This window comes from Halictus rubicundus, unplaced genomic scaffold, assembly GCF_050948215.1.
Source record: "Halictus rubicundus isolate RS-2024b unplaced genomic scaffold, iyHalRubi1_principal scaffold0213, whole genome shotgun sequence".
NCBI lineage: Eukaryota > Metazoa > Arthropoda > Insecta > Hymenoptera > Halictidae > Halictus > Halictus rubicundus.
In genome coordinates, this window is record NW_027488754.1 from 301,617 (window position 1) to 445,795 (window position 144,179).

Here is a 144,179-nt window from a genome sequence, read left to right on the forward strand (position 1 = left end):
CAACGTACAGATTCGTTTAGCGGGATCAATGGTTCACCTTTGAACGTTGAAGGCATTTTTGAAACGACTGTTTGTATAAATAATGTAGATATTTTCATGAAATTTTTAATCGTTCCGGATACTACTATGTATTACGCCGTTATTTTGGGACGAGACTATATATTAAATCCTTCGTTAAAAATAACACTAGGACAACAATTCCAAATAGAGTGTGTCGACGATTTCGAAAAACAAATTTTACAGATTCAGTACGTCGATGGGTCAACGGACCCAATAAAAAATTTAGATATAAACCCCGAAATGTCGGGCTTAACCGAGGCTGTTAAAAATTTATTTTTCGAAGCACTAAACTCTTGCGATAATAACAGCATTACTCCTACCGGTTTCGAGATGGCGATCGAGTTAAAAAATACGCAGCCTATTAGCTTTCGCCCCAGGAGACTCTCCTTCGCCGATAAAGGAAAATTGAAGGAACTTTTAGACACTTTGCTTAGAGATAAGATTATCCAACCAAGTAACTCTCCGTACGCGAGTCCAATTGTGTTAGTACGGAAGAAAACAGGCGACGTGAGGTTGTGCGTAGACTATCGAGCATTGAATGCAATAACAATTCGAGATAATTACCCAACCCCGCTCATTGATGATCATTTGGACCAATTGAAAGGAAAAAAATATTTTTCTAAACTCGATTTACGTAATGGCTTTCATCACGTTAAAATGGCTAACGAATCCGTGAAGTATACTTCCTTCGTAACGCCACTCGGTCAATACGAATATTTGAAAATGCCTTTTGGCCTAACAAACGCACCGCGTGTATTCCAACGTTATTTATCTAACATTTTCCGTGAATTATTAAACGATCATAAAATATTATTGTATTTTGACGACATATTGGTCGCAACAACCACAATAGACGATCATTTAAATATTCTGCGTAGTGTTTTTAGTTTAGCTGCTCAATATCAATTAGAGTTTCGTTGGGATAAATGCTCCCTTTTGTACACACATGTGAACTATTTGGGTTATTTGGTAGACGAGACAGGAATACGGCCTAGCAAAGAAAACGTAGAATCTGTTCTGAATTACCCTATTCCGAAGAATACCAAAGAACTACATCGGTTTGTTTGCCTAGCCAGTTACTTCCGTCGATTTATTAAAAATTTCTCAATTTTAGCGAAACCTCTTTACGATATAATAAAAATGAACGCAGAATTTCGATTTGGTCCGAACGAACATCAAGCTTTCGAAATTTTGAAACAACGATTAGCAGAGGAACCTGTCTTAGCAATTTATGACCCGAAATTGGTAACAGAATTGCATTGCGACGCCAGTGCTAGTGGATTTGGAGCTATCTTGCTTCAGAAACAGACAGACGGACCTTTTCGACCAGTATTTTACTTCAGCAAGCGTGCAAGTACCCCGGAATCAAAGTACCATAGTTTTGAATTAGAATGTTTATCCGTCATTTACGCAATTAAGAGATTTGATATCTATCTGTCTGGAATACATTTTAAAATAATTACAGATTGTGACAGTTTTCGATTAACTCTGAGCAAACAAAATGTAAATCCACGTATTTACCGATGGGCTTTATTTTTAGAAAATTACGATTACGAGATAGAACATCGACGTAACGAGAGAATGAACCACGTAGATGCATTGAGCAGGTGTCATAATGTATTAGTTTTAGAGGGGAACACGTTCGAGCAAGTTCTAGCGTTAAAACAATGCCAAGACGAGACCATTCAGGCTATTCGGAAACGTTTGGAAATAACCGAAGACAAAGTTTACGAGCTTAGAAATGGTTTAGTATATCGGAAAGCAGGAAAAAACAAGTTATTATTTTATGTGCCACGGATATTAGAATCAAATGTATTGCGTGCCTCCCACGACGATTTGGGGCATTTAGGTGTCGGAAAAGTGGTCCAGCACATTACACAGGTATACTGGTTTCCGAACAAACGACAAAAAGTTAAGCAGCACATTCGGAATTGTCTCAAGTGTATAGAGTTTTCCCCCTTGGAAGGCCGAAGCGAAGGGCTTTTAAACAATATTCCGAAAGACAATGTACCATTTAACACGATACATATAGATCATTGCGGTCCGTTTGAGAAAAGCGGGCGTAGTTATAAATTCATACTATTAGTTGTCGATGCATTTACAAAATTTATTAGATTGTTCGCGTGCAAGTCCACAACGACCGAGGAAGTTATTAAACATCTTAACGATTATTTCCGAAGTTACAGCAAGCCCAAACGTATAATTAGCGATCGCGGATCCTGTTTCACGTCGAACATTTTTAAAGAATTTATTGATGAAGCAGGAATAAGCCACGTGCTAATAGCTGTCGGAACACCTCGAGCCAACGGACAGGCTGAAAGATATAATAGATTAATAACGCCAATGTTAGCGAAATTATGCGAAGCACCCAAGGATTGGTCTTACGTTCTCGATAATGTAGAATACGCTATAAACAACACAATTTGCCAATCAACGGGAACTACTCCCAGCAAATTACTTTTCGGTGTGGACCAAGCAGGTAAAGTGAATGATAGCGTACGACCAATTCTTCTCGATAATATTGATCAATCGAGAGATTTAGTTGCGATAAGAAACAATGCGTGCGCCGTTATTGATAAGATGCAAGATCGCAATAAATTACTATATGATCGGCGTCACAAACCGAGCACTCAATATGGAGTCGGAGATTATGTATTGATTAGGAATCACGACGTTACGCCAGGAGTCAATAAAAAGTTAATACCTAAGTTTAAAGGCCCATATGAAGTAATTAAGGTGTTAGATTATGATCGATACGTAGTCAGCGATATCGATGGGTTTCAACGAACACGTATACCCTTTTCGACGGTCGTAGGGCCCGACCAAATGAAACTCTGGCCAAATAATCGTGATGACTAATAATTTTATCTCATTTTATGTTACAATTTTATTTTTTTTTTTGTGTGATTCCATTTTATCATATCTTTGTATATCGTTTCTTTTGTTTATTGCTCTGTTAGTCGCTGCGAAATCGACTTTGACCGAGGACGGTCATGGTGTCAGAATAGGCCGAACTGTAAAAGAAACACCTTGCGCTGCCTTGTATACAAGCGTGTGTCCGTTGCGCGAGGAAGGATTGTCGTTCCTCAGACAATGTTGTGGCGCGCGGTCGTCGCCCCGTGTTTTTCGACACAATAACTGATCGACGACGACTCGAGCTATAAGGTCAGAGTGAAAAACCGCCGACACTAGTTTTCGTTTTGAGTTGTCCGTTAAGCGAGTTCAGTTCACGTTCAGACTTGGCAGAGAACATTTAATAAAGCATCTTTCTAAATTACACGATTTAGCTTCCTGAAAAGACACTTCCACTCTACATTATATAGGGGAGGATAGGATAGAGAATGGGATAGGATAGAAGATACTATATTATAGGGGAAATGATAGGGTAGAGGATAGGATAGGACAAAGGATATAATAGGGGATTGGATAGGATAGAGGATAGAATACGATAGAGGATAGGATAGGATAGAGGATAGGATAGGATAGAGGATAGGATAGGATAGAGGATAGGATATGACAGAGGATAGGATAGGATTGAGGATAGGATAGGATAGAGGATAGGATAGAATTGAGGCTAGGATAGGATAGAGGATACGTTAGGATAGAGGGTAGGATAGGATAGAGGGTAGGATAGGATAGAGGATACGATAGAGGATAGGATAGGATAGAGGATAGGATAGGATAGAGGATAGGATAGGATAGAGGATAGGATAGGATAGACGATAGCATAGGATAGAGGATAGGATATGATAGATGATAGGATAGGATAGAGGATAGGATAGGATAGGATAGAGGATAGGATAGGATAGACGATAGGATAGGATAGAGGATAGGATAGGATAGAGGATAGGAAAGAGGATTGGATAGGATACAGGATAGGATACGATAGAGGATAGGATACAATAGAGTATAGGATTGGATTGAGGATAGGATAGGATAGAGGATAGAATAGGATAGAGAATAGGATAGGATTGAGGAGAGGAGAGGATAGAGGATAGGATAGGATAGAGGATAGGATAGGATAGAGGATAGGATAGGATAGGATAGAGGATAGAAGAGACGATATTATAGAGGAAAGGATAGGATAGAGGATAGGATAGGATAGAGGATAGTATAGGATAGAGGATAGGATAGAGGATAGGATAGAGGATTGGATAGGATAGAGGATAGGATACGATAGAAGATAGGATACGATAGAGGATAGGATACGATAGAGGATAGGATACAATAGAGTATAGGATTGGATTGAGGATAGGATAGGATAGAGGATAGAATAGGATAGAGAATAGGATAGGATTGAAGAGAGGATAGGATAGAGGATAGGATAGAGGATAGGATAGGATAGGATAGAGGATAGAAGAGACGATATTATAGAGGAAAGGATAGGATAGAGAATAGGATAGGATGGAGGATAGGGTAGAGGATAGGATACTATAAGAGGATAGGATAGGATAGAGGATAGGATAGGATTGAGGATAGGATAGAGGATAGGATAGGATAGAGGATAGGATAGCATAGAGGATAGGATAGGATAGAGGATAGGACAGGATTGAGGATAGGATAGAGGATTGGATAGGATAGAAGATACAACACGATAGAGGATAGGATATGATAGAGGATAGGATAGGATAGAGGATTGGATAGGGGATTGGATAGGATAGAGGATTGGATAGGGGATTGGATAGGATAGAGCATTGGATAGGGGATTGGATAGGATAGAGGATAGGATAAGATAGGGCATACGATAGAGGATAGGATAGGATAGAGGATAGGATAGGATAGAGAATAGGATAGCATAGAGGATAGGATAGGATAGAGGATAGGATACGATAGAGGATAGGATATGATAGAGGGTAGCATAGAATAGAGGACAGGATAGGATAGAGGATAAGATAGGATAGAGGATAGGATAGGATAGAGTATAGGATAGGATAGAGGATAGGATATGATAGAGGATAGGATAGAGGATTGGATAGGATAGAGGATTGGATAGGGGATTGGATAGGATAGAGGATAGGATAAGATAGGGCATACGATAGAGGATAGGATAGGATAGAGGATAGGATAGGATAGGATAGAGGATAGGATAGGATAGTGGATAAGATAGGATAGAGGAGAGGATAGGATAGAGGATAGGATAGGATAGATTATTGGGTATGATAGAGGATAGGATGGGATTGAGGATAGGATAGGATAGTGGATAGGATAGGATAGAGCATACGATAGAGGATAGATAAGGATAGAGGATAGGATAGGATAGATCATAGGATAGGATAGAGGATAGGATAGAGGATAGGATAGGACAGAGCATACGGTAGAGGATAGGATAGGATAGAGAATAGGATAGGACAGAGGATATGATAGGATAGAGGACAGGATAGAGGATTGGATAGGATAGAGGATAGGATACGATAAAGGATAGGATAGGATAGAGTGTAGGATTGGATTGAGGATAGATAGGATAGAGGGTAGAATAGGATAGAGGATAGGATAGCATAGAAGATAGGATACGATAGAGGATAGGATAGTATATAAGATTGGATAGGATAGAGGATAGGATAGGATAGGGGATAGGATAGGATAGAGGATAGGATAAGATAGAGGATAGGATAGGATAGAGGATAGGATAGATGATAGGATAGCATAGAGGATAGGATAGGATAGAGGATAGGACTGGATTGAGGGTAGCACAGAAGATAGGATAGGATAGAGGATAGGATAGCATTGAGGATAGGATAGGATAGTGGATAGGATAAGATAGAGGATAGGATAGAATAGAGTACAGGATAGGATATAGGATAAGATAGGATAGAGGATAGGATATGGTAGAGGATAAGATAGGATAGTTGATAGGATAAGATAGAGGATAGGATAGAATAGAGGACAGGATAGGATAGAGGATAAGATAGGATAGAGGATAGGATAGGATAGAGGATAGGATAGGATAAAGGATAGAATAGGAAAGAGGATAGGATAGCATAGAGGATAGGATAGGATAGAGGATAGGATAGGATAGAGGATAGGATAGGATAGAGGATAGGATAGGATAGAGGATAGGATAGGATAGAGGATAGGATAGGATAGAGGATAGGATAGGATGGAGGATAGGATAGGATAGAGGATAGGATAGGATAGAGGATAGGATAGGATAGAGGATAGGATAGGATATGAGATTGAATAGGATAGAGGATAGGATAGGATAGAGGATAGGATAGGATAGAGGATAAGATAGAGGATTGGATAGGATAGAGGATAGGATACGATATAGGATAGGATACAATAGAGTATAGGATTGGATTGAGGATAGGATAGGATAGAGGATAGGATAGGATAGAGGATAGGATAGGATAGAGGATAGGGTAGAGGATAGGATAGAGGATAGGATAGGATAGGATAGAGGATAGAAGAGACGATATTATAGAGGAAAGGACAGGATAGAGAATAGGATAGGATGGAGGATAGGATAGAGGATAGGATACGATAAGAGGATAAGATAGGATAGAGGATAGGATAGGATTGAGGATAGGATAGGATAGGGGATATGATATGATAGATGATAGGATAGGATAGAGGATAGGATAGGATAGAGGATAGGATAGGATAGAGGATAGGATAGGATAGAGGATAGGATAGGATAGACGATAGGATAGGATAGAGGATAGGATATGATAGATGATAGGATAGGATAGAGGATAGGATAGGATAGGATAGAGGATAGGATAGGATAGACGATAGGATGGGATAGAGGATAGGATACGATAGAAGAGACGATATTTTGGAGGAAAGGATAGGATAGAGAATAGGATAGGATGGAGGATAGGATAGAGAATAGGATATGATAAGAGGATAGGATAGGATAGAGGATAGGATAGGATTGAGGATAGGATAGGATAGAGGATAGGATATGATAGATGATAGGATAGGATAGAGGATAGGATAGAGGATAGGATAGGATAGAGGATAGGATAGGATAGAGGATAGGATAGGATAGACGATACGATAGGATAGAGGATAGGATATGATAGATGATAGGATAGGATAGAGGATAGAGGATAGGATAGGATAGGATTGAGGATAGGATAGGATTGAGGATAGGATAGGAGAGAGGATAGGACAGGATAGAGGATACTATAGGATAGAGGATACGATAGGATTGAGGATAGGATAGGAATGAGGATAGGATAGGATTGAGGATAGGATAGGAATGAGGATAGGATAGGATTGAGGATAGGATACGATAGAAGATAGCATACGATAGAGGATAGGATATGATAGAGGATAGGATAGGATATGAGATTGAATAGGATAGAGGATAGGATAGGATAGAGGATAGGATAGGATAGAGGATAGGATAGAGGATTGGATAGGATAGAGGATAGGATACGATAGAGGATAGGATACAATAGAGTATAGGATTGGATTGAGGATAGGATAGGATAGAGGATAGGATAGGATAGGATAGAGGATAGAAGAGACGATATTATAGAGGAAAGGATAGGATAGAGAATAGGATAGGATGGAGGATAGGATAGAGGATAGGATACTATAAGAGGATAGGATAGGATAGAGGATAGGATAGGATTGAGGATTGGATAGGATAGAGGATATGATATGATAGATGATAGGATAGGATAGAGGATAGGATAGGATAGAGGATAGGATAGGATAGAGGATAGGATAGGATAGAGGATAGGATAGGATAGACGATAGGATAGGATAGAGGATAGGATATGATAGATGATAGGATAGGATAGAGGATAGGATAGGATAGGATTGAGGATAGGATAGGATTGAGGATAGGATAGGAGAGAGGATAGGATAGGATAGAGGATAGGATAGAGGATAGGATAGAGGATAGGATAGGATAGGATAGAGGATAGAAGAGACGATATTATAGAGGAAAGGATAGGATAGAGAATAGGATAGGATGGAGGATAGGATAGAGGATAGGATACTATAAGAGGATAGGATAGGATTGAGGATAGGATAGGGGATTGGATATTATGGAGGATCGGACAGGATGGAGGATAGGATAGGATAGGATTGAGGATAAGATAGGATAGAGGATAGGATAGGATAGAGTATAGGACTGGATAGAGGATAGGATAGAGGATAAGATAGGATAGAGGATAAGATAGGATTGAGGATAGGATAGGATTCAGGAGAGGATAGGATAGAGGATAGGATAGGATAGAGGATAGGATAGGATAGAAGATAGGATAGGATAGAGGATAGGTTAGGATAGAGGATAGGATATGATAGATGATAGGATAGGATTGAGGATAGGATAGGAGAGAGGATAGGATAGGATAGAGGATACGATATTATGGGGGATAGGATAGGATAGAGGATAGGATAGGATAGAGGATAGAATTGCGGATAGGATAGGATAGGGGATAGGATAGGATAGAGGATAGGATATGATAGAGGATAGGATACGATAGAGGATAGGATACGATAGAAGATACGATATTATATAGGGGAAGATAGGATAGAGAATAGGATAGGATAGAAGATACAATATTATAGGGGAAATGATAGGGTAGAGGATAGAATAGGACAAAGGATATAATAGGGGGATTGGATAGGATAGAGGATAGAATACGATAGAGGATAGGATAGGATAGAGGATAGGATACGATAGAAATTACGATATTATAGAGGAAAGGATAACATAGAGGATAGGATAGGATAGAGCATACGATAGAGGATAGGATAGGATAGGATAGGATAGAGAATAGGATAGGATACATGGTATTATAGGATAGAGGATAGGATAGGATAGAGGATAGGATAGAGGATTGGATAGGATAGAGGATAGGATACGATAGAGGATAGGATAGGATAGAGGATAGGATACGATAGATGATACGATATTATAGAGGAAAGGATAGGATAGAGAAGAGGATAGGATATAGGATAGGATAGGACAGAGGATAGGATAGGATTGAGGATATTATAGGATAGAGGATAGGAGATAATAGAAGAGAGGATAGGATAGAGGATAGGATAGGATAGAAGAGGGGATAGGATAGAGGATAGGATAAAATAGAAGATAGGATAGAATAGAGGACAGGATAGGATAGAGGATAGGATACGATAGAAATTACGATATTATAGAGGAAAGGATAACATAGAGGATAGGATAGGATAGAGCATACGATAGAGGATAGGATAGGATAGGATAGGATAGAGAATAGGATAGGATACATGGTATTATAGGATAGAGGATAGGATATGATAGAGAATAGGATAGGGTAGAGAATAGGATAGGATAGAAGATACGATATTATAGAGGAAAGGATATGATAGTGGATAGGATGGGACAGAGGATAGGATAGGTAATTGAATAGGATAGAGGATAGAATAGGATAGAGGATAGGATAGCATAGAGGATAGGATAGGATAGAGGATAGGATAGGATTGAGGATAGGATAGAGGATTGGATAGGATAGAGAATAGGATAGGATAGAGGATAGAATAGAGGATAGGATACGATAAGAGGATAGGATAGGACAGAGGATAAGATAGGATGGAGGATAGGATAGGATAGAGGATAGGATAGGATAGAGGAGAAGATAGGATAGAGGAGAAGATAGGATAAGATAGAAGATAAGATAGGTTAGTGGATAGGTTAAGATAGAGGATAGGATGGAATAGAGGACAGGATAGGATAGAGGGTAAGATAGGATAGAGGATAGGATAGGATAGAGGATAGGATAGGATAGAGGATAGGATATGATAGAGGATAGGATAGGTTAGAGTATAGGATAGGATAGAAGATACGATATTATAGAGGAATGGATATGATAGTGGATAGGATATGACAGAGGATAGGATAGGGGATTGAATAGGATAGAGGATAGAATACTATAGAGGATAGGACAGGATAGAGGATAGGATAGGGTGGAGGATAGGATAGGGGATTGAATAGGATAGAGGATAGAATACTATAGAGGATAGGACAGGATAGAGGATAGGATAGGGTGGAGGATAGGATAGGATTGAGGATAGGATAGAGGATTGGATAGGATAGATGATAGGATATGATAGAGGATAGGATATGATAGAGGATAGGATATTATAGAGGATAAGATAGGATAGTGGATAGGATAAGATAGAGGATAGGATAGAATACAGGACAGGATAGGACAGAGGATAAGATAGGATGGAGGATAGGATAGGATAGAGGATAGGATAGGATAGAGGATAGGATATGATAGAGGATAGGATAGGATATGAGATTGGATAGGATAAAGGATAGGAAAGGATAGAGGATAGGATAGGATAGAGGATAGGATAGGACAGAGGATAGGATAGGACAGAGGATAGGATAGGGGATTGGATAGGATAGAGGATAGAATACGATAGAGGATAGGATAGGATAGATAATAGGATAGGATAGAGGATAGGATATGATAGAGAATAGGATAGGATAGAAGATACGATATTATAGAGGAAAGGATATGATAGTGGATAGGATGGGACAGAGGATAGGATAGGTAATTGAATAGGATAGAGGATAGAATAAGATAGAGGATAGGATAGCATAGAGGATAGGATAGGATAGAGGATAGGATAGGATTGAGGATAGGATAGAGGATTGGATAGGATAGAGAATAGGATAGGATAGAGGATAAGATAGGATGGAGGATAGGATAGGATAGAGGATAGGATAGGATAGAGGAGAGGATAGGATAGAGGAGAAGATAGGATAAGATAGAAGATAAGATAGGTTAGTGGATAGGTTAAGATAGAGGATAGGATGGAATAGAGGACAGGATAGGATAGAGGGTAAGATAGGATAGAGGATAGGATAGGATAGAGGATAGGATACGATAGAGGATAGGATATGATAGATGATAGGATTGGGTTGAGGATAGATAGGATAGAGGATAGGATAGGATAGAGGATAAGATGGGATAGTGGATAGGATAGGATAGAGGATAGGATACGATACAGGATAGGATAGGATAGAGAATAGGACTGGATAGAGGATAGGATAGAGGATAAGATAGGATAGAGGATAAGATAGGATTGAGGATAGGATAGGATTCAGGAGAGGATATGATAGAGGATAGGATAGGATAGAGGATAGGATAGGATAGAGGATAGGATAGGATAGAGGATAGGTTAGGATAGAGGATAGGATATGATAGATTATAGGATAGGATTGAGGATAGGATAGGAGAGAGGATAGGATAGGATAGAGGATACGATATTATGGGGGATAGGATAGGATAGAGGATAGAATAGGATAGAGGATAGAATTGCGGATAGGATAGGATAGGGGATAGGATAGGATAGAGGATAGGATATGATAGAGGATAGGATAGGATAGAGGATAGGATACGATAGAAGATACGATATTATATAGGGGAGGATAGGATAGAGAATAGGATAGGATAGAAGATACTATATTATAGGGAAAATGATAGGGTAGAGGATAGGATAGGACAAAGGATATAATAGGGGATTGGATAGGATAGAGGATAGAATACGATAGAGGATAGGATAGGATAGAGGATAGGATAGGATAGAGGATAGGATAGGATAGAGGATAGGATATGACAGAGGATAGGATAGGATTGAGGATAGGATAGGATAGAGGATAGGATAGAATTGAGGCTAGGATAGGATAGAGGATACGTTAGGATAGAGAATAGGATAGGATAGAGGATAGGATAGGATAGAGGATAGGATAGAGGATTGGATAGGATAGAGGATAGGATACGATAGAGGATAGGATAGGATAGAGGATAGGATACGATAAGAGGATAGGATAGGATAGAGGATAAGATAGGATGGAGGATAGGATAGGATAGAGGACAGGATAGAGGATTGGATAGGATAGAGAATAGGATAGGATAGAGGATCGAATAGAGGATAGGATACGATAAGAGGATAGGATAGGATAGAGGATAAGATAGGATGGAGGATAGGATAGGATAGAGGATAGGATAGGATAGAGGAGAGGATAGGATAGAGGAGAAGATAGGATAAGATAGAAGATAAGATCGGTTAGTGGATAGGTTAAGATAGAGGATAGGATGGAATAGAGGACAGGATAGGATAGAGGGTAAGATAGGATAGAGGATAGGATAGGATCGAGGATAGGATACGATAGAGGATAGGATATGATAGATGATAGGATTGGGTTGAGGATAGATAGGATAGAGGATAGGATAGGATAGAGGATAAGATAGGATAGAGGATAGGATAGGATAGTGGATAGGATACGATAGAGGATAGGATATGATAGAGGATAGGATAGGATAGAGGATAGGATAGGATAGTGGATAGGATAAGATAGAGGATAGGATAGAATAGAGGACAGGATAGGATAGAGGATAAGATAGGATAGTGGATAGGATAGGATAGAGAACAGGATAGGATAGAGGATAAGGTAGGATAGAGGATAGGATAGGATAGAGGATACGATAGGTTAGAGGATAGCATATGGTAGGGGATAGAATAGGATTGAGGATAGGATATGATAGTGGATAGGATAGGATAGAGCATACGATAGAGGATAGGATAGGATAGGATAGGATGGAGAATAAGATAGGATACATGGTATTATAGGATAGAGGATAGGATAGGGGATTGGATAGGATAGAGGATAGGATTGGATTGAGGATAGGATATGATAGAGGATAGAATAGGATAGATGATAGGATAGCATAGAGGATAGGATAGCATAGAGGATAGAATACGATAGAGGATAGGATAGGATAGAGGAGAGGATAGGGTAGAGGAGAGGATAGGATAAGGTAGAGGATAAGATAGGATAGTGGATAGGATAAGATAGAGGATAGGATGGAATAGAGGACAGGATAGGATAGAGGATAGGATAGAGGATAGGATACGATAGAGGATAGGATAGGATAGAGGATAGGATAGGATAGGATAGAGGATAGGATAGGATAGTGGATAAGATAGGATAGAGGAGAGGATAGGATAGAGGATAGGATAGGATAGATTATTGGGTATGATAGAGGATAGGATGGGATTGAGGATAGGATAGGATAGTGGATAGGATAGGATAGAGCATACGATAGAGGATAGATAAGGATAGAGGATAGGATAGGATAGATCATAGGATAGGATAGAGGATAGGATAGAGGATAGGATAGGACAGAGCATACGGTAGAGGATAGGATAGGATAGAGAATAGGATAGGACAGAGGATATGATAGGATAGAGGACAGGATAGAGGATTGGATAGGATAGAGGATAGGATACGATAAAGGATAGGATAGGATAGAGTGTAGGATTGGATTGAGGATAGATAGGATAGAGGGTAGAATAGGATAGAGGATAGGATAGCATAGAAGATAGGATACGATAGAGGATAGGATAGTATATAAGATTGGATAGGATAGAGGATAGGATAGGATAGGGGATAGGATAGGATAGAGGATAGGATAAGATAGAGGATAGGATAGGATAGAGGATAGGATAGATGATAGGATAGCATAGAGGATAGGATAGGATAGAGGATAGGACTGGATTGAGGGTAGCACAGAAGATAGGATAGGATAGAGGATAGGATAGCATTGAGGATAGGATAGGATAGTGGATAGGATAAGATAGAGGATAGGATAGAATAGAGTACAGGATAGGATATAGGATAAGATAGGATAGAGGATAGGATATGGTAGAGGATAAGATAGGATAGTTGATAGGATAAGATAGAGGATAGGATAGAATAGAGGACAGGATAGGATAGAGGATAAGATAGGATAGAGGATAGGATAGGATAGAGGATAGGATAGGATAAAGGATAGAATAGGAAAGAGGATAGGATAGCATAGAGGATAGGATAGGATAGAGGATAGGATAGGATAGAGGATAGGATAGGATAGAGGATAGGATAGGATAGAGGATAGGATAGGATAGAGGATAGGATAGGATAGAGGATAGGATAGGATAGAGGATAGGATAGGATAGAGGATAGGATAGGATAGAGGATAGGATAGGATAGAGGATAGGATAGGATATGAGATTGAATAGGATAGAGGATAGGATAGGATAGAGGATAGGATAGGATAGAGGATAAGATAGAGGATTGGATAGGATAGAGGATAGGATACGATATAGGATAGGATACAATAGAGTATAGGATTGGATTGAGGATAGGATAGGATAGAGGATAGGATAGGATAGAGGATAGGATAGGATAGAGGATAGGGTAGAGGATAGGATAGAGGATAGGATAGGATAGGATAGAGGATAGAAGAGACGATATTATAGAGGAAAGGACAGGATAGAGAATAGGATAGGATGGAGGATAGGATAGAGGATAGGATACGATAAGAGGATAAGATAGGATAGAGGATAGGATAGGATTGAGGATAGGATAGGATAGGGGATATGATATGATAGATGATAGGATAGGATAGAGGATAGGATAGGATAGAGGATAGGATAGGATAGAGGATAGGATAGGATAGAGGATAGGATAGGATAGACGATAGGATAGGATAGAGGATAGGATATGATAGATGATAGGATAGGATAGAGGATAGGATAGGATAGGATAGAGGATAGGATAGGATAGACGATAGGATGGGATAGAGGATAGGATACGATAGAAGAGACGATATTTTGGAGGAAAGGATAGGATAGAGAATAGGATAGGATGGAGGATAGGATAGAGAATAGGATATGATAAGAGGATAGGATAGGATAGAGGATAGGATAGGATTGAGGATAGGATAGGATAGAGGATAGGATATGATAGATGATAGGATAGGATAGAGGATAGGATAGAGGATAGGATAGGATAGAGGATAGGATAGGATAGAGGATAGGATAGGATAGACGATACGATAGGATAGAGGATAGGATATGATAGATGATAGGATAGGATAGAGGATAGAGGATAGGATAGGATAGGATTGAGGATAGGATAGGATTGAGGATAGGATAGGAGAGAGGATAGGACAGGATAGAGGATACTATAGGATAGAGGATACGATAGGATTGAGGATAGGATAGGAATGAGGATAGGATAGGATTGAGGATAGGATAGGAATGAGGATAGGATAGGATTGAGGATAGGATACGATAGAAGATAGCATACGATAGAGGATAGGATATGATAGAGGATAGGATAGGATATGAGATTGAATAGGATAGAGGATAGGATAGGATAGAGGATAGGATAGGATAGAGGATAGGATAGAGGATTGGATAGGATAGAGGATAGGATACGATAGAGGATAGGATACAATAGAGTATAGGATTGGATTGAGGATAGGATAGGATAGAGGATAGGATAGGATAGGATAGAGGATAGAAGAGACGATATTATAGAGGAAAGGATAGGATAGAGAATAGGATAGGATGGAGGATAGGATAGAGGATAGGATACTATAAGAGGATAGGATAGGATAGAGGATAGGATAGGATTGAGGATTGGATAGGATAGAGGATATTATATGATAGATGATAGGATAGGATAGAGGATAGGATAGGATAGAGGATAGGATAGGATAGAGGATAGGATAGGATAGAGGATAGGATAGGATAGAGGATAGGATAGGATAGAGGATAGGATAGGATAGACGATAGGATAGGATAGAGGATAGGATATGATAGATGATAGGATAGGATAGAGGATAGGATAGGATAGGATTGAGGATAGGATAGGATTGAGGATAGGATAGGAGAGAGGATAGGATAGGATAGAGGATAGGATAGAGGATAGGATAGAGGATAGGATAGGATAGGATAGAGGATAGAAGAGACGATATTATAGAGGAAAGGATAGGATAGAGAATAGGATAGGATGGAGGATAGGATAGAGGATAGGATACTATAAGAGGATAGGATAGGATTGAGGATAGGATAGGGGATTGGATATTATGGAGGATCGGACAGGATGGAGGATAGGATAGGATAGGATTGAGGATAAGATAGGATAGAGGATAGGATAGGATAGAGTATAGGACTGGATAGAGGATAGGATAGAGGATAAGATAGGATAGAGGATAAGATAGGATTGAGGATAGGATAGGATTCAGGAGAGGATAGGATAGAGGATAGGATAGGATAGAGGATAGGATAGGATAGAAGAGAGGATAGGATAGAGGATAGGTTAGGATAGAGGATAGGATATGATAGATGATAGGATAGGATTGAGGATAGGATAGGAGAGAGGATAGGATAGGATAGAGGATACGATATTATGGGGGATAGGATAGGATAGAGGATAGGATAGGATAGAGGATAGAATTGCGGATAGGATAGGATAGGGGATAGGATAGGATAGAGGATAGGATATGATAGAGGATAGGATACGATAGAGGATAGGATACGATAGAAGATACGATATTATATAGGGGAAGATAGGATAGAGAATAGGATAGGATAGAAGATACAATATTATAGGGGAAATGATAGGGTAGAGGATAGAATAGGACAAAGGATATAATAGGGGGATTGGATAGGATAGAGGATAGAATACGATAGAGGATAGGATAGGATAGAGGATAGGATACGATAGAAATTTCGATATTATAGAGGAAAGGATAACATAGAGGATAGGATAGGATAGAGCATACGATAGAGGATAGGATAGGATAGGATAGGATAGAGAATAGGATAGGATACATGGTATTATAGGATAGAGGATAGGATAGGATAGAGGATAGGATAGAGGATTGGATAGGATAGAGGATAGGATACGATAGAGGATAGGATAGGATAGAGGATAGGATACGATAGATGATACGATATTATAGAGGAAAGGATAGGATAGAGAAGAGGATAGGATATAGGATAGGATAGGACAGAGGATAGGATAGGATTGAGGATATTATAGGATAGAGGATAGGAGATAATAGAAGAGAGGATAGGATAGAGGATAGGATAGGATAGAAGAGGGGATAGGATAGAGGATAGGATAAAATAGAAGATAGGATAGAATAGAGGACAGGATAGGATAGAGGATAGGATACGATAGAAATTACGATATTATAGAGGAAAGGATAACATAGAGGATAGGATAGGATAGAGCATACGATAGAGGATAGGATAGGATAGGATAGGATAGAGAATAGGATAGGATACATGGTATTATAGGATAGAGGATAGGATATGATAGAGAATAGGATAGGGTAGAGAATAGGATAGGATAGAAGATACGATATTATAGAGGAAAGGATATGATAGTGGATAGGATGGGACAGAGGATAGGATAGGTAATTGAATAGGATAGAGGATAGAATAGGATAGAGGATAGGATAGCATAGAGGATAGGATAGGATAGAGGATAGGATAGGATTGAGGATAGGATAGAGGATTGGATAGGATAGAGAATAGGATAGGATAGAGGATAGAATAGAGGATAGGATACGATAAGAGGATAGGATAGGACAGAGGATAAGATAGGATGGAGGATAGGATAGGATAGAGGATAGGATAGGATAGAGGAGAAGATAGGATAGAGGAGAAGATAGGATAAGATAGAAGATAAGATAGGTTAGTGGATAGGTTAAGATAGAGGATAGGATGGAATAGAGGACAGGATAGGATAGAGGGTAAGATAGGATAGAGGATAGGATAGGATAGAGGATAGGATAGGATAGAGGATAGGATATGATAGAGGATAGGATAGGTTAGAGTATAGGATAGGATAGAAGATACGATATTATAGAGGAATGGATATGATAGTGGATAGGATATGACAGAGGATAGGATAGGGGATTGAATAGGATAGAGGATAGAATACTATAGAGGATAGGACAGGATAGAGGATAGGATAGGGTGGAGGATAGGATAGGGGATTGAATAGGATAGAGGATAGAATACTATAGAGGATAGGACAGGATAGAGGATAGGATAGGGTGGAGGATAGGATAGGATTGAGGATAGGATAGAGGATTGGATAGGATAGATGATAGGATATGATAGAGGATAGGATATGATAGAGGATAGGATATTATAGAGGATAAGATAGGATAGTGGATAGGATAAGATAGAGGATAGGATAGAATACAGGACAGGATAGGACAGAGGATAAGATAGGATGGAGGATAGGATAGGATAGAGGATAGGATAGGATAGAGGATAGGATATGATAGAGGATAGGATAGGATATGAGATTGGATAGGATAAAGGATAGGAAAGGATAGAGGATAGGATAGGATAGAGGATAGGATAGGACAGAGGATAGGATAGGACAGAGGATAGGATAGGGGATTGGATAGGATAGAGGATAGAATACGATAGAGGATAGGATAGGATAGATAATAGGATAGGATAGAGGATAGGATATGATAGAGAATAGGATAGGATAGAAGATACGATATTATAGAGGAAAGGATATGATAGTGGATAGGATGGGACAGAGGATAGGATAGGTAATTGAATAGGATAGAGGATAGAATAAGATAGAGGATAGGATAGCATAGAGGATAGGATAGGATAGAGGATAGGATAGGATTGAGGATAGGATAGAGGATTGGATAGGATAGAGAATAGGATAGGATAGAGGATAAGATAGGATGGAGGATAGGATAGGATAGAGGATAGGATAGGATAGAGGAGAGGATAGGATAGAGGAGAAGATAGGATAAGATAGAAGATAAGATAGGTTAGTGGATAGGTTAAGATAGAGGATAGGATGGAATAGAGGACAGGATAGGATAGAGGGTAAGATAGGATAGAGGATAGGATAGGATAGAGGATAGGATACGATAGAGGATAGGATATGATAGATGATAGGATTGGGTTGAGGATAGATAGGATAGAGGATAGGATAGGATAGAGGATAAGATGGGATAGTGGATAGGATAGGATAGAGGATAGGATACGATACAGGATAGGATAGGATAGAGAATAGGACTGGATAGAGGATAGGATAGAGGATAAGATAGGATAGAGGATAAGATAGGATTGAGGATAGGATAGGATTCAGGAGAGGATATGATAGAGGATAGGATAGGATAGAGGATAGGATAGGATAGAGGATAGGATAGGATAGAGGATAGGTTAGGATAGAGGATAGGATATGATAGATTATAGGATAGGATTGAGGATAGGATATCAGAGAGGATAGGATAGGATAGAGGATACGATATTATGGGGGATAGGATAGGATAGAGGATAGAATAGGATAGAGGATAGAATTGCGGATAGGATAGGATAGGGGATAGGATAGGATAGAGGATAGGATATGATAGAGGATAGGATAGGATAGAGGATAGGATACGATAGAAGATACGATATTATATAGGGGAGGATAGGATAGAGAATAGGATAGGATAGAAGATACTATATTATAGGGAAAATGATAGGGTAGAGGATAGGATAGGACAAAGGATATAATAGGGGATTGGATAGGATAGAGGATAGAATACGATAGAGGATAGGATAGGATAGAGGATAGGATAGGATAGAGGATAGGATAGGATAGAGGATAGGATATGACAGAGGATAGGATAGGATTGAGGATAGGATAGGATAGAGGATAGGATAGAATTGAGGCTAGGATAGGATAGAGGATACGTTAGGATAGAGAATAGGATAGGATAGAGGATAGGATAGGATAGAGGATAGGATAGAGGATTGGATAGGATAGAGGATAGGATACGATAGAGGATAGGATAGGATAGAGGATAGGATACGATAAGAGGATAGGATAGGATAGAGGATAAGATAGGATGGAGGATAGGATAGGATAGAGGACAGGATAGAGGATTGGATAGGATAGAGAATAGGATAGGATAGAGGATAGAATAGAGGATAGGATACGATAAGAGGATAGGATAGGATAGAGGATAAGATAGGATGGAGGATAGGATAGGATAGAGGATAGGATAGGATAGAGGAGAGGATAGGATAGAGGAGAAGATAGGATAAGATAGAAGATAAGATCGGTTAGTGGATAGGTTAAGATAGAGGATAGGATGGAATAGAGGACAGGATAGGATAGAGGGTAAGATAGGATAGAGGATAGGATAGGATCGAGGATAGGATACGATAGAGGATAGGATATGATAGATGATAGGATTGGGTTGAGGATAGATAGGATAGAGGATAGGATAGGATAGAGGATAAGATAGGATAGAGGATAGGATAGGATAGTGGATAGGATACGATAGAGGATAGGATATGATAGAGGATAGGATAGGATAGAGGATAGGATAGGATAGTGGATAGGATAAGATAGAGGATAGGATAGAATAGAGGACAGGATAGGATAGAGGATAAGATAGGATAGTGGATAGGATAGGATAGAGAACAGGATAGGATAGAGGATAAGGTAGGATAGAGGATAGGATAGGATAGAGGATACGATAGGTTAGAGGATAGCATATGGTAGGGGATAGAATAGGATTGAGGATAGGATATGATAGTGGATAGGATAGGATAGAGCATACGATAGAGGATAGGATAGGATAGGATAGGATGGAGAATAAGATAGGATACATGGTATTATAGGATAGAGGATAGGATAGGGGATTGGATAGGATAGAGGATAGGATTGGATTGAGGATAGGATATGATAGAGGATAGAATAGGATAGATGATAGGATAGCATAGAGGATAGGATAGCATAGAGGATAGAATACGATAGAGGATAGGATAGGATAGAGGAGAGGATAGGGTAGAGGAGAGGATAGGATAAGGTAGAGGATAAGATAGGATAGTGGATAGGATAAGATAGAGGATAGGATGGAATAGAGGACAGGATAGGATAGAGGATAGGATAGAGGATAGGATACGATAGAGGATAGGATAGGATAGAGTATAGGATTGGATTGAGGATAGGATAGGATAGAGGATAAAATAGGATAGAGGATAGGATAGGATAGAGGAGAGGATAGGATAGAGGAGAAGATAGGATAAGATAGAAGATAAGATAGGTTAGTGGATAGGTTAAGATAGAGGATAGGATGGAATAGAGGACAGGATAGGATAGAGGGTAAGATAGGATAGAGGATAGGATAGGATTGAGGATAGGATAGGATTGAGGATAGGATAGAGGATAGGATAGGATGGAGCATACGATAGAGGATAGGATAGGATGGAGCATACGATAGAGGATAGGATAGGATAGAATATAGGATTGGATTGAGGATAGGATAGGATAGAGGAGAGGATAGGATTGAGGATAGGATAGGATAGTGGATAGAATAGGATAGAGCATACGATAGAGGATAGGATAGGATAGGATAGGATAGAGAATAGGATAGGATACATGGTATTATAGGGTAGAGGATAGGATAGGATAGAGGATTGAATAGTGGATTGGATAGGATAGAGGATAGGATAGGATAGAGCATACGATAGAGGATAGGATACGATAGAGCATACGATAGATACGTTAGGATAAATAATAGGATAGGATAGAGGATAGTATAGAGGATTGGATAGGATAGAGGATAGGATACGATAGAGGATAGGATTGGATAGAGGATAGGATTGGATTGAGGATAGGATAAGATAGAGGATAGAATAGTATAGAGGATAGGATAGGATAGAGGAGAGGATAGGATAGAGGAGAGGATAGGATAAGGTAGAGGATAAGATAGGATAGTGGATAGGATAAGATAGAGGATAGGATGGAATAGAGGACAGGATAGGATAGAGGGTAAGATAGGATAGCGGATAGGATAGGATAGAGGATAGGATAGGATAGAAGATAGAATAGCATAGAGGATAGGATAGGATAGAGGAAAGGATAGGATTGAGGATAGCATAGAGGATTGGATAGGATAGAAGATAGGATACGATAGAGCATAGGATATGATAGAGGATAGGATAGGATAGAGGATAAGATAGGATAGTGGATAGGATAAGATAGAGGATAGGATAGAATAGAGGACAGGATAGGATAGAGGATAAGATAGGATAGTGGATAGGATAGGATAGAGGACAGGATAGGATAGAGGATAAGGTAGGATAGAGGATAGGATAGGATAGAGGATACGATAGGATGGAGGATAGCATATGGTAGGGGATAGAATAGGATTGAGGATAGGATAGGATAGTGGATAGGATAGGATAGAGCATACGATAGAGGATAGGATAGGATAGGAGAGGATGGAGAATAAGATAGGATACATGGTATTATAGGATAGAGGATAGGATAGGAAAGAGGATTGAATAGTGGATTGGATAGGATAGAGGATAGGATAGGATAGAGCATACGATAGAGGATAGGATACATGGTATTATAGGGTAGAGGATAGGATAGGATAGAGGATTGAATAGTGGATTGGATAGGATAGAGGATAGGATAGGATAGAGCATACGATAGAGGATAGGATACGATAGAGCATACGATAGAGGATAGGATAGGATAGAGGATACGTTAGGATAGAGAATAGGATAGGATAGAGGATAGGATAGGATGGAGGATAGGATAGAGGATTGGATAGGATAGAGGATAGGATACGATAGAGGATAGGATAGGATAGAGGATAGGATACGATAGATGATACGATATTATAGAGGAAAGGATAGGATAGAGAAGAGGATAGGATATAGGATAGGATAGGACAGAGGATAGGATAGGATTGAGGATATTATAGGATAGAGGATAGGAGATAATAGAAGAGAGGATAGGATAGAGGATAGGATAGGATAGAAGAGGGGATAGGATAGAGGATAGGATAAAATAGAAGATAGGATAGAATAGAGGACAGGATAGGATAGAGGATAGGATACGATAGAAATTACGATATTATAGAGGAAAGGATAACATAGAGGATAGGATAGGATAGAGCATACGATAGAGGATAGGATAGGATAGGATAGGATAGAGAATAGGATAGGATACATGGTATTATAGGATAGAGGATAGGATATGATAGAGAATAGGATAGGGTAGAGAATAGGATAGGATAGAATATACGATATTATAGAGGAAAGGATATGATAGTGGATAGGATGGGACAGAGGATAGGATAGGTAATTGAATAGGATAGAGGATAGAATAGGATAGAGGATAGGATAGCATAGAGGATAGGATAGGATAGTGGATAGGATAGGATTGAGGATAGGATAGAGGATTGGATAGGATAGAGAATAGGATAGGATAGAGGATAGAATAGAGGATAGGATACGATAAGAGGATAGGATAGGATAGAGGATAAGATAGGATGGAGGATAGGATAGGATAGAGGATAGGATAGGATAGAGGAGAGGATAGGATAGAGGAGAAGATAGGATAAGATAGAAGATAAGATAGGTTAGTGGATAGGTTAAGATAGAGGATAGGATGGAATAGAGGACAGGATAGGATAGAGGGTAAGATAGGATAGAGGATAGGATAGGATAGAGGATAGGATAGGATAGAGGATAGGATATGATAGAGGATAGGATAGGTTAGAGTATAGGATAGGATAGAAGATACGATATTATAGAGGAAAGGATATGATAGTGGATAGGGTAGGATAGAGGATAGGATTGGATTGAGGATAGGATAAGATAGAGGATAGAATAGTATAGAGGATAGGATAGCATAGAGGATTGGATAGGATAGAGGATAGGAGATAATAGAAGAGAGGATAGGATAGAGGATAGGATAGGATAGAAGAGGGGATAGGATAGAGGATAGGATAAAATAGAAGATAGGATAGAATAGAGGACAGGATAGGATAGAGGATAAGATAGGATAGTGGATAGGATAAGATAGAGGATAGGATAGTGGATAGGATAAGATAGAGGATAGGATAGAATAGAGGATAGGATAGCATAGAGGATAAGATAGGTTAGAGGATAGGATAGGATTGAGGATAGGATAGATGATAGGATACGATAAGAGGATAGGATAGGATAGAGGATAGGATAGGTTTGAGGATAGGATAGGATAGAGGATAGGATAGGATAGAGGAGAGGATAGGATAGAGGAGAGGATAGGATAGAGGATAGGATAGAGGATAGGATAGGATAGAGGATAGGATAGGGGATTGGATAGGATAGAGGATAGGGTAGGATAGAGCATACGAAAGAGGATAGGATAGGGTAGAGAATAGGATAGGATAGAGGATAGGATAGGATAGAGGGTAGGATAGAGGATTGGATAGGTTAGAGGATAGGATAGGATAGAGGATAGGATAAGTAAGAGGATAGGATAGGATAGATTATAGGATAGAGGAAAGGATAGGATTGAGGATGGGATAGGATAGAGGATAGGATAGGATAGAGTATAGGATAGGATAGAGGATAGGATTGGATTGAGGATAGGATAGGATAGGATAGAGAATAGAATAGGATAGAGGATAGGATAGGATAGAGGATACTATAGAGGTATGGATAGGATACAGGATAGGATACGATAGAGGATAGGATAGAAATAGAGGATAGGATTGGATTGAGGAGAGGATAGGATAGAGGATAGAATAGGATAGAGGATAGGATAGCATGGAGGATAGGATAGGATGGAGGATAGGATAGGATTGAGGATAGGATAGAGGATTGGATAGGATAGAGGACAGGATAGTATAGAGGATAGGATATGATACAGGATAGGATAGGATTGAGGATAGGATAGGATAGAGAATAGGATAGGATAAGGTAGAGGATAAGATATGATAGTGGATAGGATAAGATAGAGGATAGGATGGAATAGAGTACAGGATACGATAGAGGGTAAGATAGGATAGAGGATAGGATAGGATAGAGGATAGGATAGGATAGAAGATAGAATAGCATAGAGGATTGGATAGGATAGAAGATAGGATACGATAGAGGTTAGGATATGATAGAGGATAGGATAGGATAGAGGATAAGATAGGATAGTGGATAGGATAAGATAGAGGATAGGATAGAATAGAGGACAGGATAGAGTAGAGGATAAGGTAGGATAGAGGATAGGATAGGATAGAGGATACGATAGGATAGAGGATAGCATATGGTAGGGGATAGCATATGGTAGGGGATAGAATAGGATTGAGGATAGGATAGGATAGTGGATAGGATAGGATAGAGCATACGATAGAGGATAGGATAGGATAGGATAGGGTGGAGAATAAGATAGGATACATGGTATTATAGGATAGAGGATAGGATAGGATAGAGGATAGGATAGGGGATTGGATAGGATAGAGGATAGGATAGGATAGAGCATACGATGGAGGATAGGATAGGATAGAGGATAGGATAGGATAGAGAATAGGATACGATAGAGGATAGGATAGGATAGAGGATAGGATAGAGGATAGGATACGATACAGGATAGGATAGGATAGAGTATAGGATTGGATTGAGGATAGGATAGGATTGAGGATAGGATAGAGGATAGGATAGGATGGAGCATACGATAGAGGATAGGATAGAATATAGGATTGGATTGAGGATAGGATAGGATAGAGGATAGGATAGGATTGAGGATAGGATAGGATAGAGGATAGGATAGGATAGAGGATAGGATAGGATGGAGGATAGGATAGGATAGAGGATAGGATAGGATAGAGGAGAGGACAGGATGGAGGATAGGATAGGATAGAGGATAGGATAGGATAGAGGATTGGATAGGATAGAGGATAGGATAGGATAGAGGATAGGATAGGATAGAGGATAGGATAGGATAGAGGATAGGATAGAGGATTGGATAGGATAGAGGATAGGATAGGATAGAGCATAGGATAGAGGATTGGATAGGATAGAGGATAGGATACGATAGAGGATAGGATAGGATAGAGGATAGGATTGGATAGAGGATAGGATAGTATAGCGGACAGGATAGGATAGAGGACAGGATAGGATAGAGGATAGGATAGGATAGAGGATAGGATAGAGGATTGGATAGGGTAGAGGATAGGATAAGATAAAGGATAGGATAGGATAGAGGATAGGATCGGATTGAGGATAGGATAGGATAGAGGATAGAATAGGATAGAGGATTGGATAGGATAGAGGATAGGATACGATAGAGGATAGGATAGGATAGAGGATAGGATTGGATTGAGTATAGGAGAGGTTAGAGGATAGGATAGGGGATTGGATACGATAGAGGATAGAATACTATAGAGGATAGGACAGGATAGAGGATAGGATAGGATAGAGGATAAGATAGGATAGTGGATAGGATAAGATAGAGGATAGGATAGAATAGAGGGCAGGATAGGATAGAGGATAGGATAGGATCGAGGATAGGATAGGATAGATGATAAGATAGGATAGAGGATACGATAGGATAGAGGATAGGATACGATAGAGGATAGGATATGATAGATGATAGGATTGGGTTGAGGATAGATAGGATAGAAGATAGAATAGGATAGAGGATAGGATAGCATAGAGGATTGGATAGGATAGAGGATAGGATACGATAGAGGATAGGATAGGATAGAGGATAGGATATTATAGAGGATTGGATAGGATAGAAGATAGGATACGATAGAGGATAGGACATGATAGAGGATAGGATAGGATATGAGATTGGATAGGATAGAGGATAGGATAGGATAGAGGACAGGATAGGATAGAGGATAAGATAGGATAGAGGATAGGATAGGATAGAGGATAGGATAGGATAGAGGATAGGATACGGTAGAGGATAGGAAATGATAGAGGATAGGATAGGATAGAGTATAGGATAGGATAGAAGATACGATATTATAGAGGAAAGGATATGATAGTGGATAGGATAGGACAGAGGATAGGATAGGGTTTGAACAGGATAGATTATAGAATACTATAGAGGATAGGACAGGATAGAGGATAGGATAGGATAGAGGATAGGATTGGATAGATGATAGATAGGATAGAGGATAGAAGAGGATAGAGGATAGGATAGCATAGAGGATAGGATAGGATAGAGGATAGGATAGGATTGAGGATAGGATAGAGGATTGGATAGGATAGAAGATAGGATACGATAGAGGATAGGATATGATAGATGATAGGATTGGATTGAGGATAGATACGATAGAGGATAGAATAGGATAGAGGATAGGATACGATAGAGGATAAGATATGATAGAGGATAGGATAGGATATGAGATTGGATAGGATAGGATATGAGATTGGATAGGATATGAGATTGGATAGGGTAGGATAGAGGATAGGATACGATAGAAGATACGATATTATAGAGGATAGGATAGGATAGAGAAGAGGATAGGATATAGGATAGGATAGGAAAGAGGATAGGATAGGATTGAGGATAGGATAGGATTGAGGATAGGATAGGATAGAGGATAGGAGATAATAGAAGAGAGGATAGGATAGAGGATAGGATAGGATAGAAGAGGGGATAGGATAGAGGATAGGATAAAATAGAAGATAGGATAGAATAGAGGACAGGATAGGATAGAGGATAAGATAGGATAGAGGATAGGATAGGATAGAGGATAGGATAGGATAGAGGATAGGATACGGTAGAGGATAGGATATGATAGAGGATAGGATAGGATAGAGTATAGGATAGGATTGAGGATAGGATAGAGGATTGGATCGGATAGAAGATAGGATACGGAAGAGGATAGGATATGATAGATGATAGGATTGGATTGAGGATAGATAGGATAGAGGATAGAATAGCATAGAGGATAGGATGGCATAGAGGATAGGATAGGATGGAGGATAGGATAGGATAGAGGATAGGTTACGATAGAAGATACGACATTATAGAGGAAAGGATAGGATAGAGAATAGGATACGATAGAGGATAGGATAGAGGATAGTATAGGATAGAGGATAAGATAGGATAGTGGATAGGATAAGATAGAGGATAGGATAGAGTTGAGGACAGGATAGGATAGAGGATAAGATAGGATAGAGGATAGGATAGGATAGAGGATAAGATAGGTTAGAGGATAGGATAGGATTGAGGATAGGATAGATGATAGGATACGATAAGAGGATAGGATAGGATAGAGGATAGGATAGGGGATTGGATAGGATAGAGGATAGGGTAGGATAGAGCATACGAAAGAGGATAGGATACGATAGAGGATAGGATAGGGTAGAGAATAGGATAGGATAGAGGATAGGATAGGATAGAGGGTAGGATAGAGGATTGGATAGGTTAGAGGATAGGATAGGATAGAGGATAGGATAAGTAAGAGGATAGGATAGGATAGATTATAGGATAGAGGAAAGGATAGGATTGAGGATGGGATAGGATAGAGGATAGGATAGGATAGAGGATAGGATAGGATAGAGGACAGGATAGGATAGAGGATAGGATACGATAGAGGATAGGATAGGATAGAGTATAGGATAGGATAGAGGATAGGATTGGATTGAGGATAGGATAGGATAGGATAGAGAATAGAATAGGATAGAGGATAGGATAGGATAGAGGATACTATAGAGGTATGGATAGGATACAGGATAGGATACGATAGAGGATAGGATAGGATAGAGGATAGGATTGGATTGATGAGAGGATAGGATAGAGGATAGAATAGGATAGAGGATAGGATAGCATGGAGGATAGGATAGGATGGAGGATAGGATAGGATTGAGGATAGGATAGAGGATTGGATAGGATAGAGGACAGGATAGTATAGAGGATAGGATATGATACAGGATAGGATAGGATTGAGGATAGGATAGGATAGAGAATAGGATAGGATAAGGTAGAGGATAAGATATGATAGTGGATAGGATAAGATAGAGGATAGGATGGAATAGAGTACAGGATACGATAGAGGGTAAGATAGGATAGAGGATAGGATAGGATAGAGGATAGGATAGGATAGAAGATAGAATAGCATAGAGGATTGGATAGGATAGATGATAGGATACGATAGAGGTTAGGATATGATAGAGGATAGGATAGGATAGAGGATAAGATACGATAGTGGATAGGATAAGATAGAGGATAGGATAGAATAGAGGACAGGATAGGATAGAGGATAAGGTAGGATAAAGGATAGGATAGGATAGAGGATACGATAGGATAGAGGATAGCATATGGTAGGGGATAGAATAGGATTGAGGATAGGATAGGATAGTGGATAGGATAGGATAGAGCATACGATAGAGGATAGGATAGGATAGGATAGGGTGGAGAATAAGATAGGATACATGGTATTATAGGATAGAGGATAGGATAGGATAGAGGATAGGATAGGGGATTGGATAGGATAGAGGATAGGATAGGATAGAGCATACGATGGAGGATAGGATAGGATAGAGGATAGGATAGGATAGAGAATAGGATACGATAGAGGATAGGATAGGATAGAGGATAGGATAGAGGATAGGATACGATACAGGATAGGATAGGATGGAGTATAGGATTGGATTGAGGATAGGATAGGATTGAGGATAGGATAGGATTGAGGATAGGATAGAGGATAGGATAGGATGGAGCATACGATAGAGGATAGGATAGGATAGAATATAGGATTGGATTGAGGATAGGATAGGATAGAGGATAGGATAGGATTGAGGATAGGATAGGATAGTTTATAGAATAGGATAGAGCATACGATAGACGATAGGATAGGATAGGATAGGATAGAGAATAGGATAGGATACATGGTATTATAGGGTAGAGGATAGGATAGGATAGAAAATTGGATAGGGGATTGGATAGGATAGAGGATAGGATAGGATAGAGCATACGATAGAGGATAGGATAGGATAGAGGATAGGATAGGATAGAGAATAGGATAGGATAGAGGATAGGATAGGATAGAGGATAGGATAGAGGATTGGATAGGATAGATGATAGGATATGATAGAGGATAGGATATGATAGAGGATAGGATAGGATAGAGGATAAGATAGGATAGTGGATAGGATAAGATAGAGGATAGGATAGAATACAGGACAGGATAGGACAGAGGATAAGATAGGATGGAGGACAGGATAGGATAGAGGATAGGATATGATAGAGGATAGGATAGGATATGAGATTGGATAAGATAGAGAATAGGATAGGATAGAAGATACGATATTATAGAGGAAAGGATATGATAGTGGATAGGATGGGACAGAGGATAGGATAGGTAATTGAATAGGATAGAGGATAGAATAGGATAGAGGATAGGATAGCATAGAGGATAGGATAGGATAGAGGATAGGATAGGATTGAGGATAGGATATGATAGAGGATAGGATAGGATAGAGGATAGGATAGGATGGAGGATAGGATAGGATAGAGGATAGGATAGGATAGAGGAGAGGACAGGATGGAGGATAGGATAGGATAGAGGATAGGATAGGATAGAGGATTGGGTAGGATAGAGGATAGGATAGGATAGAGGATAGGATAGGATAGAGGATAGGATAGGATAGAGGATAGGATAGAGGATTGGATAGGATAGAGGATAGGATAGGATAGAGCATAGGATAGAGGATTGGATAGGATAGAGGATAGGATACGATAGAGGATAGGATAGGATAGAGGATAGGATTGGATAGAGGATAGGATAGTATAGCGGATAGGATAGGATAGAGGACAGGATAGGATAGAGGATAGGATAGGATAGAGGATAGGATAGAGGATTGGATAGGGTAGAGGATAGGATAAGATAAAGGATAGGATAGGATAGAGGATAGGATCGGATTGAGGATATGATAGGATAGAGGATAGAATAGGATAGAGGATTGGATAGGATAGAGGATAGGATACGATAGAGGATAGGATAGGATAGAGGATAAGATAGGATAGTGGATAGGATAAGATAGAGGATAGGATAGGATATGAGATTGGATAGGATAGAGGATAGGATAGGATAGAGGACAGGATAGGATAGAGGATAAGATAGGATAGAGGATAGGATAGGATAGAGGATAGGATAGGATAGAGGATAGGAGATAATAGAAGAGAGGATAGGATAGAGGATAGGATAGGATAGAAGAGGGGATAGGATAGAGGATAGGATAAAATAGAAGATAGGATAGAATAGAGGACAGGATAGGATAGAGGATAAGATAGGATAGAGGATAGGATAGGATAGAGGATAGGATAGGATAGAGGATAGGATACGGTAGAGGATAGGATATGATAGAGGTTAGGATAGGATAGAGTATAGGATAGGATTGAGGATAGGATAGAGGATTGGATCGGATAGAAGATAGGATACGGAAGAGGATAGGATATGATAGATGATAGGATTGGATTGAGGATAGATAGGATAGAGGATAGAATAGCATAGAGGATAGGATGGCATAGAGGATAGGATAGGATGGAGGATAGGATAGGATAGAGGATAGGTTACGATAGAAGATACGACATTATAGAGGAAAGGATAGGATAGAGAATAGGATACGATAGAGGATAGGATAGAGGATAGGATAGGATAGAGGATAAGATAGGATAGTGGATAGGATAAGATAGAGGATAGGATAGAATAGAGGACAGGATAGGATAGAGGATAAGATAGGATAGAGGATAGGATAGGATAGAGGATAAGATAGGTTAGAGGATAGGATAGGATTGAGGGTAGGATAGATGATAGGATACGATAAGAGGATAGGATAGGATAGAGGATAGGATAGGTTTGAGGATAGGATAGGATAGAGGATAGGATAGGATAGAGGAGAGGATAGGATAGAGGAGAGGATAGGATAAGATAGAAGATAAGATAGGATAGTGGATAGGATAAGATAGAGGAGAGGATGGAATAGAGAACAGGATAGGATAGAGGGTAAAATATGATAGAGGATAGGATAGGATAGAGGATAGGATAGGATAGAGGATAGGATAGAGGATAGGATAGGATAGAGGATAGGATAGGGGATTGGATAGGATAGAGGATAGGGTAGGATAGAGCATACGAAAGAGGATAGGATACGATAGAGGATAGGATAGGGTAGAGAATAGGATAGGATAGAGGATAGGATAGGATAGAGGGTAGGATAGAGGATTGGATAGGTTAGAGGATAGGATAGGATAGAGGATAGGATAAGTAAGAGGATAGGATAGGATAGATTATAGGATAGAGGAAAGGATAGGATTGAGGATGGGATAGGATAGAGGATAGGATAGGATAGAGGATAGGATAGGATAGAGGACAGGATAGGATAGAGGATAGGATACGATAGAGGATAGGATAGGATAGAGTATAGGATAGGATAGAGGATAGGATTGGATTGAGGATAGGATAGGATAGGATAGAGAATAGAATAGGATAGAGGATAGGATAGGATAGAGGATACTATAGAGGTATGGATAGGATACAGGATAGGATACGATAGAGGATAGGATAGGATAGAGGATAGGATTGGATTGAGGAGAGGATAGGATAGAGGATAGAATAGGATAGAGGATAGGATAGCATGGAGGATAGGATGGGATGGAGGATAGGATAGGATTGAGGATAGGATAGAGGATTGGATAGGATAGAGGACAGGATAGTATAGAGGATAGGATATGATGCAGGATAGGATAGGATTGAGGATAGGATAGGATAGAGAATAGGATAGGATAAGGTAGAGGATAAGATATGATAGTGGATAGGATAAGATAGAGGATAGGATGGAATAGAGTACAGGATACGATAGAGGGTAAGATAGGATAGAGGATAGGATACGATAGAGGTTAGGATATGATAGAGGATAGGATAGGATAGAGGATAAGATAGGATAGTGGATAGGATAAGATAGAGGATAGGATAGAATAGAGGACAGGATAGGATAGAGGATAAGGTAGGATAGAGGATAGGATAGGATAGAGGATACGATAGGATAGAGGATAGCATATGGTAGGGGATAGAATAGGATTGAGGATAGGATAGGATAGTGGATAGGATAGGATAGAGCATACGATAGAGGATAGGATAGGATAGGATAGGGTGGAGAATAAGATAGGATACATGGTATTATAGGATAGAGGATAGGATAGGATAGAGGATAGGATAGGGGATTGGATAGGATAGAGGATAGGATAGGATAGAGCATACGATGGAGGATAGGATAGGATAGAGGATAGGATAGGATAGAGAATAGGATACGATAGAGGATAGGATAGGATAGAGGATAGGATAGAGGATAGGATACGATACAGGATAGGATAGGATAGAGTATAGGATTGGATTGAGGATAGGATAGGATTGAGGATAGGATAGGATTGAGGATAGGATAGAGGATAGGATAGGATGGAGCATACGATAGAGGATAGGATAGGATAGAATATAGGATTGGATTGAGGATAGGATAGGATAGAGGATAGGATAGGATTGAGGATAGGATAGGATAGTGGATAGAATAGGATAGAGCATACGATAGACGATAGGATAGGATAGGATAGGATAGAGAATAGGATAGGATACATGGTATTATAGGGTAGAGGATAGGATAGGATAGAGAATTGGATAGGGGATTGGATAGGATAGAGGATAGGATAGGATAGAGCATACGATAGAGGATAGGATAGGATAGAGGATAGGATAGGATAGAGAATAGGATAGGATAGAGGATAGGATAGGATAGAGGATAGGATAGAGGATTGGATAGGATAGATGATAGGATATGATAGAGGATAGGATATGATAGAGGATAGGATAGGATAGAGGATAAGATAGGATAGTGGATAGGATAAGATAGAGGATAGGATAGAATACAGGACAGGATAGGACAGAGGATAAGATAGGATGGAGGATAGGATAGGATAGAGGATAGGATATGATAGAGGATAGGATAGGATATGAGATTGGATAATATAAAGGATAGGAAAGGATAGAGGATAGGATAGGATAGAGGATAGGATAGGACAGAGGATAGGATAGGGGATTGGATAGGATAGAGGATAGAATACGATAGAGGATAGGATAATATAGAGGATAGGATAGGATAGAGGATAAGATAGGATAGTAGATAGGATAAGATAGAGGATATGATAGAATAGAGGACAGGATAGGACAGAGGATAAGATAGGATAGAGGATAGGATAGGATAGAGGATAGGATAGCATAGAGGATAGGATAGGATAGAGGATAGGATAGGATTGAGGATAGGATATGATAGAGGATAGGATAGGATAGAGGATAGGATAGGATGGAGGATAGGATAGGATAGAGGATAGGATAGGATAGAGGATAGGATAGGATGGAGGATAGGATAGGATAGAGGATAGGATAGGATAGAGGATTGGATAGGATAGAGGATAGGATAGGATAGAGCATAGGATAGAGGATTGGATAGGATAGAGGATAGGATACGATAGAGGATAGGATAGGATAGAGGATAGGATTGGATAGAGGATAGGATAGTATAGCGGATAGGATAGGATAGAGGACAGGATAGGATAGAGGATAGGATAGGATAGAGGATAGGATAGAGGATTGGATAGGGTAGAGGATAGGATAAGATAAAGGATAGGACAGAATAGAGGATAGGATCGGATTGAGGATAGGATAGGATAGAGGATAGAATAGGATAGAGGATTGGATAGGATAGAGGATAGGATACGATAGAGGATAGGATAGGATAGAGGATAGGATTGGATTGAGTATAGGAGAGGTTAGAGGATAGGATAGGGGATTGGATACGATAGAGGATAGAATACTATAGAGGATAGGACAGGATAGAGGATAGGATAGGATAGAGGATAGGATAGGATTGAGGATAGGATAGGATAGTGGATTGGATAATATAGAGGATAGGATAGAATAGAGGGCAGGATACGATAGAGGATAAGATAGGATAGAGGATAGGATAGGATAGAGGATAGGATAGGATAGAGGAGAGGAGAGGATAGAGGATAAGATAGGATAGTGGATAGGATAAGATAGAGGATAGGATAGAATAGAGGACAGGATAGGAGAGAGGATAAGGTAGGATAGAGGATAGGATAGGATAGAGGATAGGATACGATAGAGGATAGGATAGGATAGAGGATAGGATTGGTTTGAGGATAGGATAGGATAGAGGATAGAATAGGATAGAGGATAGGATAGCATAGAGGATAGGATAGCATAGAGGATAGGATAGGATGGAGGATAGGATAAGATTGAGGATAGGATAGAGGATTGGATAGGATAGATGATAGGATACGATAGAGGATAGGATATGATAGAGGATAGGATAGGATATGAGATTGGATAGGATAGGATAGAGGATAAGATAGGATAGAGGATAGGATACGATAGAAGATACGATATTATACAGGATAGGATAGGACAGAGGATAGGATAGGGGATTGGATAGGATAGAGGATAGAATACGATAGAGGATAGGATAGGATGGAGGATAGGATAGGGTAGAGGATAAGATAGGATAGTGGATAGGATAAGATAGAGGATAGGATAGAATAGAGGACAGGATAGGATAGAGGATAGGATAGGATAGAGGATAAGATAGGATAGAGGATAGGATAGGATAGAGGATAGGATAGGATAGAGAATAAGATAGGATACATGGTATAATAGGGTAGAGGATCGGATAGGATAGAGGATTGGATAGGGGATTGGATAGGATAGAGGATAGGATAGGATAGAGGATAGGATAGGATAGAGGATAGGATAGGATAGAGGATAGGATAGGATAGAGGATAGGATAGGATAGAGGATAGGATAGGATAGAGGATAGGATAGGATACAGGATAGGATAGGATAGAGGATAGGATACAGGATAGGATATGATAGAGGATAGGATAGGATAGAGGATAGGATAGGATAGAGGATAGGATAGGATAGAGGATAGGATAGGATAGAGGATAGGATAGGATAGAGGATAGGATAGGATAGAGGATAGGATAGGATAGAGGATAGGATAGGATAGAGGATAGGATAGGATAGAGGATAGGATAGGATAGAGGATAGGATAGGATAGAGGATAGGATAGGATAGAGGATAGGATAGGATATGAGATTGGATAGGATATGAGATTGGATAGGATAGAGGATAGGATAGGATAGAGGATAGGATAGGATACAGGATAGGATAGGATAGAGGATAGTATAGGATAGAGGATCGGATACGATAGAGGATAGGATAGGATAGAGGGTACGATAGGATAGAGGATAGGATAGGATAGGGGATAGGATTGGATTGAGGATAGGATATGATAGAGGCTAGAATAGGATAGAGGATAGGAATGGATAGAGGATACTATAGGATAGATTATAGGATAGGATTGAGGATAGCATAGGAATGAGGATAGGATAGGATTGGATAGAGGATAGGATAGGATAGAGGATAGGATAGGATAGAGGATAGGATATGATAGAGGATAGGTTAGGATTGAGGTTAGGATAGGATAGTGGATAGGATAGGATAGAGCATACGATAGAGGATAGGATAGGGTAGGATAGAGAATAGTATAGGATACATGGTATTATAGGGTAGAGGTTAGCATAGGATAGAGGATAGGATAGGGGATTGGATAGCATAGAGGATAGGATAGGATAGAGCATACGATAGAGGATAGGATAGGATAGAGGATAGGATAGAGGATAGGATACAGGATTGGATAGGATAGAGGATAGGATTGGATTGAGGATAGGATATGATAGAGGCTAGAATAGGATAGAGGATAGGAATGGATAGAGGATACTATAGGATAGATTATAGGATAGGATTGAGGATAGCATAGGAATGAGGATAGGATAGGATTGGATAGAGGATAGGATAGGATAGAAGATAGGATAGGATTCAGGATAGGATAGGATTGAGGATAGGATAGGATAGAGGATAAAATAGGATAGAGGATAGGATAGGATAGAGGATAGGATAGGATAGAGGATAGGTTAGGATTGAGGTTAGGATAGGATAGTGGATAGGATAGGATAGAGCATACGATAGAGGATAGGATAGGGTAGGATAGAGAATAGTATAGGATACATGGTATTATAGGGAAGAGGATAGGATAGGATAGAGGATAGGATAGGGGATTGGATAGCATGGAGGATAGGATAGGATAGAGCATACGATAGAGGATAGGATAGGATAGAGGATAGGATAGAGGATAGGATAGAGGATTGGATAGGATAGAGGATAGGAGAGGATAGAGGATAGGATTGGATTGAGGATAGCTGGATAGAGGATGGGCTTGGATTGAGTATAGGATATGATAGAGGCTAGAATAGGATAGAGGATAGGAATGGACAGAGGATACTATAGGATAGATTATAGGATAGGATTGAGGATAGCATAGGAATGAGGATAGGATAGGATTGGATAGAGGATAGGATAGGATAGAAGATAGGATAGGATTCAGGATAGGATAGGATTGAGGATAGGATAGGATAGAGGATAAAATAGGATAGAGGATAGGATAGGATAGAGGATAGGATAGGATAGAGGATAGGTTAGGATTGAGGTTAGGATAGGATAGTGGATAGGATAGGATAGAGCATACGATAGAGGATAAGATAGGGTAGGATAGAGAATAGTATAGGATACATGGTATTATAGGGAAGAGGATAGGATAGGATAGAGGATAGGATAGGATACAGGATAGGATAGGATAGAGGATAGGACAGGATAGAGGATAGGATAGGATAGAGGATAGGATACGATAAGAGGATAGGATACGATAAGAGGATAGGATAAGATAGAGGATAGGATAGAATAGAGGACAGGATAGGATAGAGGATAAGATAGGATAGAGGATAGGATAGGATAGAGGATAGGATAGGATAGAGGATAGAATATGATAGAGGATAGGTTAGGATTGAGGTTAGGATAGGATAGTGGATAGGATAGGATAGAGGATAGGATAGGATAGATGAATAGGATAGGATAGAGGATAGGATAGGATAGAGAATAGGGTAGAGGATTGGATAGGATAGAGGATATGATACGATAGAGGATAATATAGGATAGAGTATAGGATTGGATTGAGGATAGGATAGGATAGAGGATAGAATAGGATAGAGGATAGGATAGGATAGAGGATAGTATAGGGGATTGATAGGATAGAGATTAGGATAGGATAGAGGATAGGATAGGATAGAGAATAGGGTAGAGGATTGGATAGGATAGAGGATAGGATACGATAGAGGATAATATAGGATAGAGTATAGGATAGGATAGAGGATAGGATAGGATAGAGGATAGGATAAGATAGAGGATAGGGTAGGATAGAAGATAGGATAGGATAGAGGATAAGATAGGATAGAGGATAGGATAGGATAGAGGATAGGATAGGATAGAGGATAGGATATGATAGAGGATAGGTTAGGATTGAGGTTAGGATAGGATAGTGGATAGGATAGGATAGAGCATACGATAGAGGATAGGATAGGGTAGGATAGAGAATAGTATAGGATACATGGTATTATAGGGTAGAGGTTAGCATAGGATAGAGGATAGGATAGGGGATTGGATAGCATAGAGTATAGGATAGGATAGAGCATACGATAGAGGATAGGATAGGATAGAGGATAGGATAGAGGATAGGATAGAGGATTGGATAGGATAGAGGATAGGATTGGATTGAGGATAGGATATGATAGAGGCTAGAATAGGATAGAGGATAGGAATGGATAGAGGATACTATAGGATAGATTATAGGATAGGATTGAGGATAGCATAGGAATGAGGATAGGATAGGATTGGATAGAGGATAGGATAGGATAGAAGATAGGATAGGATTCAGGATAGGATAGGATTGAGGATAGGATAGGATAGAGGATAAAATAGGATAGAGGATAGGATAGGATAGAGGATAGGATAGGATAGAGGATAGGTTAGGATTGAGGTTAGGATAGGATAGTGGATAGGATAGGGTAGAGCATACGATAGAGGATAGGATAGGGTAGGATAGAGAATAGTATAGGATACATGGTATTATAGGGAAGAGGATAGGATAGGATAGAGGATAGGATAGGGGATTGGATAGCATGGAGGATAGGATAGGATAGAGCATACGATAGAGGATAGGATAGGATAGAGGATAGGATAGAGGATAGGATAGAGGATTGGATAGGATAGAGGATAGGAGAGGATAGAGGATAGGATTGGATTGAGGATAGATAGGATAGAGGATGGGATTGGATTGAGTATAGGATATGATAGAGGCTAGAATAGGATAGAGGATAGGAATGGACAGAGGATACTATAGGATAGATTATAGGATAGGATTGAGGATAGCATAGGAATGAGGATAGGATAGGATTGGATAGAGGATAGGATAGGATAGAAGATAGGATAGGATTCAGGATAGGATAGGATTGAGGATAGGATAGGATAGAGGATAAAATAGGATAGAGGATAGGATAGGATAGAGGATAGGATAGGATAGAGGATAGGTTAGGATTGAGGTTAGGATAGGATAGTGGATAGGATAGGATAGAGCATACGATAGAGGATAAGATAGGGTAGGATAGAGAATAGTATAGGATACATGGTATTATAGGGAAGAGGATAGGATAGGATAGAGGATAGGATAGGATACAGGATAGGATAGGATAGAGGATAGGACAGGATAGAGGATAGGATAGGATAGAGGATAGGATACGATAAGAGGATAGGATACGATAAGAGGATAGGATAAGATAGAGGATAGGATAGAATAGAGGACAGGATAGGATAGAGGATAAGATAGGATAGAGGATAGGATAGGATAGAGGATAGGATAGGATAGAGGATAGAATATGATAGAGGATAGGTTAGGATTGAGGTTAGGATAGGATAGTGGATAGGATAGGATAGAGGATAGGATAGGATAGATGAATAGGATAGGATAGAGGATAGGATAGGATAGAGAATAGGGTAGAGGATTGGATAGGATAGAGGATAGGATACGATAGAGGATAATATAGGATAGAGTATAGGATTGGATTGAGGATAGGATAGGATAGAGGATAGAATAGGATAGAGGATAGGATAGGATAGAGGATAGTATAGGGGATTGATAGGATAGAGATTAGGATAGGATAGAGGATAGGATAGGATAGAGAATAGGGTAGAGGATTGGATAGGATAGAGGATAGGATACGATAGAGGATAATATAGGATAGAGTATAGGATAGGATAGAGGATAGGATAGGATAGAGGATAGGATAAGATAGAGGATAGGATAGGATAGAAGATAGGATAGGATAGAGGATAAGATAGGATAGAGGATAGGATAGGATAGAGGATAGGATAGGATAGAGGATAGGATATGATAGAGGATAGGTTAGGATTGAGGTTAGGATAGGATAGTGGATAGGATAGGATAGAGCATACGATAGAGGATAGGATAGGGTAGGATAGAGAATAGTATAGGATACATGGTATTATAGGGTAGAGGTTAGCATAGGATAGAGGATAGGATAGGGGATTGGATAGCATAGAGGATAGGATAGGATAGAGCATACGATAGAGGATAGGATAGGATAGAGGATAGGATAGAGGATAGGATAGAGGATTGGATAGGATAGAGGATAGGATTGGATTGAGGATAGGATATGATAGAGGCTAGAATAGGATAGAGGATAGGAATGGATAGAGGATACTATAGGATAGATTATAGGATAGGATTGAGGATAGCATAGGAATGAGGATAGGATAGGATTGGATAGAGGATAGGATAGGATAGAAGATAGGATAGGATTCAGGATAGGATAGGATTGAGGATAGGATAGGATAGAGGATAAAATAGGATAGAGGATAGGATAGGATAGAGGATAGGATAGGATAGAGGATAGGTTAGGATTGAGGTTAGGATAGGATAGTGGATAGGATAGGGTAGAGCATACGATAGAGGATAGGATAGGGTAGGATAGAGAATAGTATAGGATACATGGTATTATAGGGAAGAGGATAGGATAGGATAGAGGATAGGATAGGGGATTGGATAGCATGGAGGATAGGATAGGATAGAGCATACGATAGAGGATAGGATAGGATAGAGGATAGGATAGAGGATAGGATAGAGGATTGGATAGGATAGAGGATAGGAGAGGATAGAGGATAGGATTGGATTGAGGATAGATAGGATAGAGGATGGGATTGGATTGAGTATAGGATATGATAGAGGCTAGAATAGGATAGAGGATAGGAATGGACAGAGGATACTATAGGATAGATTATAGGATAGGATTGAGGATAGCATAGGAATGAGGATAGGATAGGATTGGATAGAGGATAGGATAGGATAGAAGATAGGATAGGATTCAGGATAGGATAGGATTGAGGATAGGATAGGATAGAGGATAAAATAGGATAGAGGATAGGATAGGATAGAGGATAGGATAGGATAGAGGATAGGTTAGGATTGAGGTTAGGATAGGATAGTGGATAGGATAGGATAGAGCATACGATAGAGGATAAGATAGGGTAGGATAGAGAATAGTATAGGATACATGGTATTATAGGGAAGAGGATAGGATAGGATAGAGGATAGGATCGGGGATTGGATAGCATGGAGGATAGGATAGGATAGAGCATACGATAGAGGATAGGATAGGATAGAGGATAGGATAGAGGATAGGATAGATGATTGGATAGGATAGAGGATAGGAGAGGATAGAGGATAGGATTGGATTGAGGATAGATAGGATAGAGGATAGAATAGGATAGAGGATAGGATAGCATAGAGGATAGGATAGGATAGAGGATAGGATATGATTGGGGATAGGATAGAGGATTGGATACGATAGAAGATAGGATACGATAGAGGATAGGATATGATAGAGGATAGGATAGGATATGAGATTGGATAGGATAGAGGATGCGATAGGATAGAGGATAGGACAGGATAGAGGATAGGATAGGATAGAGGATAGGATATGATTGGGGATAGGATAGGATGGAGGATAGGATAGAGGATTGGATAGGATAGAAGATAGGATACGATAGAGGATAGGATAGGATAGAGGATAGGATAGGATTGAGGATAGGGTAGGATAGAGGATTGGATAGGATAGAGGATATTATAGGATAGAGTATTGGATAGGATAGCGGATAGGATAGTATGGAGTATACGATAGAATTGAGGATAGGATAGGGTTGAGGATAGGATAGGATAGAGGATAGGAGAAGATAGAGGATAGGATAGGATAGAGTATAGGATACGATAGAGGATAGGATAGAGAATAGGATAGGATAGAGGATAGGGGATTGGATCGGATACAGGATAGGAGACGGTAGAGGATTGGATAGGATAGAGGATATTATAGGATAGAGGATATGATAGGATGGAGGATAGGTTAGGATAGAGGATAAGATAGGATAGAGGATAAAATAGGGGATTGGATAGGATAGAGGATAGGAGACGATAGAGGATAGGATAGGATTGATGATAGGATAGGAAAGATTACAGGATAGGATACAGGATACGATATTATAGAGGATAGGATACGATAGAGGATAGGATAGGATAGAGGATAGGATAGAATAGAGGATAGGATAGGATAGAGGATAGGATTGGATTAAGGGTAGATAGGATAGAGGATAGAATAGGACAGAGGATAGGATAGCATAGAGGATAGGATAGGATAGAGGATAGGATATGATTGGGGATAGGATAGAGGATTGGATAGGATAGAAGATAGGATAGAGAATAGGATAGGATAGAGGATAGGATAGAGGATAGGATAGAGGATAGGATACGATACGAGGATAGGATAGGATAGAGGATAGGATAGGATTGAGGATAGGATAGGATAGAGGATAGGATAGGATACAGGATAGGATAGGATAGAGGATAGAATAGGATAGAGGATAGGATAGCATAGAGGATAGGATAGGATAGAGGATAGGACAGAGGATTGGATAGGATAGAAGATAGGATACGATAGAGGATAGCATAGGATAGAGGATAGGATAGGATTGAGGATAGGATAGGATAGAGGATAGGATAGGATAGAGGATAGGATAGGATAGAGGATAGGATACGGATAGAGGATAGGATAGGATAGAGGATAGGATAGAGGATAGGATAGAGGATTGGATAGGATAGAGGATATTATAGGATAGAGGATAGGATAGGATAGCGGATAGGATAGTATGTAGTATACGATAGAATTGAGGATAGGATAGGGTTGAGGATAGGATAGAATAGTGGATAGGAGAAGATAGAGGATAGGATAGGATAGAGGATAGGATACGATAGAGGATAGGATAGAGAATAGGATAGGATAGAGGATAGGGGATTGGATCGGATACAGGATAGGAGACGGTAGAGGATTGGATAGGATAGAGGATATTATAGGATAGAGGATATTATAGGATAGAGGATAGGATAGGATGGAGGATAGGATAGGATAGAGGATAAGATAGGATAGAGGATAAAATAGGGGATTGGATAGGATAGAGGATAGGAGACGATAGAGGATAGGATAGGATTGATGATAGGATAGGAAAGATTACAGGATAGGATACAGGATACGATATTATAGAGGATAGGATACGATAGAGGATAGGGTAGGATAGAGGATAGGATAGAATAGAGGATAGGATAGGATAGAGGATAGGATTGGATTAAGGGTAGATAGGATAGAGGATAGAATAGGACAGAGGATAGGATAGCATAGAGGATAGGATAGGATAGAGGATAGGATATGATTGGGGATATTATAGAGGATTGGATAGGATAGAAGATAGGATAGAGAATAGGATAGGATAGAGGATAGGATAGAGGATAGGATAGAGGATAGGATACGATACGAGGATAGGATAGGATAGAGGATAGGATAGGATTGAGGATAGGATAGGATAGAGGATAGGATAGGATACAGGATAGGATAGGATAGAGGATAGAATAGGATAGAGGATAGGATAGCATAGAGGATAGGATAGGATAGAGGATAGGATAGGATGGAGGATAGGACAGAGGATTGGATAGGATAGAAGATAGGATACGATAGAGGATAGGATAGGATAGAGGATAGGATAGGATTGAGGATAGGATAGGATAGAGGATAGGATAGGATAGAGGATAGGATAGGATAGAGGATAGGATACGGATAGAGGATAGGATAGGATAGAGGATAGGATAGAGGATAGGATAGAGGATTGGATAGGATAGAGGATATTATAGGATAGAGGATAGGATAGGATAGCGGATAGGATAGTATGTAGTATACGATAGAATTGAGGATAGGATAGGGTTGAGGATAGGATAGAATAGAGGATAGGAGAAGATAGAGGATAGGATAGGATAGAGGATAGGATACGATAGAGGATAGGATAGAGAATAGGATAGGATAGAGGATAGGGGATTGGATCGGATACAGGATAGGAGACGGTAGAGGATTGGATAGGATAGAGGATATTATAGGATAGAGGATAGGATAGGATGGAGGATAGGATAGGATAGAGGATAGGATTGGATTGAGGATAGATAGGATAGAGGATAGAATAGGATAGAGGATAGGATAGCATAGAGGATAGGATAGGATAGAGGATAGGATATGATTGGGGATAGGATAGAGGATTGGATAGGATAGAAGATAAAGTAGAAAAGAATAGGATAGGATAGAGGATAGGATAGAGGATAGGATACGATAAGGGGATAGGATAGGATAGAGGATAGGATAGGATTGAGGATAGGATAGGATAGAGGATAGGATAGGATACAGGATAGGATAGGATAGAGGATAGAATAGGATAGAGGATAGGATAGCATAGAGGATAGGATAGGATAGAGGATAGGATAGGATGGAGGATAGGATAGAGGATTGGATAGGATAGAAGATAGGATACGATAGAGGATAGGATAGGATAGAGGATAGGATAGGATTGAGGATAGGGTAGGATAGAGGATAGGATAGGATACAGGATAGGATAGAATAGAGGATAGAATAGGATAGAGGATAGGATAGCATAGAGGATAGGATAGGATAGAGGATAGGACAGGATGGAGGATAGGATAGAGGATTGGATAGGATAGAAGATAGGATACGATAGAGGATAGGATAGGATAGAGGATAGGATAGGATTGAGGATAGGGTAGGATAGAGGATAGGATAGTATACAGGATAGGATAGGATAGAGGATAGAATAGGATAGAGGATAGGATAGCATAGAGGATAGGATAGGATATGGGATTGGATAAGATAGAGGATAGGATAGGATAGAGGATTGGATACGATAGAAGATAGGATAGAGAATAGGATAGGATAGAGGATAGGATACGATAAGAGGATAGGATAGGATATAGGATAGGATAGGATTGAGGATAGGATAGGATAGAGGATAGGATAGGATAGAGGATAGGATAGGATAGTGGATAGGATAGGATAGAGGATAGGATAGGATAGAGGATAGGATACGGATACAGGATAGGATAGGATAGAGGATAGGATAGAGGATAGGATCGAGGATTGGATAGGATAGAGGATATTATAGGATAGAGTATAGGATAGGATAGCGGATAGGATAGTATGGAGTATACGATAGAATTGAGGATAGGATAGGGTTGAGGATAGGATAGGATAGAGGATAGGAGAAGATAGGATAGGATAGAGGATAGGATACGATAGAGGATAGGATAGAGAATAGGATAGGATAGAGGATAGGGGATTGGATCGGATACAGGATAGGAGACGGTAGAGGATTGGATAGGATAGAGGATATTATAGGATAGAGGATAGGATAGGATGGAGGATAGGATAGGATAGAGGATAAGATAGGATAGAGGATAAAATAGGGGATTGGATAGGATAGAGGATAGGAGACGATAGAGGATAGGATAGGATTGATGATAGGACAGGAAAGATTACAGGATAGGATACAGGATACGATATTATAGAGGATAGGATACGATAGAGGATAGGATAGGATAGAGGATAGGATAGGATAGAGGATAGGATAGGATAGAGGATAGGATACGGATACAGGATAGGATAGGATAGAGGATAGGATAGAGGATAGGATAGAGGATTGGATAGGATAGAGGATATTATAGGATAGAGTATAGGATAGGATAGCGGATAGGATAGTATGGAGTATACGATAGAATTGAGGATAGGATAGGGTTGAGGATAGGATAGGATAGAGGATAGGAGAAGATAGGATAGGATAGAGGATAGGATACGATAGAGGATAGGATAGAGAATAGGATAGGATAGAGGATAGGGGATTGGATCGGATACAGGATAGGAGACGGTAGAGGATTGGATAGGATAGAGGATATTATAGGATAGAGGATAGGATAGGATGGAGGATAGGATAGGATAGAGGATAAGATAGGATAGAGGATAAAATAGGGGATTGGATAGGATAGAGGATAGGAGACGATAGAGGATAGGATAGGATTGATGATAGGACAGGAAAGATTACAGGATAGGATACAGGATACGATATTATAGAGGATAGGATACGATAGAGGATAGGATAGGATAGAGGATAGGATAGGATAGAGGATAGGATAGGATAGAGGATAGGATTGGATTGAGGGTAGATAGGATAGAGGATAGAATAGGATAGAGGATAGGATAGCATAGAGGATAGAATAGGATAGAGGATAGGATATGATTGGGGATAGGATAGAGGATTGGATAGGGTAGAAGATAGGATAGAGAATAGGATAGGATAGAGGATAGGATAGAGGATAGGATAGAGGATAGGATACGATACGAGGATAGGATAGGATAGAGGATAGGATAGGATTGAGGATAGGATAGGATAGAGGATAGGATAGGATACAGGATAGGATAGGATAGAGGATAGAATAGGATAGAGGATAGGATAGCATATAGGATAGGATAGGATAGAGGATAGGATAGGATGGAGGATAGGATAGAGGATTGGTTAGGATAGAAGATAGGATACGATAGAGGATAGGATAGGATAGAGGATAGGATAGGATTGAGGATAGGATAGGATAGAGGATAGGATAGGATAGAGGATAGGATAGGATAGCGGATAGGATACGGATAGAGGATAGGATAGGATAGAGGATAGGATAGAGGATAGGATAGAGGATTGGATAGGATAGAGGATATTATAGGATAGAGGATAGGATAGGATAGCGGATAGGATAGTATGGAGTATACGATAGAATTGAGGATAGGATAGGGTTGAGGATAGGATAGGATAGAGGATAGGAGAAGATAGAGGATAGGATAGGATAGAGGATAGGATACGATAGAGGATAGGATAGAGAATAGGATAGGATAGAGGATAGGGGATTGGATAGGATACAGGATAGGAGACGGTAGAGGATTGGATAGGATAGAGGATATTATAGGATAGAGGATAGGATAGGATGGAGGATAGGATAGGATAGAGGATAGGATAGGATAGAGGATAAGATAGGATAGAGGATAACATAGGGGATTGGATAGGATAGAGGATAGGAGACGATAGAGGATAGGATAGGATTGATGATAGGATAGGAAAGATTACAGGATAGGATACAGGATACGATATTATAGAGGATAGGATACGATAGAGGATAGGCTAGGATAGAGGATAGGATAGGATATAGGATAGGATAGGATAGAGGAAAGGATAGGATAGAGGATAGGATAGGATAGAGGATTGGATAGGATAGAGGATACCATAGGATAGAGGATAGGATAGGATTGAGGATAGGATAGGAAAGAGGACAGGATAGGATACAGGATACGATATTATAGAGGATACGATATTATAGAGGATAGGATAGGATAGAGAATAGGATAGAGAATAGGATAGGATAGAGGATAGGGGATTGGATCGGATACAGGATAGGAGACGGTAGAGGATTGGATAGGATAGAGGATATTATTGGATAGAGGATAGGATAGGATGGAGGATAGGATAGGATAGAGGATAGGATAGGATAGAGGATAGGATAGGATAGAGGATAGGATAGGATAGAGGATAGGATAGGATAGAGGATAGGATAGGATAGAGGATAGGATAGGATAGAGGATAGGATAGGATAGAGGATAGGATAGGATAGAGGATACGATATTATAGAGGATACGATATTATAGAGGATAGGATACGATAGAGGATAGGATAGGATAGAGGATAGGATAGGATAGAGGATAGGATAGGATAGAGGATAGGATAGGATAGGATAGAGGATAGGATAGGATAGAGGATAGGATAGGGTAGAGCATAGGATATTACAGGTGATATTATAGGATAGAGGATAGGATAGGATGGAGAATAGGATAGGATAGAGGATAGGATAGGATGGAGGTTAGGATAGGAGAGAAGGATAAGATAGGATAGAGGACAACATAGGGGATTGGATAGGATAGAGGATAGGTGACCATAGAGGATAGGATAGGATTGATGATAGGATAGGAAAGATTACAGGATTGGATACGGGATACGATATTATAGAGGATAGGATAGGATAGAGGATAGGATAGGATAGAGGATAGGATAGGATAGGATAGAGGATAGGTGACCATAGAGGATAGGATAGGATTGATGATAGGATAGGAAAGATTACAGGATTGGATACGGGATACGATATTATAGAGGATAGGATAGGATATAGGATAGGATAGGATAGAGAATAGGATAGGATAGGATAGAGGATAGGTGACCATAGAGGATAGGATAGGATTGATGATAGGATAGGAAAGATTACAGGATTGGATACGGGATACGATATTATAGAGGATAGGATAGGATATAGGATAGGATAGGATAGAGAATAGGATAGGATAGGATAGAGGATAGGATAGGATAGAGGATTGGATAGGATAGAGGATACCAAAGGATAGAGGATAGGATAGGATTGAGGATAGGATAGGAAAGAGGACAGGATAGGATACAGGATACGATATTATAGAGGATACGATATTATAGAGGATAGGATAGGATAGAGGATAGGATGGGAGAGAGGATAGGATAGGATAGAGGATAGGATATAGGATTGGATACGATAGAGGATAGGATCGGATAGAGGATTGGATAGGATTGAGGATAGGATAGGATAGAGGATAGGATAGGATAGTTGATAGGATAGGATAGAGGATAGGATACGATAGAGGATAGGATAGGATACAGGATAGGATAGGATAGAGGATAGGATAGGATAGAGGATAGGATAGGATAGAGGATAGGATAGGATAGAGGATAGGATAGGATATAGGATAGGATAGGATAGAGGATAGGATAGGATAGAGGATAGGATAGGATAGAGGATTGGATAGGATAGAGGATACCAAAGGATAGAGGATAGGATAGGATGGTGGATAGGATAGGATAGAGGATAGGATAGGATAGAGGATAGGATAGGACAGAGGATAGGATAGGATAGAGGATAGGATAGGATAGAGGATAGGATAGGATAGAGGATAGGATAGGATAGTTGATAGGATAGGATAGGATAGAGGATAGGATAGGATAGTTGATAGGATAGGATACAGGATAGGATAGGATACAGGATAGGATAGGATAGAGGATAGGATAGGATAGAGGATAGGATAGGATAGAGGATAGGATAGAGGATAGGATAGGATAGAGGATAGGATAGGATAGAGGATAGGATAGGATAGCGGATATTATAGGACAGAGGATAGGATAGGATAGAGGATAGGATATTATAGAGGATAGGATAGGATAGATGATATTATAGGATAGAGGATAGGATAGGATGGAGGATAGGATAGGATAGAGGATAGGATAGGATTGAGGATAGGAGAGGATAGAGCAGATGATAGAGCATAGGAAAGAATTGAAGATAGGATAGGATAGAATATAGGATAGGATAGAGAATAGGCTAGGATAGATGATATTATAGGATAGAGGATAGGATAGGATGGAGGATAGGATAGGATAGAGGATAGGATAGGATGGAGGTTAGGATAAGATAGAGGATAAGATAGGATAGAGGATAACATAGGGGATTGGATAGGATAGAGGAGAGGAGACCATAGAGGATAGGATAGGATTGATGATGGGATAGGAAAGATTACAGGATAGGATACAGGATACGATATTATAGAGGATACGATATTATAGAGGATAGGATACGATAGAGGATAGGATAGGATAGAGGATAGGATAGGATAGAGGATAGGATAGGATAGGATAGAGGATAGGATAGGATATAGGATAGGATAGGATAGAGGATAGGATAGGATAGAGGATAGGATAGGATAGAGGATAGGTTACGATAGAGGATAGGATAGAGGATAGGGGATTGGATCGGATACAGGATAGGAGACGGTAGAGGATTGGATAGGCTAAAGGATATTAGAGGATAGATGATAGGATTGGATGGAGGATAGGATAGGATAGAGGATAGGATAGGATAGAGGATAGGATAGGATAGAGGATAGGATACGATAGAGGATAGGATAGGATAGAGGATAGGATAGGATAGAGGATAGGATAGGATAGTTGATAGGATAGTTGATAAGATAGGATACAGGATAGGATAGGATAGAGGATAGGATAGGATAGAGGATAGGATAGGATAGAGGATAGGATACGATAGAGGATAGGATAGGATAGAGGATAGGATAGGATAGAGGATAGGATAGGATAGTTGATAGGATAGGATACAGGATAGGATAGGATAGAGGATAGGATAGGATAGAGGATAGGATAGTATAGAGGATACGATAGGATAGAGGATAGGATAGGACAGAGGATTGGATACGGATAGAGGATAGGATAGAATAGAGGATAGGATAGAGGATAGGATAGAGGATTGGATAGGATAGAGGATAGGATAGGATAGTTGATAGGATAGGATACAGGATAGGATAGGATAGAGGATAGGATAGGATAGAGGATAGGATAGTATAGAGGATAGGATAGGATAGAGGATAGGATAGGACAGAGGATTGGATACGGATAGAGGACAGGATAGAATAGAGGATAGGATGGAGGATAGGATAGGATAGAGGATAAGATAGTTTAGAGGATAACATAGGGGATTGGATAGGATAGAGGATAGGAGACGATAGAGGATAGGAAAGATTACAGGATAGGATACAGGATACGATATTATAGAGGATACGATATTATAGAGGATAGGATAGGATAGAGGATAGGATAGGATAGGATAGAGGATTGATACGATAGAGGATAGGATAGGATAGAGGATTTGATAGGACAGAGGATAGGATAGGATAGAGGATAAGATAATATAGAGGATAAGATGGGATACAGGATAGGATAGGATAGAGGATAGGATAGGATAGAGGATAGGATGGGATAGAGGATAGGATAGGATAGAGGATAGGATAGGATAGAGGATAGGATAGGGTAGAGGATAGGATAGGTTAGAGGATAGGATATTACAGGTGATATTATAGGATAGAGGATAGGATAGGATGGAGAATAGGATAGGATAGAGGAAAGGATAGGATGGAGGTTAGGATAGGATAGAGGATAAGATAGGATAGAGGACAACATAGGGGATTGGATAGGATAGAGGATAGGTGACCATAGAGGATAGGATAGGATTCATGATAGGATAGGAAAGATTACAGGATAGGATACAGGATACGATATTATAGAGGATAGGATAGGATAGAGGATAGGATAGGATAGAGGATAGGATAGGATAGAGGATAGGATAGGATAGGATATAGGATAGGATAGGATAGAGAATAGGATAGGATAGGATAGAGGATAGGATAGGATAGAGGATTGGATAGGATAGAGGATACCAAAGGATAGAGGATAGGATAGGATTGAGGATAGGATAGGAAAGAGGACAGGATAGGATACAGGATCCGATATTATAGAGGATACGATATTATAGAGGATAGGATAGGATAGAGGATAGGATGGGAGGGAGGATAGGATAGGATAGAGGATAGGATGGAGGATAGGATAGGATAGAGGATAAGATAGTTTAGAGGATAACATAGGGGATTGGATAGGATAGAGGATAGGAGACGATAGAGGATAGGAAAGATTACAGGATAGGATACAGGATACGATATTATAGAGGATACGATATTATAGAGGATAGGATAGGATAGAGGATAGGATGGGATAGAGGACAGGATAGAATAGAGGATAGGATGGAGGATAGGATAGGATAGAGGATAAGATAGTTTAGAGGATAACATAGGGGATTGGATAGGATAGAGGATAGGAGACGATAGAGGATAGGAAAGATTACAGGATAGGATACAGGATACGATATTATAGAGGATACGATATTATAGAGGATAGGATAGGATAGAGGATAGGATAGGATAGGATAGAGGTTTGATACGATAGAGGATAGGATAGGATAGAGGATTTGATAGGACAGAGGATAGGATAGGATAGAGGATAAGATAATATAGAGGATAGGATGGGATACAGGATAGGATAGGATAGAGGATAGGATAGGATAGAGGATAGGATGGGATAGAGGATAGGATAGGATAGAGGATAGGATAGGATAGAGGATAGGATAGGGTAGAGGATAGGATAGGTTAGAGGATAGGATATTACAGGTGATATTATAGGATAGAGGATAGGATAGGATGGAGAATAGGATAGGATAGAGGAAAGGATAGGATGGAGGTTAGGATAGGATAGAGGATAAGATAGGATAGAGGACAACATAGGGGATTGGATAGGATAGAGGATAGGTGACCATAGAGGATAGGATAGGATTCATGATAGGATAGGAAAGATTACAGGATAGGATACAGGATACGATATTATAGAGGATAGGATAGGATAGAGGATAGGATAGGATAGAGGATAGGATAGGATAGAGGATAGGATAGGATAGAGGATAGGATAGGATAGGATATAGGATAGGATAGGATAGAGAATAGGATAGGATAGGATAGAGGATAGGATAGGATAGAGGATTGGATAGGATAGAGGATACCAAAGGATAGAGGATAGGATAGGATTGAGGATAGGATAGGAAAGAGGACAGGATAGGATACAGGATACGATATTATAGAGGATACGATATTATAGAGGATAGGATAGGATAGAGGATAGGATGGGAGAGAGGATAGGATAGGATAGAGGATAGGATATAGGATTGGATAGGATAGAGGATAGGATCGGATAGGGGATTGGATAGGATTGAGGATAGGATAGGATAGAGGATAGGATAGGATAGTTGATAGGATAGGATAGAGGATAGGATAGGATAGAGGATAGGATAGGATAGTTGATAGGATAGGATACAGGATAGGATAGGATAGAGGATAGGATAGGATAGAGGATAGGATAGGATAGAGGATAGGATAGGATATAGGATAGGATAGGATAGAGGATAGGATAGGATAGAGGATAGGATAGGATAGAGGATTGGATAGGATAGAGGATACCAAAGGATAGAGGATAGGATAGGATGGAGGATAGGATAGGATAGAGGATAGGATAGGAGAGAGGATAGGATAGGACAGAGGATAGGATAGGATAGAGGATAGGATAGGATAGAGGATAGGATAGGATAGAGGATAGGATAGGATAGTTGATAGGATAGGATAGGATAGAGGATAGGATAGGATAGTTGATAGGATAGGATACAGGATAGGATAGGATACAGGATAGGATAGGATAGGATAGAGGATAGAATAGGATAGAGGATAGGATAGGATAGAGGATAGGATTGGATAGAGGATATTATAGGACAGAGGATAGGATAGGATAGAGGATAGGATATTATAGAGGATAGGATAGGATAGAGGATAACATAGGGGATTGGATAGCATAGAGGATAGGAGACGATAGAGGATAGGAAAGAATTGAGGATAGGATAGGATAGAATATAGGATAGGATAGAGAATAGGATAGGATAGAGGATAGTATAGGATAGAGGATAGGATAGGATATAGGATAGGGTAGGATTGAGGATAGGATAGGATTGAGGATAGGATAGGAAAGAGGACAGGATAGGATACAGGATACGATATTATAGAGGATACGATATTATAGAGGATAGGATAGGATAGAGGATAGGATAGGATAGAGGATAGGATAGGATAGAGGATAGGATAGGAGAGAGGATAGGATAGGACAGAGGATATGATAGGATAGAGGATAGGATAGGATAGAGGATAGGATAGGATAGTTGATAGGATAGGATAGGATAGAGGATAGGATACGATAGAGGATAGGATAGAGAATAGGATAGGATAGAGGATAGGGGATTGGATCGGATACAGGATAGGAGACGGTAGAGGATTGGATAGGATAGAGGATAGGATAGGATAGAGGATATTATAGGATAGAGGATAGGATAGGATGGAGGATAGGATAGGATAGAGGATAGGATATAGGATTGGATAGGATAGAGGATAGGATATAGGATTGGATAGGATAGAGGATAGGATCGGATAGAGGATAGGATAGGATTGAGGATAGGAGAGGATAGAGCAGATGATAGAGCATAGGAAAGAATTGAGGATAGGATATAATAGAATATAGGATAGGATAGAGAATAGGATAGGATAGATAATATTATAGGATAGAGGATAGGATAGGATGGAGGATAGGATAGGATAGAGGATAGGATAGGATGGAGGTTAGGATAGGATAGAGGATAAGATAGGATAGAGGCTAACATAGGGGATTGGATGGGATAGAGGAGAGGAGACCATAGAGGATAGGATAGGATTGATGATAGGATAGGAAAGATTACAGGATAGGATACAGGATACGATATTATAGAGGATACGATATTATAGAGGATAGGATAGGATAGAGGATAGGATAGGATAGAGGATAGGATAGGATAGAGGATAGGATAGGATAGAGGATAGGATAGGATAGAGGATAGGATAGGATAGAGGATAGGATAGGATGGAGGATAGGATAGGATAGAGGATAGGATAGGATAGAGGATAGGATAGGATAGTTGATAGGATAGGATAGGATAGAGGATAGGATACGATAGAGGATAGGATAGGATAGAGGATAGGATAGGATAGAGGATAGGATAGGATAGAGGATAGGATAGGATATAGGATAGGATAGGATAGAGGATAGGATAGGATAGAGGATAGGATAGGATAGAGGATTGGATAGGATAGAGGATACCATAGGATAGAGGATAGGATAGGATTGAGGATAGGATAGTAAAGAGGACAGGATAGGATACAGGATACGATATTATAGAGGATAGGATAGGATAGAGGATAGGATAGGATAGAGGATAAGATAGTTTAGAGTATAACATAGGGGATTGGATAGGATAGAGGATAGGAGACGATAGAGGATAGGAAAGATTACAGGATAGGCTACAGGATACGATATTATAGAGGATACGATATTATAGAGGATAGGATAGGATAGAGGATAGGATAGGATAGAGGATAGGATAGGATAGAGGATAGGATAGGATAGAGGATAAGATAGGATAGAGGATAGGATAGGATAGAGGATAGGATAGGATAGAGGATAGGATAGGATAGAGGATAGGATAGGATAGAGGATAGGATAGGATAGAGGATAGGATAGGATAGAGGATAGGATAGGATAGAGGATAGGATAGGATAGAGGATAGGATAGGATAGAGGATAGGATAGGATAGAGGATAGGATAGGATAGAGGATAGGATAGGATAGAGGATAGGATAGGATAGAGGATAGGATAGGATAGAGGATAGGATAGGATAGAGGATAGCATAGGATAGAGGATAGGATAGGATAGAGGATAGGATATTATAGGTGATATTATAGGATAGAGGATAGGATAGGATGGAGGATAGGATAGGATAGAGGATAGGATAGGATAGAGGATAGGATAGGATAGTTGATAGGATAGGATAGGATAGAGGATAGGATACGATAGAGGATAGGATAGAGAATAGGATAGGATAGAGGATAGGGGATTGGATCGGATACAGGATAGGAGACGGTAGAGGATTGGATAGGATAGAGGATAGGATAGGATAGAGGATATTATAGGATAGAGGATAGGATAGGATGGAGGATAGGATAGGATAGAGGATAGGATATAGGATTGGATAGGATAGAGGATAGGATATAGGATTGGATAGGATAGAGGATAGGATCGGATAGAGGATAGGATAGGATTGAGGATAGGAGAGGATAGAGAAGATGATAGAGCATAGGAAAGAATTGAGGATAGGATATAATAGAATATAGGATAGGATAGAGAATAGGATAGGATAGATGATATTATAGGATAGAGGATAGGATAGGATGGAGGATAGGATAGGATAGAGGATAGGATAGGATGGAGGTTAGGATAGGATAGAGGATAAGATAGGATAGAGGATAACATAGGGGATTGGATAGGATAGAGGAGAGGAGACCATAGAGGATAGGATAGGATTGATGATAGGATAGGAAAGATTACAGGATAGGATACAGGATACGATATTATAGAGGATACGATATTATAGAGGATAGGATAGGATAGAGGATAGGATAGGATAGAGGATAGGATAGGATAGAGGATAGGATAGGATAGAGGATAGGATAGGATAGAGGATAGGATAGGATAGAGGATAGGATAGGATAGAGGATAGGAGAGGATAGTGCACATGATAGAGCATAGGCAAGAATTCAGGATAGGATAGGATAGAATATAGGATACGATAGAGAATAGGATAGGATAGATGATGTTATAGGATAGAGGATAGGATAGGATAGAGGATATTATAGGACAGAGGATAGGATAGGATAGAGGATAGGATATTATAGAGGATAGGATAGGATAGAGGATAACATAGGGGATTGGATAGCATAGAGGATAGGAGACGATAGAGGATAGGATAGGATAGAGGATAGGATAGGATAGATGATATTATAGGATAGAGGATAGGATAGGATAGAGGATAGGATAGGATAGAGGATAGGATATTATAGGTGATATTATAGGATAGAGGATAGGATAGGATGGAGGATAGGATAGGATAGAGGATAGGATAGGATAGAGGATAGGATAGGATAGTTGATAGGACAGGATAGGATAGAGGATAGGATACGATAGAGGATAGGATAGGATAGAGGATAGGATAGGATAGAGGATAGGATAGGATAGAGGATAGGATAGGATATAGGATAGGATAGGATAGAGGATAGGATAGGATATAGGATAGGATAGGATAGAGGATAGGATAGGATAGAGGATAGGATAGGATAGAGGATTGGATAGGATAGAGGATTGGATAGGATAGAGGATACCAAAGGATAGAGGATAGGATAGGATTGACGATAGGATAGGAAAGAGGACAGGATAGGATACAGGATACGATATTATAGAGGATACGATATTATAGAGGATAGGATAGGATAGAGGATAGGATGGGAGAGAGGATAGGATAGGATAGAGGATAGGATATAGGATTGGATAGGATAGAGGATAGGATCGGATAGAGGATTGGATAGGATTGAGGATAGGAGAGGATAGTGCAGATGATAGAGCATTGGAAAGAATTGAGGATAGGATAGGATAGAATATAGGATAGGATAGTGAATAGGATAGGATAGAGGATAGGATAGAATAGAGGATAGGATAGGATAGAGGATAGGTTAGGATAGAGGATAGGATAGGATAGTTGATAGGATAGGATACAGGATAGGATAGGATAGAGGATAGGATAGGATAGAGGATAGGATAGGATAGAGGATAGGATAGGATAGAGGATAGGATAGGATAGAGGATTGGCTAGGATAGAGGATACCAAAGGATAGATGATAGGATAGGATAGAGGATAGGATAGGATAGAGGATAGGATAGGAGAGAGGATAGGATAGGACAGAGGATAGGATAGGATAGAGGATAGGATAGGATAGAGGATAGGATAGGATGGAGGATAGGATAGGATAGTTGATAGGATAGGATAGGATAGAGGATAGGATAGGATAGTTGATAGGATAGGATACAGGATAGGATAGGATAGAGGATAGGATAGGATAGAGGATAGGATAGGATAGAGGATAGGAGACGATAGAGGATAGGATAGGATAGAGGATAGGATAGGATAGATGATATTATAGGATAGAGGCTAGGATAGGATGGAGGATAGGATAGGATAGAGGATAATATATAGGATTGGATAGGATAGAGGATAGGATCGGATAGAGGATAGGAGACGATTGAGGATAGGAGAGGATAGAGCAGATGATAGAGCATAGGAAAGAATTGAGGATAGGATAGGATAGAATATAGGATAGGATAGAGAATAGGATAGGATAGATGATATTATAGGATAGAAGATAGGATAGGATGGAGGATAGGATACGATAGAGGATAGGATATAGGATTGGATAGGATAGACGATAGCATAGGATAGAGGATAGGATAGGATTGAGGATAGGAGAGGATAGTGCAGATGATAGAGCATTGGCAAGAATTGAGGATAGGATAGGATAGAATATAGGATAGGATAGTGAATAGGATAGGATAGAGGATAGGATAGGATAGAGGATAGGATAGGATAGAGGATAGGTTAGGATAGAGGATAGGATAGGATAGTTGATAGGATAGGATACAGGATAGGATAGGATAGAGGATAGGATAGGATAGAGGATAGGATAGGATTGATGATAGGATAGGAAAGATTACAGGATAGGATACAGGATACGATATTATAGAGGATACGATATTATAGAGGATAGGATAGGATAGAGGATAGGATAGGATAGAGGATAGGATAGGATAGAGGATAGGATAGGATAGAGGATAGGAGAGGATAGTGCACATGATAGAGCATAGGCAAGAATTCAGGATAGGATAGGATAGAATATAGGATACGATAGAGAATAGGATAGGATAGATGATGTTATAGGATAGAGGATAGCATAGGATAGAGGATATTATAGGACAGAGGATAGGATAGGATAGAGGATAGGATATTATAGAGGATAGGATAGGATAGAGGATAACATAGGGGATTGGATAGCATAGAGGATAGGAGACGATAGAGGATAGGATAGGATAGAGGATAGGATAGGATAGATGATATTATAGGATAGAGGATAGGATAGGATAGAGGATAGGATAGGATAGAGGATAGGATATTATAGGTGATATTATAGGATAGAGGATAGGATAGGATGGAGGATAGGATAGGATAGAGGATAGGATAGGATAGAGGATAGGATAGGATAGTTGATAGGACAGGATAGGATAGAGGATAGGATACGATAGAGGATAGGATAGGATAGAGGATAGGATAGGATAGAGGATAGGATAGGATAGAGGATAGGATAGGATATAGGATAGGATAGGATAGAGGATAGGATAGGATATAGGATAGGATAGGATAGAGGATAGGATAGGATAGAGGATAGGATAGGATAGAGGATTGGATAGGATAGAGGATTGGATAGGATAGAGGATACCAAAGGATAGAGGATAGGATAGGATTGACGATAGGATAGGAAAGAGGACAGGATAGGATACAGGATACGATATTATAGAGGATACGATATTATAGAGGATAGGATAGGATAGAGGATAGGATGGGAGAGAGGATAGGATAGGATAGAGGATAGGATATAGGATTGGATAGGATAGAGGATAGGATCGGATAGAGGATTGGATAGGATTGAGGATAGGAGAGGATAGTGCAGATGATAGAGCATTGGAAAGAATTGAGGATAGGATAGGATAGAATATAGGATAGGATAGTGAATAGGATAGGATAGAGGATAGGATAGAATAGAGGATAGGATAGGATAGAGGATAGGTTAGGATAGAGGATAGGATAGGATAGTTGATAGGATAGGATACAGGATAGGATAGGATAGAGGATAGGATAGGATAGAGGATAGGATAGGATAGAGGATAGGATAGGATAGAGGATAGGGTAGGATAGAGGATTGGCTAGGATAGAGGATACCAAAGGATAGATGATAGGATAGGATAGAGGATAGGATAGGATAGAGGATAGGATAGGAGAGAGGATAGGATAGGACAGAGGATAGGATAGGATAGAGGATAGGATAGGATAGAGGATAGGATAGGATGGAGGATAGGATAGGATAGTTGATAGGATAGGATAGGATAGAGGATAGGATAGGATAGTTGATAGGATAGGATACAGGATAGGATAGGATAGAGGATAGGATAGGATAGAGGATAGGATAGGATAGAGGATAGGAGACGATAGAGGATAGGATAGGATAGAGGATAGGATAGGATAGATGATATTATAGGATAGAGGCTAGGATAGGATGGAGGATAGGATAGGATAGAGGATAATATATAGGATTGGATAGGATAGAGGATAGGATCGGATAGAGGATAGGAGACGATTGAGGATAGGAGAGGATAGAGCAGATGATAGAGCATAGGAAAGAATTGAGGATAGGATAGGATAGAATATAGGATAGGATAGAGAATAGGATAGGATAGATGATATTATAGGATAGAAGATAGGATAGGATGGAGGATAGGATACGATAGAGGATAGGATATAGGATTGGATAGGATAGACGATAGCATAGGATAGAGGATAGGATAGGATTGAGGATAGGAGAGGATAGTGCAGATGATAGAGCATTGGAAAGAATTGAGGATAGGATAGGATAGAATATAGGATAGGATAGTGAATAGGATAGGATAGAGGATAGGATAGGATAGAGGATAGGATAGGATAGAGGATAGGTTAGGATAGAGGATAGGATAGGATAGTTGATAGGATAGGATACAGGATAGGATAGGATAGAGGATAGGATAGGATAGAGGATAGGATAGGATAGAGGATAGGATAGGATAGATGATATTATAGGATAGAGGCTAGGATAGGATGGAGGATAGGATAGGATAGAGGATAATATATAGGATTGGATAGGATAGAGGATAGGATCGGATAGAGGATAGGAGACGATTGAGGATAGGAGAGGATAGAGCAGATGATAGAGCATAGGAAAGAATTTAGGATAGGATAGGATAGAATATAGGATAGGATAGAGAATAGGATAGGATAGATGATATTATAGGATAGAAGATAGGATAGGATGGAGGATAGGATACGATAGAGGATAGGATATAGGATTGGATAGGATAGACGATAGCATAGGATAGAGGATAGGATAGGATAGAGGATCGGATAGGATAGAGGATAGGATAGGATAGAGGATTGGATAGGATAGAGGATAGGATAGGATAGAGGATAGGACAGGATAGAGGATAGGATAGGATAGAGGATAGGATAGAATAGAGGATAGTATAGGATAGAGGATAGGATAGGACAGAGGATAGGATAGGATACAGGATATGATATTATAGAGGATAGGATAGGATACAGGATACGATATTATAGAGGATACGATATTATAGAGGATAGGATAGGATAGAGGATAGGATACGATAAAGGATAGGATAGGATGGAGGATAGGATAGGATAGCGGATAGGATAGTATGGAGTATACGATAGAATTGAGGATAGGATAGGGTTGAGGATAGGATAGGATAGAGGATAGGAGAAGATAGAGGATAGGATAGGATAGAGGATAGGATACGATAGAGGATAGGATAGAGAAAAGGATAGGATAGAGGATAGGGGATTGGATCGGATACAGGATAGGAAACCGTAGAGGATTGGATAGGATAGAGGATAGGATAGGATAGAGGATATTATAGGATAGAGGATAGGATAGGATGGAGGATAGGATAGGATAGAGGATAAGATAGGATAGAGGATAACATAGTTGATTGGATAGGATAGAGAATAGGAGACCATAGAGGATAGGATAGGATTGATGATAGGATAGGAAAGATTACAGGATAGGATACAGTATACGATATTATAGAGAATACGATATTATAGAGGATACGATATTATAGAGGATAGGATAGGATAGAGGATAGGATAGGATACAGGATAGGATGGGATAGACTATAGGATAGGATAGGATAGGATAGAGGATAGGATAGGATAGAGGATAGGATAGGATAGAGGATAGGATAGGACAGAGGATAGGATAGGATAGAGGATAGGATAGGATAGGATAGAGGATAGGATAGGATAGTTGATAGAATAGGATACAGGATAGGATAGGATAGAGGATAGGATAGGATAGAGGATAGGATAGGATAGAGGATAGGATAGGATAGAGGATAGGATAGGATATAGGATAGGATAGGATAGGGGATACCAAAGGATAGAGGATAGGATAGGACTGAGGATAGGATAGGAAAGAGGACAGGATAGGATACAGGATACGATATTATAGAGGATACGATATTATAGAGGATAGGATAGGATAGAGGATAGGATAGGATAGAGGATAGGATAGGATAGAGGATAGGAGAGGATAGTGCACACGATAGAGCATAGGCAAGAATTCAGGATAGGATAGAATAGAATATAGGACAGGATAGAGAATAGGATACGATAGATGATGTTATAGGATAGAGGATAGGATAGGATAGAGGATATTATAGGACAGAGGATAGGATAGGATAGAGGATAGGATATTATAGAGGATAGGATAGGATAGAGGATAACATAGGGGATTGGATAGCATAGAGGATAGGAGACGATAGAGGATAGGATAGGATAGAGGATAGGATAGGATAGATCATATTATAGGATAGAGGCTAGGATAGTATGGAGGATAGGATAGGATAGAGGATAGGATATATGATTGGATAGGATAGAGGATAGGATCGGATAGAGGATAGGATAGGATTGAGGATAGGAGAGGATAGAGCAGATGATAGAGCATAGGAAAGAATTGAGGATAAGATAGGATAGAATATAGGATAGGATAGAGAATAGGATAGGATAGATGATATTATAGGATAGAGGATATGATAGGATGGAGGATAGGATAGGATAGAGGATAGGATAGGATAGAGGATTGGATAGGATAGAGGATGGGACAGGATAGAGGATAGGATAGGATAGAGGATAGGATAGGATAGAGGATAGGACAGGATAGAGGATAGGATAGGATAGAGGATAGGATAGAATAGAGGATAGTATAGGATAGAGGATAGGATAGGACAGAGGATAGGATAGGATACAGGATACGATATTATAGAGGATAGGATAGGATACAGGATACGATATTATAGAGGATACGATATTATAGAGGATAGGATAGGATAGAGGATAGGATACGATAAAGGATAGGATAGGATGGAGGATAGGATAGGATAGCGGATAGGATAGTATGGAGTATACGATAGAATTGAGGATAGGATAGGGTTGAGGATAGGATAGGATAGAGGATAGGAGAAGATAGAGGATAGGATAGGATAGAGGATAGGATACGATAGAGGATAGGATAGAGAAAAGGATAGGATAGAGGATAGGGGATTGGATCGGATACAGGATAGGAAACCGTAGAGGATTGGATAGGATAGAGGATAGGATAGGATAGAGGATATTATAGGATAGAGGATAGGATAGGATGGAGGATAGGATAGGATAGAGGATAAGATAGGATAGAGGATAACATAGTTGATTGGAATATTATAGAGAATAGGAGACCATAGAGGATAGGATAGGATTGATGATAGGATAGGAAAGATTACAGGATAGGATACAGTATACGATATTATAGAGAATACGATATTATAGAGGATACGATATTATAGAGGATAGGATAGGATAGAGGATAGGATAGGATACAGGATAGGATGGGATAGACTATAGGATAGGATAGGATAGGATAGAGGATAGGATAGGATAGAGGATAGGATAGGATAGAGGATAGGATAGGACAGAGGATAGGATAGGATAGAGGATAGGATAGGATAGGATAGAGGATAGGATAGGATAGTTGATAGAATAGGATACAGGATAGGATAGGATAGAGGATAGGATAGGATAGATGATAGGATAGGATAGAGGATAGGATAGGATAGAGGATAGGATAGGATAGAGGATAGGATAGGATATAGGATAGGATAGGAGAGGGGATACCAAAGGATAGAGGATAGGATAGGACTGAGGATAGGATAGGAAAGAGGACAGGATAGGATACAGGATACGATATTATAGAGGATACGATAGGATAGAGGATAGGATAGGATAGAGGATAGGAGAGGATAGTGCACACGATAGAGCATAGGCAAGAATTCAGGATAGGATAGAATAGAATATAGGACAGGATAGAGAATAGGATACGATAGATGATGTTATAGGATAGAGGATAGGATAGGATAGAGGATATTATAGGACAGAGGATAGGATAGGATAGAGGATAGGATATTATAGAGGATAGGATAGGATAGAGGATAACTTAGGGGATTGGATAGCATAGAGGATAGGAGACGATAGAGGATAGGATAGGATAGAGGATAGGATAGGATAGATCATATTATAGGATAGAGGCTAGGATAGTATGGAGGACAGGATAGGATAGAGGATAGGATATAGGATTGGATAGGATAGAGGATAGGATCGGATAGAGGATAGGATAGGATTGAGGATAGGAGAGGATAGAGGATAGGATAGGATAGATGATATTATAGGATAGAGGCTAGGATAGGATGGAGGATAGGATAGGATAGAGGATAATATATAGGAATGGATAGGATAGAGGATAGGATCGGATAGAGGATAGGATACGATTGAGGATAGGAGAGGATAGAGCAGATGATAGAGCATAGGAAAGAATTGAGGATAGGATAGGATAGAATATAGGATAGGATAGAGAATAGGATAGGATAGATGATATTATAGGATAGAGGACAGGATAGGATGGAGGATAGGATACGATAGAGGATAGGATATAGGATTGGATAGGATAGACGATAGGATAGAGGATAGGATAGGATAGACGATCGGATAGGATAGAGGATAGGATAGGATAGAGGATAGGATACGATAAAGGATAGGATAGGATAGAGGATAGGAGAGGATAGAGTATAGGATAGGATAGAGGATAGGATAGGATAGCGGATAGGATAGTATGGAGTATACGATAGAATTCAGGATAGGATAGGGTTGAGGATAGGATAGGATAGAGGATAGGAGAAGATAGAGGATAGGATAGGATAGAGGATAGGATACGATAGAGGATAGGATAGAGAAAAGGATAGGATAGAGGATAGGGGATTGGATCGGATACAGGATAGGAAACCGTAGAGGATTGGATAGGATAGAGGATAGGATAGGATAGAGGATATTATAGGATAGAGGATAGGATAGGATGGAGGATAGGATAGGATAGAGGATAAGATAGGATAGAGGATAACATAGGGGATTGGATAGGATAGAGAATAGGAGACCATAGAGGATAGGATAGGATTGATGATAGGATAGGAAAGATTACAGGATAGGATACAGGATACGATATTATAGAGGATACGATATTATAGAGGATAGGATAGGATAGAGGATAGGATAGGATACAGGATAGGATGGGATAGACTATAGGATAGGATAGGATAGGATAGAGGATAGGATAGGATAGAGGATAGGATAGGACAGAGGATAGGATAGGATAGAGGATAGGATATAATAGAGGATAGGATAGGATAGAGGATAGGATAGGATAGAGGATAGGATTGGATAGAGGATAGGATAGGATAGAGGATAGGATATTATAGAGGATAGGATAGGATAGAGGATAACATAGGGGATTGGATAGCATAGAGGATAGGAGACGATAGAGGATAGGATAGGATAGAGGATAGGATAGGATAGATGATATTATAGGATAGAGGCTAGGATAGGATGGAGGATAGGATAGGATAGAGGATAATATATAGGAATGGATAGGATAGAGGATAGGATACGATAGAGGATAGGATAGGATTGAGGATAGGAGAGTATAGAGCAGATGATAGAGCATAGGCAATAATTGAGGATATGATAGGATAGAATATAGGATAGGATAGAGAATAGGATAGGATAGATGATGTTATAGGATAGAGGATAGGATAGGATGGAGGATAGGACAGGATAGAGGATAGGATAGGATAGAGGATAGGATATGATAGAGGATAGTTTAGGATAGAGGATATTATGGGACAGAGGATAGGATAGGATAGAGGATAGGATATTATAGAGGATAGGATAGGATTCAGGATAACATAGGGGATTGGATAGCATAGAGGATAGGATAGGATAGAGGATAGGATAGGATACATGATATCATAGGATAGAGGATAGGATAGGATGGAGGATAGGATAGGATAGAGGATAGTATATAGGATTGGATAGGATAGAGGATAGGATAGGATAGAGGATAGGATAGAGGATAGGATAGGATAGAGGATAGGATAGGATATAAGATAGGATAGGATAGAGGATAGGATAGGATAGAGGATTGGATAGGATAGAGGATGGGACAGGATAGAGGATAGGATAGGATAGAGGATAGGATAGGATAGAGGATAGGATAGGATAGAGGATAGGATAGGACAGAGGATAGGATAGGATACAGGATACGATATTATAGAGGATACGATATTATAGAGGATAGGATAGGATAGTGGATAGGATAGGATAAATGATAGGATAGGATAGAGGATAGGATAGGAGAGACGATAGGATAGGACAGAGGATAGGATAGGATAGAGGATAGGATAGGATAGAGGATAGGATAGGATAGAGGATAGGATAGGATAGTTGATAGGATAGGATACAGGATAGGATAGGATAGAGGATAGGATAGGATAGTTGATAGGATAGGATACAGGATAGGATAGGATAGAGGATAGGATAGGATAGAGGATAGGATAGGATAGAGGATAGGATAGGATAGAGGATAGGATAGGATAGATGATAGGATAGGATAGAGGATAGGATTGGATAGAGGATAGGATAGGATAGAGGATAGGATATTATAGAGGATAGGATAGGATAGAGGATAACATAGGGGATTGGATAGCATAGAGGATAGGAGACGATAGAGGATAGGATAGGATAGAGGATAGGATAGGATAGATGATATTATAGGATAGAGGCTAGGATAGGATGGAGGATAGGATAGGATAGAGGATAATATATAGGATTGGATAGGATAGAGGATAGGATCGGATAGAGGATAGGATACGATAGAGAATAGGATAGGATAGATGATGTTATAGGATAGAGGATAGGATAGGATGGAGGATAGGACAGGATAGAGGATAGGATAGGATAGAGGATAGGATAGGATAGAGGTTAGGTTAGGATAGAGGATATTATGGGACAGAGGATAGGATAGGATAGAGGATAGGATATTATAGAGGATAGGATAGGATACAGGATAACATAGGGGATTGGATAGCATAGAGGATAGGATAGGATAGAGGATAGGATAGGATACATGATATCATAGGATTGAGGATAGGATAGGATAGAGGATAGTATATAGGATTGGATAGGATAGAGGATAGGATAGGATAGAGGATAGGAGAGGATAGTGCACATGATAGAGCATAGGCAAGAATTCAGGATAGGATAGGATAGAATATAGGACAGGATAGAGAATTGGATACGATAGATGATGTTATAGGATAGAGGATAGGATAGGATAGAGGATATTATAAGACAGAGGATAGGATAGGATAGAGGATAGGATATTATAGAGGATAGGATAGGATAGAGGATAACATAGGGGATTGGATAGCATAGAGGATAGGAGACGATAGAGGATAGGATAGGATAGAGGATAGGATAGGATAGAGGATAGGATAGAGGATAGGATAGGATAGAGGATAGGATAGGATATAAGATAGGATAGGATAGAGGATAGGATAGGATAGAGGATTGGATAGGATAGAGGATGGGACAGGATAGGGGATAGGATAGGATAGAGGATAGGATAGGATAGAGGATAGGATAGGATAGAGGATAGGATAGGACAGAGGATAGGATAGGATACAGGATACGATATTATAGAGGATACGATATTATAGAGGATAGGATAGGATAGTGGATAGGATAGGATAAATGATAGGATAGGATAGAGGATAGGATAGGAGAGACGATAGGATAGGACAGAGGATAGGATAGAATAGAGGATAGGATAGGATAGAGGATAGGATAGGATAGAGGATAGGATAGGATAGTTGATAGGATAGGATAGGATAGAGGATAGGATAGGATAGTTGATAGGATAGGATACAGGATAGGATAGGATAGAGGATAGGATAGGATAGAGGATAGGATAGGATAGAGGATAGGATAGGATAGAGGATAGGATAGGATAGAGGATAGGATAGGATAGATGATAGGATAGGATAGAGGATAGGATTGGATAGAGGATAGGATAGGATAGAGGATAGGATATTATACAGGATAGGATAGGATAGAGGATAACATAGGGGATTGGATAGCATAGAGGATAGGAGACGATAGAGGATAGGATAGGATAGAGGATAGGATAGGATAGATGATATTATAGGATAGAGGCTAGAATAGGATGGAGGATAGGATAGGATAGAGGATAATATATAGGATTGGATAGGATAGAGGATAGGATCGGATAGAGGATAGCATACGATTGAGGATAGGAGAGGATAGAGCAGATGATAGAGCATAGGAAAGAATTGAGGATAGGATAGGATAGAATATAGGATAGGATAGAGAATAGGATAGGATAGATGATATTATAGGATAGAGGACAGGATAGGATGGAGGATAGGATACGATAGAGGATAGGATATAGGATTGGATAGGATAGACGATAGGATAGGATAGAGGATAGGATAGGATAGAGGATCGGATAGGATAGAGGATAGGATAGGATAGAGGATAGGATACGATAAAGGATAGGATAGGATAGAGGATAGGAGAGGATAGAGTATAGGATAGGATAGAGGATAGGATAGGATAGCGGATAGGATAGTATGGAGTATACGATAGAATTGAGGATAGGATAGGGTTGAGGATAGGATAGGATAGAGGATAGGAGAAGATAGAGGATAGGATAGGATAGAGGATAGGATACGATAGAGGATAGGATAGAGAAAAGGATAGGATAGAGGATAGGGGATTGGATCGGATACAGGATAGGAAACCGTAGAGGATTGGATAGGATAGAGGATTGGATAGGATAGAGGATGGGACAGGATAGAGGATAGGATAGGATAGAGGATAGGATAGGATAGAGGATAGGATAGGATAGAGGATAGGATAGGACAGAGGATAGGATAGGATACAGGATACGATATTATAGAGGATACGATATTATAGAGGATAGGATAGGATAGTGGATAGGATAGGATAAATGATAGGATAGGATAGAGGATAGGATAGGAGAGACGATAGGATAGGACAGAGGATAGGATAGGATAGAGGATAGGATAGGATAGAGGATAGGATAGGATAGAGGATAGGATAGGATAGTTGATAGGATAGGATACAGGATAGGATAGGATAGAGGATAGGATAGGATAGTTGATAGGATAGGATACAGGATAGGATAGGATAGAGGATAGGATAGGATAGAGGATAGGATAGGATAGAGGATAGGATAGGATAGAGGATAGGATAGGATAGATGATAGGATAGGATAGAGGATAGGATTGGATAGAGGATAGGATAGGATAGAGGATAGGATATTATAGAGGATAGGATAGGATAGAGGATAACATAGGGGATTGGATAGCATAGAGGATAGGAGACGATAGAGGATAGGATAGGATAGAGGATAGGATAGGATAGATGATATTATAGGATAGAGGCTAGGATAGGATGGAGGATAGGATAGGATAGAGGATAATATATAGGATTGGATAGGATAGAGGATAGGATCGGATAGAGGATAGGATACGATAGAGAATAGGATAGGATAGATGATGTTATAGGATAGAGGATAGGATAGGATGGAGGATAGGACAGGATAGAGGATAGGATAGGATAGAGGATAGGATAGGATAGAGGTTAGGTTAGGATAGAGGATATTATGGGACAGAGGATAGGATAGGATAGAGGATAGGATATTATAGAGGATAGGATAGGATACAGGATAACATAGGGGATTGGATAGCATTGAGGATAGGATAGGATAGAGGATAGGATAGGATACATGATATCATAGGATTGAGGATAGGATAGGATAGAGGATAGTATATAGGATTGGATAGGATAGAGGATAGGATAGGATAGAGGATAGGAGAGGATAGTGCACATGATAGAGCATAGGCAAGAATTCAGGATAGGATAGGATAGAATATAGGACAGGATAGAGAATTGGATACGATAGATGATGTTATAGGATAGAGGATAGGATAGGATAGAGGATATTATAAGACAGAGGATAGGATAGGATAGAGGATAGGATATTATAGAGGATAGGATAGGATAGAGGATAACATAGGGGATTGGATAGCATAGAGGATAGGAGACGATAGAGGATAGGATAGGATAGAGGATAGGATAGGATAGAGGATAGGATAGAGGATAGGATAGGATAGAGGATAGGATAGGATATAAGATAGGATAGGATAGAGGATAGGATAGGATAGAGGATTGGATAGGATAGAGGATGGGACAGGATAGGGGATAGGATAGGATAGAGGATAGGATAGGATAGAGGATAGGATAGGATAGAGGATAGGATAGGACAGAGGATAGGATAGGATACAGGATACGATATTATAGAGGATACGATATTATAGAGGATAGGATAGGATAGTGGATAGGATAGGATAAATGATAGGATAGGATAGAGGATAGGATAGGAGAGACGATAGGATAGGACAGAGGATAGGATAGAATAGAGGATAGGATAGGATAGAGGATAGGATAGGATAGAGGATAGGATAGGATAGTTGATAGGATAGGATAGGATAGAGGATAGGATAGGATAGTTGATAGGATAGGATACAGGATAGGATAGGATAGAGGATAGGATAGGATAGAGGATAGGATAGGATAGAGGATAGGATAGGATAGAGGATAGGATAGGATAGAGGATAGGATAGGATAGATGATAGGATAGGATAGAGGATAGGATTGGATAGAGGATAGGATAGGATAGAGGATAGGATATTATACAGGATAGGATAGGATAGAGGATAACATAGGGGATTGGATAGCATAGAGGATAGGAGACGATAGAGGATAGGATAGGATAGAGGATAGGATAGGATAGATGATATTATAGGATAGAGGCTAGAATAGGATGGAGGATAGGATAGGATAGAGGATAATATATAGGATTGGATAGGATAGAGGATAGGATCGGATAGAGGATAGCATACGATTGAGGATAGGAGAGGATAGAGCAGATGATAGAGCATAGGAAAGAATTGAGGATAGGATAGGATAGAATATAGGATAGGATAGAGAATAGGATAGGATAGATGATATTATAGGATAGAGGACAGGATAGGATGGAGGATAGGATACGATAGAGGATAGGATATAGGATTGGATAGGATAGACGATAGGATAGGATAGAGGATAGGATAGGATAGAGGATCGGATAGGATAGAGGATAGGATAGGATAGAGGATAGGATACGATAAAGGATAGGATAGGATAGAGGATAGGAGAGGATAGAGTATAGGATAGGATAGAGGATAGGATAGGATAGCGGATAGGATAGTATGGAGTATACGATAGAATTGAGGATAGGATAGGGTTGAGGATAGGATAGGATAGAGGATAGGAGAAGATAGAGGATAGGATAGGATAGAGGATAGGATACGATAGAGGATAGGATAGAGAAAAGGATAGGATAGAGGATAGGGGATTGGATCGGATACAGGATAGGAAACCGTAGAGGATTGGATAGGATAGAGGATAGGATAGGATAGAGGATATTATAGGATAGAGGATAGGATAGGATGGAGGATAGGATAGGATAGAGGATAAGATAGGATAGAGGATAACATAGGGGATTGGATAGGATAGAGAATAGGAGACCATAGAGGATAGGATAGGATTGATGATAGGATAGGAAAGATTACAGGATAGGATACAGGATACGATATTATAGAGAATACGATATTATAGAAGATACGATATTATAGAGGATAGGATAGGATAGAGGATAGGATAGGATACAGGATAGGATGGGATAGACTATAGGATAGGATAGGATAGGATAGGATAGAGGATAGGATAGGATAGAGGATAGGATAGGACAGAGGATAGGATAGGATAGAGGATAGGATATAATAGAGGATAGGATAGGATAGAGGATAGGATAGGATAGTTGATAGAATAGGATACAGGATAGGATAGGATAGAGGATAGGATAGGATAGAGGATAGGATAGGATAGAGGATAGGATAGGGTAGAGGATAGGATATGATAGAGGATACGATATTATAGAGGATAGGATAGGATAGGGGATAGCATAGGATAGAGGATAGGATAGGATAGAGGATAACATAGGATAGAGGATAGGATAGGATAGAGGATAGGATAGGATAGAGGATAGGATAGGATAGAGGATAGGATAGGATAGAGGATAGGATAGGATAGAGGATAGGATAGGATAGAGGATAGGTTACGATAGAGGATAGGATAGAGGATAGGATAGAGTATTGGATAGGATAGAGGATATTATAGGATAGTGGATAGGATAGTATAGCGGATAGGATAGGATGGAGTATACGATAGAATTGAGGGTAGGATAGTGTTGAGGATAGGATAGGATCGAGGATAGGAGAAGATAGAGGATAGGATAGGATAGAGGATACGATACGATAGAGGATAGGATAGAGAATAGGATAGGATAGAGGATAGGATAGAGAATAGGATAGGATAGAGGATAGGGGATTGGATCGGATACAGGATAGGAGACGGTAGAGGATTGGATAGGATAGAGGATAGGATAGGATAGAGGATAGAATAGGATGGAGGATAGGATAGGATAGAGGATAGGATAGGATAGAGGATATGTTAGGATAGAGGATAGGATAGGATAGAGGATAGGATAGGATAGATGATATTATAGGAAAGAGGATAGGATATGATAGAGGATACAATATTATAGAGGATAGGATAGGATAGAGCATAGGATAGGATAGAGGATACGATAGGATAGAGGATAGGATAGGATAGAGGATAGGATAGGATAGAGGATAGGATAGGATAGAGGATAGGATAGGATAGAGGATAGGATAGGATAGAGGATAGGATAGGATAGAGGATAGGGGATTGGATCGGATACAGGATAGGAGACGGTAGAGGATTGGATAGGATAGAGGATAGGATAGGATAGAGGATATTATAGGATAGAGGATAGAATAGGATGGAGGATAGGATAGGATAGAGGATAGGATAGGATAGAGGATATGTTAGGATAGAGGATAGGATAGGATAGAGGATAGGATAGGATAGATGATATTATAGGATAGAGGATAGGATATGATAGAGGATACGATATTATAGAGGATAGGATAGGATAGGGGATAACATAGGGGATTGGATAGGATAGAGGATAGGATAGGATAGAGGATAGGATAGGATAGAGGATAGGATAGGATAGAGGATAGGATAGGATAGAGGATAGGATAGGATAGAGGATAGGATAGGATAGATGATATTATAGGATATAGGATAGGATATGATAGAGGATACGATATGATAGAGGATACGATATTATAGAGGATAGGATAGGATAGGGGATAACATAGGGGATTGGATAGGATAGAGGATAGGATAGGATTGATGATAGGATAGGAAAGAGGACAGGATAGGATACAGGATACGATATTATAGAGGATATGATATTATAGAGGATAGGATAGGATAGAGGATAGGATAGGATAGAGGATAGGATAGGATAGAGGATAGGATAGGATCGAGGATAGGATAGGATAGAGGATAGGAGAAGATAGAGGATAGGATAGGATAGTGGATAGGATACGATAGAGGATAGGATAGAGAAGAGGATACGATAGAGGATGGGGGATTGGGTCGGATACAGAATAGGAGACGGTAGAGGATTGGATAGGATAGAGGATAGGATAGGATAGAGGATAGCATAGGATAGAGGATAGGATAGGATAGAGGATAACATAGGATAGAGGATAGGATAGGATAGAGGATAGGATAGGATAGAGGATAGGATAGGATAGAGGATAGGTTACGATAGAGGATAGGATAGAGGATAGGATAGAGTATTGGATAGGATAGAGGATATTATAGGATAGTGGATAGGATAGTATAGCGGATAGGATAGGATGGAGTATACGATAGAATTGAGGGTAGGATAGGGTTGAGGATAGGATAGGATCGAGGATAGGAGAAGATAGAGGATAGGATAGGATAGAGGATACGATACGATAGAGGATAGGATAGAGAATAGGATAGGATAGAGGATAGGATAGAGAATAGGATAGGATAGAGGATAGGGGATTGGATCGGATACAGGATAGGAGACGGTAGAGGATTGGATAGGATAGAGGATAGGATAGGATAGAGGATATTATAGGATAGAGGATAGAATAGGATGGAGGATAGGATAGGATCGAGGATAGGATAGGATAGAGGATAGGAGAAGATAGAGAATAGGATGGGATAGTGGATAGGATACGATAGAGGATAGGATAGAGAAGAGGATACGATAGAGGATGGGGGATTGGATCGGATACAGAATAGGAGACGGTAGAGGATTGGATAGGATAGAGGATAGGATAGGATAGAGGATAGCATAGGATAGAGGATAGGATAGGATAGAGGATAACATAGGGGATTGGATAGGATAGAGGATAGGAGACGATAGAGGACATGATAGGTTTGATGATAGGATAGGAAAGAGGACAGAATAGGATACTGGATACGATATTATAGAGGATAAGATATTATAGAGGATAGGATAGGACAGAGGATAGGATAGGATAGAGCAGGATAGGATAGAGGATAGGATAGAGGATAGGATAGAGGATAGGATAGAGGATTGGATAGGATAGAGGATATTATAGGATAGAGGATAGGGGATTGGATCGGATACAGGATAGGAGACGGTAGAGGATTGGATAGGATAGAGGATAGGATAGGATAGATGATAGAAAAGGATAGAGGATAGGATAGGATAGGGAATAGGATAGGATAGACGATATTATAGGAAAGATGATAGGATATGATAGAGGATACGATATTATAGAGGATAGGATAGACGATAACATAGGGGATTGGATAGGATAGAGAATAGGATAGGATAGAGGATAGGATAGGATAGAGGATAGGATACGATAGAGGATAGGATAGGATAGAGGATAGGTTAGGATAGAGGATATTATGGGACAGAGGATAGGATAGGATAGAGGATAGGATATTATAGAGGATAGGATAGGATACAGGATAACATAGGGGATTGGATAGCATAGAGGATAGGATAGGATAGAGGATAGGATAGGATACATGATATTATAGGATAGAGGATAGGATAGGAATGGAGGATAGGATAGGATAGAGGATAGTATATAGGATTGGATAGGATAGAGGATAGGATCGGATAGAGGATAGGATAGGGTTGAGGATAGGAGAGGATAGAGCAGATGATAGAGCATAGGAAAGAATTGAGGATAGGATAGGATAGAATATAGGATAGGATCGAGAATAGGATAGGATAGATGATATTATAGGATAGAGGATAGGATAGGATGGAGGATAGGATAGGATAGAGGATAGGATAGGATGGAGGTTAGGATAGGATAGAGGATAAGATAGGATAGAGGATAACATAGGGGATTGGATAGGATAGAGGATTGGAGACCATAGAGGATAGGATAGGATTGATGATAGAATAGGAAAGATTACAGGATGGGATACAGGATACGATATTATAGAGGATACGATATTATAGAGGATAGGATAGGATAGAGGATAGGATAGGATAGTGGATAAGATAGGACAGAGGATAACATAGGGGATTGGATAGGATAGAGGATACCAAAGGATAGAGGATAGGATAGGATTGAGGATAGGATAGGAAAGAGGACAGGATAGTATACAGGATATGGTATTATAGAGGATACGATATTATAGAGGATAGGATAGGATAGAGGATAGGATAGGAGAGAGGATAGGGGATTGGATCGGATACAGGATAGGAGACGGTAGAGGATTGGATAGGATAGAGGATAGGATAGGATAGAGGATATTATAGGATAGAGGATAGGATAGGATGGAGGATAGGATAGGATACAGGATAAGATAGGATAGAGGATAACAAAAGGGGATTGGATAGGATAGAGGATTGGAGACGATAGAGGACATGATAGGTTTGATGATAGGATAGGAAAGAGGACAGGATAGGATACTGGATACGATATTATAGAGGATACGATATTATAGGGGATAGGATAGGACAGAGGATAGGATAGGATAGAGCAGGATAGGATAGAGGATAGGATAGAGGATAGGATAGAGGATAGGATCGAGGATAGGATAGAGGATAGGATAGAGGATTGGATAGGATAGAGGATATTATAGGATAGAGGATAGGATAGGATAGCGGATAGGATAGGATGGAGTATAGGATAGAATTGAGGATAGGATGGGGTTGAGGATAGGATAGGAAAGAGGACAGGATAGGATAGAGGATAGGATAGGATAGAGGATAGGATAGGATAGAGGATACGATACGATAGAGGATAGGATAGAGAATAGGATAGGATGGAGGATAGGGGATTGGATCGGATACAGGATAGGAGACGGTAGAGGATTGGATAGGATAGAGGATAGGATAGGATAGATGATAGAATAGGATAGAGGATAGGATAGGATAGGGAATAGGATAGGATAGACGATATTATAGGAAAGAGGATAGGATATGATAGAGGATACGATATTATAGAGGATAGGATAGACGATAACATAGGGGATTGGATAGGATAGAGAATAGGATAGGATAGAGGATAGGATAGGATAGAAGATAGGATACGATAGAGGATAGGATAGGATTGAGGATAGGAGAGTATAGAGCAGATGATAGAGCATAGGCAATAATTGAGGATAGGATAGGATAGAATATAGGATAGGATAGAGAATAGGATAGGATAGATGATATTATAGGATAGAGGACAGGATAGGATGGAGGATAGGATACGATAGAGGATAGGATATAGGATTGGATAGGATAGACGATAGGATAGAGGATAGGATAGGATAGACGATCGGATAGGATAGAGGATAGGATAGGATAGAGGATAGGATACGATAAAGGATAGGATAGGATAGAGGATAGGAGAGGATAGAGTATAGGATAGGATAGAGGATAGGATAGGATAGCGGATAGGATAGTATGGAGTATACGATAGAATTCAGGATAGGATAGGGTTGAGGATAGGATAGGATAGAGGATAGGAGAAGATAGAGGATAGGATAGGATAGAGGATAGGATACGATAGAGGATAGGATAGAGAAAAGGATAGGATAGAGGATAGGGGATTGGATCGGATACAGGATAGGAAACCGTAGAGGATTGGATAGGATAGAGGATAGGATAGGATAGAGGATATTATAGGATAGAGGATAGGATAGGATGGAGGATAGGATAGGATAGAGGATAAGATAGGATAGAGGATAACATAGGGGATTGGATAGGATAGAGAATAGGAGACCATAGAGGATAGGATAGGATTGATGATAGGATAGGAAAGATTACAGGATAGGATACAGGATACGATATTATAGAGGATACGATATTATAGAGGATAGGATAGGATAGAGGATAGGATAGGATACAGGATAGGATGGGATAGACTATAGGATAGGATAGGATAGGATAGAGGATAGGATAGGATAGAGGATAGGATAGGACAGAGGATAGGATAGGATAGAGGATAGGATATAATAGAGGATAGGATAGGATAGAGGATAGGATAGGATAGAGGATAGGATTGGATAGAGGATAGGATAGGATAGAGGATAGGATATTATAGAGGATAGGATAGGATAGAGGATAACATAGGGGATTGGATAGCATAGAGGATAGGAGACGATAGAGGATAGGATAGGATAGAGGATAGGATAGGATAGATGATATTATAGGATAGAGGCTAGGATAGGATGGAGGATAGGATAGGATAGAGGATAATATATAGGAATGGATAGGATAGAGGATAGGATACGATAGAGGATAGGATAGGATTGAGGATAGGAGAGTATAGAGCAGATGATAGAGCATAGGCAATAATTGAGGATATGATAGGATAGAATATAGGATAGGATAGAGAATAGGATAGGATAGATGATGTTATAGGATAGAGGATAGGATAGGATGGAGGATAGGACAGGATAGAGGATAGGATAGGATAGAGGATAGGATATGATAGAGGATAGTTTAGGATAGAGGATGTTATGGGACAGAGGATAGGATAGGATAGAGGATAGGATATTATAGAGGATAGGATAGGATTCAGGATAACATAGGGGATTGGATAGCATAGAGGATAGGATAGGATAGAGGATAGGATAGGATACATGATATCATAGGATAGAGGATAGGATAGGATGGAGGATAGGATAGGATAGAGGATAGTATATAGGATTGGATAGGATAGAGGATAGGATAGGATAGAGGATAGGATAGAGGATAGGATAGGATAGAGGATAGGATAGGATATAAGATAGGATAGGATAGAGGATAGGATAGGATAGAGGATTGGATAGGATAGATGATGGGACAGGATAGAGGATAGGATAGGATAGAGGATAGGATAGGATAGAGGATAGGATAGGATAGAGGATAGGATAGGACAGAGGATAGGATAGGATACAGGATACGATATTATAGAGGATACGATATTATAGAGGATAGGATAGGATAGTGGATAGGATAGGATAAATGATAGGATAGGATAGAGGATAGGATAGGAGAGACGATAGGATAGGACAGAGGATAGGATAGGATAGAGGATAGGATAGGATAGAGGATAGGATAGGATAGAGGATAGGATAGGATAGTTGATAGGATAGGATACAGGATAGGATAGGATAGAGGATAGGATAGGATAGTTGATAGGATAGGATACAGGATAGGATAGGATAGAGGATAGGATAGGATAGAGGATAGGATAGGATAGAGGATAGGATAGGATAGAGGATAGGATAGGATAGATGATAGGATAGGATAGAGGATAGGATTGGATAGAGGATAGGATAGGATAGAGGATAGGATATTATAGAGGATAGGATAGGATAGAGGATAACATAGGGGATTGGATAGCATAGAGGATAGGAGACGATAGAGGATAGGATAGGATAGAGGATAGGATAGGATAGATGATATTATAGGATAGAGGCTAGGATAGGATGGAGGATAGGATAGGATAGAGGATAATATATAGGATTGGATAGGATAGAGGATAGGATCGGATAGAGGATAGGATACGATAGAGAATAGGATAGGATAGATGATGTTATAGGATAGAGGATAGGATAGGATGGAGGATAGGACAGGATAGAGGATAGGATAGGATAGAGGATAGGATAGGATAGAGGTTAGGTTAGGATAGAGGATATTATGGGACAGAGGATAGGATAGGATAGAGGATAGGATATTATAGAGGATAGGATAGGATACAGGATAACATAGGGGATTGGATAGCATAGAGGATAGGATAGGATAGAGGATAGGATAGGATACATGATATCATAGGATTGAGGATAGGATAGGATAGAGGATAGTATATAGGATTGGATAGGATAGAGGATAGGATAGGAGAGGATAGTGCACATGATAGAGCATAGGCAAGAATTCAGGATAGGATAGGATAGAATATAGGACAGGATAGAGAATTGGATACGATAGATGATGTTATAGGATAGAGGATAGGATAGGATAGAGGATATTATAAGACAGAGGATAGGATAGGATAGAGGATAGGATATTATAGAGGATAGGATAGGATAGAGGATAGGAGACGATAGAGGATAGGATAGGATAGAGGATAGGATAGGATAGAGGATAGGATAGAGGATAGGATAGGATAGAGGATAGGATAGGATATAAGATAGGATAGGATAGAGGATAGGATAGGATAGAGGATTGGATAGGATAGAGGATGGGACAGGATAGGGGATAGGATAGGATAGAGGATAGGATAGGATAGAGGATAGGATAGGATAGAGGATAGGATAGGACAGAGGATAGGATAGGATACAGGATACGATATTATAGAGGATACGATATTATAGAGGATAGGATAGGATAGTGGATAGGATAGGATAAATGATAGGATAGGATAGAGGATAGGATAGGAGAGACGATAGGATAGGACAGAGGATAGGATAGAATAGAGGATAGGATAGGATAGAGGATAGGATAGGATAGAGGATAGGATAGGATAGTTGATAGGATAGGATAGGATAGAGGATAGGATAGGATAGTTGATAGGATAGGATACAGGATAGGATAGGATAGAGGATAGGATAGGATAGAGGATAGGATAGGATAGAGGATAGGATAGGATAGAGGATAGGATAGGATAGAGGATAGGATAGGATAGATGATAGGATAGGATAGAGGATAGGATTGGATAGAGGATAGGATAGGATAGAGGATAGGATATTATACAGGATAGGATAGGATAGAGGATAACATAGGGGATTGGATAGCATAGAGGATAGGAGACGATAGAGGATAGGATAGGATAGAGGATAGGATAGGATAGATGATATTATAGGATAGAGGCTAGAATAGGATGGAGGATAGGATAGGATAGAGGATAGGATAGGATGGAGGTTAGGATAGGATAGAGGATAAGATAGGATAGAGGATAACATAGGGGATTGGATAGGATAGAGGATAGGAGACCATAGAGGATAGGATAGGATTGATGATAGGATAGGAAAGGTTACAGGATAGGATACAGGATACGATATTATAGAGGATACGATATTATAGAGGATAGGATAGGATAGAGGATAGGATAGGATTGAGGATAGGATAGGAAAGAGGACAGGATAGTGTACAGGATATGATATTATAGAGGATACGATATTATAGAGGATTGGATCGGATACAGGATAGGAGACGGTAGAGGATTGGATAGGATAGAGGATAGGATAGGATAGAGGATAGCATAGGATAGAGGATAGGATAGGATAGAGGATAACATAGGGGATTGGATAGGATAGAGGATAGGAGACGATAGAGGACATGATAGGTTTGATGATAGGATAGGAAAGAGGACAGGATAGGATACTGGATACGATATCTTATCCTCTATCCTATCCTATCCTCTATCCTATCCTATCCTCTATAATATCGTATCCTCTATAAGATAGGATAGAGGATAGGATAGGATAGAGGATAGGATAGGATAGAGCAGGATAGGTTAGAGGATAGGATAGAGGATAGGATAGAGGATTGGATAGGATAGAGGATATTATAGGATAGAGGATAGGATAGGATAGCGGATAGGATAGGATGGAGTATAGGATAGAATTGAGGATAGGATAGGGTTGAGGATAGGATAGGAAAGAGGACAGGATAGGATAGAGGATAGGATAGGATAGAGGATAGGATAGGATAGAGGATACGATACGATAGAGGATAGGATAGGGAATAGGATAGGATAGATGATAGGGGATTGGATCGGATACAGGATAGGAGACGGTAGAGGATTGGATAGGATAGAGGATAGGATAGGATAGATGATAGAATAGGATAGAGGATAGGATAGGATAGGGAATAGGATAGGATAGACGATATTATAGGAAAGAGGATAGGATATGATAGAGGATACGATATTATAGAGGATAGGATAGACGATAACATAGGGGATTGGATAGGATAGAGAATAAGATAGGATAGAGGATAGGATAGGATAGAGGATAGGTTACGATAGAGGATTGGATAGGATAGAGGATAGGATAGGACAGAGGATAGGATAGGATAGAGGATAGGATAGGATAGAGGATAGGATACGATAGAGGATTGGATAGGATAGAGGATACGATAGGATAGAGGATAGGATAGGATAGAGGATAGGATAGGATAGAGGATAGGATTGGATTGAGGATAGATAGGATAGAGCATAGAATAGGATAGAGGATAGGATAGCATAGAGGATAGGATAGGATAGAGGATAGGATATGATTGGGGATAGGATAGAGGATTGGATAGGATAGAAGATAGGATAGAGGATAGGATAGAGGATAGGATACGATAAGAGGATAGGATAGGATAGAGGATAGGATAGGATTGAGGATAGGATAGGATAGAGGATAGGATAGGATACAGGATAGGATAGGATAGAGGATAGAATAGGATAGAGGATAGGATAGCATAGAGGATAGGATAGGATAGAGGATAGGATAGGATGGAGGATAGAATAGAGGATTGGATAGGATAGAAGATAGGATACGATAGAGGATAGGATATGATAGAGGATAGGATACGATAGAGGATAGGATATGATAGAGGATAGGATAGGATATGAGATTGGATAGGATAGAGGATGCGATAGGATAGAGGATAGGACAGGATAGAGGATAGGATAGGATAGAGGATAGTATAGGATACAGAATAGGATAGGATAGAGGATAGGACAGGATAGAGGATAGGATAGGATAGAGGATAGGATACGGATAGAGGATAGGATAGGATAGTGGATATTATATAATAGAGGATAGGATAGGATAGCGGATAGGATAGTATGGAGTATACGATAGAATTGAGGATAGGATAGGGTTGAGGATACGATAGGATAGAGGATAGGAGAAGATAGAGGATAGGATAGGATAGAGGATAGGATACGGTAGAGGATAGGATAGAGAATAGGATAGGATAGAGGATAGGGGATTGGATCGGATACAGGATAGGAGACGGTAGAGGATTGGATAGGATAGAGGATAGGATAGGATAGAGGATAGGATAGGATAGATGATGTTATAGGATAGAGGATAGGATAGGATGGAGGATAGGACAGGATAGAGGATAGGATAGGATAGATGATAGGATAGGATAGAGGATAGGATAGGCTAGAGGATATTATAGGACAGAGGATAGGATAGGATAGAGGATAGGATATTATAGAGGATAGGATAGGATAGAGGATAACATAGGGGATTGGATAGCATAGAGGATAGGAGACGATAGAGGATAGGATAGGATAGAGGATAGGATAGGATAGATGATATTATAGGATAGAGGATAGGATAGGATGGAGGATAGGATAGGATAGAGGATAGGATAGGATTGAGGATAGGAGAGGATAGAGCAGATGATAGAGCATAGGAAAGAATTGAAGATAGGATAGGATAGAATATAGGATAGGATAGAGAATAGGATAGGATAGATGATATTATAGGATAGAGGATAGGATAGGATGGAGGATAGGATAGGATAGAGGATAGGATAGGATGGAGGTTAGGATAGGATAGAGGATAAGATAGGATAGAGGATAACATAGGGGATTGGATAGGATAGAGGAGAGGAGACCATAGAGGATAGGATAGGATTGATGATAGGATAGGAAAGATTACAGGATAGGATACAGGATACGATATTATAGAGGATACGATATTATAGAGGATAGGATACGATAGAGGATAGGATAGGATAGAGGATAGGATAGGATAGAGGATAGGATAGGATAGGATAGAGGATAGGATAGGATATAGGATAGGATAGGATAGAGGATAGAATAGGATATAGGATAGGATAGCATAGAGGATAGGATAGGATAGAGGATAGGCTAGGATGGAGGATAGGATAGAGGATTGGATAGGATAGAAGATAGGATACGATAGAGGATAGGATATGATAGAGGATAGGATAGGATATGAGATTGGATAGGATAGAGGATGCGATAGGATAGAGGATAGGACAGGATAGAGGATAGGATAGGATAGAGGATAGTATAGGATACAGGATAGGATAGGATAGAGGATAGGACATGATAGAGGATAGGATAGGATAGAGGATAGGATACGGATAGAGGATAGGATAGGATAGTGGATATTATATAATAGAGGATAGGATAGGATAGCGGATAGGATAGTATGGAGTATACGATAGAATTGAGGATAGGATAGGGTTGAGGATACGATAGGATAGAGGATAGGAGACGATAGAGGATAGAATAGGATTGATGATAGGATAGGAAAGATTACAGGATAGGATACAGGATACGATATTATAGAGAATAGGATAGGGTAGAGGATAGGATAGGATGGAGGATAGGATAGGATAGAGGATAGGATAGCATAGAGGATAGGATTGGATTGAGGATAGATAGGATAGAGGATAGAATAGGATAGAGGATAGGATAGGACAGGGGATAGGATAGGATAGAGGATAGGATAGGATAGAGGATAGGATAGGATAGGATAGAGGATAGGATAGGATAGTTGATAGGATAGGATAGGATAGAGGATAGGATAGGATAGAGGATAAGATAGGATACAGGATAGGATAGAATAGAGGATAGGATAGGATAGAGGATAGGATAGGATAGAGGATAGGATAGGATAGAGGATAGGATAGGATAGAGGATAGGATAGGATAGAGGATAGGATAGGATAGAGGATAGGATAGGATAGAGGATAGGATAGGATAGAGGATAGGATAGGATAGAGGATAGGATAGGATAGAGGATACGATAGTATGGAGTATACGATAGAATTGAGGATAGGATAGGGTTGAGGATACGATAGGATAGAGGATAGGAGAAGATAGAGGATAGGATAGGATAGAGGATAGGATACGGTAGAGGATAGGATAGAGAATAGGATAGGATAGAGGATAGGGGATTGGATCGGATACAGGATAGGAGACGGTAGAGGATTGGATAGGATAGAGGATAGGATAGGATAGAGGATAGGATAGGATAGATGATGTTATAGGATAGAGGATAGGATAGGATGGAGGATAGGACAGGATAGAGGATAGGATAGGATAGATGATAGGATAGGATAGAGGATAGGATAGGATAGAGGATATTATAGGACAGAGGATAGGATAGGATAGAGGATAGGATATTATAGAGGATAGGATAGGATAGAGGATAACATAGGGGATTGTATAGCATAGAGGATAGGAGACGATAGAGGATAGGATAGGATAGAGGATAGGATAGGATAGAGGATAGGATAGGATGGAGGATAGGATAGGATAGAGGATAGGATAGGATGGAGGTTAGGATAGGATAGAGGATAAGATAGGATAGAGGATAACATAGGGGATTGGATAGGATAGAGGAGAGGAGACCATAGAGGATAGGATAGGAAAGATTAGAGGATAGGATACAGGATACGATATTATAGAGGATACGGTATTATAGAGGATAGGATACGATAGAGGATAGGATAGGATAGAGGATAGGATAGGATAGAGGATAGGATAGGATAGGATAGGATATAGGATAGGATAGGATAGAGGATAGAATAGGATATAGGATAGGATAGCATAGAGGATAGGATAGGATAGAGGATAGGCTAGGATGGAGGATAGGATAGAGGATTGGATAGGATAGAAGATAGGATACGATAGAGGATAGGATATGATAGAGGATAGGATAGGATATGAGATTGGATAGGATATGAGATTGGATAGGATAGAGGATGCGATAGGATAGAGGATAGGACAGGATAGAGGATAGGATAGGATAGAGGATAGGATAGGATAGAGGATAGGATAGGATAGAGGATAGGATAGGATAGAGGATAGGATAGGATATAGGATAGGATAGGATAGAGGATAGGATAGGATAGAGGATAGGACAGGATAGAGGATAGGATAGGATAGAGGATAGGATAGGACAGAGGATTGGATAGGATCGAGGATGCGATAGGATAGAGGATAGGATAGGATGGAGGATAGGATACTACAGAGGATAGGATAGGATACAGGATACGATATTATAGAGGATACGATATTATAGAGGATAATATAGGATAGAGGATAGGATAGGATAGAGGATAGGATATGATGGAGGATACGATATTATAGAGGATAGGATAGGATAGACGATAACATAGGGGATTGGATAGGATAGAGGATATGATAGGATAGACGATAACATAGGGGATTGGATAGGATAGAGGATAGGATACGATAGAGGATTGGATAGGATAGAGGATACGATAGGATAGAGGATATGATTGGATTGAGGATAGGATAGGAAAGAGGACAGGATAGGATAAGGGATACGATATTATAGAGGATACGATATTATAGTGGATAGGATAGGATAGGATAGAGGATAGGATAGGACAGATGATATTATAGGATAGAGGATAGGATAGGATAGAGGGTAGGGTAGGATAGAGGATATGATTGGATTGAGGATAGGATAGGAAAGAGGACAGGATAGGATAAGGGATACGATATTATAGAGGATACGATATTATAGTGGATAGGATAGGATAGGATAGAGGATAGGATAGGACAGATGATATTATAGGATAGAGGATAGGATAGGATAGAGGGTAGGGTAGGATAGAGGATATGATTGGATTGAGGATAGGATAGGAAAGAGGACAGGATAGGATAAGGGATACGATATTATAGAGGATACGATATTATAGAGGATAGGATAGGATAGAGGATAGGATAGGATAGAGGATAGGATAGGATAGAGGATAGGCTAGGATAGAGGATACGATAGGATAGAGGATAGGATAGGATAGAGGATAGGATAGGATATAGGATAGGATAGGATAGAGGATAGGATATGATAGAGGATAGGATAAGATAGAGGATTGAATAGGATAGAGGATAGGATAGGATAGAGGATAGGATAGGATAGAGCATAGGATAGGATATAGGATAGGATAGGATAGAGGATAGGATAGGATAGAGGATAGGATAGGATAGAGGATAACATAGGGGATTGGATAGGATAGAGGATAGGAGACGATAGAGGACTGGATAGGTTTGATGATAGGATAGGAAAGAGGACAGGATAGGATACAGGATACGATATTATAGAGGATACGATATTATAGAGGATAGGATAGGATAGAGCAGGATAGGATAGAGGATAGGATAGAGGATAGGATAGAGGATGGGATAGAGGATAGGATAGAGGATAGGATAGAGGATATGATAGAGGACTGGATAGGATAGAGGATATTATAGGATAGAGGATAGGATAGGATAGCGGATAGGATAGGATGGAGTATAGGATAGAATTGAGGATAGGATAGGGTTGAGGATAGGATAGGAAAGAGGACAGGATAGGATAGAGGATAGGATAGGATAGAGGATAGGATAGGATAGAGGATAGGATAGGATAGTGGATATTATAGGATAGAGGATAGGATAGGATGGAGGATAGGATAGGATAGAGGATAAGATAGGATAGAGGATTGGATAGGATAGAAGATGCGATAGGATTGAGGATAGGATAGGATAGAGCATAGGATAGGATATAGGATAGGATAGGATAGAGGATAGGATAGGATAGAGGATAGGATAGGATAGAGGATTGGATAGGATAGAGGATAGGATAGGATAGAGGATAGGATAGGATAGAGGATATGATAGGAGAGAGGATAGGATAGGATAGAGGATAGGATAGGATGGAGTATACGATAGAATTGAGGATAGGATAGGGTTGAGGATAGGATAGGATCGAGGATAGGAGAAGATAGAAGATAGGATAGGATAGAGGATACGATACGATAGAGGATAGGATAGATAATAGGATAGGATAGAGGATAGGGGATTTGATCGGAAACAGAATAGGAGACGGTAGAGGATTGGATAGGATAGAGGATAGGATAGGATAGAGGATAGGATAGGATAGAGGATTGTATAGGATAGAGAATGCGATAGGATACAGGATACGATATTATAGAGGATAGGATAGGATAGAGGATAGGATAGGATAAAGGATAGGATAGGATAGAGGATAGGATATGATAGAGGATAGGATAGGATAGAGGATAGGGTAGAGGATAGTATAGTGGATTGGATAGGATAGAGGATAGGATAGGATAGCGGATAGGATAGGATGGAGTATAGGATAGAATTGAGGATAGGATAGGATAGAGGATAGGATAGGATAGAGGATAGGATAGGATAGAGGATAGGATAGGATAGAGGATAGGATAGGATAGAGGATAGGATAGGATAGAGGATAGGATAGGATAGAGGATAGGATAGGATAGAGGATAGGATCGGATAGAGGATAGGATAGGATAGAGGATAGGATAGGATAGAGCATAGGATAGGATATAGGATAGGATAGGATAGAGGATAGGATAGGATAGAGGATAGGATAGGATAGATGATTGGATAGGATAGAGGATAGGATAGGATAGAGGATAGGATAGGATAGAGGATATGATAGGAGAGAGGATAGGATAGGATAGAGGATAGGATAGGATAGATGATATTATAGGAAAGAGGATAGGATATGATAGAGGATACGATATTATAGAGGATAGGATAGGATAGAGGATATGATAGGATAGAGGATAGGATAGGATAGAGGATAGGATAGGATAGAGGATAGGATAGGATAGAGGATAGGATCTGATAGAGGATAGGATAGGATAGAGGATAGGATACGATAGAGGATAGAATAGAGGATAGGATAGAGTATTGGATAGGATAGAGGATATTATAGGATAGAGGATAGGATAGGATAGCGGATAGGATAGGGTGGAGTATACGATAGAATTGAGGATAGGATAAAGTTGAGGATAGGATAGGATAGAGGATACGATACGATAGAGGATACGATATTATAGAGGATAGGATAGGATATAGGATAGGATAGGATAGAGGATAGGATAGGATAGAGGATAGGATAGGAAAGAGGACAGGATAGGATACAGGATACGATATTATGGTATGTAGGATAGGATAGAGGATAGGATAGGATACAGGATAGGATAGGATAGAGGATATGATAGGATAGAGGATAGGAATGGATAGAGGATAGGATAGGATAGAGGATAGGATAGGATAGAGGATAGGATAGGATAGAGCAGGATAGGATAGAGGATAGGATAGAGGATAGGATAGAGGATTGGATAGGATAGAGGATATTATAGGATAGAGGATAGGATAGGATAGCGGATAGGATAGGATGGAGTATAGGATAGAATGGAGGATAGGATAGGGTTGAGGATAGGATAGGAAAGAGGACAGGATAGGATAGAGGATAGGATAGGATAGAGGATAGGATAGGATAGGGAATAGGATAGGATAGACGATAACATAGGGGATTGGATAGGATAGAGGATAGGATAGGATAGAGGATAGGATAGAGGATAGGATAGGATAGAGGATAGGATAGGATAGAGGATAGGATACGATAGAGGATTGGATAGGATAGAGGATACGATAGGATAGAGGATAGGATAGGATTGAGGACAGGATAGGAAAGAGGACAGGATAGGATAGAGGATAGGATAGGATAGAGGATAGGATAGGATAGAGGATAGGATAGGATAGAGGATAGGATAGGATAGAGGATTGGATAGGATAGAGGATAGGATACGATAGAGGATAGGATAGATAATAGGATAGGATAGAGGATAGGGGATTTGATCGGAAACAGGATAGGAGACGGTAGAGGATTGGATAGGATAGAGGATAGGATAGGATAGAGGATAGGATAGGATAGAGGATTGTATAGGATAGAGAATGCGATAGGATACAGGATACGATATTATAGAGGATAGGATAGGATAGAGGATAGGATAGGATAAAGGATAGGATAGGATAGAGGATAGGATATGATAGAGGATAGGATAGGATAGAGGATAGGGTAGAGGATAGTATAGTGGATTGGATAGTATAGAGGATAGGATAGGATAGCGGATAGGATAGGATGGAGTATAGGATAGAATTGAGGATAGGATAGGATAGAGGATAGGATAGGATAGAGGATAGGATAGGATAGAGGATAGGATAGGATAGAGGATAGGATAGGATAGAGGATAGGATAGGATAGAGGATAGGATCGGATAGAGGATAGGATAGGATAGAGGATAGGATAGGATAGAGCATAGGATAGGATATAGGATAGGATAGGATAGAGGATAGGATAGGATAGAGGATAGGATAGGATAGATGATATTATAGGAAAGAGGATAGGATATGATAGAGGATACGATATTATAGAGGATAGGATAGGATAGAGGATAGGATAGGATAGAGGATAGGATAGGATAGAGGATAGGATAGGATAGAGGATAGGATAGGATAGAGGATAGGATCTGATAGAGGATAGGATAGGATAGAGGATAGGATACGATAGAGGATAGGATAGAGGATAGGATAGAGTATTGGATAGGATAGTGGATATTATAGGATAGAGGATAGGATAGGATAGCGGATAGGATAGGGTGGAGTATACGATAGAATTGAGGATAGGATAAAGTTGAGGATAGGATAGGATAGAGGATACGATACGATAGAGGATACGATATTATAGAGGATAGGATAGGATATAGGATAGGATAGGATAGAGGATAGGATAGGATAGAGGATAGGATAGGAAAGAGGACAGGATAGGATACAGGATACGATATTATAGATGATAGGATAGGATAGAGGATAGGATAGGATACAGGATAGGATAGGATAGAGCATAGGATAGGATATAGGATAGGATAGGATAGAGGATAGGATAGGATAGAGGATAGGATAGGATAGATGATATTATAGGAAAGAGGATAGGATATGATAGAGGATACGATATTATAGAGGATAGGATAGGATAGAGGATAGGATAGGATAGAGGATAGGATAGGATAGAGGATAGGATAGGATAGAGGATAGGATAGGATAGAGGATAGGATAGGATAGAGGATAGGATCTGATAGAGGATAGGATAGGATAGAGGATAGGATACGATAGAGGATAGGATAGAGGATAGGATAGAGTATTGGATAGGATAGAGGATATTATAGGATAGAGGATAGGATAGGATAGCGGATAGGATAGGGTGGAGTATACGATAGAATTGAGGATAGGATAAAGTTGAGGATAGGATAGGATAGAGGATACGATACGATAGAGGATACGATATTATAGAGGATAGGATAGGATATAGGATAGGATAGGATAGAGGATAGGATAGGATAGAGGATAGGATAGGAAAGAGGACAGGATAGGATACAGGATACGATATTATAGATGATAGGATAGGATAGAGGATAGGATAGGATACAGGATAGGATAGGATAGAGGATATGATAGGATAGAGGATAGGATAGGATAGAGGATAGGATACGATAGAGGATTGGATAGGATAGAGGATACGATAGGATAGAGGATAGGATAGGATTGAGGACAGGATAGGAAAGAGGACAGGATAGGATAGAGGATAGGATAGGATAGAGGATAGGATAGGATAGAGGATAGGATAGGATAGAGGATAGGATAGGATAGAGGATTGGATAGGATAGAGGATAGGATAGGATAGAGGATAGGATAGGATAGAGGATATGATAGGAGAGAGGATAGGATAGGATAGAGGATAGGATAGGATAGATGATATTATAGGAAAGAGGATAGGATATGATAGAGGATACGATATTATAGAGGATAGGATAGGATAGAGGATAGGATAGGATAGCGGATAGGATAGGATGGAGTATACGATAGAATTGAGGATAGGATAGGGTTGAGGATAGGATAGGATCGAGGATAGGAGAAGATAGAAGATAGGATAGGATAGAGGATACGATACGATAGAGGATAGGATAGATAATAGGATAGGATAGAGGATAGGGGATTTGATCGGAAACAGGATAGGAGACGGTAGAGGATTGGATAGGATAGAGGATAGGATAGGATAGAGGATAGGATAGGATAGAGGATTGTATAGGATAGAGAATGCGATAGGATACAGGATACGATATTATAGAGGATAGGATAGGATAGAGGATAGGATAGGATAAAGGATAGGATAGGATAGAGGATAGGATATGATAGAGGATAGGATAGGATAGAGGATAGGGTAGAGGATAGTATAGTGGATTGGATAGGATAGAGGATAGGATAGGATAGAGGATAGGATAGGATAGAGGATTGTATGGGATAGAGGATGCGATAGGATACAGGATACGATATTATAGAGGATAGGATAGGATAGAGGATAGGATATGATAGAGGATAGGATAGGATAGAGGATAGGGTAGAGGATAGTATAGTGGATTGGATAGTATAGAGGATAGGATAGGATAGCGGATAGGATAGGATGGAGTATAGGATAGAATTGAGGATAGGATAGGATAGAGGATAGGATAGGATAGAGGATAGGATAGGATAGAGGATAGGATAGGATAGAGGATAGGATAGGATAGAGGATAGGATAGGATAGAGGATAGGATAGGATAGAGGATAGGATCGGATAGAGGATAGGATAGGATAGAGGATAGGATAGGATAGAGCATAGGATAGGATATAGGATAGGATAGGATAGAGGATAGGATAGGATAGAGGATAGGATAGGATAGTTGATATTATAGGAAAGAGGATAGGATATGATAGAGGATACGATATTATAGAGGATAGGATAGGATAGAGGATAGGATAGGATAGAGGATAGGATAGGATAGAGGATAGGATAGGATAGAGGATAGGATAGGATAGAGGATAGGATCTGATAGAGGATAGGATAGGATAGAGGATAGGATACGATAGAGGATAGGATAGAGGATAGGATAGAGTATTGGATAGGATAGAGGATATTATAGGATAGAGGATAGGATAGGATAGCGGATAGGATAGGGTGGAGTATACGATAGAATTGAGGATAGGATAAAGTTGAGGATAGGATAGGATAGAGGATACGATACGATAGAGGATACGATATTATAGAGGATAGGATAGGATATAGGATAGGATAGGATAGAGGATAGGATAGGATAGAGGATAGGATAGGAAAGAGGACAGGATAGGATACAGGATACGATATTATAGATGATAGGATAGGATAGAGGATAGGATAGGATACAGGATAGGATAGGATAGAGCATAGGATAGGATATAGGATAGGATAGGATAGAGGATAGGATAGGATAGAGGATAGGATAGGATAGATGATATTATAGGAAAGAGGATAGGATATGATAGAGGATACGATATTATAGAGGATAGGATAGGATAGAGGATAGGATAGGATAGAGGATAGGATACGATAGAGGATAGGATAGAGGATAGGATAGAGTATTGGATAGGATAGAGGATATTATAGGATAGAGGATAGGATAGGATAGCGGATAGGATAGGGTGGAGTATACGATAGAATTGAGGATAGGATAAAGTTGAGGATAGGATAGGATAGAGGATACGATACGATAGAGGATACGATATTATAGAGGATAGGATAGGATATAGGATAGGATAGGATAGAGGATAGGATAGGATAGAGGATAGGATAGGAAAGAGGACAGGATAGGATACAGGATACGATATTATAGATGATAGGATAGGATAGAGGATAGGATAGGATACAGGATAGGATAGGATAGAGGATATGATAGGATAGAGGATAGGATAGGATAGAGGATAGGATAGGATAGAGGATAGGATAGGATAGAGGATAGGATAGGATAGAGCAGGATAGGATAGAGGATAGGATAGAGGATAGGATAGAGGATTGGATAGGATAGAGGATATTATAGGATAGAGGATAGGATAGGATAGCGGATAGGATAGGATGGAGTATAGGATAGAATGGAGGATAGGATAGGGTTGAGGATAGGATAGGAAAGAGGACAGGATAGGATAGAGGATAGGATAGGATAGAGGATAGGATAGGATAGGGAATAGGATAGGATAGACGATAACATAGGGGATTGGATAGGATAGAGGATAGGATAGGATAGAGGATAGGATAGAGGATAGGATAGGATAGAGGATAGGATAGGATAGAGGATAGGATACGATAGAGGATTGGATAGGATAGAGGATACGATAGGATAGAGGATAGGATAGGATTGAGGACAGGATAGGAAAGAGGACAGGATAGGATAGAGGATAGGATAGGATAGAGGATAGGATAGGATAGAGGATAGGATAGGATAGAGGATAGGATAGGATAAAGGATAGGATAGGATAGAGGATAGGATAGGATAGAGGATAGGATAGGATAGAGGATAGGATAGGATAGAGGATAGGATAGGATAGAGGATAGGATAGGATAGAGGATAGGATAGGATAGATGATATTATAGGAAAGAGGATAGGATATGATAGAGGATACGATATTATAGAGGATAGGATAGGATAGAGGATAGGATAGGATAGAGGATAGGATAGGATAGAGGATAGGATACGATAGAGGATAGGATAGAGGATAGGATAGAGTATTGGATAGGATAGAGGATATTATACGATAGAGGATAGGATAGGATAGCGGATAGGATAGGATGGAGTATACGATAGAATTGAGGATAGGATAAAGTTGAGGATAGGATAGGATCGGGGATAGGAGAAGATAGAGGATAGGATAGGATAGAGGATACGATACGATAGAGGATAGGATAGAGAATAGGATAGGATAGAGGATAGGGGATTGGATCGGATACAGGATAGGAGACGGTAGAGGATTGGATAGGATAGAGGATAGGATAGGATAGAGGATATTATAGGATAGAGGATAGAATAGGATGGAGGATAGGATAGGATAGAGGATAGGATAGGATAGAGGATAGGATAGGATAGAGGATTGGATAGGATAGAGGATAGGATAGGATAGAGGATATGATATGATAGAGGATACGATATTATAGAGGATAGGATAGATGATATTATAAGAAAGAGGATAGGATATGATAGAGGAAACGATATTATAGAGGATAGGATAGGATAGGGGATAACATAGGGGATTGGATAGGATAGAGTATAGGATAGGATTGATGATAGGATAGGAAAGAGGACAGGATATAATAGAGGATAGGATAGGATAGAGGATAGGATAGGATGGAGGATAGGATAGGATAGAGGATAGGATAGGATAGAGGATATGATAGGATAGAGGATAGGATAGGATAGAGGATAGGATAGGATAGATGATATTATAGGAAAGAGGATAGGATATGATAGAGGATAGGATAGGATAGAGGATAGGATAGGATAGAGGATAGAATAGGATAGAGGATAGGATAGGATAGAGGATGGGATAGGATGGAGGATAGGATAGGATAGAGGATAGGATAGGATAGAGGATAGGATAGGATATAGGATAGGATAGGATAGAGGAAAGGATAGGATAGAGGATAGGATAGGATAGAGGATTGGATAGGATAGAGGATACCATAGGATAGAGGATAGGATAGGATTGAGGATAGGATAGGAAAGAGGACAGGATAGGATACAGGATACGATATTATAGAGGATACGATATTATAGAGGATAGGATAGGATAGAGAATAGGATAGAGAATAGGATAGGATAGAGGATAGGGGATTGGATCGGATACAGGATAGGAGACGGTAGAGGATTGGATAGGATAGAGGATATTATTGGATAGAGGATAGGATAGGATGGAGGATAGGATAGGATAGAGGATAGGATAGGATAGAGGATAGGATAGGATAGAGGATAGGATAGGATAGAGGATAGGATAGGATAGAGGATAGGATAGGATAGAGGATAGGATAGGATAGAGGATAGGATAGGATAGAGGATAGGATAGGATAGAGGATAGGATAGGATAGAGGATACGATATTATAGAGGATACGATATTATAGAGGATAGGATGCGATAGAGGATAGGATAGGATAGAGGATAGGATAGGATAGAGGATAGGATAGGATAGGATAGAGGATAGGATAGGATATAGGATAGGATAGGATAGATGATAGGATAGGATAGAGGATAGGATAGGATAGAGGATAGGATAGGATAGAGGATAGGATAGGATAGAGGATAGGATAGGATAGAGGATAGGATAGGATAGGATAGAGGATAGGATAGGATAGAGGATAGGATAGGATAGAGGATAGGATAGGATAGATGATGTTATAGGATAGAGGATAGGATAGGATGGAGGATAGGACAGGATAGAGGATAGGATACGGATAGAGGATAGGATAGAATAGAGGATAGGATAGAGGATAGGATAGAGGATTGGATAGGATAGAGGATAGGATAGGATAGTTGATAGGATAGGATACAGGATAGGATAGGATAGAGGATAGGATAGGATAGAGGATAGGATAGTATAGAGGATAGGATAGGATAGAGGATAGGATAGGACAGAGGATTGGATACGGATAGAGGATATGATAGAATAGAGGATAGGATGGAGGATAGGATAGGATAGAGGATAAGATAGTTTAGAGGATAACATAGGGGATTGGATAGGATAGAGGATAGGAGACGATAGAGGATAGGAAAGATTACAGGATAGGATACAGGATACGATATTATAGAGGATACGATATTATAGAGGATAGGATAGGATAGAGGATAGGATAGGATAGGATAGAGGATTGATAGGATAGAGGATAGGATAGGATAGAGGATTTGATAGGACAGAGGATAGGATAGGATAGAGGATAAGATAATATAGAGGATAGGATGGGATACAGGATAGGATAGGATAGAGGATAGGATAGGATAGAGGATAGGATGGGATAGAGGATAGGATAGGATAGAGGATAGGATAGGATAGAGGATAGGATAGGGTAGAGGATAGGATATTACAGGTGATATTATAGGATAGAGGATAGGATAGGATGGAGAATAGGATAGGATAGGATAGAGGATAGGATAGGATAGAGGATTGGATAGGATAGAGGATACCAAAGGATAGAGGATAGGATAGGATTGAGGATAGGATAGGAAAGAGGACAGGATAGGATACAGGATACGATATTATAGAGGATACGATATTATAGAGGATAGGATAGGATAGAGGATAGGATGGGAGAGAGGATAGGATAGGATAGAGGATAGGATATAGGATTGGATACGATAGAGGATAGGATCGGATAGAGGATTGGATAGGATTGAGGATAGGATAGGATAGAGGATAGGATAGGATAGTTGATAGGATAGGATAGAGGATAGGATACGATAGAGGATAGGATAGGATAGTTGATAGGATAGGATACAGGATAGGATAGGATAGAGGATAGGATAGGATAGAGGATAGGATAGGATAGAGGATAGGATAGGATATAGGATAGGATAGGATAGAGGATAGGATAGGATAGAGGATAGGATAGGATAGAGGATACCAAAGGATAGAGGATAGGATAGGATGGTGGATAGGATAGGATAGAGGATAGGATAGGAGAGAGGATAGGATAGGACAGAGGATAGGATAGGATAGAGGATAGGATAGGATAGAGGATAGGATGGGATAGAGGATAGGATAGGATAGTTGATAGGATAGGATAGGATAGAGGATAGGATAGGATAGTTGATAGGATAGGATACAGGATAGGATAGGGTACAGGATAGGATAGGATAGAGGATAGGATAGGATAGAGGATAGGATAGGATAGAGGATAGGATAGGATAGGATAGAGGATAGGATAGGATATAGGATAGGATAGGATAGATGATAGGATAGGATAGAGGATAGGATAGGATAGAGGATAGGATAGAGGATAGGATAGGATAGAGGACAGGATAGGATACAGGATACGATATTATAGAGGATACGATATTATAGAGGATAGGATAGGATAGAGAATAGGATAGAGAATAGGATAGGATAGAGGATAGGGGATTGGATCGGATACAGGATAGGAGACGGTAGAGGATTGGATAGGATAGAGGATATTATTGGATAGAGGATAGGATAGGATGGAGGATAGGATAGGATAGAGGATAGGATAGGATAGAGGATAGGATAGGATAGAGGATAGGATAGGATAGAGGATAGGATAGGATAGAGGATAGGATAGGATAGAGGATAGGATAGGATAGAGGATAGGATAGGATAGAGGATAGGATAGGATAGAGGATAGGATAGGATAGAGGATACGATATTATAGAGGATACGATATTATAGAGGATAGGATGCGATAGAGGATAGGATAGGATAGAGGATAGGATAGGATAGAGGATAGGATAGGATAGGATAGAGGATAGGATAGGATATAGGATAGGATAGGATAGATGATAGGATAGGATAGAGGATAGGATAGGATAGAGGATAGGATAGGATAGAGGATAGGATAGGATAGAGGATAGGATAGGATAGAGGATAGGATAGGATAGGATAGAGGATAGGATAGGATAGAGGATAGGATAGGATAGAGGATAGGATAGGATAGATGATGTTATAGGATAGAGGATAGGATAGGATGGAGGATAGGACAGGATAGAGGATAGGATACGGATAGAGGATAGGATAGAATAGAGGATAGGATAGAGGATAGGATAGAGGATTGGATAGGATAGAGGATAGGATAGGATAGTTGATAGGATAGGATACAGGATAGGATAGGATAGAGGATAGGATAGGATAGAGGATAGGATAGTATAGAGGATAGGATAGGATAGAGGATAGGATAGGACAGAGGATTGGATACGGATAGAGGATATGATAGAATAGAGGATAGGATGGAGGATAGGATAGGATAGAGGATAAGATAGTTTAGAGGATAACATAGGGGATTGGATAGGATAGAGGATAGGAGACGATAGAGGATAGGAAAGATTACAGGATAGGATACAGGATACGATATTATAGAGGATACGATATTATAGAGGATAGGATAGGATAGAGGATAGGATAGGATAGGATAGAGGATTGATAGGATAGAGGATAGGATAGGATAGAGGATTTGATAGGACAGAGGATAGGATAGGATAGAGGATAAGATAATATAGAGGATAGGATGGGATACAGGATAGGATAGGATAGAGGATAGGATAGGATAGAGGATAGGATGGGATAGAGGATAGGATAGGATAGAGGATAGGATAGGATAGAGGATAGGATAGGGTAGAGGATAGGATATTACAGGTGATATTATAGGATAGAGGATAGGATAGGATGGAGAATAGGATAGGATAGGATAGAGGATAGGATAGGATAGAGGATTGGATAGGATAGAGGATACCAAAGGATAGAGGATAGGATAGGATTGAGGATAGGATAGGAAAGAGGACAGGATAGGATACAGGATACGATATTATAGAGGATACGATATTATAGAGGATAGGATAGGATAGAGGATAGGATGGGAGAGAGGATAGGATAGGATAGAGGATAGGATATAGGATTGGATACGATAGAGGATAGGATCGGATAGAGGATTGGATAGGATTGAGGATAGGATAGGATAGAGGATAGGATAGGATAGTTGATAGGATAGGATAGAGGATAGGATACGATAGAGGATAGGATAGGATAGTTGATAGGATAGGATACAGGATAGGATAGGATAGAGGATAGGATAGGATAGAGGATAGGATAGGATAGAGGATAGGATAGGATATAGGATAGGATAGGATAGAGGATAGGATAGGATAGAGGATAGGATAGGATAGAGGATACCAAAGGATAGAGGATAGGATAGGATGGTGGATAGGATAGGATAGAGGATAGGATAGGAGAGAGGATAGGATAGGACAGAGGATAGGATAGGATAGAGGATAGGATAGGATAGAGGATAGGATGGGATAGAGGATAGGATAGGATAGTTGATAGGATAGGATAGGATAGAGGATAGGATAGGATAGTTGATAGGATAGGATACAGGATAGGATAGGGTACAGGATAGGATAGGATAGAGGATAGGATAGGATAGAGGATAGGATAGGATAGAGGATAGGATAGGATAGGATAGAGGATAGGATAGGATATAGGATAGGATAGGATAGATGATAGGATAGGATAGAGGATAGGATAGGATAGAGGATAGGATAGAGGATAGGATAGGATAGAGGATAGGATAGGATAGAGGATAGGATAGGATAGAGGATAGGATAGGATAGAGGATAGGATAGGATAGAGGATAGGATAGGATAGAGGATAGGATAGGATAGAGGATAGGATAGGATAGCGGATATTATAGGACAGAGGATAGGATAGGATAGAGGATAGGATATTATAGAGGATAGGATAGGATAGATGTCATTATAGGATAGAGGATAGGATAGGATGGAGGATAGGATAGGATAGAGGATAGGATAGGATTGAGGATAGGAGAGGATAGAGCAGATGATAGAGCATAGGAAAGAATTGAAGATAGGATAGGATAGAATATAGGATAGGATAGAGAATAGGCTAGGATAGATGATATTATAGGATAGAGAATAGGATAGGATAGAGGATAGGATAGGATAGAGGATAGGATAGGATGGAGGTTAGGATAAGATAGAGGATAAGATAGGATAGAGGATAACATAGGGGATTGGATAGGATAGAGGAGAGGAGACCATAGAGGATAGGATAGGATTGATGATAGGATAGGAAAGATTACAGGATAGGATACAGGATACGATATTATAGAGGATACGATATTATAGAGGATAGGATACGATAGAGGATAGGATAGGATAGAGGATAGGATAGGATAGAGGATAGGATAGGATAGGATAGAGGATAGGATAGGATATAGGATAGGATAGGATAGAGGATAGGATAGGATAGAGGATAGGATAGGATAGAGGATAGGTTACGATAGAGGATAGGATAGAGGATAGGGGATTGGATCGGATACAGGATAGGAGACGGTAGAGGATTGGATAGGCTAGAGGATATTAGAGGATAGATGATAGGATTGGATGGAGGATAGAATAGGATAGAGGATAAGATAGGATAGAGGATAACATAGGGGATTGGATAGTATAGAGGATAGGATAGGATAGAGGATAGCATAGGAAAGTTGATATGATAGGATACAGGATAGGATAGGATAGAGGAAAGGATAGGATAGAGGATAGGATAGGATAGAGGATTGGATAGGATAGAGGATACCATAGGATAGAGGATAGGATAGGATTGAGGATAGGATAGGAAAGAGGACAGGATAGGATACAGGATACGATATTATAGAGGATACGATATTATAGAGGATAGGATAGGATAGAGAATAGGATAGAGAATAGGATAGGATAGAGGATAGGGGATTGGATCGGATACAGGATAGGAGACGGTAGAGGATTGGATAGGATAGAGGATATTATTGGATAGAGGATAGGATAGGATGGAGGATAGGATAGGATAGAGGATAGGATAGGATAGAGGATAGGATAGGATAGAGGATAGGATAGGATAGAGGATAGGATAGGATAGAGGATAGGATAGGATAGAGGATAGGATAGGATAGAGGATAGGATAGGATAGAGGATAGGATAGGATAGAGGATAGGATAGGATAGAGGATACGATATTATAGAGGATACGATATTATAGAGGATAGGATACGATAGAGGATAGGATAGGATAGAGGATAGGATAGGATAGAGGATAGGATAGGATAGGATAGAGGATAGGATAGGATAGTTGATAGGATAGGATACAGGATAGGATAGGATAGAGGATAGGATAGGATAGAGGATAGGATAGGATAGAGGATAGGATAGGATATAGGATAGGATAGGATAGAGGATAGGATAGGATAGAGGATAGGATAGGATAGAGGATACCAAAGGATAGAGGATAGGATAGGATGGTGGATAGGATAGGATAGAGGATAGGATAGGAGAGAGGATAGGATAGGACAGAGGATAGGATAGGATAGAGGATAGGATAGGATAGAGGATAGGATGGGATAGAGGATAGGATAGGATAGTTGATAGGATAGGATAGGATAGAGGATAGGATAGGATAGTTGATAGGATAGGATACAGGATAGGATAGGGTACAGGATAGGATAGGATAGAGGATAGGATAGGATAGAGGATAGGATAGGATAGAGGATAGGATAGGATAGGATAGAGGATAGGATAGGATATAGGATAGGATAGGATAGATGATAGGATAGGATAGAGGATAGGATAGGATAGAGGATAGGATAGAGGATAGGATAGGATAGAGGATAGGATAGGATAGAGGATAGGATAGGATAGAGGATAGGATAGGATAGAGGATAGGATAGGATAGAGGATAGGATAGGATAGAGGATAGGATAGGATAGAGGATAGGATAGGATAGAGGATAGGATAGGATAGCGGATATTATAGGACAGAGGATAGGATAGGATAGAGGATAGGATATTATAGAGGATAGGATAGGATAGATGTCATTATAGGATAGAGGATAGGATAGGATGGAGGATAGGATAGGATAGAGGATAGGATAGGATTGAGGATAGGAGAGGATAGAGCAGATGATAGAGCATAGGAAAGAATTGAAGATAGGATAGGATAGAATATAGGATAGGATAGAGAATAGGCTAGGATAGATGATATTATAGGATAGAGAATAGGATAGGATAGAGGATAGGATAGGATAGAGGATAGGTTAGGATGGAGGTTAGGATAAGATAGAGGATAAGATAGGATAGAGGATAACATAGGGGATTGGATAGGATAGAGGAGAGGAGACCATAGAGGATAGGATAGGATTGATGATAGGATAGGAAAGATTACAGGATAGGATACAGGATACGATATTATAGAGGATACGATATTATAGAGGATAGGATACGATAGAGGATAGGATAGGATAGAGGATAGGATAGGATAGAGGATAGGATAGGATAGGATAGAGGATAGGATAGGATATAGGATAGGATAGGATAGAGGATAGGATAGGATAGAGGATAGGATAGGATAGAGGATAGGTTACGATAGAGGATAGGATAGAGGATAGGGGATTGGATCGGATACAGGATAGGAGACGGTAGAGGATTGGATAGGCTAGAGGATATTAGAGGATAGATGATAGGATTGGATGGAGGATAGAATAGGATAGAGGATAAGATAGGATAGAGGATAACATAGGGGATTGGATAGTATAGAGGATAGGATAGGATAGAGGATAGCATAGGAAAGTTGATATGATAGGATACAGGATAGGATAGGATAGAGGATAGGATAGGATAGTTGATATGATAGGATACAGGATAGGATAGGATAGAGGATAGGATAGGATAGAGGATAGGATTGGATAGAGGATAGGATAGGATAGAGGATAGGATAGGATAGAGGATAGGATAGGATAGAGGATAGGATAGGATAGAGGATAGGATAGGATAGAGGATAGGATAGGGTAGAGGATAGGATAGGTTAGAGGATAGGATATTACAGGTGATATTATAGGATAGAGGATAGGATAGGATGGAGAATAGGATAGGATAGAGGATAGGATAGGATGGAGGTTAGGATAGGATAGAGGATAGGATAGGATAGAGGATTGGATAGGATAGAGGATACCAAAGGATAGAGGATAGGATAGGATAGATGATATTATAGGATAGAGGCTAGGATAGTATGGAGGATAGGATAGGATAGAGGATAGGATATAGGATAGGATAGGATAGAGGATAGGATAGGATAAAGGATAGGATAGGATAGAGGATAAGATAGGATAGAGGATAGGACGGGATAGAGGATAGGATAGGATAGAGGATATGATAGGATAGAGGATAGGATAGGATAGAGGATAGGATAGGATAGAGGATAGGATAGGATAGAGGATAGGATTGGATAGAGGATAAGATGGGATAGAGGATAACATAGGGGATTGGATAGGATAGAGGATAGGAGACGATAGAGGATAGGATAGGATTGATGATAGGATAGGAAAGATTACAGGATAGGATAGAATAGAGGATAGGATAGGATAGAGGATAGGATAGGATAGAGGATAGGATAGGATAGAGGATAGAATAGGATATAGGATAGGATAGGATAGAGGATAGGATAGGATAGAGGATAGGATAGGATAGAGGATTGGATAGGATAGAGGATACCATAGGATAGAGGATAGGATAGGATTGAGGATAGGATAGTAAAGAGGACAGGATAGGATACAGGATACGATATTATAGAGGATAGGATAGGATAGAGGATAGGATAGGACAGAGGATAGGATACGGATAGAGGATAGGATAGAATAGAGGATAGGATAGAGGATAGGATAGAGGATTGGATAGGATAGGGGATATTATAGGATAGACGATAGGATAGGATAGCGGATAGGATAGTATGGAGTATACGATAGAATTGACGATAGGATAGGGTTGAGGATAGGATAGGGTTGAGGATAGGATAGGATAGAGGATAGGAGAAGATAGAGAATAGGATAGAGAATAGGATAGGATAGAGGATACGGGATTGGATCGGATACAGGATAGGAGACGGTAGAGGATTGGATAGGATAGAGGATAGGATAGGATGGAGGATAGGATAGGATAGAGGATAAGATAGTTTAGAGTATAACATAGGGGATTGGATAGGATAGAGGATAGGAGACGATAGAGGATAGGAAAGATTACAGGATAGGATACAGGATACGATATTATAGAGGATAGGATAGGATAGAAGATAGGATAGGATAGAGGATAGGATAGGATAGAGGATAGGATAGGATAGAGGATAGGATAGGATAGAGGATAGGATAGGATAGAGGATAGGATAGGATAGAGGATAGGATAGGATAGAGGATAGGATAGGATAGAGGATAGGATAGGATAGAGGATAGGATATTATAGGTGATATTATAGGATAGAGGATAGGATAGGATGGAGGATAGGATAGGATAGAGGATAGGATAGGATGGAGGTTAGGATAGGATAGAGGATAAGATAGGATAGAGGATAACATAGGGGATTGGATAGGATAGAGGATAGGAGACCATAGAGGATAGGATAGGATTGATGATAGGATAGGAAAGATTACAGGATAGGATACAGGATACGATGTTATAGAGGATAGGATAGGATAGAGGATAGGATAGGATAGAGGATAGGATAGGATAGAGGATAGGATAGGATAGAGGATAGGATAGGATAGAGGATAGGATAGGATAGAGGATAGGATAGGATAGAGGATAGGATAGGATAGGGGATAACATAGGGGATTGGATAGGATAGAGGATAGGATAGGATTGATGATAGGATAGGAAAGAGGACAGGATAGGATACAGGATACGATATTATAGAGGATATGATATTATAGAGGATAGGATAGGATAGAGGATAGGATAGGATAGAGGATAGGATAGGATAGAGGATAGGATAGGATAGAGGATAGGATAGGATCGAGGATAGGATAGGATAGTGGATAGGAGAAGATAGAGGATAGGATAGGATAGTGGATAGGATACGATAGAGGATAGGATAGAGAAGAGGATACGATAGAGGATGGGGGATTGGGTCGGATACAGAATAGGAGACGGTAGAGGATTGGATAGGATAGAGGATAGGATAGGATAGAGGATAGGATAGGATAGAGGATAGGTTACGATAGAGGATAGGATAGAGGATAGGATAGAGTATTGGATAGGACAGAGGATATTATAGGATAGTGGATAGGATAGTATAGCGGATAGGATAGGATGGAGTATACGATAGAATTGAGGGTAGGATAGGGTTGAGGATAGGATAGGATCGAGGATAGGAGAAGATAGAGGATATGATAGGATAGAGGATACGATACGATAGAGGATAGGATACAGAATAGGATAGGATAGAGGATAGGATAGAGAATAGGATAGGATAGAGGATAGGGGATTGGATCGGATACAGGATAGGAGACGGTAGAGGATTGGATAGGATAGAGGATAGGATAGGATAGAGGATATTATAGGATAGAGGATAGAATAGGATGGAGGATAGGATAGGATAGAGGATAGGATAGGATAGAGAATAGGATAGGATAGAGGATTGGATAGGATAGAGGATAGGATAGGATAGAGGATAGGATAGGATAGAGGATATGATAGGATAGAGGATAGGATAGGATAGAGGATAGGATAGGATAGATGATATTATAGTAAAGAGGATAGGATATGATAGAGGATACAATATTATAGAGCATAGGATAGGATAGAGGATAGGATAGGATAGAGGATAGGATAGGATAGAGGATAGGATAGGATAGAGGATAGGATAGGATAGACGATAGGATAGGACAGAGGATAGGATAGGATAGAGGATAAGATAATATAGAGGATAAGATGGGATACAGGATAGGATAGGATAGAGGATAGGATAGGATAGAGGATAGGATAGGATAGAGGATAGGATAGGATAGAGGATAGGATAGGATAGAGGATAGCATAGGATAGAGGATTGGATAGGATAGAGGATAGGATAGGATAGAGGATAGGATAGGATAGAGGATAGGATAGGATAGAGGATAGGATAGGATAGAGGATAGGATAGGATAGATGATATTATAGGAAAGAGGATAGGATATGATAGAGGATACAATATTATAGAGGATAGGATAGGATAGGGGATAACATAGGGGATTGGATAGGATAGAGGATAGGATAGGATAGAGGATAGGATAGGAAAGAGGACAGGATAGGATACAGGATACGATATTATAGAGGATATGATATTATAGAGGATAGGATAGGATAGAGGATAGGATAGGATATAGGATAGGATAGGATAGAGGATAGGATAGGATAGAGGATAGGTTACGATAGAGGATAGGATAGAGGATAGGATAGAGTATTGGATAGGATAGAGGATATTATAGGATAGTGGATAGGATAGTATAGCGGATAGGATAGGATGGAGTATACGATAGAATTGAGGGTAGGATAGGGTTGAGGATAGGATAGGATCGAGGATAGGAGAAGATAGAGGATAGGATAGGATAGAGGATACGATACGATAGAGGATAGGATAGAGAATAGGATAGGATAGAGGATAGGATAGAGAATAGGATAGGATAGAGGATAGGGGATTGGATCGGATACAGGATAGGAGACGGTAGAGGATTGGATAGGATAGAGGATAGGATAGGATAGAGGATATTATAGGATAGAGGATAGAATAGGATGGAGGATAGGATAGGATGGAGGATAGGATAGGATAGAGCATAGGATAGGATAGAGGATTGGATAGGATAGAGGATAGGATAGGATAGAGGATAGGATAGGATAGAGGATATGATAGGATAGAGGATAGGATAGGATAGAGGATAGGATAGGATAGATGATATTATAGGAAAGAGGATAGGATATGATAGAGGATACAATATTATAGAGGATAGGATAGGATAGAGCATAGGATAGGATAGAGGATAGGATAGTATAGAGGATAGGATAGGATAGAGGATAGGATAGGATAGAGGATAGGATAGGATAGAGGATAGGATAGGATAGAGGATAGGATAGGATAGAGGATAGGGGATTGGATCGGATACAGGATAGGAGACGGTAGAGGATTGGATAGGATAGAGGATAGGAGACGATAGAGGACATGATAGGTTTGATGATAGGATAGGAAAGAGGACAGGATAGGATACTGGATACGATATTATAGAGGATACGATATTATAGAGGATAGGATAGGACAGAGGATAGGATAGGATAGAGCAGGATAGGATAGAGGATAGGATAGAGGATAGGATAGAGGATAGGATAGAGGATAGGATAGAGGATAGGATAGAGGATAGGATAGAGGATAGGATAGAGGATTGGATAGGATAGAGGATATTATAGGATAGAGGATAGGATAGGATAGCGGATAGGATAGGATGGAGTATAGGATAGAATTGAGGATAGGATGGGTTTGAGGATAGGATAGGAAAGAGGACAGGATAGGATAGAGGATAGGATAGGATAGAGGATAGGATAGGATAGAGGATACGATACGATAGAGGATAGGATAGAGAATAGGATAGGATAGAGGATAGGGGATTGGATCGGATACAGGATAGGAGACGGTAGAGGATTGGATAGGATAGAGGATAGGATAGGATAGATGATAGAATAGGATAGAGAATAGGATAGGATAGGATAGAATATAGGATAGGATAGAGAATAGGATAGGATAGATGATGTTATAGGATAGAGGATAGGATAGGATCGAGGATAGGACAGGATAGAGGATAGGATAGGATAGAGGATAGGATAGGATAGAGGATAGGTTAGGATAGAGGATATTATGGGACAGAGGATAGGATAGGATAGAGGATAGGATATTATAGAGGATAGGATAGGATACAGGATAACATAGGGGATTGGATAGCATAGAGGATAGGATAGGATAGAGGATAGGATAGGATACATGATATTATAGGATAGAGGATAGGATAGGATGGAGGATAGGATAGGATAGAGGATAGTATATAGGATTGGATAGGATAGAGGATAGGATCGGATAGAGGATAGGATAGGGTTGAGGATAGGAGAGTATAGAGCAGATGATAGAGCATAGGAAAGAATTGAGGATAGGATAGGATAGAATATACGATAGGATCGAGAATAGGATAGGATATATGATATTATAGGATAGAGGATAGGATAGGATGGAGGATAGGATAGGATAGAGGATAGGATAGGATGGAGGTTAGGATAGGATAGAGGATAAGATAGGATAGAGGATAACATAGGGGATTGGATAGGATAGAGGATAGGAGACCATAGAGGATAGGATAGGATTGATGATAGGATAGGAAAGATTACAGGATAGGATACAGGATACGATATTATAGAGGATACGATATTATAGAGGATAGGATTAGGATAGAGGATAGGATAGGATAGTGGATAAGATAGGATAGAGGATAACATAGGGGATTGGATAGGATAGAGGATACCAAAGGATAGAGGATAGGATAGGTTTGAGTATAGGATAGGAAAGAGGACAGGATAGTATACAGGATATGGTATTATAGAGGATACGATATTATAGAGGATAGGATAGGATAGAGGATAGGATAGGATAGAGGATAGGATAGGATAGAGGATAGGATAGGAGAGAGGATAGGATAGGACAGAGGATAGGATAGGATAGAGGATAGGATAGGATAGAGGATAGGATAGGATAGAGCATAGGATAGGATAGAGGATAGGATAGGATAGAGTATAGGAGAAGATAGAGGATAGGATAGGATAGTGGATAGGATACGATAGAGGATAGGATAGAGAAGAGGATACGATAGAGGATAGGGGATTGGATCGGATACAGGATAGGAGACGGTAGAGGATTGGATAGGATAGAGGATAGGATAGGATAGAGGATAGCATAGGATAGAGGATAGGATAGGATAGAGGATAACATTGGGGATTGGATAGTATAGAGGATAGGAGACGATAGAGGACATGATAGGTTTGATGATAGGATAGGAAAGAGGACAGGATAGGATACTGGATACGATATTATAGAGGATAGGATAGGATAGAGGATAGGATAGGATAGAGGATAAGATAGGATAGAGCAGGATAGGATAGAGGATAGGATAGAGGATAGGATAGAGGATTGGATAGGATAGAGGATATTATAGGATAGAGGATAGGATAGGATAGCGGATAGGATAGGATGGAGTATAGGATAGAATTGAGGATAGGATAGGGTTGAGGATAGGATAGGAAAGAGGACAGGATAGGATAGAGGATAGGAGAAGATAGAGGGTAGGATAGGATAGAGTATAGGATACGATAGAGGATAGGATAGAGAATAGGATAGGATAGAGGATAGGGGATTGGATCGGATACAGGATAGGAGACGGTAGAGGATTGGATAGGATAGAGGATAGGATAGGATAGAGGATAAGATAGGATAGAGGATAGGATAGGATAGAGGATAGGATAGGATAGAGCAGGATAGGATAGAGGATAGGATAGAGGATAGGATAGAGGATTGGATAGGATAGAGGATATTATAGGATAGAGGATAGGATAGGATAGCGGATAGGTTAGGATGGAGTATAGGATAGAATTGAGGATAGGATACGGTTGAGGATAGGATAGGAAAGAGGACAGGATAGGATAGAGGATAGGATAGGATAGAGGATAGGATAGGATAGAGGATACGATACGATAGAGGATAGGATAGAGAATAGGATAGGATAGAGGATAGGGGATTGGATCGGATACAGGATAGGAGACGGTAGAGGATTGGATAGGATAGAGGATAGGATAGGATAGATGATAGAATAGGATAGAGGATAGGATAGGATAGGGAATTGGATAGGATAGACGATATTATAGGAAAGAGGATATGATATGATAGAGGATACGATATTATAGAGGATAGGATAGACGATAACATAGGGGATTGGATAGGATAGAGAATAGGATAGGATAGAGGATAGGATAGGATAGAGGATAGGATACGATAGAGGATTGGATAGGATAGAGGATAGGATAGGATAGAGGATAGGATAGGATAGAGGATATTATAGGACAGAGGATAGGATAGGATAGAGGATAGGATATTATAGAGGATAGGATAGGATAGAGGATAACATAGGGGATTGGATAGCATAGAGGATAGGAGACGATAGAGGATAGGATAGGATAGAGGATAGGATAGGATAGAGGATAGGATAGGATAGAGGATAGGATACGATAGAGGATAGGATAGGATATAGGATAGGATAGGATAGAGGATAGGATAGGATAGAGGATAGGATAGGATAGAGGATTGGATAGGATAGAGGATACCATAGGATAGAGGATAGGATAGGATAGAGGATAGGATAGGATGGAGGATAGAATAGGATAGAGGATAAGATAGGATAGAGGATAACATAGGGGATTGGATAGTATAGAGGATAGGATAGGATAGAGGATAGGATAGGAAAGTTGATATGATAGGATACAGGATAGGATAGGATAGAGGATAGGATAGGATAGAGGATATGATAGGATAGAGGATAGGATAGGATAGAGGATAGGATAGGATAGAGGATATTATATAATAGAGGATAGGATAGGATAGCGGATACGATAGTATGGAGTATACGATAGAATTGAGGATAGGATAGGGTTGAGGATACGATAGGATAGAGGATAGGAGAAGATAGAGGATAGGATAGGATAGAGGATAGGATACGGTAGAGGATAGGATAGAGAATAGGATAGGATAGAGGATAGGGGATTGGATCGGATACAGGATAGGAGACGGTAGAGGATTGGATAGGATAGAGGATAGGATAGGATAGAGGATAGGATAGGATAGATGATGTTATAGGATAGAGGATAGGATAGGATGGAGGATAGGACAGGATAGAGGATAGGATAGGATAGATGATAGGATAGGATAGAGGATAGGATAGGATAGAGGATATTATAGGACAGAGGATAGGATAGGATAGAGGATAGGATATTATAGAGGATAGGATAGGATAGAGGATAACATAGGGGATTGGATAGCATAGAGGATAGGAGACGATAGAGGATAGGATAGGATAGAGGATAGGATAGGATAGAGGATAGGATAGGATGGAGGATAGGATAGGATAGAGGATAGGATAGGATGGAGGTTAGGATAGGATAGAGGATAAGATAGGATAGAGGATAACATAGGCGATTGGATAGGATAGAGGAGAGGAGACCATAGAGGATAGGATAGGAAAGATTACAGGATAGGATACAGGATACGATATTATAGAGGATACGATATTATAGAGGATAGGATACGATAGAGGATAGGATAGGATAGAGGATAGGATAGGATAGAGGATAGGATAGGATAGGATAGAGGATAGGATAGGATATAGGATAGGATAGGATAGAGGATAGAATAGGATATAGGATAGGATAGGATAGAGGATAGGATAGGATAGAGGATAGGATAGGATAGGATAGAGGATAGGATAGGATATAGGATAGGATAGGATAGAGGATAGAATAGGATATAGGATAGGATAGGATAGAGGATAGGATAGGATAGAGGATAGGCTAGGATGGAGGATAGGATAGAGGATTGGATAGGATAGAAGATAGGATACGATAGAGGATAGGATATGACAGAGGATAGGATAGGATATGAGATTGGATAGGATAGAGGATGCGATAGGATAGAGGATAGGAAAGGATAGAGGATAGGATAGGATAGAGGATAGGATAGGATAGAGGATAGGATAGGATAGAGGATAGGATAGGATAGAGGATAGGATAGGATATAGGATAGGATAGGATAGAGGATAGGATAGGATAGAGGATAGGACAGGATAGAGGATAGGATAGGATAGACGATAGTATAGGATACAGAATAGGATAGGATAGAGGATAGGTCAGGATAGAGGATAGGATAGGATAGAGGATTGGATACGGATAGAGGATAGGATAGGATAGTGGATATTATATAATAGAGGATAGGATAGGATAGCGGATACGATAGTATGGAGTATACGATAGAATTGAGGATAGGATAGGGTTGAGGATACGATAGGATAGAGGATAGGAGAAGATAGAGGATAGGATAGGATAGAGGATAGGATACGGTAGAGGATAGGATAGAGAATAGGATAGGATAGAGGATAGGGGATTGGATCGGATACAGGATAGGAGACGGTAGAGGATTGGATAGGATAGAGGATAGGATAGGATAGAGGATAGGATAGGATAGAGGATAGGATAGGATAGAGGATAGGATAGGATAGAGGATAGGATAGGATAGATGATGTTATAGGATAGAGGATAGGATAGGATGGAGGATAGGACAGGATAGAGGATAGGATAGGATAGATGATAGGATAGGATAGAGGATAGGATAGGATAGAGGATATTATAGGACAGAGGATAGCATAGGATAGAGGATAGGGTATTATAGAGGATAGGATAGGATAGAGGATAACATAGGGGATTGGATAGCATAGAGGATAGGAGACGATAGAGGATAGGATAGGATAGAGGATAGGATAGGATAGAGGATAGGATAGGATAGAGGATAGGATAGGATAGAGGATAGGATACGATAGAGGATAGGATAGGATATAGGATAGGCTAGGATAGAGGATAGGATAGGATAGAGGATAGGATAGGATAGAGGATTGGATAGGATAGAGGATACCATAGGATAGAGGATAGGATAGGATAGAGGATAGGATAGGATGGAGGATAGAATAGGATAGAGGATAAGATAGGATAGAGGATAACATAGGGGATTGGATAGTATAGAGGATAGGATAGGATAGAGGATAGGATAGGAAAGTTGATATGATAGGATACAGGATAGGATAGGATAGAGGATAGGATAGGATAGAGGATATGATAGGATAGAGGATAGGATAGGATAGAGGATAGGATAGGATAGAGGATATTATATAATAGAGGATAGGATAGGATAGCGGATACGATAGTATGGATTATACGGTAGAATTGAGGATAGGATAGGGTTGAGGATACGATAGGATAGAGGATAGGAGAAGATAGAGGATAGGATAGGATAGAGGATAGGATACGGTAGAGGATAGGATAGAGAATAGGATAGGATAGAGGATAGGGGATTGGATCGGATACAGGATAGGAGACGGTAGAGGATTGGATAGGATAGAGGATAGGATAGGATAGAGGATAGGATAGGATAGATGATGTTATAGGATAGAGGATAGGATAGGATGGAGGATAGGACAGGATAGAGGATAGGATAGGATAGATGATAGGATAGGATAGAGGATAGGATAGGATAGAGGATATTATAGGACAGAGGATAGGATAGGATAGAGGATAGGATATTATAGAGGATAGGATAGGATAGAGGATAACATAGGGGATTGGATAGCATAGAGGATAGGAGACGATAGAGGATAGGATAGGATAGAGGATAGGATAGGATAGAGGATAGGATAGGATAGAGGATAGGATACGATAGAGGATAGGATAGGATATAGGATAGGATAGGATAGAGGATAGGATAGGATAGAGGATAAGTTAGGATAGAGGATTGGATAGGATAGAGGATACCATAGGATAGAGGATAGGATAGGATAGAGGATAGGATAGGATGGAGGATAGAATAGGATAGAGGATAAGATAGGATAGAGGATAACATAGGGGATTGGATAGTATAGAGGATAGGATAGGATAGAGGATAGGATAGGAAAGTTGATATGATAGGATACAGGATAGGTTAGGATAGAGGATAGGATAGGATAGAGGATATGATAGGATAGAGGATAGGATAGGATAGAGGATAGGATAGGATAGAGGATATTATATAATAGAGGATAGGATAGGATAGCGGATACGATAGTATGGAGTATACGATAGAATTGAGGATAGGATAGGGTTGAGGATACGATAGGATAGAGGATAGGAGAAGATAGAGGATAGGATAGGATAGAGGATAGGATACGGTAGAGGATAGGATAGAGAATAGGATAGGATAGAGGATAGGGGATTGGATCGGATACAGGATAGGAGACGGTAGAGGATTGGATAGGATAGAGGATAGGATAGGATAGAGGATAGGATAGGATAGATGATGTTATAGGATAGAGGATAGGATAGGATGGAGGATAGGACAGGATAGAGGATAGGATAGGATAGATGATAGGATAGGATAGAGGATAGGATAGGATAGAGGATATTATAGGACAGAGGATAGGATAGGATAGAGGATAGGATATTATAGAGGATAGGATAGGATAGAGGATAACATAGGGGATTGGATAGCATAGAGGATAGGAGACGATAGAGGATAGGATAGGATAGAGGATAGGATAGGATAGAGGATAGGATAGGATGGAGGATAGGATAGGATAGAGGATAGGATAGGATGGAGGTTAGGATAGGATAGAGGATAAGATAGGATAGAGGATAACATAGGCGATTGGATAGGATAGAGGAGAGGAGACCATAGAGGATAGGATAGGAAAGATTACAGGATAGGATACAGGATACGATATTATAGAGGATACGATATTATAGAGGATAGGATACGATAGAGGATAGGATAGGATAGAGGATAGGATAGGATAGAGGATAGGATAGGATAGGATAGAGGATAGGATAGGATATAGGATAGGATAGGATAGAGGATAGAATAGGATATAGGATAGGATAGGATAGAGGATAGGATAGGATAGAGGATAGGCTAGGATGGAGGATAGGATAGAGGATTGGATAGGATAGAAGATAGGATACGATAGAGGATAGGATATGACAGAGGATAGGATAGGATATGAGATTGGATAGGATAGAGGATGCGATAGGATAGAGGATAGGAAAGGATAGAGGATAGGATAGGATAGAGGATAGGATAGGATAGAGGATAGGATAGGATAGAGGATAGGATAGGATAGAGGATAGGATAGGATATAGGTGAAGGAACAGGGTTATATAAGGCGGGTGCCTTAGAACAAGTGTTCAAATCAGGTGTACGTGACTGAGTCGTTTATTTACAATAAAGAGTGATGTCGCGAGAGCGTCCGGGGTGGTTCAACTAAAACCGGCGATTCGCTTAGACTCGCGGTTGAACTGTATTGCAACTTAGCAACGACCGGACTAGACTCTAAGTCACTCGGCGGATACGCGGCTGAGTCTCGACTTCGTGACTTCTCACTCGCGTCGGTAGTCTCTGCCTTATATCTTCAAAAATGCTTGTCGGCTGATTGGTGGAAGTCCTTGCGGGGAACTTCCACCAATCCGTGCATTTTGCATAACACGCCCACGTTCCACGCCTCTCGTGCGTGAGAAGGGTGAGCGTGTCGTTCTGTTAAAAATCTAATTTTGGTGATGCAGCGGGGTGTCTTCCGGGCCCCGTGCTAAGTGCGGTACGTGACTGCTGGCTTACGTCAACGGGCCCAGCTTTCCCGGGTGATAGAAACCAGGCACGCGTCGCTGGGACACTCTAGGCTGGAGACCCTTAGACTACCCAAAATTTATGGCGTCCACTTGCGCTATTGAGTTCGTCGCTAGGAACTACAAGGACACATCTGTCCGCTAAGTGGCCAAAAACGTTAAAGACGTTTTCTCACAAATAGCGTCTTATGCTGTGCAAACCATAAATCTTTCTTGGCGCTGGTGCGCTGAAGATTTCTCTTCCGGCGCCCCGCTAGCCGCTACATCACCCCCTTACCAGTGCTAACGCTATCCTAACTTAATCCTAATTACCGGGTAATCTATACCTATTCTTATTGTAGCTGGCTATTTACAAAATGTACAATATATATACAACGTGGCAAGGTTGTCTCACGTTCCGACCTGCAGGTAGTCAGGAAATCTAACGCGTCTACCTGAGCGCGTGTGGACAGGTACCTGCGCGGGGGTCGGCTCGGTCGTCGGTTGCGAGTCTTTGTATCGTACGGTCTCGTCACCGTTTACCGTGTACGCGGGTTTAAGGCGGTCAATGGTTACCGTTGTGTCTTTTCCGCGCACTCGAATCTTGAAATTCTTCCCGTTACGCGAAATAACTGGGAAAGGTCCTTCGTACGCGTTTTGCAATGGGGTCCGCGTTGCGTCGGTACGAAGGTACACGTGGGAGGCGGTCGCTAGGTCTTTGTAGACAAACACTTTGTTGCCACCATGACGCGATCCCGGCACCGGGCGAACGTCGCGGAAGTGTTCGCGTAACTGCCTCACCATGCTCGCGGGGTCTTCGTTGCTCGCCGTGTTGGTAAAAAATTCGGCAGGTAGCCGAACGCTCTCGCCATAGACGAGCTCTGCCGTTGATGCCAGCAGGTCGTCCCGATACGCTGCCCTAATACCTAAAAGTACTACGGGCAACGCATCGGTCCAACGTTGCGTGCCGTGGCACTTTATGGCAGCTTTGAGCTGTCTATGGAAGCGCTCGACCATGCCGTTTGCCGCCGGATGATAGGCTGCAGTTCGAATATGCTTCGCGCCTAATAAATTGCTCAGGTGTTTGAACAACTGCGATTCGAACTGCCTACCCTGGTCCGTTGTGATCCGGATGGGGGTACCGAATCTAGCCACCCATCCGGCGACAAACTCTTTCGCTACCGTTTCTGCCTCGATATTGGCGATCGGAAAGGCTTCGGGCCAACGCGTGAAGCGATCGACGCATGTGAGGCAGTATCTTTTGCCGTCTGATATCGGTAGCGGGCCCACCAAATCGAGATGGATGTGCTCGAATCTGGCGGACGGCGCTTTGAATTCCGATATCGGGCTGAAGACATGTCTACTCGTTTTAGCGCGCTGACATTCGGTACAACTGCGAGCCCAAGCGCGACAGTCGCGTTCTATCGACGGCCAAACAAATCTCTGTTTGCAAAGTTTCGCGGTGGCCTTGATACCTGGATGAGCGCAGTTATGGACAGCTGAGAACGCGTGTCGGCGAAACGGTGCTGTTACGAATGGGCGCGCGACATTCGTTGACACGTCGCAATAGACTTCGACGTCGCTGTCGATTAATTTGACGCGCTTGAGCGTTAATGAGGTGTCGGACGCGGTTAAGAACTTGTCGACTTCTTTGTCGTTTTCTTGCGAACGAGCTAATTCCGCGTAGTCTATAGTCGACGCGATGGATTCGATTCGCGATAGTGCGTCCGCCACCTCATTATCTTTGCCGCTGATGTGCCGAATGTCAGTGGTGAACTGGCCTACGTAATCCAGATACCGAAACTGTCGAGGGGAACATTTGTCGGATCTCTGGTTGAACGCGAAAGTCAGAGGTTTATGATCGGTGTATATCGTGAACGAACGACCTTCGACCATATGTCGGAATTTCTTAACCGCTGTATATATCGCTAGAAGTTCGCGATCGTATGCGCTGTAGTTACGCTGTGCGGGCGACATGGATTTCGTGTGGAAGGCTAGTGGCCTCCACGAATTTCCTTGTCGCTGTTGCAGCGTTGCTCCGATCGCGAAATCCGACGCATCCACCATAATCGCGAGTTGCGAACGACTCGATGGATGCGTTAGTAGCGTAGCGTTGGCAAGTGCATCTTTGGATGCTTGAAACGCTGTTTCCGCTTCACCTGACCATTGGATCGGGGCGTTGCCTTTCGCCGTCCGACCGCTGAGCAGGTGGTGAAGCGGTGTTTGTACAGCCGCGGCGTTAGGTATGAACCGTCTATAAAAGTTTAACATACCGAGGAACCTACGGAGCTGTTTCGCGGTCTCTGGTTTCGGAAATTCGTTTATGGCCTTTACTTTTTCAGGTAGAGGCCTCGTGCCGTTGCCGTTCACAATATACCCGAGAAACTTGACTTCGGTAGCGGCGAATACGCATTTGCTCGGGTTGACGATGACACCGTACTCGTTAAGCCGCTCGAGGAGTTGACGCAGATGTTCCATATGCTCGTCTTCATCGACTGACGCTACTAGAATATCGTCTAGATACGCATAGCAAAAATCGAAACCGCGTAAGACGGTGTCGATGAAGCGTTGAAACGTCTGCGCCGCGTTGCGCAAACCGAACGGCATGACGGTGTACTCGTACAACCCGAACGGCGTCGTTACCGCGGTCTTCGGAATATCGCGAGGGTTTACCGGTATCTGGTGGTACGCGCGGACCAGGTCTAACGTAGTAAACACTGTCTTCCCTGCTAATGTTCGCGCGAAGTCCTCGATATGTGGTATGGGATACCGGTCGGGGATCGTGCGAGCGTTTAAGGTCCTGTAATCGCCGCAGGGCCGCCATCCGTTGTCCTTCTTCTGCACCATGTGTAGGGCAGAAGCCCACTGGCTTTTAGAAGGACGGATGTGACCCCGAGATAACAGTTCCTCGAACTCTGCGCGAGCGACCTTGTACATATCGGTGGACAATCGGCGGGTCTTACAATACGCGGGGGTGCCGGGAGTCGTTACAATATGATGTACAACATCGTGTTTGACTTGCCTAGGAGTCGCTGTGGGTCGGGTCACGTCGGGAAACTGGGCTAGCAGCTGGTGGTAGCGTGAGTTTCCCGCGATGGTCCGGATGGAGTCCGTGAAACCCACGACGGTGCGTCCCGTTGTCGTCCGCGATGTCGTCTGGTCGATCAGGCGTCGTCGCCTGAGGTCCACCAGTAGTCCGTAGCGCGTGAGGAAGTCGGCGCCAATGATGGGTTTTCCCACGTCGGCGATGATGAACCTCCACTGGAAGGCCCTCCGTAGTCCCAGGTTGAGGTCCATCACGCGGATGCCGTAGGTGCCGATCGTCGATCCGTTTGCCGCAACCATCTCGTATGACGTCTTGCTGACTCGGCCTTTGACGAGTGTGCGTGGATACACGCAAAGGTCCGAGCCAGTGTCGACGAGGTATTCGGTCTTCGTCACTTTGTCCGTGACGAAGAGGCGGCAGGTGGATGTTCCGTCACTGGCTGCCGCGGTCAGTGTCGGAGGGACTCGTTTCCCGCATACGAACACGGCTGGCGGCATTTGGTGGACTCCTTCCCAAACCTCTGGTGGTACCAGCAGACGTTCTCCGTCTTACCCGATGACCTGGACGAAGACCGACTCCGTCTGGGCGTCCTGCTTCCCTTGTGACTGCAAGGTCGGGATGTTTCGGCGACTCGAAGCTCCAGTCTCTCCAATCGGTCGATCAGGAGTTCTGCCAGGCGGTCGGACTGCGTTGGGGCCGACGTGCTGGCTACCTGGGTTGGCTGCACCTCCGCGTGGATGTGGTCGGCTATCTCGGCCAGCTTGTTTAATGGCAGGTCTGACTGAGCCGAGACGATCGCTCTGGTCACGTTGGGTAGCCTACCTGACCACAGGGTCCGCAGGAACTCGTCGCTGACTGTGGTACCTGCGAGGTTCCGCATATGGCGTAAGAATTGCGACGGGGTTCGGTCGCCTATTTCCTCCTGCTCCAGCAGCTGTCGAATCCTTTTCCCTTGGGTCGCCGACAGCCTCTTTAGTAGTTCGGACCTTAGTGTCCCGTATTTGTTGGCCTCCGGTGGGTTTATAAATATATCCTGCACCTCCAACGCGTATTTGGGTTCGAGCTGCGACAGTATATAATAAAATTTTGTCGTGTCAGCTGTAATCCCGTTTAGGGCGAACTGTGCTTCGATTTGGCGGAACCACAGCTCGGGTTGCTCAGGCCAGAAGGGTGGGATCTTGATGGCGACCTTGCTGACTTCTGGTGTCGTTGTCTCCATTTCAATAACACTGCACTACACGCACTTCGAGAGAGAAAAAAAAATATGCGCGTGATTCGACTCAGTCACCCTGATCACGTCGGGGTCACCAATGAAGGAACAGGGTTATATAAGGCGGGTGCCTTAGAACAAGTGTTCAAATCAGGTGTACGTGACTGAGTCGTTTATTTACAATAAAGAGTGATGTCGCGAGAGCGTCCGGGGTGGTTCAACTAAAACCGGCGATTCGCTTAGACTCGCGGTTGAACTGTATTGCAACTTAGCAACGACCGGACTAGACTCTAAGTCACTCGGCGGATACGCGGCTGAGTCTCGACTTCGTGACTTCTCACTCGCGTCGGTAGTCTCTGCCTTATATCTTCAAAAATGCTTGTCGGCTGATTGGTGGAAGTCCTTGCGGGGAACTTCCACCAATCCGTGCATTTTGCATAACACGCCCACGTTCCACGCCTCTCGTGCGTGAGAAGGGTGAGCGTGTCGTTCTGTTAAAAATCTAATTTTGGTGATGCAGCGGGGTGTCTTCCGGGCCCCGTGCTAAGTGCGGTACGTGACTGCTGGCTTACGTCAACGGGCCCAGCTTTCCCGGGTGATAGAAACCAGGCACGCGTCGCTGGGACACTCTAGGCTGGAGACCCTTAGACTACCCAAAATTTATGGCGTCCACTTGCGCTATTGAGTTCGTCGCTAGGAACTACAAGGACACATCTGTCCGCTAAGTGGCCAAAAACGTTAAAGACGTTTTCTCACAAATAGCGTCTTATGCTGTGCAAACCATAAATCTTTCTTGGCGCTGGTGCGCTGAAGATTTCTCTTCCGGCGCCCCGCTAGCCGCTACATAGGATAGGATAGGATAGAGGATAGGATAGGATAGAGGATAGGACAGGATAGAGGATAGGATAGGATAGACGATAGTATAGGATACAGAATAGGATAGGATAGAGGATAGGTCAGGATAGAGGATAGGATAGGATAGAGGATTGGATACGGATAGAGGATAGGATAGGATAGTGGATATTATATAATAGAGGATAGGATAGGATAGCGGATACGATAGTATGGAGTATACGATAGAATTGAGGATAGGATAGGGTTGAGGATACGATAGGATAGAGGATAGGAGAAGATAGAGGATAGGATAGGATAGAGGATAGGATACGGTAGAGGATAGGATAGAGAATAGGATAGGATAGAGGATAGGGGATTGGATCGGATACAGGATAGGAGACGGTAGAGGATTGGATAGGATAGAGGATAGGATAGGATAGAGGATAGGATAGGATAGAGGATAGGATAGGATAGATGATGTTATAGGATAGAGGATAGGATAGGATGGAGGATAGGACAGGATAGAGGATAGGATAGGATAGATGATAGGATAGGATAGAGGATAGGATAGGATAGAGGATATTATAGGACAGAGGATAGCATAGGATAGAGGATAGGGTATTATAGAGGATAGGATAGGATAGAGGATAACATAGGGGATTGGATAGCATAGAGGATAGGAGACGATAGAGGATAGGATAGGATAGAGGATAGGATAGGATAGATGATATTATAGGATAGAGGATAGGATAGGATGGAGGATAGGATAGGATAGAGGATAAGATAGGATAGAGGATAACATAGGGGATTGGATAGTATAGAGGATAGGATAGGATAGAGGATAGGATAGGAAAGTTGATATGATAGGATACAGGATAGGATAGGATAGAGGATAGGATAGGATAGAGGATAGGATAGGATAGAGGATAGGATAGGATAGAGGATAGGATAGGATAGAGGATAGGATACGATAGAGGATTGGATAGGATAGAGGATACGATAGGATAGAGGATAGGATAGGATAGAGGATAGGATAGGATAGAGGATAGGATAGGACAGAGGATAGGATAGGATAGAGGATACGATAGGATAGAGGATATGATAGGATAGAGGATAGGATAGGATAGAGGATAGGATAGAGGATAGGATAGGATAGATGATATTATAGGAAAGAGGATAGGATATGATAGAGGATACGATATTACAGAGGATAGGATAGGATAGGGGATAATATAGAGGATTGGATAGGATAGAGGATAGGATAGGATTGATGATAGGATAGGAAAGAGGACAGGATAGGATACAGGATACGATATTATAGAGGATAGGATAGGATTGTATGGAGTATACGATAGAATTGAGGATAGGATAGGGTTGAGGATAGGATAGGACAGAGGATAGGAGAAGATAGAGGATAGGATAGGATAGAGTATAGGATACGATAGAGGATAGGATAGAGAATAGGATAGGATAGAGGATAGGGGATTGGATCGGATACAGGATAGGAGACGGTAGAGGATTGGATAGGATAGAGGATAGGATAGGATAGAGGATAGGATAGGATAGAGGATAGGATACGGATAGAGGATAGGATAGGATAGAGGATAACATAGGGGATTGGATAGCATAGAGGATAGGAGACGATAGAGGATAGGATAGGATAGAGGATAGGATAGGATAGATGATATTATAGGATAGAGGATAGGATAGGATATGAGATTGGATAGGATAGAGGATGCGATAGGATAGAGGATAGGACAGGATAGAGGATAGGATAGGATAGAGGATAGGATAGGATAGAGGATAGGATAGGATAGAGGATAGGATAGGATAGAGGATAGGATAGGATAGAGGATAGGATAGGATAGAGGATAGGATAGGATAGAGGATAGGATAGGATAGAGGATAGGATACGGATAGAGGATAGGATAGGATAGAGGATAGGATAGAGGATAGGATAGAGGATAGGATAGAGGATTGGATAGGATACAGGATATTATAGGATAGAGGATAGGATAGGATAGCGGATAGGATAGTATGGAGTATACGATAGAATTGAGGATAGGATAGGGTTGAGGATAGGATAGGATAGAGGATAGGATAGGATGGAGGATAGGATAGGATAGAGGATAGGATAGGATAGAGGGTAGGATTGGATTGAGAATAGATAGGATAGAGCATAGAATAGGATAGAGGATAGGATAGCATAGAGGATAGGATAGGATAGAGGATAGGATATGATTGGGGATAGGATAGAGGATTGGATAGGATAGAAGATAGGATAGAGAATAGGATAGGATAGAGGATAGGATAGAGGATAGGATACGATAAGAGGATAGGATAGGATAGAGGATAGGATAGGATTGAGGATAGGATAGGATAGAGGATAGGATAGGATACAGGATAGGATAGGATAGAGGATAGAATAGGATAGAGGATAGGATAGCATAGAGGATAGGATAGGATAGAGGATAGGATAGGATGGAGGATAGGATAGAGGATTGGATAGGATAGAAGATAGGATACGATAGAGGATAGGATATGATAGTGGATAGGATACGATAGAGGATAGGATATGATAGAGGATAGGATAGGATATGAGATTGGATAGGATAGAGGATGCGATAGGATAGAGGATAGGACAGGATAGAGGATAGGATAGGATAGAGGATATTATAGGACAGAGGATAGCATAGGATAGAGGATAGGGTATTATAGAGGATAGGATAGGATAGAGGATAACATAGGGGATTGGATAGCATAGAGGATAGGAGACGATAGAGGATAGGATAGGATAGAGGATAGGATAGGATAGATGATATTATAGGATAGAGGATAGGATAGGATGGAGGATAGGATAGGATAGAGGATAAGATAGGATAGAGGATAACATAGGGGATTGGATAGTATAGAGGATAGGATAGGATAGAGGATAGGATAGGAAAGTTGATATGATAGGATACAGGATAGGATAGGATAGAGGATAGGATAGGATAGAGGATAGGATAGGATAGAGGATAGGATAGGATAGAGGATAGGATAGGATAGAGGATAGGATACGATAGAGGATTGGATAGGATAGAGGATACGATAGGATAGAGGATAGGATAGGATAGAGGATAGGATAGGATAGAGGATAGGATAGGACAGAGGATAGGATAGGATAGAGGATACGATAGGATAGAGGATATGATAGGATAGAGGATAGGATAGGATAGAGGATAGGATAGGATAGATGATATTATAGGAAAGAGGATAGGATATGATAGAGGATACGATATTACAGAGGATAGGATAGGATAGGGGATAATATAGAGGATTGGATAGGATAGAGGATAGGATAGGATTGATGATAGGATAGGAAAGAGGACAGGATAGGATACAGGATACGATATTATAGAGGATAGGATAGGATTGTATGGAGTATACGATAGAATTGAGGATAGGATAGGGTTGAGGATAGGATAGGACAGAGGATAGGAGAAGATAGAGGATAGGATAGGATAGAGTATAGGATACGATAGAGGATAGGATAGAGAATAGGATAGGATAGAGGATAGGGGATTGGATCGGATACAGGATAGGAGACGGTAGAGGATTGGATAGGATAGAGGATAGGATAGGATAGAGGATAGGATAGGATAGAGGATAGGATACGGATAGAGGATAGGATAGGATAGAGGATAACATAGGGGATTGGATAGCATAGAGGATAGGAGACGATAGAGGATAGGATAGGATAGAGGATAGGATAGGATAGATGATATTATAGGATAGAGGATAGGATAGGATATGAGATTGGATAGGATAGAGGATGCGATAGGATAGAGGATAGGACAGGATAGAGGATAGGATAGGATAGAGGATAGGATAGGATAGAGGATAGGATAGGATAGAGGATAGGATAGGATAGAGGATAGGATAGGATAGAGGATAGGATAGGATAGAGGATAGGATAGGATAGAGGATAGGATAGGATAGAGGATAGGATACGGATAGAGGATAGGATAGGATAGAGGATAGGATAGAGGATAGGATAGAGGATAGGATAGAGGATTGGATAGGATAGAGGATATTATAGGATAGAGGATAGGATAGGATAGCGGATAGGATAGTATGGAGTATACGATAGAATTGAGGATAGGATAGGGTTGAGGATAGGATAGGATAGAGGATAGGATAGGATGGAGGATAGGATAGGATAGAGGATAGGATAGGATAGAGGGTAGGATTGGATTGAGAATAGATAGGATAGAGCATAGAATAGGATAGAGGATAGGATAGCATAGAGGATAGGATAGGATAGAGGATAGGATATGATTGGGGATAGGATAGAGGATTGGATAGGATAGAAGATAGGATAGAGAATAGGATAGGATAGAGGATAGGATAGAGGATAGGATACGATAAGAGGATAGGATAGGATAGAGGATAGGATAGGATTGAGGATAGGATAGGATAGAGGATAGGATAGGATACAGGATAGGATAGGATAGAGGATAGAATAGGATAGAGGATAGGATAGCATAGAGGATAGGATAGGATAGAGGATAGGATAGGATGGAGGATAGGATAGAGGATTGGATAGGATAGAAGATAGGATACGATAGAGGATAGGATATGATAGTGGATAGGATACGATAGAGGATAGGATATGATAGAGGATAGGATAGGATATGAGATTGGATAGGATAGAGGATGCGATAGGATAGAGGATAGGACAGGATAGAGGATAGGATAGGATAGAGGATATTATAGGACAGAGGATAGCATAGGATAGAGGATAGGGTATTATAGAGGATAGGATAGGATAGAGGATAACATAGGGGATTGGATAGCATAGAGGATAGGAGACGATAGAGGATAGGATAGGATAGAGGATAGGATAGGATAGATGATATTATAGGATAGAGGATAGGATAGGATGGAGGATAGGATAGGATAGAGGATAAGATAGGATAGAGGATAACATAGGGGATTGGATAGTATAGAGGATAGGATAGGATAGAGGATAGGATAGGAAAGTTGATATGATAGGATACAGGATAGGATAGGATAGAGGATAGGATAGGATAGAGGATAGGATAGGATAGAGGATAGGATAGGATAGAGGATAGGATAGGATAGAGGATAGGATACGATAGAGGATTGGATAGGATAGAGGATACGATAGGATAGAGGATAGGATAGGATAGAGGATAGGATAGGATAGAGGATAGGATAGGACAGAGGATAGGATAGGATAGAGGATACGATAGGATAGAGGATATGATAGGATAGAGGATAGGATAGGATAGAGGATAGGATAGGATAGATGATATTATAGGAAAGAGGATAGGATATGATAGAGGATACGATATTACAGAGGATAGGATAGGATAGGGGATAATATAGAGGATTGGATAGGATAGAGGATAGGATAGGATTGATGATAGGATAGGAAAGAGGACAGGATAGGATACAGGATACGATATTATAGAGGATAGGATAGGATTGTATGGAGTATACGATAGAATTGAGGATAGGATAGGGTTGAGGATAGGATAGGACAGAGGATAGGAGAAGATAGAGGATAGGATAGGATAGAGTATAGGATACGATAGAGGATAGGATAGAGAATAGGATAGGATAGAGGATAGGGGATTGGATCGGATACAGGATAGGAGACGGTAGAGGATTGGATAGGATAGAGGATAGGATATGATTGGGGATAGGATAGAGGATTGGATAGGATAGAAGATAGGATAGAGAATAGGATAGGATAGAGGATAGGATAGAGGATAGGATACGATAAGAGGATAGGATAGGATAGAGGATAGGATAGGATTGAGGATAGGATAGGATAGAGGATAGGATAGGATACAGGATAGGATAGGATAGAGGATAGAATAGGATAGAGGATAGGATAGCATAGAGGATAGGATAGGATAGAGGATAGGATAGGATGGAGGATAGGATAGAGGATTGGATAGGATAGAAGATAGGATACGATAGAGGATAGGATATGATAGTGGATAGGATACGATAGAGGATAGGATATGATAGAGGATAGGATAGGATATGAGATTGGATAGGATAGAGGATGCGATAGGATAGAGGATAGGACAGGATAGAGGATAGGATAGGATAGAGGATATTATAGGACAGAGGATAGCATAGGATAGAGGATAGGGTATTATAGAGGATAGGATAGGATAGAGGATAACATAGGGGATTGGATAGCATAGAGGATAGGAGACGATAGAGGATAGGATAGGATAGAGGATAGGATAGGATAGATGATATTATAGGATAGAGGATAGGATAGGATGGAGGATAGGATAGGATAGAGGATAAGATAGGATAGAGGATAACATAGGGGATTGGATAGTATAGAGGATAGGATAGGATAGAGGATAGGATAGGAAAGTTGATATGATAGGATACAGGATAGGATAGGATAGAGGATAGGATAGGATAGAGGATAGGATAGGATAGAGGATAGGATAGGATAGAGGATAGGATAGGATAGAGGATAGGATACGATAGAGGATTGGATAGGATAGAGGATACGATAGGATAGAGGATAGGATAGGATAGAGGATAGGATAGGATAGAGGATAGGATAGGACAGAGGATAGGATAGGATAGAGGATACGATAGGATAGAGGATATGATAGGATAGAGGATAGGATAGGATAGAGGATAGGATAGGATAGATGATATTATAGGAAAGAGGATAGGATATGATAGAGGATACGATATTACAGAGGATAGGATAGGATAGGGGATAATATAGAGGATTGGATAGGATAGAGGATAGGATAGGATTGATGATAGGATAGGAAAGAGGACAGGATAGGATACAGGATACGATATTATAGAGGATAGGATAGGATTGTATGGAGTATACGATAGAATTGAGGATAGGATAGGGTTGAGGATAGGATAGGACAGAGGATAGGAGAAGATAGAGGATAGGATAGGATAGAGTATAGGATACGATAGAGGATAGGATAGAGAATAGGATAGGATAGAGGATAGGGGATTGGATCGGATACAGGATAGGAGACGGTAGAGGATTGGATAGGATAGAGGATAGGATAGGATAGAGGATAGGATAGGATAGAGGATAGGATACGGATAGAGGATAGGATAGGATAGAGGATAACATAGGGGATTGGATAGCATAGAGGATAGGAGACGATAGAGGATAGGATAGGATAGAGGATAGGATAGGATAGATGATATTATAGGATAGAGGATAGGATAGGATATGAGATTGGATAGGATAGAGGATGCGATAGGATAGAGGATAGGACAGGATAGAGGATAGGATAGGATAGAGGATAGGATAGGATAGAGGATAGGATAGGATAGAGGATAGGATAGGATAGAGGATAGGATAGGATAGAGGATAGGATAGGATAGAGGATAGGATAGGATAGAGGATAGGATAGGATAGAGGATAGGATAGGATAGAGGATAGGATACGGATAGAGGATAGGATAGGATAGAGGATAGGATAGAGGATAGGATAGAGGATAGGATAGAGGATTGGATAGGATAGAGGATATTATAGGATAGAGGATAGGATAGGATAGCGGATAGGATAGTATGGAGTATACGATAGAATTGAGGATAGGATAGGGTTGAGGATAGGATAGGATAGAGGATAGGATAGGATGGAGGATAGGATAGGATAGAGGATAGGATAGGATAGAGGGTAGGATTGGATTGAGAATAGATAGGATAGAGCATAGAATAGGATAGAGGATAGGATAGCATAGAGGATAGGATAGGATAGAGGATAGGATATGATTGGGGATAGGATAGAGGATTGGATAGGATAGAAGATAGGATAGAGAATAGGATAGGATAGAGGATAGGATAGAGGATAGGATACGATAAGAGGATAGGATAGGATAGAGGATAGGATAGGATTGAGGATAGGATAGGATAGAGGATAGGATAGGATACAGGATAGGATAGGATAGAGGATAGAATAGGATAGAGGATAGGATAGCATAGAGGATAGGATAGGATAGAGGATAGGATAGGATGGAGGATAGGATAGAGGATTGGATAGGATAGAAGATAGGATACGATAGAGGATAGGATATGATAGTGGATAGGATACGATAGAGGATAGGATATGATAGAGGATAGGATAGGATATGAGATTGGATAGGATAGAGGATGCGATAGGATAGAGGATAGGACAGGATAGAGGATAGGATAGGATAGAGGATATTATAGGACAGAGGATAGCATAGGATAGAGGATAGGGTATTATAGAGGATAGGATAGGATAGAGGATAACATAGGGGATTGGATAGCATAGAGGATAGGAGACGATAGAGGATAGGATAGGATAGAGGATAGGATAGGATAGATGATATTATAGGATAGAGGATAGGATAGGATGGAGGATAGGATAGGATAGAGGATAAGATAGGATAGAGGATAACATAGGGGATTGGATAGTATAGAGGATAGGATAGGATAGAGGATAGGATAGGAAAGTTGATATGATAGGATACAGGATAGGATAGGATAGAGGATAGGATAGGATAGAGGATAGGATAGGATAGAGGATAGGATAGGATAGAGGATAGGATAGGATAGAGGATAGGATACGATAGAGGATTGGATAGGATAGAGGATACGATAGGATAGAGGATAGGATAGGATAGAGGATAGGATAGGATAGAGGATAGGATAGGACAGAGGATAGGATAGGATAGAGGATACGATAGGATAGAGGATATGATAGGATAGAGGATAGGATAGGATAGAGGATAGGATAGGATAGATGATATTATAGGAAAGAGGATAGGATATGATAGAGGATACGATATTACAGAGGATAGGATAGGATAGGGGATAATATAGAGGATTGGATAGGATAGAGGATAGGATAGGATTGATGATAGGATAGGAAAGAGGACAGGATAGGATAGAGGATAGGATAGGATAGAGGATAGGATAGGATAGAGGATAGGATAGGATAGATGATGTTATAGGATAGAGGATAGAATAGGATGGAGGATAGGACAGGATAGAGGATAGGATAGGATAGATGATAGGATAGGATAGAGGATAGGATAGGATAGAGGATATTATAGGACAGAGGATAGGATAGGATAGAGGATAGGATATTATAGAGGATATTATAGGATAGAGGATAACATAGGGGATTGGATAGCATAGAGGATAGGATAGGATAGAGGATAGGATAGGATAGATGATATTATAGGATAGAGGATAGGATAGGATGGAGGATAGGATAGGATAGAGGATAGGATAGGATTGAGGATAGGAGAGGATAGAGCAGATGATAGAGCATAGGAAAGAATTGAAGATAGGATAGGATAGAATATAGGATAGGATAGAGAATAGGATAGGATAGATGATATTATAGGATAGAGGATAGGATAGGATGGAGGATAGGATAGGATAGAGGATAGGATAGGATGGAGGTTAGGATAGGATAGAGGATAAGAGAGGATAGAGAATAACATAGGGGATTGGATAGGATAGAGGAGAGGAGACCATAGAGGATACGATAGGATTGATGATAGGATAGGAAAGATTACAGGATAGGATACAGGATACGATATTATAGAGGATACGATATTATAGAGGATAGGATACGATAGAGGATAGGATAGGATAGAGGATAGGATAGGATAGATGATAGGATAGGATAGGATAGAGGATAGGATAGGATATAGAATAGGATAGGATAGAGGATAGAATAGGATATAGGATAGGATAGCATAGAGGATAGGATAGGATAGAGGATAGGCTAGGATGGAGGATAGGATAGAGGATTGGATAGGATAGAAGATAGGATACGATAGAGGATAGGATATGATAGAGGATAGGATAGGATATGAGATTGGATAGGATAGAGGATGCGATAGGATAGAGGATAGGACAGGATAGAGGATAGGATAGGATAGAGGATAGTATAGGATACAGGATAGGATAGGATAGAGGATAGGACAGGATAGACGATAGGATAGGATAGAGGATAGGATACGGATAGAGGATAGGATAGGATAGTGAATATTATATAATAGAGGATAGGATAGGATAGCGGATAGGATAGTATGGAGTATACGATAGAATTGAGGATAGGATAGGGTTGAGGATACGATAGGATAGAGGATAGGAGAAGATAGAGGATAGGATAGGATAGAGGATAGGATACGGTAGAGGATAGGATAGAGAATAGGATAGGATAGAGGATAGGGGATTGGATCGGATACAGGATAGGAGACGGTAGAGGATTGGATAGGATAGAGGATAGGATAGGATAGAGGATATTATAGGATAGAGGATATAATAGGATGGACGATAGGATAGGATAGAGGATAAGATAGGATAGAGGATAACATAGGGGATTGGATAGGATAGAGGATAGGATACGATAGAGGATAGGATAGGATAGAGGATAGGATAGGATATAGGATAGGATAGGATAGAGGATAGGATAGGATAGAGGATAGGATAGGATAGAGGATTGGATAGGATAGAGGATACCATAGGATAGAGGATAGGATAGGATAGAGGATATTATAGGACAGAGGATAGGATAGGATAGAGGATAGGATATTATAGAGGATATTATAGGATAGAGGATAACATAGGGGATTGGATAGCATAGAGGATAGGATAGGATAGAGGATAGGATAGGATAGATGATATTATAGGATAGAGGATAGGATAGGATGGAGGATAGGATAGGATAGAGGATAGGATAGGATTGAGGATAGGAGAGGATAGAGCAGATGATAGAGCATAGGAAAGAATTGAAGATAGGATAGGATAGAATATAGGATAGGATAGAGAATAGGATAGGATAGATGATATTATAGGATAGAGGATAGGATAGGATGGAGGATAGGATAGGATAGAGGATAGGATAGGATGGAGGTTAGGATAGGATAGAGGATAAGATAGGATAGAGAATAACATAGGGGATTGGATAGGATAGAGGAGAGGAGACCATAGAGGATACGATAGGATTGATGATAGGATAGGAAAGATTACAGGATAGGATACAGGATACGATATTATAGAGGATACGATATTATAGAGGATAGGATACGATAGAGGATAGGATAGGATAGAGGATAGGATAGGATAGATGATAGGATAGGATAGGATAGAGGATAGGATAGGATATAGAATAGGATAGGATAGAGGATAGAATAGGATATAGGATAGGATAGCATAGAGGATAGGATAGGATAGAGGATAGGCTAGGATGGAGGATAGGATAGAGGATTGGATAGGATAGAAGATAGGATACGATAGAGGATAGGATATGATAGAGGATAGGATAGGATATGAGATTGGATAGGATAGAGGATGCGATAGGATAGAGGATAGGACAGGATAGAGGATAGGATAGGATAGAGGATAGTATAGGATACAGGATAGGATAGGATAGAGGATAGGACAGGATAGACGATAGGATAGGATAGAGGATAGGATACGGATAGAGGATAGGATAGGATAGTGAATATTATATAATAGAGGATAGGATAGGATAGCGGATAGGATAGTATGGAGTATACGATAGAATTGAGGATAGGATAGGGTTGAGGATACGATAGGATAGAGGATAGGAGAAGATAGAGGATAGGATAGGATAGAGGATAGGATACGGTAGAGGAAAGGATAGAGAATAGGATAGGATAGAGGATAGGGGATTGGATCGGATACAGGATAGGAGACGGTAGAGGATTGGATAGAATAGAGGATAGGATAGGATAGAGGATATTATAGGATAGAGGATATAATAGGATGGAGGATAGGATAGGATAGAGGATAAGATAGGATAGAGGATAACATAGGGGATTGGATAGGATAGAGGATAGGAGACGATAGAGGATAGGATAGGATTGATGATAGGATAGGAAAGATTACAGGATAGGATACAGGATACGATATTATAGAGGATACGATATTATAGAGGATAGGATACGATAGAGGATAGGATAGGATAGAGGATAGGATAGGATATAGGATAGGATAGGATAGAGGATAGGATAGGATAGAGGATAGGATAGGATAGAGGATTGGATAGGATAGAGGATACCATAGGATAGAGGATAGGATAGGATAGAGGATAGGATAGGATGGAGGATAGAATAGGATAGAGGATAAGATAGGATAGAGGATAACATAGGGGATTGGATAGTATAGAGGATAGGATAGGATAGAGGATAGGATAGGAAAGTTGATATGATAGGATACAGGATAGGATAGGATAGAGGATAGGATAGGATAGAGGATATGATAGGATAGAGGATAGGATAGGATAGAGGATAGGATAGGATAGAGGATATTATATAATAGAGGATAGGATAGGATAGCGGATACGATAGTATGGAGTATACGATAGAATTGAGGATAGGATAGGGTTGAGGATACGATAGGATAGAGGATAGGAGAAGATAGAGGATAGGATAGGATAGAGGATAGGATACGGTAGAGGATAGGATAGAGAATAGGATAGGATAGAGGATAGGGGATTGGATCGGATACAGGATAGGAGACGGTAGAGGATTGGATAGGATAGAGGATAGGATAGGATAGATGATGTTATAGGATAGAGGATAGGATAGGATGGAGGATAGGACAGGATAGAGGATAGGATAGGATAGATGATAGGATAGGATAGAGGATAGGATAGGATAGAGGATATTATAGGACAGAGGATAGGATAGGATAGAGGATAGGATATTATAGAGGATAGGATAGGATAGAGGATAACATAGGGGATTGGATAGCATAGAGGATAGGAGACGATAGAGGATAGGATAGGATAGAGGATAGGATAGGATAGAGGATAGGATAGGATAGAGGATAGGATAGGATGGAGGATAGGATAGGATAGAGGATAGGATAGGATGGAGGTTAGGATAGGATAGAGGATAAGATAGGATAGAGGATAACATAGGCGATTGGATAGGATAGAGGAGAGGAGACCATAGAGGATAGGATAGGAAAGATTACAGGATAGGATACAGGATACGATATTATAGAGGATACGATATTATAGAGGATAGGATACGATAGAGGATAGGATAGGATAGAGGATAGGATAGGATAGAGGATAGGATAGGATAGGATAGAGGATAGGATAGGATATAGGATAGGATAGGATAGAGGATAGAATAGGATATAGGATAGGATAGGATAGAGGATAGGATAGGATAGAGGATAGGCTAGGATGGAGGATAGGATAGAGGATTGGATAGGATAGAAGATAGGATACGATAGAGGATAGGATATGACAGAGGATAGGATAGGATATGAGATTGGATAGGATAGAGGATGCGATAGGATAGAGGATAGGTCAGGATAGAGGATAGGATAGGATAGAGGATAGGATAGCATAGAGGATAGGATAGGATAGAGGATAGGATAGGATAGAGGATAGGATAGGATATAGGATAGGATAGGATAGAGGATAGGATAGGATAGAGGATAGGACAGGATAGAGGATAGGATAGGATAGACGATAGTATAGGATACAGAATAGGATAGGATAGAGGATAGGTCAGGATAGAGGATAGGATAGGATAGAGGATTGGATACGGATAGAGGATAGGATAGGATAGTGGATATTATATAATAGAGGATAGGATAGGATAGCGGATACGATAGTATGGAGTATACGATAGAATTGAGGATAGGATAGGGTTGAGGATACGATAGGATAGAGGATAGGAGAACATAGAGGATAGGATAGGATAGAGGATAGGATACGGTAGAGGATAGGATAGAGAATAGGATAGGATAGAGGATAGGGGATTGGATCGGATACAGGATAGGAGACGGTAGAGGATTGGATAGGATAGAGGATAGGATAGGATAGAGGATAGGATAGGATAGAGGATAGGATAGGATAGAGGATAGGATAGGATAGATGATGTTATAGGATAGAGGATAGGATAGGATGGAGGATAGGACAGGATAGAGGATAGGATAGGATAGAGGATAAGATAGGATAGAGGATAGGATAGGATAGAGGATAGGATAGGATAGAGCAGGATAGGATAGAGGATAGGATAGCATAGAGGATAGGATAGGATAGAGGATAGGATAGGATGGAGGATAGGATAGAGGATTGGATAGGATAGAAGATAGGATACGATAGAGGATAGGATATGATAGAGGATAGGATAGGATATGAGATTGGATAGGGTAGAGGATAGGATAGGATAGAGGATTGGATACGATAGAAGATAGGATAGAGAATAGGATAGGATAGAGGATAGGATACGATAAGAGGATAGGATAGGATAGAGGATAGGATAGGATTGAGGATAGGATAGGATAGAGGATAGGATAGGATACAGGATAGGATAGGATAGAGGATAGAATAGGATATAGGATAGGATAGCATAGAGGATAGGATAGGATAGAGGATAGGATAGGATGGAGGATAGGATAGAGGATTGGATAGGATAGAAGATAGGATACGATAGAGGATAGGATATGATAGAGGATAGGATAGGATATGAGATTGGATAGGATAGAGGATGCGATAGGATAGAGGATAGGACAGGATAGAGGATAGGATAGGATAGAGGATAGGATAGGATAGAGGATAGGATACGATAGAGGATAGGATAGGATATAGGATAGGATAGGATAGAGGATAGGATAGGATAGAGGATAGGATAGGATAGAGGATTGGATAGGATAGAGGATACCATAGGATAGAGGATAGGATAGGATTGAGGATAGGATAGGAAAGAGGACAGGATAGGATACAGGATACGATATTATAGAGGATACGATATTATAGAGGATAGGATAGGATAGAGGATAGGATAGAGAATAGGATAGGATAGAGGATAGGGGATTGGATCGGATACAGGATAGGAGACGGTAGAGGATTGGATAGGATAGAGGATATTATAGGATAGAGGATAGGATAGGATGGAGGATAGGATAGGATAGAGGATAAGATAGGATAGAGGATAAAATAGGGGATTGGATAGGATAGAGGATAGGAGACGATAGAGGATAGGATAGGATTGATGATAGGATAGGAAAGATTACAGGATAGGATACAGGATACGATATTATAGAGAATAGGATAGGATAGAGGATAGGATAGGATGGAGGATAGGATAGGATAGAGGATAGGATAGCATAGAGGATAGGATTGGATTGAGGATAGATAGGATAGAGGATAGAATAGGATAGAGGATAGGATAGGACAGAGGATAGGATAGGATAGAGGATAGGATAGGATAGAGGATAGGATAGGATAGGATAGAGGATAGGATAGGATAGTTGATAGGATAGGATAGGATAGAGGATAGGATAGGATAGAGGATAAGATAGGATACAGGATAGGATAGGATAGAGGATAGGATAGGATAGAGGATAGGATAGGATAGAGGATAGGATAGGATAGAGGATATGATAGGATAGAGGATAGGATAGGATAGAGGATAGGATAGGATAGAGGATAGGATAGGATAGAGGATAGGATAGGATAGAGGATAGGATAGGATAGAGGATAGGATAGGATAGAGGATAGGATAGGATAGAGGATAGGATAGGATAGAGGATAGGATAGGATAGAGGATAGGATAGGATAGAGGATAGGATAGGATAGATGATGTTATAGGATAGAGGATAGAATAGGATGGAGGATAGGACAGGATAGAGGATAGGATAGGATACATGATAGGATAGGATAGAGGATAGGATAGGATAGAGGATATTATAGGACAGAGGATAGGATAGGATAGAGGATAGGATATTATAGAGGATATTATAGGATAGAGGATAACATAGGGGATTGGATAGCATAGAGGATAGGATAGGATAGAGGATAGGATAGGATAGATGATATTATAGGATAGAGGATAGGATAGGATGGAGGATAGGATAGGATAGGGGATAGGATAGGATAGAGGATAGGATAGGATAGAGGATTGGATAGGATAGAGGATAGGATAGGATAGAGGATAGGATAGGAAAGAGGACAGGATAGGATACAGGATACGATATTATAGATGATAGGATAGGATAGAGGATAGGATAGGATACAGGATAGGATAGGATAGAGGATATGATAGGATAGAGGATAGGATAGGATAGAGGATAGGATAGGATAGAGGATAGGATAGGATAGAGGATAGGATAGGATAGAGGATAGGGTAGGATAGAGGATAGGATATGATAGAGGATAGGATAGGATAGAGGATAGGATAGGATAGAGGATAGGATAGGATAGAGGATTGAATAGGATAGAGGATAGGATAGGATAGAGGATAGGATAGGATAGAGGATAGGATAGGATAGAGGATAGGATAGGATAGAGGATAGGATAGGAAAGTGGACAGGATAGGATACAGGATACGATATTATAGATGATAGGATAGGATAGAGGATAGGATAGGATACAGGATAGGATATTATAGAGGATATGATAGGATAGAGGATAGGATAGGATAGAGGATAGGATAGGATAGAGGATAGGATAGAGGATAGGATAGGATAGAGGATAGGGTAGGATAGAGGATAGGATATGATAGAGGATAGGATAGGATAGAGGATAGGATAGGATAGAGGATAGGATAGGACAGAGGATAGGATAGGATAGAGGATACGATAGGATAGAGGATATGATAGGATAGAGGATAGGATAGGATAGAGGATAGGATAGGATAGATGATATTATAGGAAAGAGGATAGGATATGATAGAGGATACGATATTACAGAGGATAGGATAGGATAGGGGATAACATAGAGGATTGGATAGGATAGAGGATAGGATAGGATTGATGATAGGATAGGAAAGAGGACAGGATAGGATACAGGATACGATATTATAGAGGATAGGATAGGATTGTATGGAGTATACGATAGAATTGAGGATAGGATAGGGTTGAGGATAGGATAGGACAGAGGATAGGAGAAGATAGAGGATAGGATAGGATAGAGTATAGGATACGATAGAGGATAGGATAGAGAATAGGATAGGATAGAGGATAGGGGATTGGATCGGATACAGGATAGGAGACGGTAGAGGATTGGATAGGATAGAGGATAGGATAGGATACAGGATAGCATAGGATAGAGGATAGGATAGGATAGAGGATAACATAGGGGAATGGATAGGATAGAGGATAGGAGACGATAGAGGACATGATAGGTTTGATGATAGGATAGGAAAGAGGACAGGATAGGATACTGGATACGATATTATAGAGGATACGATATTATAGAGGATAGGATAGGATAGAGGATAGGATAGGATAGAGCAGGATAGGATAGAGGATAGGATAGAGGATAGGATAGAGGATTGGATAGGATTGAGGATATTATAGGATAGAGGATAGGATAGGATAGCGGATAGGATAGGATGGAGTATAGGATAGAATTGAGGATAGGATAGGGTTGAGGATAGGATAGGAAAGAGGACAGGATAGGATAGAGGATAGGATAGGATAGATGATAGGATAGGATAGAGGATAGGATAGGATAGATGATATTATAGGAAAGAGGATAGGATATGATAGAGGATACGATATTACAGAGGATAGGATAGGATAGGGGATCACATAGAGGATTGGATGGGATAGAGGATAGGATAGGATTGATGATAGGATAGGAAAGAGGACAGGATAGGATACAGGATACGATATTATAGAGGATATGATATTATAGAGGATAGGATAGGATAGTATGGAGTATACGATAGAATTGAGGATAGGATAGGGTTGAGGATAGGATAGGACAGAGGATAGGAGAAGATAGAGGATAGGATAGGATAGAGTATAGGATACGATAGAGGATAGGATAGAGAATAGGATAGGATAGAGGATAGGGGATTGGATCGGATACAGGATAGGAGACGGTAGAGGATTGGATAGGATAGAGGATAGGATAGGATAGAGGATATTATAGGATAGAGGATAGGATAGGATTGAGGATAGGATAGGAAAGAGGACAGGATAGTGTACAGGATATGATATTATAGAGGATACGATATTATAGAGGATAGGATAGGATAGAGGATAGGATAGGATAGAGGATAGGATAGGATAGAGGATAGGATAGGATAGAGGATAGGATAGGATAGAGGATAGGATAGGATAGAGGATAGGATAGGATAGAGTATAGGAGAAGATAGAGGATAGGATAGGATAGTGGATAGGATACGATAGAGGATAGGATAGAGAAGAGGATACGATAGAGGATAGGGGATTGGATCGGATACAGGATAGGATAGGATAGAGGATAGCATAGGATAGAGGATAGGATAGGATAGAGGATAACATAGGGGATTGGATAGGATAGAGGATAGGAGACGATAGAGGACATGATAGGTTTGATGATACGATAGGAAAGAGGACAGGATAGGATACTGGATACGATATTATAGAGGATACGATATTATAGAGGATAGGATAGGATAGAGGATAGGATAGGATAGAGGATAAGATAGGATAGAGGATCGGATAGGATAGAGGATAGGATAGGATAGAGCAGGATAGGATAGAGCAGGATAGGTTAGAGGATAGGATAGAGGATAGGATAGAGGATTGGATAGGATAGAGGATAGGATAGGATAGCGGATAGGATACGATGGAGTATAGGATAGAATTGAGGATAGGATAGGGTTGAGGATAGGATAGGAAAGAGGACAGGATAGGATAGAGGATTGGATAGGATAGAGGATAGGATAGGATAGAGGATAGCATAGGATAGAGCATAGGATAGGATAGAGGATAACATAGGGGAATGGATAGGATAGAGGATAGGAGACGATAGAGGACATGATAGGTTTGATGATAGGATAGGAAAGAGGACAGGATAGGATACTGGATACGATATTATAGAGGATACGATATTATAGAGGATAGGATAGGATAGAGGATAGGATAGGATAGAGGATAAGATAGGATAGAGGATAGGATAGGATAGAGGATAGGATAGGATAGAGCAGGATAGGATAGAGGATAGGATAGCATAGAGGATAGGATAGGATAGAGGATAGGATAGGATGGAGGATAGGATAGAGGATTGGATAGGATAGAAGATAGGATACGATAGAGGATAGGATATGATAGAGGATAGGATAGGATATGAGATTGGATAGGGTAGAGGATAGGATAGGATAGAGGATTGGATACGATAGAAGATAGGATAGAGAATAGGATAGGATAGAGGATAGGATACGATAAGAGGATAGGATAGGATAGAGGATAGGATAGGATTGAGGATAGGATAGGATAGAGGATAGGATAGGATACAGGATAGGATAGGATAGAGGATAGAATAGGATATAGGATAGGATAGCATAGAGGATAGGATAGGATAGAGGATAGGATAGGATGGAGGATAGGATAGAGGATTGGATAGGATAGAAGATAGGATACGATAGAGGATAGGATATGATAGAGGATAGGATAGGATATGAGATTGGATAGGATAGAGGATGCGATAGGATAGAGGATAGGACAGGATAGAGGATAGGATAGGATAGAGGATAGGATAGGATAGAGGATAGGATACGATAGAGGATAGGATAGGATATAGGATAGGATAGGATAGAGGATAGGATAGGATAGAGGATAGGATAGGATAGAGGATTGGATAGGATAGAGGATACCATAGGATAGAGGATAGGATAGGATTGAGGATAGGATAGGAAAGAGGACAGGATAGGATACAGGATACGATATTATAGAGGATACGATATTATAGAGGATAGGATAGGATAGAGGATAGGATAGAGAATAGGATAGGATAGAGGATAGGGGATTGGATCGGATACAGGATAGGAGACGGTAGAGGATTGGATAGGATAGAGGATATTATAGGATAGAGGATAGGATAGGATGGAGGATAGGATAGGATAGAGGATAAGATAGGATAGAGGATAAAATAGGGGATTGGATAGGATAGAGGATAGGAGACGATAGAGGATAGGATAGGATTGATGATAGGATAGGAAAGATTACAGGATAGGATACAGGATACGATATTATAGAGAATAGGATAGGATAGAGGATAGGATAGGATGGAGGATAGGATAGGATAGAGGATAGGATAGCATAGAGGATAGGATTGGATTGAGGATAGATAGGATAGAGGATAGAATAGGATAGAGGATAGGATAGGACAGAGGATAGGATAGGATAGAGGATAGGATAGGATAGAGGATAGGATAGGATAGGATAGAGGATAGGATAGGATAGTTGATAGGATAGGATAGGATAGAGGATAGGATAGGATAGAGGATAAGATAGGATACAGGATAGGATAGGATAGAGGATAGGATAGGATAGAGGATAGGATAGGATAGAGGATAGGATAGGATAGAGGATATGATAGGATAGAGGATAGGATAGGATAGAGGATAGGATAGGATAGAGGATAGGATAGGATAGAGGATAGGATAGGATAGAGGATAGGATAGGATAGAGGATAGGATAGGATAGAGGATAGGATAGGATAGAGGATAGGATAGGATAGAGGATAGGATAGGATAGAGGATAGGATAGGATAGAGGATAGGATAGGATAGATGATGTTATAGGATAGAGGATAGAATAGGATGGAGGATAGGACAGGATAGAGGATAGGATAGGATACATGATAGGATAGGATAGAGGATAGGATAGGATAGAGGATATTATAGGACAGAGGATAGGATAGGATAGAGGATAGGATATTATAGAGGATATTATAGGATAGAGGATAACATAGGGGATTGGATAGCATAGAGGATAGGATAGGATAGAGGATAGGATAGGATAGATGATATTATAGGATAGAGGATAGGATAGGATGGAGGATAGGATAGGATAGGGGATAGGATAGGATAGAGGATAGGATAGGATAGAGGATTGGATAGGATAGAGGATAGGATAGGATAGAGGATAGGATAGGAAAGAGGACAGGATAGGATACAGGATACGATATTATAGATGATAGGATAGGATAGAGGATAGGATAGGATACAGGATAGGATAGGATAGAGGATATGATAGGATAGAGGATAGGATAGGATAGAGGATAGGATAGGATAGAGGATAGGATAGGATAGAGGATAGGATAGGATAGAGGATAGGGTAGGATAGAGGATAGGATATGATAGAGGATAGGATAGGATAGAGGATAGGATAGGATAGAGGATAGGATAGGATAGAGGATTGAATAGGATAGAGGATAGGATAGGATAGAGGATAGGATAGGATAGAGGATAGGATAGGATAGAGGATAGGATAGGATAGAGGATAGGATAGGAAAGTGGACAGGATAGGATACAGGATACGATATTATAGATGATAGGATAGGATAGAGGATAGGATAGGATACAGGATAGGATATTATAGAGGATATGATAGGATAGAGGATAGGATAGGATAGAGGATAGGATAGGATAGAGGATAGGATAGAGGATAGGATAGGATAGAGGATAGGGTAGGATAGAGGATAGGATATGATAGAGGATAGGATAGGATAGAGGATAGGATAGGATAGAGGATAGGATAGGATGGAGGATAGGATAGGATAGAGGATAGGATAGGATAGAGGATATGATAGGATAGAGGATAGGATAGGATAGAGGATAGGATAGGATAGATGATATTATAGGAAAGAGGATAGGATATGATAGAGGATAGGATAGGATAGAGGATAGGATAGGATAGAGGATAGGATAGGATAGCGGATAGGATAGGATGGAGTATAGGATAGAATTGAGGATAGGATAGGATAGAGGATAGGATAGGATATAGGATAGGATAGGATAGAGGATAGGATAGGATAGAGGATAGGATCGGATAGAGGATAGGATAGGATAGAGCATAGGATAGGATATAGGATAGGATAGGATAGAGGATAGGATAGGATAGAGGATAGGATAGGATAGAGGATTGGATAGGATAGAGGATAGGATAGGATAGAGGATAGGATAGGATAGAGGATTGAATAGGATAGAGGATAGGATAGAGGATAGGATAGAGGATTGAATAGGATAGAGGATAGGATAGAGGATAGTATAGAGGATTGGATAGGATAGAGGATAGGATAGGATAGCGGATAGGATAGGATGGAGTATAGGATAGAATTGAGGATAGGATAGGGTTGAGGATAGGATAGGATCGAGGATAGGAGAAGATAGAGGATAGGATAGGATAGAGGATACGATACGATAGAGGATAGGATAGATAATAGGATAGGATAGAGGATAGGGGATTTGATCGGATACAGGATAGGAGACGGTAGAGGATTGGATAGGATAGAGGATAGGATAGGATAGAGGATAGAATAGGATAGAGGATTGTATAGGATAGAGGATGCGATAGGATACAGGATACGATATTATAGAGGATAGGATAGGATAGAGGATAGGATAGGAAAGAGGACAGGATAGGATACAGGATAAGATATTATAGATGATAGGATAGGATAGAGGATAGGATAGGATACAGGATAGGATAGGATAGAGGATAGGATAGAGGATAGTATAGAGGATTGGATAGGATAGAGGATAGGATAGGTTAGCGGATAGGATAGGATGGAGTATAGGATAGAATTGAGGATAGGATAGGATAGAGGATAGGATAGGATATAGGATAGGATAGGATAGAGTATAGGATAGGATAGAGGATAGGATAGGATAGAGGATTGAATAGGATAGAGGATAGGATAGGATAGAAGATAGGATAGGATAGAGGATACGATATTATAGAGGATACGATATTATAGAGGATATGATAGGATAGAGGATAGGATAGGATAGAGGATAGGATAGGATACAGGATAGGATAGGATAGAGGATAGGATAGGACAGAGGATTGGATAGGATCGTGGATGCGATAGGATAGAGGATAGGATACTACAGAGGATAGGATAGGATACAGGATACGATATCATAGAGGATACGATATTATAGAGGATAGGATAGGATAGAGGATAGAATATGATAGAGGATAGGATAGGATAGAGGATAGGATAGGAAAGTGGACAGGATAGGATACAGGATACGATATTATAGATGATAGGATAGGATAGAGGATAGGATAGGATACAGGATAGGATAGTATAGAGGATATGATAGGATAGAGGATAGGATAGGATAGAGTATAGGATAGGATAGAGGATAGGATAGGATAGAGGATAGGGTAGGATAGAGGATAGGATATGATAGAGGATAGGATAGGATAGAGGATAGGATAGAGGATAGTATAGAGGATTGGATAGGATAGAGGATAGGATAGGATAGCGGATAGGATAGGATGGAGTATAGGATAGAATTGAGGATAGGATAGGATAGAGGATAGGATAAAATACAGGATAGGATAGGATAGAGGATAGGATAGGATAGAGGATAGGATCGGATAGAGGATAGGATAGGATGGAGCATAGGATAGGATATAGGATAGGATAGGATAGAGGATAGGATAGGATAGAGGATAGGATAGGATAGAGGATTGGATAGGATAGAGGATAGGATAGGATAGAGGATAGGATAGGAAAGGGGACAGGATAGGATACAGGATACGATATTATAGATGATAGGATAGGATAGAGGATAGGATAGGATACAGGATAGGATAGGATAGAGGATATGATAGGATAGAGGATAGGATAGGATAGAGGATAGGATAGGATAGAGGATAGGAGAGAGGACAGTATAGAGGATTGGATAGGATAGAGGATAGGATAGGATAGCGGCTAGGATAGGATGGAGTATACGATAGAATTGAGGATAGGATAGGGTTGAGGATAGGATAGGATCGAGGATAGGAGAAGATAGAGGATAGGATAGGATAGAGGATACGATACGATAGAGGATAGGATAGATAATAGGATAGGATAGAGGATAGGGGATTTGATCGGATACAGGATAGGAGACGGTAGAGGATTGGATAGGATAGAGGATAGGATAGGATAGAGGATAGGATAGGATAGAGGATAGGATAGGATAGAGGATTGTGTAGGATAGAGGATGCGATAGGATACAGGATACGATATTATAGAGGATAGGATAGGATAGAGGATAGGAT

At 40.4% G+C, this 144,179-nt stretch overlaps 1 protein-coding gene across 1 annotated transcript; it reads right to left on the reverse strand.

Moving 5' to 3' along the window:
• Positions 1 to 3,016: 3,016 nt before the first annotated feature.
• LOC143364013 (uncharacterized) lies at positions 3,017 to 119,301 on the reverse strand. The gene is made up of 2 exons (XM_076804534.1): positions 118,643 to 119,301; positions 3,017 to 3,074 (listed from the first exon to the last, which is right to left on the reverse strand). The coding sequence occupies exons 1-2, from the start codon at positions 119,299 to 119,301 to the stop codon at positions 3,017 to 3,019; spliced, it is 717 nt and encodes a 238-aa protein (XP_076660649.1).
• Between the last annotated feature and the right edge of the window lie 24,878 nt (positions 119,302 to 144,179).

What these genes read in the sequence shown, in the direction of transcription:
- LOC143364013 (XM_076804534.1), bottom strand. Translation starts at nt 119,301, where the DNA reads ATGGAGACAACGACACCAGAAGTCAGCAAGGTCGCCATCAAGATCCCA. An exon ending in CGGAGTCGGTCTTCGTCCAG is followed by an intron (nt 3,075 to 118,642) that starts GTCATCGGGTAA and finishes TTTCTTTTACAG; the next exon opens with TTCGGCCTATTCTGACACCA.